The sequence below is a fragment of the Lampetra planeri genome, chromosome 53 (assembly GCF_965212315.1).
Source record: "Lampetra planeri chromosome 53, kcLamPlan1.2.h2, whole genome shotgun sequence".
In the NCBI taxonomy this organism is placed as follows: Eukaryota; Metazoa; Chordata; class Hyperoartia; order Petromyzontiformes; family Petromyzontidae; genus Lampetra; species Lampetra planeri.
Genome location: NC_136159.1, coordinates 6300019 through 6435930, shown reverse-complemented (window position 1 = coordinate 6435930; position 135912 = coordinate 6300019). Strand labels below are relative to the sequence as shown.

General features: G+C 50.9%; 2 protein-coding genes, 1 long non-coding RNA gene and 56 other non-coding genes across 60 annotated transcripts in view; 53 read left to right on the top strand and 6 right to left on the bottom strand.

Moving 5' to 3' along the window:
* The window catches only part of NPC1L1 (NPC1 like intracellular cholesterol transporter 1), a 32596-nt gene extending 12098 nt beyond the window's left edge, over positions 1–20498 (top strand). Inside the window, exons 5-19 of the mRNA XM_078617426.1 lie at positions 764–892; positions 2792–2974; positions 4691–4805; positions 6500–6627; positions 7383–7520; positions 7934–8023; positions 9477–9667; positions 10395–10525; positions 11627–11750; positions 12752–12807; positions 13601–13751; positions 16450–16681; positions 17167–17280; positions 18141–18303; positions 18522–20498. Of these exons, the coding sequence (XP_078473552.1) occupies positions 764–892; positions 2792–2974; positions 4691–4805; positions 6500–6627; positions 7383–7520; positions 7934–8023; positions 9477–9667; positions 10395–10525; positions 11627–11750; positions 12752–12807; positions 13601–13751; positions 16450–16681; positions 17167–17280; positions 18141–18303; positions 18522–18814 (2238 nt within the window). The 3' untranslated portion in view covers positions 18815–20498. The remainder of the gene's footprint in view (positions 1–763; positions 893–2791; positions 2975–4690; positions 4806–6499; positions 6628–7382; positions 7521–7933; positions 8024–9476; positions 9668–10394; positions 10526–11626; positions 11751–12751; positions 12808–13600; positions 13752–16449; positions 16682–17166; positions 17281–18140; positions 18304–18521) is intronic.
* A 4359-nt stretch (positions 20499–24857) lies between these two features.
* Positions 24858–46777, top strand: LOC144734935 (alpha/beta hydrolase domain-containing protein 17B). 2 transcript variants are annotated; one of them, XM_078617398.1, is made up of 4 exons: positions 24858–24988; positions 27562–28042; positions 40188–40367; positions 41600–46777. In XM_078617398.1, exons 2-4 carry the CDS (start codon positions 27576–27578, stop codon positions 41817–41819), a joined length of 867 nt encoding a protein of 288 aa, XP_078473524.1. In that variant the 5' UTR covers positions 24858–24988; positions 27562–27575; the 3' UTR covers positions 41820–46777. The 2 variants fall into 2 exon arrangements, with proteins under 2 accessions (XP_078473524.1, XP_078473523.1); XM_078617397.1 differs by having other exon boundaries at positions 24858–25116.
* A 10608-nt stretch (positions 46778–57385) lies between these two features.
* Positions 57386–61285, bottom strand: LOC144734934 (uncharacterized). The gene is made up of 3 exons (XR_013588572.1): positions 61104–61285; positions 59808–60112; positions 57386–57637 (listed from the first exon to the last, which is right to left on the bottom strand). It is a non-coding gene; the product is annotated as an uncharacterized LOC144734934 (long non-coding RNA).
* Positions 61286–66209: 4924 nt separating this feature from the next.
* On the top strand, positions 66210–66298 carry TRNAY-GUA (transfer RNA tyrosine (anticodon GUA)). The gene is given in 2 exon segments: positions 66210–66246; positions 66263–66298. It is a non-coding gene; the product is annotated as a tRNA-Tyr (tRNA).
* Positions 66299–67508: 1210 nt separating this feature from the next.
* TRNAR-ACG (transfer RNA arginine (anticodon ACG)) lies at positions 67509–67581 on the top strand. The gene has a single exon. It is a non-coding gene; the product is annotated as a tRNA-Arg (tRNA).
* A 1429-nt stretch (positions 67582–69010) lies between these two features.
* TRNAR-ACG (transfer RNA arginine (anticodon ACG)) lies at positions 69011–69083 on the top strand. Its single transcript has one exon. It is a non-coding gene; the product is annotated as a tRNA-Arg (tRNA).
* Positions 69084–71155: 2072 nt separating this feature from the next.
* Positions 71156–71244, top strand: TRNAY-GUA (transfer RNA tyrosine (anticodon GUA)). The gene is given in 2 exon segments: positions 71156–71192; positions 71209–71244. It is a non-coding gene; the product is annotated as a tRNA-Tyr (tRNA).
* Positions 71245–71605: 361 nt separating this feature from the next.
* TRNAR-ACG (transfer RNA arginine (anticodon ACG)) lies at positions 71606–71678 on the top strand. Its single transcript has one exon. It is a non-coding gene; the product is annotated as a tRNA-Arg (tRNA).
* A 712-nt stretch (positions 71679–72390) lies between these two features.
* TRNAY-GUA (transfer RNA tyrosine (anticodon GUA)) lies at positions 72391–72478 on the top strand. Its single transcript is given in 2 exon segments — positions 72391–72427; positions 72443–72478. It is a non-coding gene; the product is annotated as a tRNA-Tyr (tRNA).
* Positions 72479–72964: 486 nt separating this feature from the next.
* Positions 72965–73037, top strand: TRNAR-ACG (transfer RNA arginine (anticodon ACG)). Its single transcript has one exon. It is a non-coding gene; the product is annotated as a tRNA-Arg (tRNA).
* Positions 73038–73941: 904 nt separating this feature from the next.
* TRNAY-GUA (transfer RNA tyrosine (anticodon GUA)) lies at positions 73942–74030 on the top strand. Its single transcript is given in 2 exon segments — positions 73942–73978; positions 73995–74030. It is a non-coding gene; the product is annotated as a tRNA-Tyr (tRNA).
* A 361-nt stretch (positions 74031–74391) lies between these two features.
* TRNAR-ACG (transfer RNA arginine (anticodon ACG)) lies at positions 74392–74464 on the top strand. Its single transcript has one exon. It is a non-coding gene; the product is annotated as a tRNA-Arg (tRNA).
* Positions 74465–75176: 712 nt separating this feature from the next.
* TRNAY-GUA (transfer RNA tyrosine (anticodon GUA)) lies at positions 75177–75264 on the top strand. The gene is given in 2 exon segments: positions 75177–75213; positions 75229–75264. It is a non-coding gene; the product is annotated as a tRNA-Tyr (tRNA).
* Positions 75265–75750: 486 nt separating this feature from the next.
* On the top strand, positions 75751–75823 carry TRNAR-ACG (transfer RNA arginine (anticodon ACG)). Its single transcript has one exon. It is a non-coding gene; the product is annotated as a tRNA-Arg (tRNA).
* Positions 75824–76723: 900 nt separating this feature from the next.
* TRNAY-GUA (transfer RNA tyrosine (anticodon GUA)) lies at positions 76724–76811 on the top strand. Its single transcript is given in 2 exon segments — positions 76724–76760; positions 76776–76811. It is a non-coding gene; the product is annotated as a tRNA-Tyr (tRNA).
* Positions 76812–77221: 410 nt separating this feature from the next.
* TRNAR-ACG (transfer RNA arginine (anticodon ACG)) lies at positions 77222–77294 on the top strand. The gene has a single exon. It is a non-coding gene; the product is annotated as a tRNA-Arg (tRNA).
* A 581-nt stretch (positions 77295–77875) lies between these two features.
* Positions 77876–77964, top strand: TRNAY-GUA (transfer RNA tyrosine (anticodon GUA)). The gene is given in 2 exon segments: positions 77876–77912; positions 77929–77964. It is a non-coding gene; the product is annotated as a tRNA-Tyr (tRNA).
* A 1124-nt stretch (positions 77965–79088) lies between these two features.
* Positions 79089–79161, top strand: TRNAR-ACG (transfer RNA arginine (anticodon ACG)). Its single transcript has one exon. It is a non-coding gene; the product is annotated as a tRNA-Arg (tRNA).
* A 582-nt stretch (positions 79162–79743) lies between these two features.
* On the top strand, positions 79744–79832 carry TRNAY-GUA (transfer RNA tyrosine (anticodon GUA)). The gene is given in 2 exon segments: positions 79744–79780; positions 79797–79832. It is a non-coding gene; the product is annotated as a tRNA-Tyr (tRNA).
* Positions 79833–80585: 753 nt separating this feature from the next.
* On the top strand, positions 80586–80658 carry TRNAR-ACG (transfer RNA arginine (anticodon ACG)). Its single transcript has one exon. It is a non-coding gene; the product is annotated as a tRNA-Arg (tRNA).
* A 1029-nt stretch (positions 80659–81687) lies between these two features.
* TRNAY-GUA (transfer RNA tyrosine (anticodon GUA)) lies at positions 81688–81775 on the top strand. The gene is given in 2 exon segments: positions 81688–81724; positions 81740–81775. It is a non-coding gene; the product is annotated as a tRNA-Tyr (tRNA).
* Positions 81776–82175: 400 nt separating this feature from the next.
* Positions 82176–82248, top strand: TRNAR-ACG (transfer RNA arginine (anticodon ACG)). The gene has a single exon. It is a non-coding gene; the product is annotated as a tRNA-Arg (tRNA).
* A 1029-nt stretch (positions 82249–83277) lies between these two features.
* On the top strand, positions 83278–83365 carry TRNAY-GUA (transfer RNA tyrosine (anticodon GUA)). The gene is given in 2 exon segments: positions 83278–83314; positions 83330–83365. It is a non-coding gene; the product is annotated as a tRNA-Tyr (tRNA).
* A 400-nt stretch (positions 83366–83765) lies between these two features.
* Positions 83766–83838, top strand: TRNAR-ACG (transfer RNA arginine (anticodon ACG)). Its single transcript has one exon. It is a non-coding gene; the product is annotated as a tRNA-Arg (tRNA).
* A 1674-nt stretch (positions 83839–85512) lies between these two features.
* TRNAY-GUA (transfer RNA tyrosine (anticodon GUA)) lies at positions 85513–85600 on the top strand. Its single transcript is given in 2 exon segments — positions 85513–85549; positions 85565–85600. It is a non-coding gene; the product is annotated as a tRNA-Tyr (tRNA).
* A 411-nt stretch (positions 85601–86011) lies between these two features.
* TRNAR-ACG (transfer RNA arginine (anticodon ACG)) lies at positions 86012–86084 on the top strand. The gene has a single exon. It is a non-coding gene; the product is annotated as a tRNA-Arg (tRNA).
* A 1050-nt stretch (positions 86085–87134) lies between these two features.
* TRNAY-GUA (transfer RNA tyrosine (anticodon GUA)) lies at positions 87135–87222 on the top strand. Its single transcript is given in 2 exon segments — positions 87135–87171; positions 87187–87222. It is a non-coding gene; the product is annotated as a tRNA-Tyr (tRNA).
* Positions 87223–88267: 1045 nt separating this feature from the next.
* TRNAY-GUA (transfer RNA tyrosine (anticodon GUA)) lies at positions 88268–88355 on the top strand. The gene is given in 2 exon segments: positions 88268–88304; positions 88320–88355. It is a non-coding gene; the product is annotated as a tRNA-Tyr (tRNA).
* A 1104-nt stretch (positions 88356–89459) lies between these two features.
* TRNAR-ACG (transfer RNA arginine (anticodon ACG)) lies at positions 89460–89532 on the top strand. The gene has a single exon. It is a non-coding gene; the product is annotated as a tRNA-Arg (tRNA).
* Positions 89533–91630: 2098 nt separating this feature from the next.
* On the top strand, positions 91631–91719 carry TRNAY-GUA (transfer RNA tyrosine (anticodon GUA)). Its single transcript is given in 2 exon segments — positions 91631–91667; positions 91684–91719. It is a non-coding gene; the product is annotated as a tRNA-Tyr (tRNA).
* A 361-nt stretch (positions 91720–92080) lies between these two features.
* TRNAR-ACG (transfer RNA arginine (anticodon ACG)) lies at positions 92081–92153 on the top strand. Its single transcript has one exon. It is a non-coding gene; the product is annotated as a tRNA-Arg (tRNA).
* Positions 92154–92865: 712 nt separating this feature from the next.
* On the top strand, positions 92866–92953 carry TRNAY-GUA (transfer RNA tyrosine (anticodon GUA)). Its single transcript is given in 2 exon segments — positions 92866–92902; positions 92918–92953. It is a non-coding gene; the product is annotated as a tRNA-Tyr (tRNA).
* A 486-nt stretch (positions 92954–93439) lies between these two features.
* Positions 93440–93512, top strand: TRNAR-ACG (transfer RNA arginine (anticodon ACG)). The gene has a single exon. It is a non-coding gene; the product is annotated as a tRNA-Arg (tRNA).
* A 904-nt stretch (positions 93513–94416) lies between these two features.
* On the top strand, positions 94417–94505 carry TRNAY-GUA (transfer RNA tyrosine (anticodon GUA)). Its single transcript is given in 2 exon segments — positions 94417–94453; positions 94470–94505. It is a non-coding gene; the product is annotated as a tRNA-Tyr (tRNA).
* Positions 94506–94866: 361 nt separating this feature from the next.
* TRNAR-ACG (transfer RNA arginine (anticodon ACG)) lies at positions 94867–94939 on the top strand. The gene has a single exon. It is a non-coding gene; the product is annotated as a tRNA-Arg (tRNA).
* A 712-nt stretch (positions 94940–95651) lies between these two features.
* Positions 95652–95739, top strand: TRNAY-GUA (transfer RNA tyrosine (anticodon GUA)). The gene is given in 2 exon segments: positions 95652–95688; positions 95704–95739. It is a non-coding gene; the product is annotated as a tRNA-Tyr (tRNA).
* A 486-nt stretch (positions 95740–96225) lies between these two features.
* Positions 96226–96298, top strand: TRNAR-ACG (transfer RNA arginine (anticodon ACG)). The gene has a single exon. It is a non-coding gene; the product is annotated as a tRNA-Arg (tRNA).
* Positions 96299–97198: 900 nt separating this feature from the next.
* TRNAY-GUA (transfer RNA tyrosine (anticodon GUA)) lies at positions 97199–97286 on the top strand. Its single transcript is given in 2 exon segments — positions 97199–97235; positions 97251–97286. It is a non-coding gene; the product is annotated as a tRNA-Tyr (tRNA).
* A 410-nt stretch (positions 97287–97696) lies between these two features.
* On the top strand, positions 97697–97769 carry TRNAR-ACG (transfer RNA arginine (anticodon ACG)). Its single transcript has one exon. It is a non-coding gene; the product is annotated as a tRNA-Arg (tRNA).
* Positions 97770–98350: 581 nt separating this feature from the next.
* TRNAY-GUA (transfer RNA tyrosine (anticodon GUA)) lies at positions 98351–98439 on the top strand. Its single transcript is given in 2 exon segments — positions 98351–98387; positions 98404–98439. It is a non-coding gene; the product is annotated as a tRNA-Tyr (tRNA).
* A 1124-nt stretch (positions 98440–99563) lies between these two features.
* On the top strand, positions 99564–99636 carry TRNAR-ACG (transfer RNA arginine (anticodon ACG)). Its single transcript has one exon. It is a non-coding gene; the product is annotated as a tRNA-Arg (tRNA).
* Positions 99637–100218: 582 nt separating this feature from the next.
* Positions 100219–100307, top strand: TRNAY-GUA (transfer RNA tyrosine (anticodon GUA)). The gene is given in 2 exon segments: positions 100219–100255; positions 100272–100307. It is a non-coding gene; the product is annotated as a tRNA-Tyr (tRNA).
* Positions 100308–101060: 753 nt separating this feature from the next.
* On the top strand, positions 101061–101133 carry TRNAR-ACG (transfer RNA arginine (anticodon ACG)). Its single transcript has one exon. It is a non-coding gene; the product is annotated as a tRNA-Arg (tRNA).
* Positions 101134–102162: 1029 nt separating this feature from the next.
* TRNAY-GUA (transfer RNA tyrosine (anticodon GUA)) lies at positions 102163–102250 on the top strand. Its single transcript is given in 2 exon segments — positions 102163–102199; positions 102215–102250. It is a non-coding gene; the product is annotated as a tRNA-Tyr (tRNA).
* Positions 102251–102650: 400 nt separating this feature from the next.
* TRNAR-ACG (transfer RNA arginine (anticodon ACG)) lies at positions 102651–102723 on the top strand. Its single transcript has one exon. It is a non-coding gene; the product is annotated as a tRNA-Arg (tRNA).
* Positions 102724–103752: 1029 nt separating this feature from the next.
* On the top strand, positions 103753–103840 carry TRNAY-GUA (transfer RNA tyrosine (anticodon GUA)). The gene is given in 2 exon segments: positions 103753–103789; positions 103805–103840. It is a non-coding gene; the product is annotated as a tRNA-Tyr (tRNA).
* A 400-nt stretch (positions 103841–104240) lies between these two features.
* On the top strand, positions 104241–104313 carry TRNAR-ACG (transfer RNA arginine (anticodon ACG)). The gene has a single exon. It is a non-coding gene; the product is annotated as a tRNA-Arg (tRNA).
* A 1674-nt stretch (positions 104314–105987) lies between these two features.
* On the top strand, positions 105988–106075 carry TRNAY-GUA (transfer RNA tyrosine (anticodon GUA)). The gene is given in 2 exon segments: positions 105988–106024; positions 106040–106075. It is a non-coding gene; the product is annotated as a tRNA-Tyr (tRNA).
* A 411-nt stretch (positions 106076–106486) lies between these two features.
* TRNAR-ACG (transfer RNA arginine (anticodon ACG)) lies at positions 106487–106559 on the top strand. Its single transcript has one exon. It is a non-coding gene; the product is annotated as a tRNA-Arg (tRNA).
* Positions 106560–107609: 1050 nt separating this feature from the next.
* TRNAY-GUA (transfer RNA tyrosine (anticodon GUA)) lies at positions 107610–107697 on the top strand. The gene is given in 2 exon segments: positions 107610–107646; positions 107662–107697. It is a non-coding gene; the product is annotated as a tRNA-Tyr (tRNA).
* A 1045-nt stretch (positions 107698–108742) lies between these two features.
* TRNAY-GUA (transfer RNA tyrosine (anticodon GUA)) lies at positions 108743–108830 on the top strand. Its single transcript is given in 2 exon segments — positions 108743–108779; positions 108795–108830. It is a non-coding gene; the product is annotated as a tRNA-Tyr (tRNA).
* Positions 108831–109934: 1104 nt separating this feature from the next.
* On the top strand, positions 109935–110007 carry TRNAR-ACG (transfer RNA arginine (anticodon ACG)). The gene has a single exon. It is a non-coding gene; the product is annotated as a tRNA-Arg (tRNA).
* A 2098-nt stretch (positions 110008–112105) lies between these two features.
* TRNAY-GUA (transfer RNA tyrosine (anticodon GUA)) lies at positions 112106–112201 on the top strand. The gene is made up of 2 exons: positions 112106–112142; positions 112166–112201. It is a non-coding gene; the product is annotated as a tRNA-Tyr (tRNA).
* Positions 112202–112589: 388 nt separating this feature from the next.
* On the top strand, positions 112590–112662 carry TRNAR-ACG (transfer RNA arginine (anticodon ACG)). The gene has a single exon. It is a non-coding gene; the product is annotated as a tRNA-Arg (tRNA).
* A 758-nt stretch (positions 112663–113420) lies between these two features.
* TRNAY-GUA (transfer RNA tyrosine (anticodon GUA)) lies at positions 113421–113508 on the bottom strand. The gene is given in 2 exon segments: positions 113421–113456; positions 113472–113508. It is a non-coding gene; the product is annotated as a tRNA-Tyr (tRNA).
* A 416-nt stretch (positions 113509–113924) lies between these two features.
* Positions 113925–113997, bottom strand: TRNAR-ACG (transfer RNA arginine (anticodon ACG)). Its single transcript has one exon. It is a non-coding gene; the product is annotated as a tRNA-Arg (tRNA).
* A 1419-nt stretch (positions 113998–115416) lies between these two features.
* Positions 115417–115489, bottom strand: TRNAR-ACG (transfer RNA arginine (anticodon ACG)). Its single transcript has one exon. It is a non-coding gene; the product is annotated as a tRNA-Arg (tRNA).
* Positions 115490–115898: 409 nt separating this feature from the next.
* On the bottom strand, positions 115899–115986 carry TRNAY-GUA (transfer RNA tyrosine (anticodon GUA)). The gene is given in 2 exon segments: positions 115899–115934; positions 115950–115986. It is a non-coding gene; the product is annotated as a tRNA-Tyr (tRNA).
* Positions 115987–116402: 416 nt separating this feature from the next.
* Positions 116403–116475, bottom strand: TRNAR-ACG (transfer RNA arginine (anticodon ACG)). The gene has a single exon. It is a non-coding gene; the product is annotated as a tRNA-Arg (tRNA).
* Positions 116476–135912: the final 19437 nt, after the last annotated feature.

The window sequence follows — 135912 nt, the reverse complement described above, 5'->3', positions numbered from 1 at the left end:
TCAGGGTCAGGGGTTAGTGCTAGGGTCAGGGTTGGACTCAGGGTTAGGGGTTAGTGTTAGGGTCTTGGTTAGACTCAGGGTCAGGGGTTAGTGCTAGGGTCAGGGTTGGACTCAGGGTTAGGGGTTAGTGTTAGGGTCTTGGTTAGGCTCAGGGTCAGGGGTTAGGGGTCAGGGTTCAGGGTCAGGGTTAGGCTCAGGGTTAAGGGGTAGGGGTCAGGGTTCAGGGTCAGGGTAATACTCATGGTCAGAAGTTAGTGTTAGGGTCAGGGTTAAAGGTAGGCTTAGACTCAGGGTCAGGGTTGAGAGTTAAGGGTACAGTTAGACTCAGGGTCAAGCGTTAGGGGTCAGGGCTAGGATGGGATTGGCTTGGCACCGCTGTGAAAAAATAAAACCACTCCCAGAAGGCCGCATGACTAATGGGATGTGTTAAACGGTACATACAGTACCTCTACTCGTTTATGCGGAGGGACAGATATGGGATGGTCGTGTACCATTCGCGCGTGTATTCTGTACGTAGCCAGCTCGGTGCGTGGGTATGCAGTCTCGCCAATAGATATATTAGCGTGGTTGGCTAAGCACGCTGCGAAAGAAGTTCAACACACGGACGTACATGGATGGGCAGGCAGGTAGCTTGAACCCAGTTGACCTCGCACCAAGGCCCGAGACTTCGCCCAGCATCTGTGCAGGAAGCAATGGCGAGGCGAGGCGGGCAATCGTCAAACAGCCACCGGTGACCTCTCTGACCCTGACCCCTCGCTTGCAGAGGTCCCTGGAGGACGAGATCAACCGGACAACGGCCGAGGATCTTCCCATCTTCGCCATCAGCTACGCAGTCATCTTCGCCTACATCGCCCTCGCCCTCGGCGAGTACTCGAGCTGGAAGAGAGTCCTGGTGGGTCCTCTGAGCCAGCCGAGAGTACGGTCCCAGTGGCGGGAGTTGCTAAGCTAAAATAAAAAAATAAAACACCGGGTGAGGAATGAAACGCCAGCCTGGTGCCGTTCCTCTTCCCTGCGCTCGATATCCGCTGCCAGGATGTTTTCAACAGCAAGTGTAGAAAAATAACTAAATTTGATTTCAAACGGAGTGCCCCTGACAGCGTTAAATGTCCGAGACCGTCAGCGTAACAGCGATGCCATTAGGCAAGAGCAGCAGCGATATAGAAACGCCTCTAGGTGCAACCGTACGAGACAAATCAAATATTGGGGCACCAATCTGACCGATTGCCGTGCCACCCCACCTACTACGCCACCGTCTTGTTTATAAACAATTGGCAGTTCACCGCCAGCATTGGTTCAAGTGAGCCCGGCTCTGCTGATGAGACACTAAATGTCTAAACCGGCCCTTGCCTTGCTGTCTGCTCGGTTATTGTGTTCCTAAAAACGGATCTCCCGCGACATTAGGATCAGAATATGTATTCGTACTGGAGGAATCCGATGAGCTATGAAGCTCTTAAATTTCGATTTAAAGCTTTCGTGACTGCAGGGATTCATCTTCTTGGTTCTTTCGGTAAAGTCACATAGAATGGGAAAAATTATTATTTATTATTTTATTATTTCCATTCTACGTGACTTTACCGAAAGAACCAAGAAGATATGAAGCTCTTGTTCACAGATGTCCAGTCGGGGCGCGGGGGTCAGAACGTCACGACGACGTCGGCTGTCGTCACGAAAGTGTCCGGCCCCATCGGTCAAGGGCCACTGATACGATCAGAGGGGCCTCGAGATTCCAGGTCCCCGACCCTCTGCTCCCGATCATTCGGGGGCCTTCGCGATAGTGGGCAGGTCAGGGCAAAGCTTCGTAGCCGGCGGAGTCGGAGCCCATTGTCTCTGCATCTTATCTTGGGTTATGATGGGCGCAGTAAACGCACGGACCAAACTCCATCGCTGCCGAACAACGAGTGTAGGTGTGTCTGTGTGCGCGAGTGGGGAGAAGCGGTGGAGCGGTTAGCGCTACGCTGCGCTGCGAACCTGGGGACCCGAGTTCAATTCCCACTCACGGCCAACACCGGTGACGATCATCTGAACCGGTCCTGGGCCTCCAGTTCCTGGTGCGGTGTGTAAACGTCGCCACTATAGAGGCAAAGGCGGTAGGGCAAGGTGCTGGCCACCCACCCCCCTCGTGGGCCGTGCTCGCCAACAGCACTTGCCCCAACAGTCTGTTGATTTTGTTGTTGTTATTCTGTCTCTCACTGTTCAAATAAACCTACCATTAAAATTATAGACTGATCATTTCTTTGTCAGTGGGCAAACGTACAAAATCATCAGGGGATCAAATACTGCTTGCGTTGCGGCCGAAACGTCATGAGAATTATTTTATTATGTTTTATTTTTATTATTTTATTACTTCCCTTCTACGTGACTTTACCGAAAGAACCAAGAAGATGGATCAAACACTTTTTTCCCTCACTGTATGTCTTTGTGCGCTTGCTAACAGCACTTGCCCCAACAGTTGGCTGAGGCTACACGGTGGAACTTTGCCTTCGTGGTGCTCGTTCGAGACTATACGGGGGTTGGGGGTGATCTTTTGTCATTGCCGTTGCTGTTGGCGGCGACCTTCAGATCGACTCGAAGGTCACGCTGGGCCTGGGCGGCATCTTCGTGGTGCTCGTTCGAGACTATACGGGGGTTGGGGGTGATCTTTTGTCATTGCCGTTGCTGTGGGCGGCGACCTTCAGATCGACTCGAAGGTCACGCTGGGCCTGGGCGGCATCTTCGTGGTGCTCGTTCGAGACTATACGGGGGTTGGGGGTGATCTTTTGTCATTGCCGTTGCTGTGGGCGGCGACCTTCAGATCGACTCGAAGGTCACGCTGGGCCTGGGCGGCATCTTCGTGGTGCTAGCCTCGGTGGCTGCCGCCATGGGCGTCTTCGCCTACGCCGGGGTGCCCTCATCGCTCGTCATCCTCGAGGTGGTGCCCTTCCTCATCCTCGCCGTGGGCGCCGACAACATCTTCATCTTCGTCCTCGAGCTGCAGGTGGCTAGAAGATGTTGACCCTCTCGCCTCGTACGCAGGAGGTCCGTGGGTTTCGATCCCGACGACCCCCTTGACGCCTGCTGCTGTGTATTTGGAGTTTGCGTGCCTCTCTCTCATCATCATCATCACGGTGGCTCGGAGATGTTGACTACCTCACCTGGTTTGCAGGACCTCGTGGGTTCGATCTCGACCCCTGACGCCTGCTGTGTATTTGGAGTTTGCGTGCCTCTCTCTCATCATCATCATCACCGTGGCTCGGAGATGTTGACTACCTCACCTGGTTTGCAGGACCTCGTGGATTCGATCTCGACCCCTGACACCTGCTGTGTATTTGGAGTTTGCGGTGTCTCTCTCTCTCTCTGCGTGGCCGTGTGGATTTTTGCCCGGGTTTCCAGTTTTTCTCTCCGTGTTTGGCTGCCGATATAAATGTCCACGTGATGAGAAGCCCACTTCGTTGGGATATAATTTGTGATAGCCACGTCGCTTCTAAAGGTAGTTCAGTGGGCCTACCTGGCAGCATAAAATAGTTTCGTTAAAAAAAAATAGATTAGTTTAGTCCCACGTCGAGATGGACGCGTGGTTTTAGCGCTGATTCAGAGTTCGATTCACCACGCTAACATCGGTTGCTGCTGGATATTTGAACCGGTCCTGGGTCTCCCCTAGGTTGACCCCAGCCTCGCATAAGTACCGTACCAAGTTAGTTAGCTATTCTTTTGATCTTTCGGTAAAGTCACGTAGATAGGTTCAAAGAAAATAACAAAAAAACTACGACGTTTCGATCGCAACACGACCGCTTGTGTTGCGATCGAAACGTCATAGTTTTTTGTAATTTTCTTATTTTCTATTTTCTTCGAACCTATCTACGTGACTTTACCGAAAGACCCAAAGAATATGAATTCCTGCAGTCACGAAAGCTTTAAGTCAACATTTATTTAGCTAGTTAATCCTCTTCATCCCCTATGGGACATAGAGGTCGCAATGAGTTTCCTCCACTGCTACCTGTCCTTGAAAACGTGAATGAGCCTCGCCCCAAGAGAAGCTGATCCATCGCCGTCAACCCACGCGGTTTACCCCGTATTCTTGTGCAGGGAAATGCAGTATTCAGGTCCATACGGCGTAACGCCGTTTCAATGCGGGCAACCACAAATCAATCTATGTGTTTGTGTTTCTCCCTTGTGATGTGACTTCGTAGGATGAACGTTGAGATTTATAAGTGGCACGGGGTTGACCAATACGGTCTGAATTGGTCTGTAACAAGGCAGGGCCACTGACAAGGGGTTGCCAGGTGTGTTGATCGCTGCTACCAGCTCGTTCTTCACGGCCTTGCGCAAGGTCGCATCTGCCAACTTCAGCAACGGGGAGACAAAGGCGGCCAGGCGGCGCGTAGTTGCCGGCCACCCTTCGTGCGCCATGCCAGCCTCCGTACTCGCTAAACGCCACTTGCCCCCAACAGTCTGTTCAAGGCTCCACAGCAGAGGTCGCAACCGGGTACCCGATACCCGTACCCTACCCGATACCCGGCTACCCGTACCCGGCCGGGTACGGGTACGGGTAGCCGTTTGCGACCCTGGTGTGGCCGGGTACGGGTAAGGAATCAAAACCTGTTTGCGACCTCTGCTCCAGAGGGACGAGGCGAGGGGAGTGGTGGGGGGGGGGGGATCTTTGTCTCTGTTGGCTGCAGCGTCTGCCCCCCTCTGTGCCTTTGGCTGCGTGCAGAGGGACGAGCTCAGGAAGGGCGAGAAGCGGGAGGAGCAGATCGGCCGCGTGCTCGGAGAGGTGGCTCCCAGCATGCTCCTCTGCAGCGTCTCCGAGTCCGTCTGCTTCTTCCTGGGTGAGACTCTCTTCCGCACCCGCCGCCTCGCCGCGTGGAGTCCGCCGCGTGGAAACACCCCCCCCCCCGCCCTGCCCGCCGCCCCCCCCTCTGCACCTCCTCGAAGACGCGACGTTTAGGCGACGTTGACGTGACGTTCAAAGAGTAACGATGTTGCACCCCCTCGAAGACGCAACGTTCACGAATTGTTAACGTCATAATCAGAATCTGTATTGAGACTGCAAGAGGAAATCCGATGAACTCTGAAGCTCTTTACCACCGATGTCCAGGGCTTTGTCACGGTTCGCAGGCAGTAGAATCTCACTCCTCCGCGATGATTCGCGGCGTGCAGGGCGGTGGTTACGCCTGAGCCTAACACACCGAAAATAACCTGGGTTAGATTCCCGACCCCGGGCGTTTGAATGTTCTCTCCCTCTGTTCTGCACGGGTTTCCTCCGGGTTCTCCAGTTCGTGGGTAGGGTTCGACTCGGGGTTAAGGGCGAGCGAACAAAACGCCGCTCCCCAATGGAACCGATATTGGCCAAAAAGATGACACTCGTCAATGGGGGAGGGGGGGGGTCAGAGCAGCAGAAGCATCCCCCCGCACCCCCCGCCCCCACTCCAAAAAAATAATAAACTTGGCAGGAGTCTGCTGAAGGTTTAAAGGTTACTTGTTTATTTTGTGAGACACCAGGTTTGAGTGACAAAAAAGCCAACGAAATAAAAACTCTGGAAAGAAAACAATGCGCGACAACAACAACAACAACCGTCGTTTATAACTAAGTTGGGGTGATGTCACCAGGGCGCTTGTACCATGCTAGGTGCACTTTGAGGTCAGGTGAAGTGTCGAAGGCTCCGCCGGCAGGAGGAGGTCACAGATACGGACTCAGCGGGTGCCACGGGTTGACCGACCGAGATGACTGGCAGCACATCCCCGTTGCTCAGAATCTTAATTTATTTATCCTGGAGACGAATAGGTGATTGCAAGGCACATTGTCTGCATCGACTACATATGCTTGTGGTAAAACATGTTGAACGATTCCAGGAGACACGGTCTTTTGAAGGTTCTTTATTTGAAGACACGTTCACACGACAGCGACGACCCCGACTCCCACAGCAGCCCCGAACCTCTCCTCCTCACCCCCTTTTATCCCCAGCGTGGCCATCCCACCACCCTTGGCTACTACGCCCCTACTTCCCGAACTCTCTCGATGGTTCTTGGACCTTCTCGAAGATCCCAACTCGTTCCCCTGTCTGTCCCTTAACCTGTTATCACCACTGTTGACCGCTAGTCTCCCCTGTACTGTCTTTACACATGCAAGACAAATATCCCCCGTGTAGCCTTAACAGACTGTTGGGGCAAGTGCTGTTAGCGAGCACCTATGAAGGCCGAAACTACACACGAGGGGGTGGGTGGCCAGCACCACGCCCAACCGCATTTGTCTCCCCAGTCCAGTAGCGATGCTTACTACACACCCCACCAGGTACTCATTTGAGGCTGAGTCGACCTAGGGGGAGGCCCAGGACCGGTTTGTCGTGAGCGGGAATTGAACTCGGTTCTCTTGCCCGGTTCGTAGCGCAGCGCGCTAACCGCTACACCACCGCTCCCCATTCACCCGCCGACACACAAACACACACACACAACACACGCACGTGCGTAGAGGGTGACCGGCTGCGTGTGCCCCCCCCTCCACCATGTCCCCCCGGCGGTGCAGGGACGCTCACCGAGATGCCGGCGGTGCGCACCTTCGCGCTGTACGCCGGGCTCGCCGTCATCTTCAACTTCTGCCTGCAGATGTCCATGTTCGTGTCGCTGGTGGCGCTTGACTCACGGCGGAGAGACGTGAGTCGGAGGGGGGGTTGGCGGGGGGGGTCAGGGGGGGTGGGGTCCGAGGGGGAGGGGGTTCGGGCGGGGGGGGGGTCCGAGGGGGTTGAACAACAACAACAACAACAGTCCCAGATTCTAGATTTTAAGCTTTCGTGACTGCAAGGATTCATACTCTTAGGTTTTTTCGGTAAAGTCACGTAGGTAAAAAATTTAAATGAATAAAAGTAATAATAGAAATAAAATAAAATAATAAATGTATTAATTTCTTTTATTTCTATGATTACTTTTATTAATTTTAATTTTATTTTTTACCTACGTGACTTTACCGAGAAAACCTAAGAGTAACAGTCCCAGACCACACCAAAACACCAAAACAACAGTCCCAGACCACACCAAGACAACACCAAAACAAACAGTCCCCAGAGGTGGGACAAAGTCATTGTTATGCAAGTCCAAGTCGAGTCGCAAGTCATCAAATTCATGACTCGAGTCTGACTCGAGTCCAAGTCACATGACTCGAGTCCACACCTCTGACAGTCCCTAACCAAACCAAAACACCAACAACAGTCCCAGACCACACCAAAACAACACCAAAACAACAGTCCCAGACCACACCAAGACAACACCAAGACAACACCAAAACAAACAGTCCAGAACCAAAACACCAACAACAGTTCCAGACCACTCCACAACAATACCAAAACAAACAGCCCCAGACCACAGCAAGGCAACACCACAGGAGCCGTGCGTGCATTCCATGTCCACCGCAGGCCAACCGCATGGACATCTGCTGCTGCGTGCGGCCCAGCAACGTCAAGGCACCGAAGCGCAACGAGGGATTCCTGCTGCCCTTCATGCGGCGATACTACTCCCGCTTCCTGCTGCACCGCGTCACCCGCGCCGTCGTGGTGAGTCGGCTCACCGGGGTTAGCGTCGTCGTCGTCGTCGTGAGAGTTCGCAGAAAGGAGATGTGCGGGTGCGTTGGGGATATTGGTACTGGGGAGCGGTGGCGTAGTGGTTAGCGCGCTGCGCTACGAACCCGGTGTCCCGAGTTCGATTCCCACTCACGGCTAATACCGGTGACGATTATCTGAACCGGTCCTGGGCCTGCCCTAGGGTGACTCGGCATCAAATGAGTACCTGGTGCGATGTGTAAATATCGCCACTAGGGAGACAAAGGCGGCCGGGCGTGGTGCTGGCCACTCACCCTCCTCGTGTGCCGTGCCGGCCTTCGTAGGTGCCACTCGCAAACAGCACTTGCCCCAACAGTCTGTTAAAAGGCCATACGGGGGGATCTTTGTCTTTTGTGCGCGTCCTGCAGATGATCGTCTTCATCTTCATGTTCAGCGCGTCGCTCTTCCTGATGTTCCACGTTCAGGTCGGGCTGGACCAGCGTCTCGCTCTGCCAAAGGTGAGAGCAGTTTCACATTGTGCTTCAAACCACGATGACGACAACAACAATAACAACGGCATGGGCGTTAAAAACCTGGAGCGTCAAGTGAAACAGCGCAGCGTATAACGAAACGCATCCTCCCATAAGGCCCCACTTTGTAACCTAAGATGCGTTCCCGAAGAAAATCTTTTCTCACCCGAAACCTACAAAAATAACACTTTTCAACAGAATAAACATGGATGAGAGTGATACCTTACACAGGCGATTAAAAGCAAGAACTGTAAGTGTCTGAGCAGAACCCGTGGTGCCCGTAGTCAGAGGTGATGCTCGGGCGTGTGGAGGAGGGGTGGGGGGGGAGGGGTGGGGGGGGAGGGGTGGGGGGGAGGGGCACTGGGAGCGCCTGCCTCCCCCTGTCGGCCAATCAAACGTAATAGAGAATGAAAAGAGATGAACGGATTAGCGAATCGAACGAGACAAACGGATTAGCGAATCAAACGAGACGAACGGATTAGCGAATCGAACGAGATTAATGGATTAGCGAATCAAACGAGATGAACGGATTAGCGAATCAAACGAGACAAACGGATTAGCGAATCGAACGAGATTAATGGGTTAGCGAATTGAACGAGATTAATGGGTTAGCGATTCAAACGAGATGAACGGATTAGCGAATCGAACGAAATGAACGGATTCACGAATCAACGTGAATCGAATTAAGTAGGTAGACTCTCGATTAACTGCATGAGGTTTATTAGATTTTCAGATTAACCGCGCACCGAGATTTTGACGTAACTTAATGAATCATGGATTTTCCCTAGAGCCGAGATTATTAATCTAAAAACATTTATACTTTCTTAATCTTGGAAATGTTTATTACAAGTCGCGTGCTTTAATCGGTTAATCCGAAATCCACGTGATTGCCTCTACAGTACAGTAGTTGCATATCTTTACAACAGTGGGGCGGAGTTTGATTGATGTTGATTGGCATGGCTCTGCTGCTGTCCACTTGGTGGGCCGAGTCTTGTGCTGGGCGGGAGCAGGAAAGTGTTAGCACGCGCAGTGATAACAAACTCAATTTCCCTAACTTTAACATGTCTATATTCTTGGTTATTTCGGTAAAGTCACGTAGAAGGGAAATAATAAAAATAATAAAAATAAAACATGATACAATTCTCACGACGTTTCGGCCACAATGCAAGCAGCCAACAGCTTTGTTCTTCACCTGAGGACGGCTGCTTGTGTTGTGGCCGAAACGTCGTGAGAATTTTATTGTTTTATTTTTATTATTGCATTATTTCCCTTCTACGTGACTTTACCGAAAAAACCAAGAACATGAATCCAATCAAACAACAAAATTGCTCATCGCAAATCCTCCAGCGTATAAATAAACATTCTGACTCAATGCATCTCATGATCTCCTGTCCCACACCCCCCACATCCCCTGTCCGCCCCCCCCCCCGCCCCCCCGCAGGACTCGTACGCGCTCGACTACCTCAACGGCCTCTACGAGTACCTGGAGGTCGGCCTGCCCACGTACTTCGTGACGACGGGCGGCTACAATTTCTCGAGCGAGGAGGGCACCAACGCCGTCTGCGGCAGCGCCGGCTGCAACAACGACTCCATGATGCAGAAGATCCAGATGGCGAGCGAGTATCCGGACCAGTGAGTGTCTGCGTGCCGAGTGGGTTGGCAGGGGGGCGAGGGGGGGGGCGGGGGGAGCGGTGGTGTAGCGGTTAGCGCTCCGCTCGTGCTACGAACTCGGCAGAGACCCGAGTTCGATTCCCGCTCACGGACACCGGTACCGATGACGATTATCTGAACGGGTCCTGGGCCGGTCTCCCCTAGGTCGACTCGGCCTCAAGTGAGTGCCTGGTGCAATGTGTGAACATCGACACTGGGGAGACAAAGGCGGCCGGGCGTGGTGCTGGCCGACCACCCCCTCGTGTGCCGTGCCGGCCTTTATAGGTGCTCACTAACTGGACTTGCCTCAACAGTCTGTTAAGGCTACACGGGGGATCTTTGTTGTTGTTTGTGAGTGTGTTTACCCAGACCAGTGAACGTGTGTGTGAGTGAGAGTGTGTACGAGTGAGCACCTGGACCAGTGAGTGTGTGTGGGGGGGGCGGGGGGGTCAGAGTTCACATAACCCGTCTGTCCCAAAATGGGTGGAATGAATCGAAGGCATGCAGTTCGGAGGAACCGCAGCCACGGTATAATATCGCAATAGCGATAGAAGAGTGACGTGGGGGGCGACCGAGTGGGGGGCGACTGAGTACGGAGCGACCGAGTGGTGAGCGAGCGGCGGTGAGCGAGCGGCGGGTGAGCGAGCGAGTGAGCGAGTGAGTTGGCGAGTGCTCGCTCAACCGGTCCGCGTGGCTGCATCTACCACAGCTCCTATTTGGCGATCTCGGCGTCGTCTTGGGTGGACGACTTCGTCGACTGGCTCAACCCGTACTCCTCCTGCTGCCGACTCTACAGCAAAACGCACCCGCAGGCCGGCGAGTTCTGCAACTCGACCGTCGGTGAGAAATTTTCTGGGGGAAGTGAAAATGCTCCGCGAAATTAAAATGGTCACGTGCTGGGAAGGGGGGATAAACAAAAAAAGGAATTAAACGCAAAAACACGAGCAGCGCGGAGAGACGGCACGCTTGGAACAGTTACGTTGAAAGGCAGGCGGAGGAACGATCGCGCGGATTAAAAAACGCGCGCAAGTTGGTGATGACGGTCGTGTTCTCCTATAACGCCGCATGTTGTTTTCATGACGCGAATTGGACACAACGCAATAGCTGTCAACCCATACGGTTTACCCCCCCCCCCCCCCCCCGTATTTTTGTGCAGGAAAATTAATTTTCAGTTCCATACGGCGTACAGCCGTTTCAATACAGGTGTTTTTAGGATGAACATTGAGATTTAAAAGGGCACGGGATGAAACAATAAGATCCGAATTGTTTTGCCAGGTAAAGCCCTACTGAGCTATAGAGCTCGTTAGTCAGAAGCGACCTGGCCACAGTTGATCAATCCACGAAAGTGGCTTCTCATCACGTGGACATTATAGCAGCAGCCAAAACACTCTGAACGTGCGCAGCATTCTAAATGTGGAGGGGAAAACGGGAGGAGCCGGCGAAAAATCCACGCGACCACGGGGAGAGAGAAAGAAAGACGCAAACTTCAAATATGCAGCAGGCGTCAGGGTCAGCATCGAACCCACGACCTCCTGTATAGCAGGCGAGGCAGTCAACATCTCGCCACTGAGAGACAAAGGCGTCCGGGCGTGGTACTGCCCACCCACCCACCCCCCTGCATTGGTGCTGCCGCTCGCTTATAGCCCTTGCCCCCAACCGCGTGTTAAGGCTATATGGGTGAACTTTGTCTTTGTGCGGGCGTGCGCGCGCGCGCGTGTGTGTGGCCAGATTATCTGAACCGGTCCCTGGGCCTCCCCTAGGTCGACTCAGCCTGAAATGAGTACCGGGTACGATTTGTAAACATCGCCGCTAGTGAGACGAAGGCGGCCGGGCGTGGTGCTGGCCACCCACCCCCTCGTGTGCCGTTGCCGGGCCTTAATAGGTGCTGCTCGCTAACAGCACTTGCCCCGACACGGGGGATCTTTGTTTTTGTTTGCACAGAGACCCCGCTGGCGTGCCTCGGGAAGTGCATCCCGGTGTCTCAGGTGCGCCCCGACGTGCAGCAGTTCGAGTACTACCTGCCCATCTTCCTCAAGGACGTGCCCACGCTCAAGTGCGCCAAGGGGTGAGTGCCACCGCACTCCACGCAATCCTACGCAGAAATAGCTTCACCGAATCCTATTAGTATATTATTCTGACCGAATACGATAACCGAATCCTATTCGTATAGCTACACAGTGGAATCTTTATCTGTGTGCATGTGTGTGTGTCTGTGTATGTGCGTGTCTGTGCATGTGTGTGTGTCTGTGTATGTGTACGTGTGTGTGTCTGTGTGTACGTGTGTGTGCGTGTGTGTACGTGTGTGCGTGCGTGTGTGTGCGTCTGTGTATGTGTGTGTGCGTGTGTGTCTGTGTATGTGTGTGCGTGTGTGTGCGTATGTGTGCGTGTGTGTGTGTGTGCGTGTGTGTGTGTGCATCCTGGGTTTAACCAGGCTGGATTGTGTGAGCTCACAAATCCTTGAAAGATCTGGACAAAGTCCTATCGGTGAACTCCTCTGGCAAGCAAGGCTGCGTTGTCTGGGTCATGTAGCCCAGTCACCACATGCCTAAACAGCTTTTGTTCGGCTGGATAGAGGGGGCTAAATTGGCGCGGCACGGGCTAGAGAAGAGATGGAGTGATGTGGTACAAGAGGATGTGGAGCTGAGTGGACTTGCCGATGACTGGTACCAGTGGGGTCAAGATCGGCCTCTGTGGAGGAGGCTCGTGAAGGACGCTACTGGGCAGTTGGAGGCAGTCGCCCTCCAGCAACAACAGAGGGCGGAGGAGCGACGCTCACAACAACGAGCAGAGCGTCAGGTGGCTAAAGCACAGCAAGTTGGTATAGTAGGGGGCACAGGTGGTGCATCAGCCAGACGTCTCAGTCAGTCGACCTGTGGCACCTGGGTCTGCCCCGTGACCTCCTGCCAGCGGGCGTTCGACACTTCACGTGGCCTCAAGGTGCACATGGCCTGGCACAAGCGTCGTGGTGACGTCACCGCCACTTAGTGGTGAATGGCGGTTGTTGTTGTGTGTGTCTTTGTCTTTGTGTGTGCCGGGCTAACGCTGGGCCGTGCCGTCTCTCCGCAGCGGTCTTGGTGCCTACGGTAATGCGGTGAAGATGAACGAAGCCGGAGAGATCATAGGTGAGGCGGGCGGTGAGGAAGGAGGCCGCGGCCGGTGTGTGTGTGTGCGCTCACCAGGCCTCACCGAGCATCGTTCGAAAAGCCTGCAGCGGCAGCGAAGCGATCCGCTGCCAACCACCGCTTGGCCAACTACCCAAACAACGCGCGCTCCACACGCTCGTCGCTAACACCGCGCGGCCTTAAAAGAGTGAAACAAATAGGCGGTCATTTAGGGGCAGTGGCATTTTCTTCACAAGCGGTTTGTTTTCGCCTCCGTGTTTAAATCGCCTCTGCGCGCCGCCGCCATACGTGGCCGTAGCGGTGCACGATCCACCACCACCACAACGACCGCTCGGAGCCCGTGCGGCTATCGAGTCGATTCGCCCCTTGTCGGACGTTTGCATGCGGCGCCTCATCAGCGGTGCCGGGCTCGCTCGACGCTGAACGAGTAAACAAAATGGAAGTGTTCGGAGGGCCTCTCGCAAGGCGCGAGGGCCCACCACACCGCCCGCGACGGGGGCGTTCTCACACGTTGTGTGTCGTCGGGGGCGGGCCGCACTGAAGTTCAAGTTCATTTATTAGGTATAGCCCTGTGAGCCATTCGGCTCTTGAATCGGGTGCAACCGCAACAAAAAAAACATGAACAAAAAACATATTAAAGTGACTATGTGACTAAGTGCAAACATAAAATCCAAGAAAAGACAGCAAAGGCCACCAGGGGCCGCCAGTGGCCTACGGGCCTTGCAATGAAGAACACCGCTCTAACTCGTTGCGTCTTCCTCCCCCCCCCGACCGCCCCACGTGGCTGCCGCAGCGTCACGATTCATGGCGTACCACGTTCCCATGACGACGTCCGCCGATTACACCGCGGGGCTGCTGCGGGCGCGGGAGCTCGCCGACTCCATCACCCGCAGCATGCGCGCAGTGCCGGGCACGCACCCCGACTTCACCGTCTTCCCCTACACGTGGGTGACTCGCACGCACGCACACTCACTCTCTCGCCCGCTCACTCTCCCGCTTGCTTACATTCCCGCACGCTCACTCTCTCGCTCGCTCACTCTCCCGCACGCTCACTCTCCCGCTCGCTCACTCGCTCGCTCGCTCACTCTCTCGCTCGCTCACTCTCCCGCACGCTCACTCTCCCGCTCGCTCACTCTCTCGCTCGCTCACTCTCCCCGCACGCTCACTCTCTCGCTCGCTCACTCTCCCGCACGCTCACTCTCCCGCTCGCTCACTCTCCCGCTCGCTCACTCTCCCGCTCGCTCACTCTCCCGCTCGCTCACTCTCCCGCTCGCTCACACTCCCGCTCGCTCACTCTCCCGCTCGCTCACTCTCCCGCTCGCTCACTCTCCCGCTCGCTCACTCTCCCGCACGCTCAGTCTCCCGCTCGCTCACTCTCCCGCTCGCTCACTCTCCCGCTCGCTCACTCTCCCGCTCGCTCACTCTCCCGCTCGCTCACACTCCCGCTCGCTCACACTCCCGCATGCTCACTCTCCCGCCTGCTCACTCTCCCGCTCGCTCACTCTCCCGCTCGCTCACTCTCCCGTTCGCTCACTCTCCCGCCTGCTCACTCTCCCGCTCGCTCACACTCCCGCTCGCTCACTCTCCCGCTCGCTCACTCTCCCGCCTGCTCACTCTCCCGCTCGCTCACTCTCCCGCTCGCTCACTCTCCCGCCTGCTCACTCTCCCGCCTGCTCACTCTCCCGCTCGCTCACACTCCCGCTCGCTCACTCTCCCGTTCGCTCACTCTCCCGCCTGCTCACTCTCCCGCTCGCTCACTCTCCCGTTCGCTCACACTCCCGCTCGCTCACTCTCCCGCTCGCTCACTCTCCCACCCGCTCACTCTCCCGCTCGCTCACACTCCCGCTCGCTCACTCTCCCGCTCGCTCACTCTCCCGTTCGCTCACTCTCCCACCCGCTCACTCTCCCGCCTGCTCACTCTCCCACCCGCTCACTCTCCCGCTCGCTCACTCTCCTACCCGCTCACACTCCCGCTCGCTCACACTCCCGCTCGCTCACACTCCCGCTCGCTCACACTCCCGCTCGCTCACACTCCCGCTCGCTCACTCTCCCACCCGCTCACTCTCCCGCCTGCTCACACTCCCGCTCGCTCACACTCCCGCTCGCTCACTCTCCCGCTCGCTCACTCTCCCGTTCGCTCACTCTCCCGCCTGCTCACTCTCCCGCTCGCTCACACTCCCGCTCGCTCACTCTCCCGCTCGCTCACACTCCCGCTCGCTCACTCTCCCGCTCGCTCACTCTTCCGTTCGCTCACTCTCCCGCCTGCTCACACTCCCGCATGCTCACTCTCCCACCCGCTCACTCTCCCGCTCGCTCACTCTCCCGTTCGCTCACTCTCCCGCAGGCTCACTCTCTCGCTCGCTCACACTCCCGCCTGCTCACTCTCCCACCCGCTCACTCTCCCACCCGCTCACTCTCCCGTTCGCTCACTCTCCCGTTCGCTCACTCTCCCGCTCGCTCACTCTCCCGTTCGCTCACTCTCCCGCAGGCTCACTCTCTCGCTCGCTCACACTCCCGCCTGCTCACTCTCCCACCCGCTCACTCTCCCACCCGCTCACTCTCCCGTTCGCTCACTCTCCCGCAGGCTCACTCTCTCGCTCGCTCACTCTCCCACCCGCTCACTCTCCCACCCGCTCACTCTCCCGCTCGCTCACTCTCCCGCAGGCTCACTCTCTCGCTCGCTCACACTCCCGCCTGCTCACTCTCCCGCCTGCTCACTCTCCCGCCTGCTCACTCTCCCGCTCGCTCACACTCCCGCTCGCTCACTCTCCCGCCTGCTCACTCTCCCGCTCGCTCACACTCCCGCCTGCTCACTCTCCCGCTCGCTCACACTCCCGCAGGCTCACTCTCTCGCTCGCTCACTCTCGCTCGCTCGCTCACTCTCCCGTTCGCTCACTCTCCCGCACGCTCACTCTCCCGTTCGCTCACTCTCCCGTTCGCTCACTCTCCCGTTCGCTCACTCTCCCGTTCGCTCACTCTCCCGCTCGCTCACTCTCCCGCTCGCTCACTCTCCCGCTCGCTCACTCTCCCGCACGCTCACTCTCCCGCTCGCTCACACTCCCGCAGGCTCACTCTCTCGCTCGCTCACTCTCGCTCGCTCGCTCACTCTCCCGTTCGCTCACTCTCCCGCACGCTCACTCTCCCGCTCGCTCACACTCCCGCAGGCTCACTCTCTCGCTCGCTCACTCTCGCTCGCTCGCTCACTCTCCCGTTCGCTCACACTCCCGCATGCTCACACTCCCGCTCGCTCACACTCCCGCAGGCTCACTCTCTTGCTCGCTCACTCTCTCGCTCGCTCACTCTCGCTCGCTCGCTCACTCTCCCGTTCGCTCACTCTCCCGCACGCTCACTCTCCTGGTCTCTCAGTCTCCCGCTCACTCTCCTGCACGCAGGAGCCAGCTCACCTGCCTACCCGCTCACTCTCCTGCCCACTTGCCTGTCGGCCTGCTCACTCTCCTGTCCCTTCACTCTTCCGCCCGCTCACTCGCACCCCACTCCCCCTGCCAAAGATCGCCCGATTAGCCGGCACAGCCTTCATTAGATGGTGACCACCGCCACCACCACCACGCTCGGTCGCCTTTATTTCCGAAGTGACCATGTTAATCACGCCCCCCCCCCCCCACTGCCGTGCCCCCCCCACAGCATCACGTACGTGTTCTACGAGCAGTACGAGACGATGGTGCGCGACGGCGCCGTGAACCTCGCCGTGTGCCTGGTGCCCACCTTCGTCGTGTGCTGCGTCGTCCTCGGCCTCGACATCCTGTCGGGCGCCATCAACCTCTTCGTCATCGTCATGATCGTCATCGACACGCTGGGCGTCATGACCCTCTTCTCCATCGAGTTCAACGCCATCTCGCTCATCAACCTCGTCGCGGTGAGACGTCGCGCGCACGCACAACGACAAAGGCCCCCCGCCGACCACCCGCCGTAGGGCCTCGTTCGTACTTGGCTGTCTGCGCGAGTGCTTTTAGCGAGCACGTGCTGAACTTCTTTCGCACCGTACGTAGCCAACCGTGCTCATGGGAGTAGCACCTGTGAAGGCCGCATTGGCACACGAGGTGGTGGGGGTGGTGGTGGTTGGCCGGCACCACTACCCACCCGGCCGCCTTTGTCTCCCCGGTGGCAATGTTTTTACACACCGCGCCAGGCACTCATTTGCGGCTGAGTCGACCTAGGAGGGGGGGAGGCCCGGGGACCGCTTCTCACAACCGTCACTGTTGTCGCGAGCCGTGAGCGGCAATCGAACTCGGGTCGCCGCTAAGTGCTACGCGAACGTGTTCCCCACCCTCGCATCAAGCACTCTCTCACCCGCTGCCTCTCTCTCTCTCTCTGTGCCTCTCGTCTCCCCCTGTCGTGCAGGCCGTGGGCATCTCGGTCGAGTTTGTGTCTCACATCACGCGCGCCTTCGCCGTCAGCGTGCGGCCTACCAAGGTGGCGCGCGCCCAGGAGGCCGTCACCACCATGGGCAGCGCGGTGAGGACGGGGGAGGTGGTTGGGCGGGGGGGGGGGTCGCACTCCCGGGTCAGAGGTCAGAGGTCGAGCAGGGCTCAGGGTTGACCGGGGTCAGCCCCGGCGACCTCCACTTGAAACGCCGCTGGTTGCCCGGTGGACTGGGGAGCCGGGTGTTGGCGCACCGTGCGGTTCACCGACTCGCCGTGAGGCTCCGCCCAGAGGGGACATCTGTGACAAAAGAGCTTAGTGGCTCATCGGATTGCTCCTGCAGTCTAAATGCAGTTCCTGAGTCTCAACGTGTGGCCCACTGTGTCACTAAATGGCTCGCTGCGTGGCCCACTGTGTCTCTCACGTACTATGTGACTCGCTGTGTGCCTCACTGTGGCTCACTGTGGCTCACTGCGTGGCTCACGGGCCCACTGTGTCTCTCACGTACTATGTGACTCACTGTGTGCCTCACTGTGGCTCACTGTGGCTCACTGCGTGGCTCACGGGCCCACTGTGTGTCTCACGTACTATGTGACTCACTGCGGCTTACTGTGTGGGTTGCAAACGTGTTGGCCGTGGGGGGGGGGCAGGTGCTAGCCAGGGTAGCCATGACGAACCTCACTGGTTTATGTGTAGCTCACCATGTGCCTCACTGTCTCACCGTGTGGCTCATTTGGTCACCATGTGCCTCACTGTCTCACCGTGTGGCTCATTTGGTCACCGTGTGCCTCACTGTCTCACCGTGTGGCTCATTTGGTCACCGTGTGCCTCACTGGCTCACCGTGTGCCTTACATACTATGTGGCTCACTGTTTGTCTCACATACCGGCTCATCATTTGGCTCACCGACTCACCGTGTGGCTCACCGTGCGCCTGCCACGTACGTTGGCGCAGGTGCTGGCCGGGGTGGCGATGACGAACCTGCCTGGGATCATCATCCTCGCCTTCGCCAAGGCCCAGCTGGTGCAGGTCTTCTTCTTCCAGCTGAACCTCGCCATCACGCTCCTGGGAGCCGTGCACGGGCTCATCTTCCTGCCCGTTGTGCTCAGCTACTTCGGTAAGAGGGGTCGGCGTCGTTATCGTCGTCGTTGTCGTCGTCATTGTCGTCATTGTCATCATCGTCATTATCTTTGTCATCGTCGTCGTCGTAATCGTCATTATCTTTGTCATCGTCATCGTCGTAATTGTCAACGTTGTAATTGTCGTCATTGTCATCGTCGTCAACGTCGTCATCAACGGATATCGCATCGCTGTCTCGTCTTTGCGCGAACGCAGGTCCCAGGATCAACAAAGCGACGCTGCTGAAACTGCAGACGCAGAGAGCCCAGAAAGGAGACCACGAGTTCTCTTCCCGCGAGTGCGACGCCGAGAGCAGCAAACGCAGCGAGCACGGCAAACACGGCCAGCGCAACGCCGGCAGCGACGCCGGGAGCCACGCCGCCAGCTCGCCAGGATCGACGCGCAAGTCGGAGCCCTCCTCCCCCGCAGGGTCGATGCGCAAGGCCAACGGGAACGCGGTGACGACGCCCGAGAACGTATACGAGGTGGTGAACAACTCCGCCTTTTGATGGCGCAGAACGCTCCCGCGAGAGACGGCGGTCCTGTTGGTGCGTCGGTCGGTCGTCCTTCACCGGGAACATCGTGAAGGGACACGGCGGAGACTCGAGGGGGAGGGCGGGGGCGGGGGGCGGGGGGCGGAGGTCGCGGCCCGGCGCCAGCCGCGTTGGCCGTGATCTCTTCGCTTGCTGCACGAAGTAGTCGCCCGCTCTCACGGGTCCATCCGGCGCCCCACGTGCGCGCCGATTTTGTCGCTCCATCTCCCGCGGCGGACGTCCCGTCCCGAGTGGCGATGATGTTCCGTCACAAGCCACACGCGTTCCCGAGCGGTCAATGTGACGTCAGGACCGTGCGATGTTCACTAATCCGTGTTTCCCCATTCCGAACTTATCTGAGATTTCATAATTAATTACATTTTTTAACAGTGTAGATTTTATCCCCATAGCCCCTCCCCCTTGACCCCCATAGGCCCTCCCCCTTGTGCCCCCTAACCCTTCCCCCTTGGTCCCCATAGACCCTCCTCCTTGGTCCCCCTAGCCCCTCCCCCTTGGTCCCCTTAGCCCCTCCCCCTTTGACCCCATAGCCCCTCCCCCTTGATCCCCCGTAGCCCCCCCCCACCTTGGCCCCCCTCGCCCCATGGATGCTGTCGTGTCATATTGTAAATAGAGATATTAATTTTGCACAAACCATGAATTGTTGGTTAAGGCACTCATGCAAGTGTGCGACGTCGTATTATTCCGGCTCCATTTGTAAAGCGAATATGAAACCTGCCAAAAGTGTCGTGATTCTTGATATTATGGAAAACGTTGCTACTCCAGTGAGCGAATGCAATAGATGTTTTTATCTCATGATGAAGGCCGATTGCCCGAAACGTTGGGGTACCCAGTCTTTTTCTAAACAGTTTATTTTTGTTATTTTGCATTAATTCAGCCGGTTTTATTTTTATATGAGGATTTTTTTTTGAGAATTGCAAAATTCGTGATTATGAAGGAAATTTGTCTTCGTGGTGTTACGCAAACGCAGGCACGAAGATACGCGCCACATTGGTCATTGTTGTCTAAACCTGTGCGTAGGCCTCTCCTAGGTCAACTCAGCCTCAAATGAGTACGCGTGTTATGGCGTGTCATTATCAGCACTAGGGATAAAAAAAAAGATGGCCAGATGTGTGCTGGCCACACCACCCCATCTTGTGTCTTAATAGGCACTCGCTCGCAGCACTTGCCCCAAAAGTCTGTAAAGGCTATATGGGGGATATTTGTGTTTGTATGTCACACCATCATGAATGCATGTAGGTGTGCATGTGTGTTGTGTATTTCGATTTAAAGCTTTCGTGACTGCAGGGATTCATCTTCTTGGTTCTTTCGGTAAAGTCACGTAGAAGGGAAGTAATAAAATAATAAAAAAATATATAATAAAATAATTCTCACGACGTTTCGGCCACAACGCAAGTCTGTCTCCTCGACAGACCTGTTCTCCACCTGAGGACGGCTACTTGCGTTGTGGCCGAAACGTCGTGAGAATTATTTTATTATGTTTTATTTTTATTATTTTATTATTTCCATTCTACGTGACTTTACCGAAAGAACCAATAAGATGTGTTGTGTATGTTGTGTATACGCGCAATCACACGATATTAACCCGACATTGTGTCATTGTGTCTCATTATGAATTACAAAATATATTCTTCTAAAAATGCTGGCTTTGTGTTTGTTTCATGGTTTACTTTTGATATGCTTGAATGTAAACACATTCCTGCGGAGGGAGCTGGTAGGAACGTTGGGTTGCTCGGTCAATGGCCAGGGTCAACGGCGGCGTGGTGTATTCCGCAAATATGGCCGCCTGTGAGGGTGGGCACAAGCCGGCGTGAGTAGGTTAAACGTTGAGTTTTATAAGGGCACCACGGGGTGACCAGCCCCTCCCCACCCAGCCCCTCCCCACCCAGCCCCACCCTCCGCTCCCCACCCAGCCCCCCCCCTCCCCACCCAGCCCCTCCCCACCCAGCCCCACCCTCCCCAACCAACCCCTCCCCACCCTCCCCACCCTGCCCCTCCCTCCCCACCCAGCCCCTCCCTGCACGACAGACGGACGGACACAATAATCCCCTGTGGGCTGGTGTAACCAGGAGATTCATACCAGTATAATGTCTTGGCAGTACAGAGCGTTCTCTCGAAAGCACGGATAGTGTTCCTGGACAGACGCGAAGGTTCGATCTCCCGGCATTGCAGTTGAAACAATTGGCAGGTTTCTTAGGGCCCGCCAACATGAATTCAGCACAGTGTGTTGATTCAACACTGTGTCTTGATGTTGAATTCAGTAGTTCAAAGTCTTGAGCCACCCTCGTCATCATCATGCAGTCCGACCGCAAGGACGATGACCTCTCTTGCATCGGGAGTAGGTAAACCTTCGGCATCTGAGACCAGTTTTTTTTTTCATTGCAAGGCCCGCAGGCCGCTTACGGACGCTGGTGGCCTTTTAGTGCGCCCCGTGACGTGCGGCCCCCGACAATAGACAGATGTGAAAACACCCCCATCATCATCATCATTGCTGTCAAACCCCAATGGTTTCAAGTGTGTGGAGGCCCTCACACCGATGATGTCTTGAAGGCGAAATTGCTCCCCCCCCCCCCTTCTGAAAATGAGTGAAGAACACGGTCTTACTGGTAGGAACCTTATGGTTACACCAGCCCACAGGGGATTATTGTGTCCGTCGTGCAGGGAGGGGCTGGGTGGGGAGGGGCTGGGTGGGGAGGGGCTAGGTAGGGAGGGTGGGGCTGGGTGGGGGGTGGGAGGGGTGCGGCTGGGTGGGGAGGGGCTGGTCACCCCGTGGTGCCCTTATAAAACTCAACGTTTAACCTACTCACGCCGGCTTGTGCCCGCCCTCACAGTCGGGCATATTTGCGGAATACACCACGCCGCCGTTGACCCTGGTCATTGATCGAGTAACCCAACGTTCCTACCAGCTCCCTCCGCAGGACAATGTGTTATACCCTCGTTACATTTGGTTCCTGCGAGTTCGCTTGTTGGCTTGGCAAGAGCGGCGTTTGAACGACACACAGCAGAGATCACACCAAGTGGGCCGAGGGTAACTCATGATATCCAGCTCACCAGTCGACACGGTGATTACCACTTCGGACTCTCGTCGCCCGGCAGTATACTGTATATACAAGGACTGTTTTCTTGGAATTTCCCTCACTTGATACAGCAATCGTGCTGTGACGGTTCCACCTGAAGACGGAAGTTTGTGTTGCCTCCGAAACGTCGTGATTTTTATTTTATTTTATTAATTTTAATTTTTTACCTACGTGACTTTACCGAAAACCTTAGAATATGAATCCTTGCAGTCACGAAAGCTTCAAATCTAGAATTGTGGCTATCTCTCCGTGTCTCCAAGACGCCGTCTCTCTCAAGTAACCGAGTAGCTTGAGCCCAAGCATGCAGGCCACTCACTGCAGCCTTGATTGTATCGAACTTTCCCCCTAAATCTACAGGAATTCCGCATCTTCTCAAATTCGAGTGAAGCGTATCCTTAAGGCGCAAGTGTTGTGTAGTAAGAACGACGCGGAAGCGGGTTGTAAAGGGGCTAACGTTGAACTGTTTATTCGGGGCTTACGATAGAACTCGTGGGAAAGGGTGAACACAACTTGGTACTAATCTCCCCAAGGGAAGGGTACTGGGCAGAGGTCGCAACCGGGTACCCGATACCCGTACCCTACCCGATACCTGGCTACCCGTACCCGGCCGGGTACGGGTACCCGTTTGCGACCCTGGTGCGGCCGGGTACGGGTATGGGTAGGCTGTGAGTCACTGGTGAGTAACCGTTTGTCACTCATTTTCCAAAGTCTTGTCTCTTCTCACAATTCAAGTTCCTAGAAACAACCCACCCGCGCCTGCAACATGGCTTAATCCCAGAGGTCGCAATCAGGTACCCGATACCCGTACCCTACCCGATACCTGGCCGGGTACGGGTATGGTACGGGTACGGCCGGGTACGGGTACCCGTTTGCGACCCTGGTGCGGCCGGGTACGGGTACGGAATCAAAACCCGTTTGCGACCTCTGGTACTGGGAGTTCCCGACACCCTACCAGGCTATCCGGGCTCTTCCCTCAGCACTGGCCGAGGGTTCAGCCAACTCGGCCAGCCGGGTAAAGTAGCCCTCTAGCCTGGCGCTAATTCCCCTTTGACCCGGGGTCCCTACTCCCCTACCACTCACTCCCCTGGCTCCCGGCGAAGACCCCGTCTACGTCACCGGTCCCCCCTAAAATACCCCGAGGGGACATGACGTCACTCCTCCTGAGGTGAGTGTGACATCCCGTCATCACAAAGTTTAAAGTTCATTTATTAGGTATAGCCCTGTGAGCCATTCGGCTCTTGAATCGGGTGCAACCGCAACAAACAAAACATGAACAAGAAAACATCTTAAATTGACGAAGTGCAAACAGAAAATCCAAGAAAAGACAGCAAAATATTGCAGAAAAATCACCGTACACCAACCCTGTGCAAATATCCCAGTGGGATGCAAGTCAAACAACAACAACCACAAGACAACTTAGATTAAGGCCATCAGTCTAACGCTGTACTACAACAAACAAACATGGCCAAACCAAAAAACTTTTCGAAAATCACCAAAATAAAGCCATAAAAGCAATGAAACAGTGCAGGTCATAGGAACTGTGACCGAATTTTCACAATAAACGCCGTAAACAACATGTACCACCAAAACCCTGCAGCCATAGCTGGCTGCATGAGTCACTCCACAACAGCAGTAGGAGCATCAGTCGGAGTATCAACATTTTTCAATGCACCTTTAAGATCAGCACACTAAATCAACACTCCTCAACACAAGCACTGACCAAAGCCTGACCTGACACGATGACCCACAACGAACTGGCCCATATTAGACCAGTGGCCAACATTTGGCCACTGCGACCCACATTAGCTCAATGTGACCCACAGTGACCCACAGCGATACAACGTTAGGCCACATGAGGCCAGTGACCACATCAGGTTTCAGTGACTAAATTTGGCCAAAGTGACCCAAATTGGGCCTAAGTGACCCACATCAAGCCATAGTGAGCACATTGGGCCACTGTGACCCCCATGAGGCCACTGTGACCCACATTGGGCCACAAGCTTGCGATTGTACGTCATGACGTCACGACGCACGCGCGTTTCACACAAAAAACAACCACGCCTCCGGATTACGACCGTGACGTCATCGCGCGCGTACGCTGACGTCACGGTCACGCGATTTTTTTCTTATCGCGTACCCCACCCCCGTCGTCGCCGGGCCGCGTGACGTCACCCAGATTGTAACTTAACTCGCCGCCATCTTCGTAAGGGGGGGGGGGTTGCTGATAAACTCTCGCACTGCCAGTGGCGAGCTTCTTAAATTGACGTCACAGCATGACGCGACTGTGGTGTTGGGGGGTGGGGGAGGTGGGGGGGTGGTAATGGGGTGGTGGTGGGGGGGTGGAGGTGGGGGGGGGGTGAGGGGGTGGAGGTGGGGGGGGGGGGTGGTGGGGGGGGGTGGTGGGGGGGGGTGGTGGGGGGGGGGGTGGGGGGGGGGGGTGGTGGGGGGGTGGGGGGGGGTGGTGGGGGGGTGGTGGGGGAGGTGGTGGGGGGGGGGTGGTGGGGTGGGGGGTGGTGTTGGTGGTGGGGGGGTGGGGGGGGTGGTGATGGTGGGGGGGGGGTGGTGATGGTGGGGGGGGGGGGTGGTGATGTGGGGGGGGGGGTGATGGTGGTGGGGGGGGTTGGTGGTGGGGGGGTTGGTGGTGGGGGGGGTTGGTGGTGGGGGGGGGTTGGTGGTGGTGGGGGGGTTAGTGGTGGTGGGGGGGGTTAGTGGTGGGGGGGTTAGTGGTGGTGGGGGGGTTAGTGGTGGGGGGGGTAGTGGTGGGGGGTGGGGGGGTTGGTGGTGGGGGGGGTGGCGGGGTTGGTTGGTGGGGGGGTGGGGGGTTGGTGGTGGGGGGTTGGTGTTGGGTGGGTGGGGTGATGTATTTATCTCTTAATCTCCTCACCTAAGATGGTTACCGGCGGCCTCAGCAGCAGCAGCAGCATCGCTGCTGGCTGGCTGGCTGGGTGAGTGGGTGGCTCTGCGCGGCAGGAGACCTCGCGAACCGAGGCACGAAGCGGACGGGATGAGAAGGCGAACTTCGGCAATCGATCACGAGCGATAACTTAACGGTTCAGTGAGTTGTTTAACGGTTGTCGTCGTCGTAGTCGTGATTATTGTTGTTATTATTAATAGCTGCCGTGTAGGTAAAGAGAGGTGGGTGGGTGGGTTGGTTGGGGAACACTTGCGGCCTGAGTTTGCCAGGTAAGGTTGAGCCGTCAATTGATAATAAAAGTATAAAGTGTTTACAGGGTTAAATGTTTCGTGTTGTTATACTTGCAATGGCGATCACGGGATAGGATTGTGTTGATGTTAGTTTTTGGTTGGTTGGCGTAAGCAATAGGTATCGGTGAGTTCTAACTTGCGTGTGTCAGCATTCTTAGTACTTACATACGCCGATTTTTAACGATACAGGTTGTAAAAGGTGTAAGCGTACACATTTGTGATATAAAACTGTAGTATACACGAGTGTGAGGCAATATATGCAGATATACGTACACGGACATGTTAACATAGTTTAACAAACATACCGGATAATCGGCATTCGTATAGATTACAACTTAAATGCGTAATAGAAATTTAGAATCAAACACTCCTCAGTCGCACAATAGACACACCAAACAGTAACACGGCCACACACTTAAACACACCACACATACACACCACATACAACACACACCACACATACAGCACACAGCACACATACACCACACATACAACCCACACACACACGTTAGACAGTGACACACACAGTGACACACTAAGACAGTGACACACCACACACACACTAAGATAGTGACACACACACAGTGACACACACATACAACCCACACGTTAGACTGACACATACAACACACACAGTGACACACAGTGACACACACACACCTACCACGCACACCACACATACACCACACACACTAAGACAGTGACACGCCACACATTGACACACACACACAGTGACACACACACACAGTGACACACACACACAGTGACACACACACACAGTGACACACCACACACACAACACACACACATACAACACACACACACTAAGACAGTGACACACACACACCCGGCATCACACATTAAGACAGTGACACAAGACACAGCACAACTAACAGTACCCCACACGCACACACAGTGACCCACACGCACACACAGTGACACACACACACACACAGTGACACACACAGTGACACACACACACAGTGACACACACACACAGTGACACACCACACACACAACACACACACATACAACACACACACACTAAGACAGTGACACGCCACACAGTGACACACACACAGTGACACACACACACACTAAGACAGTGTCACACACACACCCGGCATCACACACTAAGACAGTGACACAAGACACAGACAACTAAAAGTACCCCACACGCACACAGTGACCCACACGCACACACACAGTGACACACACGAACAGTGACACACACACACACTAAGACAGTGACACACACACACCCGGCATCACACACTAAGACAGTGACACAAGACACACAGACAACTAAAAGTACCCCACACGCACACAGTGACCCACACGCACACACACAGTGACACACACGAACAGTGACACACACACATACCACACACACTAAGACAGTGACACACACACCCGGCATCACACACTAAGACAGTGACACAAGACACACAGCACAACTAACAGTACCCCACACGCACACACAGTGACCCACACACACACACAGTGACACACACACAGTGACACACACACTAAGACAGTGTCACACACACCCGGCATCACACATTAAGACAGTGACACACACACACCCGGCATCACACACTAAGACAGTGACACAAGACACACAGCACAACTAACAGTACCCCACACACACACACATTGACCCACTCACACACAGTGACACACACACCCGGCATCACACACTAAGACAGTGACACCAGAGACACAGCACAACTAACAGTACCCCACACACACACAGACACACGCGGCACACGGAAGACCCCCCCAGACACACGCACTAAAGACAAGCGGACACACCTCACGGCAGAGACGCAACTCGGGCACGCCGGCGACCGGGCGACACACGAACAAAGATCCGCTGTGGCATATAGTCCTTAGCGGACTTGGGAGACAAGCGCTGACACACAACCACACACACAACCACACACACGCACAACCACACACACACACGCTGACACACAACCACTTACACACACACAACCACGCACACACACAACCACACACGACACACAACCACGCACACACGACACACACAACCACGCTGACACACAACCACGCACACACAACCACACAACCACGCTGATACACACAACCACGCACACAACCACGCTGACACAACCACGCTGACACACAACCACGCTGACACACAACCACGCTGACACACAACCACGCTGACACACAACACAACCACTTACACAACCACACACACACACAACCACACACACAACCACACACACACAACCACGCTGACACAACCACACACACACAACCACACACACAACCACTTACACACAACCATACACACACAACCACACACACAACCACACACACAACCACTTACACACAACCATACACACACAACCACACACTCACAACCACGCACTCTCTCTTCGCGTGCCCCCGCAGGCCCCCAGACCATCATGAACGGCCTCTCGCTCAGCGAACTCTGCTGCCTCTTCTGCTGCCCGCCGTGCCCGAGTCGCATCGCCGCCAAACTCGCCTTCCTCCCGCCGGAGCCTACCTACGCGCTCATGGCAGACGAGACGGCTGCCCGCTGGTCCCTGCACCTCACCGAGAAGGCCGAGTGGCAGTACTCGCAGCGAGAACTCGACGCCGTGGAGGTCTCCATGACGCGCTCGACACGTGGAAACCGCGTGGCGTGCATGTTCGTGCGTTGCGCGCCCAGTGCACGCTACACGTTGCTTTTCTCGCACGGAAACGCCGTGGATCTGGGCCAGATGAGCAGCTTCTACGTGGGCCTCGGCACGCGAATCAACTGCAACGTATTCTCGTACGACTACTCGGGCTACGGGGCGAGCACGGGGAGGCCCTCCGAGAAGAATCTCTACGCCGACATCGAAGCGGCGTGGCAGGCGTTGCGTACAAGGTGCGTGGTGGTGGTGGTTGTGGTGGTGGTGGTGGTGGTGGTGGTTGTGGTGGGGGTTGTGGTTGTGGGGGTGGTTGTGGTGGTGGTGGTGGTTGTGGGGGTTGTGTTTGATAGGGTAAGTTGGTATCTGTGGAGGTGATTGTGGTTAGGGTGGTTGTGATGGTGGTGGTGGTTGTGTTTGATAGTAGGGTAAGTTGGTATCTGTGGAGGTGATTGTGGTTAGGGTGGTTGTGATGGTGGTGGTGGTTGTGTTTGATAGTAGGGGAAGTTGGTATCTGTGGAGGTGATGTTGGTAGTATGGGAAGTGATACCAGCGGGTCTGATTGATGGTGATTGTGGTTAGGGTGGTTGTGGTGGTGGTGATGGCTGTGTTTGATAGTAGGGGAAGTTGATATCTGTGGAGGTGATTGATGGTGATTGTAGTTAGGGTGGTTGTGGTGGTGGTGGTTGGGGTGGTTGTGTTTGATAGTAGGGGAAGTTGGTATCTGTGGAGGTGATTGATGGTGATTGTAGTTAGGGTGGTTGTGGTGGTGGTGGTTGGGGTGGTTGTGTTTGATAGTAGGGGAAGTTGGTATCTGTGGAGGTGATGTTGGTAGTATGGGAAGTGGTACCAGCGGGGCTGATTGATGGTGGTTGTGGTTAGGGTGGTGGTGGTGGTGATGGCTGTGTTGGCAGTAGGGGAAGTTGGTATCTGTGGAGGTGATGGTGGTTGTGGTTATGGTGGTTGTGGTGATGGCTGTGTTGGTAGTAGAGGAATTGGTATCTTTGGAAGTGGTTGTGGTGGCGATGACTGTTGGTAGTAGGGAAAGTGGTATCAGTGAAGTGATTGATGGTGATTATAGTTATGGTGGCGGTTGTGATTGCATTTGTTGCTGGTGGTGGTAGCAGTGGTGATGTCACGGTTGTGGTAGCCCAGGTAGTCCTGGTTGAGGTAGTTGTGCTGGTGATGATGTGGGTGGTGATACTGGCAATAGTTGTAGTCGTGTTGGTGATTGTTCACATGGTAGTGCTGGATTTGTCAGAGCTCTTCCCTCACAAACGGAATATCCTGTAGCGAAATTCCAAGTTGGGGGGTCAATTTTGTCAACCCATACGTTTTGCCCGTATTCTTGTACAGGGAAATTGCGTTTTCAGGTCCATACGGCGTACAGCCGTTTCAATACGGGCAATTTATTTGACAAATTTTGTCTATTTGATTGTGTTTCTCCTTTACGTGAATGTTGAGATTTATAAGGGCACGGGGGTGACCAATACGGTCTGAATTGGTATGCAGTCCCTTTTGCAGACTGATGCCGGCCATTAGAATAACGTTGGCGATGCTGGTTTTAGTTGCATGAAGGCGTTGTTGTTGTTGCTGCTCACATTGAGGTGACGGTACACCCGAGGTCATAACTTGGAGAACAGCGATGTTGTGATGTGCGTGGGATGGCACAGCAAGTAGGTTTTGCTGTGTAATTGTTAGGTGGTGTCCGAGTGTTATGACCTTGAAAGAGATGATGAGATAGTACTGGTAGGAACCTGCTGGTTACACCAGCCCACAGGGGATTATTGTGTCCGTTCGTCGTGCATCCAAAAATTGGAGGGGTGGGGCTGGGTGGAGAGGGGACGGGCTGGGTGGGGAGGGTGGGGAGGGTGGGGCTGGGTGGGGGGTGGGGCTGGGTGGGGAGGGGCTGGTCACCCCGTGGTGCCCTTATAAAACTCAACGTTTAACTTACTCACGCCGGCTTGTGCCCGCCCTCACAGTCGGCCATATTTGCGGAATACACCACGCCGCCGTTGACCCTGGCCATTGACCGAGCAACCCAACGTTCCTCCCAGCTCCCTCCGCAGGAATGTGTTGACTACCTCTCCTGGTATACAGGAGGTCGTGGTTTCGATCCCGACCCTGACGCCTGTTGTATATTTGGAGTTTTTGTCTCTCTCTCCCCTCGGACTCGTGGGTTTTTCTCAGGGTCTTCCGGCTTTCCCCTCCACATTTATAATGAACATGCGTTTAGAGTATTTGGCTGCGAAACATGTCCACGTGATAAGCCACTTCGTTGAGCTATCATTTGTGGCCAGGTCGCTTCTGAAGAAGAGCGATGTAACTCAGTGGCCCTTACCTGATAAAATAAAAAAATGTTTAGTTTTTTTTTTAAATGGCCCAGCTGTAGCACGTTCGCTGATTGTTGTAGAGATTAGCGGTTTGTATCTGGAAGGCCACCCTGGTTATTACTACCGAGGTGTGGTAACCGTAAAAACATGCACCGTCTGCTTCGTAGTGGACGTTGAAATACCCCGTTACGTCATTCAAAAAGAGGCCATTGTGTGCCGGCGTCATGGCCTAAATTTGCCAACTTTAAAAAAAACCCACCCACAAATTACACAGCGGGGATTACATACGAGTAATTTGCAGGTAATTTTGGTTGGAAAATTGGGTTTACGCACGGCAATCATCGCCGCCAACTTTCAGACTAATGCCCCTCTCGCAGGCCAGTGCTGAGTCCTGTTGTGCCACTCAGGGGCAAGCTGCCATTAGGGGTTCCCCTAGGCTAAACAACTGCACTCTGATGCTTGTTGTTATGCCATGGGCGCGCTGTGAATGCGAATCGTTATTACAAGTTTTTTGTGAGTTTTTCCATCAACTCAGCAGAGGGAGTTTGATGAAAATTCTGGAGGAGCTGCGTGGAAATATATTATTTTTATTCCGGAAAAACCTTTTTGGGGTTTAAAATCCTTACAATAGTCGCACAGTTTTGTTGTGATCTTGGATTTTTTTTTGTTCAATCACACTAATTATGGGATTAAGATAATTTTTTGAAAGTCGCAAGGTACTTGAAATTAGCGGGTGAGCGGTAGTGACTGCATCATAAATTCCACAGGTACTACTCAATCGGACGCCTTGTCATAGTCTTCAAAGGGCTGACATGATGGCGTTTGATATTAATCTGTCTCCTTTCTGGAATCTCATTGACAATGTTGCGAGGCCAAGGAAAGAAAAGCTTAAATAAGCTGAAGCAACCCTTACATGACGATGCATTCATGAAGAAGTTGATAATTTTTCGTCTTACGACTGATGTTGATGGAGAGACACAAGTAGAATTTTACAGTGCGGTGCTTAAGCGACATAATTGCATCAGAAGTGGATTAACAAAGGGCTATAAAAACATTACGAAATCACGCATCATTTACACCCCTAACTCCCGCAAGAGATCGTACATTTTCACAGGCAAGGACTTTGGCCAGACATATATACACGTACTTACGCACGTACTTGGATGCAACCTTGGGATAACGATCCGCGCACCGGACTTGCAATCCAGTGGTCGCCGTTTGGATCTCCCGGCGCGGCATGTGAAACGATGGGAGAAGTTTTTTTAAATCCACAACGGCCGATTGGCAGTCCGTTTGTCGTGGGGGTAAAGTGTGGGGACTCCCACCTCTTCCAAGACGCCTGGCCAACAAGGAAGAGTAGGCCAACATCCGCTCTAGAGGGGGTTTCTAGAGCTTCCGATACGGCAAACCCTTCAACCGGCAGCAAAAATTGCAGCGCCGTGCGTTTTTTTTTAACCTTTTTACATGCATACCTTTGCATGTCGTCGCCACATGTTTCCATACCCGCTTCCTTCAAGCCGGTGCTAAACCAGACACGATTGCCTGGGGCTGTGAAATACAACCTGAACCCAGAATCACCCACCACCCTTTGCAGGGAAAGCACCTGTGGGAACTTTTTGCACGAGCGTCAGGGTTGCGCCACGGTGGCGAGATGTTAACTACCTCGCCTGGTACACAAGGGTTTGTGGGTTCGATCCCAACCCTTACGCCTGTATATTTGGAGTTTGCGTGTTCCCCCCGTGGTCGCGTGGATTTTTCTCCGGGTCCTGTTTTTCCTTCTACGTTTAGAATCCACGTGCATTTAGAGTGTTTGGCTGCTATCAATCTCCACATGACAAGTCACTTTGTTGAGCTATCATTTGTGGCCAGGTGGCTTCTGAAAAAGAGCTATGTAGCTCAGTGGGCCTTACCTGGTAAAAAACATAGTAGTCTAGTAACAAAAATATAGTGTGTCGGGGCTGTGACATTATCTCTCCACCGTCAGATTCCATGTCGAGAGTTTTCACAAAGATGCGCGACGATGGCGCGTTGAGCTTTTGTCACTAGCCACGAAACAATTGCACAGCACAAATTGTAAGTGGGGTAATGCATAGACTCTTCGGTTATGCTTTCTTTTCCAGCATCGTGGTAATCGGCTGCTAGGTGAAGGTCCTTCCCACGCAGTGGCGTAGCAATCAAAGTGTGCAGGCGATGCACCTGCACCGTAGCCCAGGGGGCGGGTATGGGCTGAAAACGCCGGGGCTATGAAGTGGAGCGTAAATAGGACAGGGGATGACTCATTGATTCCTCCTCCGATGTTGACTGAATATTTCGTCTCATCCGTACTGCGTTCAACCACCAAAACTGCAGCTCAGAACACTTCCCATCGATCGTTTCTCTCTGCCCAAGTTCTTGATACCTTGCTCGGTTCAAGAAGCCTACTAACTCTCTTTATCTATGACGGTTGTAATAATAGTGACGTGTAATTGTTGACTGCTTTCCGTTGAGGCATTTTCGCTTGGTGGCCTTTTTCTCAGCAATCGTGATAAACACATTTTTAAAACACAATACGCCACTGCCGCTCCCCTTACCTCTCCCCCTTACCGCCTCCGCCCCTCGCGCCCTCTCTGTGTCCTCCACCTGATGCATGCAAATTTGCGCTTCGAGCTGAGCCGGGCTTTTACAGCGGCTCGCCATGACGCACGCGGACGTGAAGCACACAAGGTCAAATTGGCCGTTGTCAAGACGCGTTGAGCCGGAACGGGTGGGAACGGTGACTCTGACCTTTTCGCAACCGGGCGAATCTCCCCCCCACCCCTTCCCCACGGTATTTTTTTCCCTGTAAACTGGACCACGGAGAATCGCGTCGGCCGCACGACGTCCCGAAGCGATAACAAACCATTATCATCACCATCGGATGACCGACACGCGGAGGGAGCAGTTGTTCCCAGGCTGGACGGAGCGTGAACGGCTCAATCGTGACGAGCCGGCCGAGAGCGGACGATTTGATGGCACCCACTCCTGTTGGGATGATTATCCGGTCCACGGGATCAGCTTCATCATCTTTATCATCATCTTCATCATCATCTACTATGCAAGTGGAAGATGACGGTTCGACCCGCGACTGCAGAACGGAGATAACAAACTCGAGGAGGGGGGGGTGGGGGGTTGGAGCACGTTATCTTCATCAAGACGGTGCAACGGTGGGCACCAGGGCAGGTCCACCAGCTCACAAGCAGCGACGTGGAAGGGCTAAAGAAGCGAGATGGACTTTTGTAACATTTGTTGGTCTTCGCGATATCAGTTTCTTATCTCTCTACAGCACGCCACAGGAAGAAATGTACCGATGCCAGGGGTTGGAAGCCACCTGCCTGCAGGCCGAATACACCTCCGATTCGCACGGTTGGCTGTGTACATTGGGAAAAAAGTTCAACATGCGTACATTCAAAACAGCAAGAGCCTGTGACTTCCAAAAGCACTCATAATAAGATCTTGGTCCACCTTCAGTAGTATCTGTCTTAGGTATACATGTTCTTCCAGCCGTGGATTTGACAATGGCTTGGAGGCTGATAGCTTTGTTGTATGGGAGGAAAGGGGGTGAGCATTATCACCAGCTCAATGATGCTTCAACATCATCATCCGCCTCTCTTCAACGGAGCACTTCCTTGCCAGGGTACAGAGGCTTTGAGAGCTCTGGAGCTTGGGCACCGATACCAATTTGGTATTCATTCTACGTGACTTTACCGAAAGAACCAAGAAGATGAATCCCTGCAGTCACGAAAGCTTTAAATCGAAACCAATTTGGTAGTCGACAAAGACACAATGTGTTCTCGTCCCCAACCCACGCTGACCAGTTTGGTGAAGTACGGTCAAACAACTACCCATGGTCGTCACCGTCCATCATCTCTTCTCGCGCCGTGTCCGACCCGTGCGTGCGCGCGTTGTCTAATCAATGCCCTCCTCGTGTGGTCTCCTCCGAGTCATTCCAAGCACGCACCCCCCGCCGGCTTCTTTGTGCAATTTTCATCTCGCGTGCCACGCTGCGCCCAAGAAAAATTGCGTGCCGCGTCTTCCGCTATTCTTAGGCGCTTCACGTGTTTTCCAAGAAAATTACATTGCAACCACCACCCCCCCCCCATCAAGCCAATTTCAAGATTGTACAGAATACTTGAGAAAACAAGAGTTTATATTTTGGAAGTGGTTTTTCTCTACATAACGCTGCGTAGCAGTGTGGTTAGTGAATAACCTAACGCGTATAAGGCGAGGCTCAATGCCTTCCTTGTTAGCCCTGCCCATGACTGAGCGCCTCTTTCTCCCTAAAAATAAATAAAAACAACCCCCCCCACCCACTTCGTTCTTCCACACAGTGTCACAAGACGTGGACGCATTTAGACGCCGTATAAATCCACTTTGTATTTTATCGTAGTGACTCGATAATCCTAACCCCTAGACTCTCATAGAGACCCATAGACTCCGCGCAGAGGCCAATGAACTTACTGCCCGTTTATAAAATAAATGTCCACTGTTTGCGCACGGCACCTCGAGATGCGGACGCATTTAGACCCGCGGGCGTTGAGGGACGCGTTTGTCCGCGGCATTCGTGCGTTTGCGTGCGTTTTTCCGCCCGCGTATTTCTCCGTGTGGTTGAAATCTCCCGTCACATCGGAGGCTCTCTTAAGCTCCCTTATCAAGACTGGCTTGCCAGCTCGTTGTCACGATTGAGAACCACAAGGCTTCAGTAAAGGTTAAGCACCACTGCACCCAAGGGACCATTGCCCAAAACATGATCTTTACCCGATATCTTTTTTTCTGTTGTGAGTTGGGGCGAGGGCTACGATTGTCGTATCCCGGTCGTGCGGATCTCTGGCGGAGCACCGCACCGGCCCGCTGAAGCCCTGTCACGTGATGATCAAACTGATGTGGTTTGTCATTCTCAGAGCTGCGATTTAGCCAAATGAAGTACAGAACCAAATTTAACTGGAGGGATTTGTTTGTTTTTGTTCTCCCGTATGCAGTCATCGGCGACCGCGCCAATACCATCAACTCCGCCACAGTTAAGAACCCTGCTTTAAACACAACTCGGTCGAATCTAGTATGAGTCTCTGCGCAAGTCTTTCGCTTTCTTCATAAGTCTCGCGGCCTATTTTCCAGCACGCGAGTTGTGTAAATCCTGTGGGGATCAATGTGAGTCTCTGGTTCTCAATGTTCGAGCCCTATGGGTCTCTCTGCAAGACATTTATTTGACCGAGGCTGAGATCGTCATCGACTCGTTGCACTTGAGAATCCGGTTTAACCACGCACGGATTCGAACCCAGGATACTCGCGGTGCCAACTCGGCCACCGTGACCTCTGAGCCACCGGGGCCGCCTCATTGTTTAAATCCTGCGTTTAGGAAGTGTCTACTTTAAACCTTTTTGGACAATGACAAAGAAACCATGAAGGGGTGTTTGTCAACAGAGAGCACGAGGAACTTTGTCTCATCCAGCTTGAGGCAGCGCACATCCCTGTACGCTGTACCCCCCCCCCCCGCCCGCCCGGAGCGCAGAATTACAGTGCAACAATTCATTTGAGATGCACTCAAGTTACGAAGTAGGGGGGGGTTGCACTTTCCCACACACCCTGCGACGGGGGACAACACTCGTCGCAAGACGGCCAAACTGGTATTTTTTCATTCTCAAAAGAGCTGCAATTTATCAAAGTGGAGCACAGAGCCGTACTCTGAGCGTGCCGGAATTTTTGGTGCAGTCATTGATAACCGGGCTGGTACGTTGGGCTCGCCGCACGCGAGAGCGCGGTTCGACCACGGGCAGCGGCCAAGACCTGGACTCGAACTCGGGCACTCAGCCGCAGCGGCTTCGGAATCTCTGACCCCCTGAGCCACTTGGGCCACCTCTAAACGAGGTTTTTGCGACGCTCGCCCATCGGGCCGAAGGCGTCAAAGCCGAGGTCGGCGGGGCTCAATGGAGATCTCCTCCCAAGCGGTAAACTCTGGACCCAGAGGTTTGCGGTTACGTGTCTGAATAGCAGCAAAAAGTTGCAAGATACCGTGGTTACAGTTCAATATTTACAGCCGCTCGAGATGACTCTTAGCATTGCGTAGCTTTCCAACTTGGATTGAAATCGATAGTGCCCTCTCGCTGTGTCCGTCTATCTGAAGTGGGTGGGGGAGAGGTGGTGGCACGGTAACCCTATTAGGGAATGATCAAATGTAAATGAAACGTTAGCGTTGAGCTGTACGAATGCACGTTGAACTACTTTCACCCCTTGCGTAGCCCAACCGTGCTAATCGGAGGTGCGGCGGAAGGACAACAAACGGAACACGAAAAAAATCAGTTGTCAAGAATTTGGCTGTGTTGGCATTTGGACCTCAGCCCGGAGAAAACCGGCTGACGTTGATCGTGGACTTGAGAGAGCACAAAAAAACCATGGGGGGTGGGGGCGTGCCATCTCCCCTCTCCCTCACCGCCGCTCCTGATGACCGAGTCTCGTGCGGGCGTGAAATGTTTCACGCTGGGTCGCCGCTCCTCCTGTCGTCGGGACGTTGGTTTTCAATCGCCGAGTCGGCCCCCTTCTGCCTAAAGCCTTGCGGCTCACGGGAAACGCTGGGGGTGGTGGGGGGGGGAGAGTCAATGGTGGGCGGCTTGGAAAATGTGACCCGGCCCTGCGTTTACTGTCCACGCGATAAAGGCGCTGAAATTAAACCCCGTTAATGTTTAACCGGCGAGCGGTCGTTGCCATAGGCGGCGTTAATCGCCGTGTTTTGTCAACACCCGAATAAAATTTGCGCTCCGAAAATCGTACGGCCAGTAGCGAGTGGTGTCGATTGAACGCAACTCAAAATACCCTTTTGAAAATAATATTTTACTAATTACAAATTTAAGGCAATCTTATCCCGGTTGTGCTGTCCGTGTTGTGTCACGGGTCGAACGAAAGTGGTGTCGATTGAACACAACTCAAAATACCCTTTTGAAAATTATGTTTGACTAATTACAATTTTAAGGCAATCTTATCCAAGTTGTGCTGTCCGTGTTGTGTCACGGGACAAACGATTCATGCGGATGTCTCGCGGTGTGCTGCTGCCCTCCACGTTATAGGTGAAATCGCCCCGAAGAAGCGGATATCGCAGAATTACTTCTGAGATCCCTTGGAGGGACATGTGATCTGGGGCGCCGCGGTTTGGAGATGTTAACTTCCTCGCCTGGTATGCAGGAGGTCATGGGTTTTATCCCAGCCCCCGACGCCTGTATATTTGGAGTTTGCCTTTCTCTCTCCTCGTGGTCGTGTGGATTTTTCTCCGGGTCCTCCCGTTTTTCCCGCCACATTTAGAAACATGCGTTTTTGAGTCGTTGGCTGCTATACATTTCAACATGATGATAAGCTATCATTTGTGGCCAGGTCGCTTCTGAAAAAAAGCTATTAAGCTCAGTGGAGCGAGCTTACCACCTAAAATATATATTTTTTTATAGTTTAAGATCTACACAGTAATAGGGTTCAATACCCCACCCATAGGCCATACACCTCTCGATTAAGGACGCAGTGTTGTTCACTAATGTGTTTATTTTTTTAAATTCATATTATTTGTGCCTGTGCACCACTGCCAGTACAGTATCACCATATTTCATTTGTTTCACACCCGCAGCAATATTTGCCACGTGACAGCCAAACTCATATTTTTCGTTCTTAGAGCTGAAATTTATCAAAATTAAATGCCGGACAAAAGTAATGTGATGGGTGTTCTTCCGTGCAGTCGTTGGCGACTGGGGCTGAGGCCACCTACTTACTGCACTGGAGAACCATCATTTGATCTCGACTCGGTCTATCTTTGGGTCTCTGTGCGGATCTGTGGGTCTCTGTGCGAGCCTTTGGCCTCTTATTCATATTCTTAGGTTTTTTTCGGTAAAGTCACGTACTTGATACAGCTGTCGGGCTGTGACGGTTCCACCTGAAGACAGAAGCTTGTGTTGCCTCCGAAACGTCGTGATTTTTTATTTAATTTTACTTTTAATAATTTAAATTTTTTACCTACGTGACTTTACCAAAAAAAACCTAAGAATATGAATCCTTGCAGTCGCGAAAGCTTCAAATCTAGAACCTTTGGCCTCTACCTAAGTCGGGCCGTCTCTACGCGGGCGTGCAAAGTCTTGCGTGTAAGCGAGTGGTGACCGGGCCGAGACATCTCAACTCCGCTACACCTGAAAAACCAGCTTCAGTCGCGGCTGGGCGGCTTATAAACCTGGAGTCAAACCCGGACTCGGCAGCCCCTGACCTCGGGAGCCGTACGGCCGCCTCCACGCCCCCGTGTTAACGCTGGCGCCGCGCGTGCCAGAAGAGCCGCCGTGTGGTATTGACCGAAGGCAACTCGAGAGCACTTGAACCGCTCCCCCCTCCCCCCACCCACGGGGCTGACACTCGAGCGTCGGCGGCGTTGTCGCCTAACGCGCTCTCCGCTTGCCAGCGAGTGAAATGTCCGAGCGAAATCAATTTTGCTCCTCGAAGGAACGTGGAAGGCGGCGGGTCGCTTGCTCGTCTCCCGCTTTTACAGCCCAAAGTGGTGGAGATTCCACGTTTTTTATGGTCTGAGCGAGTCTGTCCGCGAGGATAAACTGCCGTTGGCTTCCGCAGCACGAAAGCAGTGCTCGTTGTTTTTTGTATCAACCCCGGAGAGCTGATGGGCCTAGCGAACGACCACAACCAGGGTGCGAACTCGGAAACCTTCCGTTACCGCGCTCGCTGCCTTCGGCCGAGCGACAAACACTTGACTCATCGATTGGCGCTGTGGTTCAAGTGCTGGTGACGCATAGAGCTGTTGAGATGGGGTTGGCGGTCGTGGCGGATTTGTGGAGGGGGCGGGGGGGGGCTGTTATCATGGGCGACGCAGATATTGCAGAGAGGGGCTCTCGGTTAGGGGGCCTAATCTGGCACTTTGCCCCGGGCGTCCAAAAGCCTCTTGGCGGCGGCCCTGGTGATGTCACGTGCGCGCAACCCCGCAGGTGCATGTTGCTGGGCGCACGGCCGCTGACCCTCCCTCGCAGCCGACTGCCACGGCGGCAAGCTGCCTGCTTTTAGGGTACCAAGGAAACCGTGTAACCTCCTCAACGGCTGCTGCTGCTGCTGTTGATCTACTGCTGAACTGCTGTTGATCTGCTGCTGAACTGCTGCTGAACTGCTGCTGATCTGCTGCTGCTTATCTGCTTCTGCTGCAGAACTGCTGCTGTTGATCTGCTGCTGTTGATCTGCTGCTGCTGCTTATCTGCTTCTGCTGCTGATCTGCTGCTGCTGATCTGCTGTTGTTGACCTGCTGCTGATCTGCTGCTCCTTATCTGCTGCTGCTGTTGCTATAGCGGCGTTTCCACAGCTGTTAGAATCGGGATCCAGGTCGTGCAGCGCTGTTCTCGGTACGGCCCCGGCAAGGACTTGTTTTTCTCCGCAGCACTTTGTCTGTAAGCTTCCTGCGGACTCGAACCCCCCCCCCCCCCACCGTCTCCCGTGCCTGCCTCCACTGCTGGAGGGAAAGTTATTGCAATGTATCTATTTATTTATAACAGATCTAACAAATGCTTCAGTTAGATGATGCTATCCCGAGGAAAAGGATGATGGCCGGATGCCAAAGGAGAAAGCACGCTCGAGTGCACATCCAGTGAGGAGATGGAGCTATGGTGGCGCCGCGCGGCACTAGTCCAGCACTGTGGAGGCCGCGAGGGTTGGCGGATCGCGCAAATGTCGTGAAACTCCCGAACCCGTGGCCATCCACGCGCCATGCCCTGGCTCGCCAGGAGGAGGCGGTACAGCAAAGTGTGGAAATTACCATCTGTTACATTTGTATGGGATAGGGTGTTGCTGCCCTTGCACACATGGCCTTTAAATGAGGATCCGGTACAACACGCATCGGCATTGGGGAGATAAAGACGGCCCCACGCGGTGCTGGCCGCCCACCACCTCGTGCGCCGTGCCGGTCTTCATAGCCGCTCGCTCGCAGCACTCGCCCCGGCGGTCCGCTAAAGGCTACGCGGGGATGGACCTTTTATCCTCGTCTCTGTCTCCGTGCCGCTGCCCGGATGCCCGCTGCGTGCAGGTACGGCATCAGCCCGGAGAACGTGATCCTGTACGGGCAGAGCATCGGCACGGTGCCCACGGTGGACCTGGCGTCGCGCTACGAGTGCGCCGCCGTCGTTCTCCACTCGCCGCTCATGTCGGGCATGCGTGTCGCCTTCCCCGACACCAAGAAGACGCACTGCTTCGACGTATTCCCCAGGTGCCCGCCCGCTCGATCTGTCCCTCCCCTCCCACCTCTCCAGTCTCTCGCTCGCTCGCCCATTCTCTTTCTGGCTCGCACGCCCATCCGCCCGCCCAGTCACTCGCCCTCCCACTTGTCCAGTTTCTCGCTCGCTTTCCCGTTCTCTCTTTCGCTCACCCGTTCGCTCGCCCACTTACTCACCCTTCCACCTGTCCAGTCTTTGGCTCGCTCGCCCATTCTCTGTCTGGCTCGCTCGCCCATCCGTCTGCCCAGTCACTCACCCTCCCACTTGTCCAGTCTCTCGCTCGCTTTCCCGTTCTCTCTTTCGCTCACCCGTTCGCTCACCCACTTACTCACCCTTCCACCTCTCCAGTCTCTGGCTCAATCGCCCGTTTTCTCTCTGGCTCGCTCGCCCATCCGCCCGCCCAGTCACTCGCCCTCCCACTTGTCCAGTCTCTCACTCGCTTTCCCGTTCTTTCTTTCGCTCACCCGCTCGATCGCCCACTTACTCACCCTTCCACCTGTCCAGTCTCTCGCTCACTCGCCCATTCTCTCTCTGGCTCACTCGCCCATCCGCCCGCCCAGTCACTCGCCCTCCCACTTGTCCAGTCTCTCGCTCGCTTTCCCGTTCTCTCTTTCGCTCACCCGCTCGCTCGCTCGCCCACTTACTCACCCTTCCACCTGTCCAGTCTCTCGCTCGCTCGCCCATTCTCTGTCTGGCTCGCTCGCCCATCCGGCTGCCAAGTCACTCGCCCCCTCCCACTTGTCCAGTCTCTCGCTCACTTTCCCGTTCTCTCTTTCGCTCACCCGCTCGCTCGCTCACTTACTCACCCTTCCACCTGTCCAGTCTCTCGCTCACTCGCCCATTCTCTCTAGCTCGCTCGCCCATCCGCCCGCCCAGTCACTCACCCTCCCACTTGTCCAGTCTCTCGCTCGCTTTCCCGTTCTCTCTTTCGCTCACCTGCTCGCTCGCCCACTTACTCACCCTTCCACCTGTCCAGTCTCTCGCTCGCTCACCCATTATCTCGCTCGCCCATTCGCTCGCTCGCTCACTCACCCACCCACCAGCCCACGGAACAGTACCCAACAGTCCCTGGTTTCTTAAATCCTCACTCGAGACCGCACAACAGAAATCGAGCCGACGGACTGACACCGCAATGAGCGACGGACAAGCGAAGCGCCGACTCTGTTAACCTTTGTCCCCTGTCACCCTCCGTCTACCCCACACTTCCCCGGGTGACCTCTGGCAGCATTGACAAGATGTCGAAGGTGACGTCGCCGGTGCTGGTGATCCACGGCACGGAGGACGAGGTGATCGACTTCTCACACGGCCTGGCCATGTACGAGCGCTGCCAGCGCCCCGTCGAGCCGCTCTGGGTGGAGGGCGCCGGCCACAACGACGTGGAGCTCTACGGACAGTACCTGGAGCGCCTGCGGTACTTCGTGTCAAGCGAGATCACGGGCGCCTAGCCGCTCCCCTCCTGCTGCCGGAGCCGCGGGCCCTGATGCCAGTTGGCGTTTGGAAGAGCGCCGGCTGGCAGGGAGAGAGACGGATGCGTTTTTTTTCTTTCGTTTTATTTCTTTCACCTTCTTTCCCTTCTCCCCTCCTCGCTGGTGCATCCGATCTCTCCCCTCTCTGGGGCTCATTCTGAGCCAGCCCGGCATGACGTCCGGAGGAGCCAGGTTTTTCTCTTTTTTACACTGCGGAAGCCGAGCCGTGCCACTGAGATGATAAGACCAGATGAGTGAAAGCCGCGTGTAGATGACGCGGTGACGCCGCGTGCTCATGGTGTCACCGAACTGACGTTGCACGCGGCGGAAGCATCGTCGGCTCCCCCCCCCCCCCGGCCCTACTGGGCCCCGAGCTAGATTCGCACGTCTTGTCGTGAGGCCAGCAGCGTGGCACGGTTTTGATTCTGGCTCTGCTCGGCCCAAAGGTGGTGAGAAAACATTTCCGTACTGTGAGAGGCCCACCCTGGCGCGGCTTTGATTTGGCAATGGAAAAAGGGTGACGGAGAGAGAGCGAGACGGAAGGGATAAAACTCTTGAGCAATTTGTTTTATGTAGTCGGACCCAGGCTCTTCGGTTTTACTAGTACCGTTTGTTATTATTATTACTGTCATAAATACCTGTGGAAAGACTGGCCTCGGCAATGGTAACGTGGAATGTCCACGTGACCGAGCGCTTGCCCCGTGCCCGTTTGAGTGGGGAGACCCTTGCACGCATCGGCCGTTATCATCAAGTACTGCATCTGTGAATTTTTTTTTTTCGAAGCGTGGGCGTTACGTCATCGTTTTGTGTGGTCATCAACGCACAGCTGCTCCGGGGGGGGGGGAGTTTGACTGGGCCAGTTATCTTCTCGCGCCGTTCGATAACACGGTCGTCCTGTGCAGGCACTGGCCCTCGGCACAGGAATGTAGAATTTCCACTCTCTCTCTTTCTCTTCGCGGGCAGGCGGCGGGCGGGCAAGCGAGGCTTGGGGTTTCGGCACCGCGAGACTGCGTGTGTGTGCGCCCCTCCGCCCCCCCTTGTGTGCGTGCGTGGATTCTGCGGCGAGCTTCGATGGCGTCTTGGGCTTCGGCAGAGACGCCGCCACTCGACACGCAACAACAACAATGGGGTGGCGAGGCCGATAAAATCCCCGGTTTAATCGATGGCCGTAGTATCTAACCGTTTCCCATTGCTCCCCCCCCACCCCTCTCCACCTGACCGCGAGAAACGAAACCGTGCGTGCGTGCGTGCGTGCCTTGCGCGGGACCGGGAGGCATTTGAATTTTAAAAGCGGTCACGACTTGTCAATACGGTTCGTTGGGAACGGGTAAACGCGTCCTTTGTCATCGTCGGGATTCCAACGGTGAGGCACGGCCGACGATGAGTGCCAGCAGAGCATCCCGTTGCCGGCTGACGACACTAACACGGGTGTTCTTGAATAGTCTCGTGCGGACGCAAACGTATATATTTTGTGTGTGTGTGTAGGTGGAGATTTGAGTCTTGTGGCTGTTTTTGAAGCTTTGCTTTGTAAGATGAGGCTGCGTTGCTGGATTATTTACGAGGCGGGAGCACACAATGGGGGATTGAGCGTTGGCTCTCGGTTTGGGGTGGGCAAGACCGCGTGTGTGGCGATGCTGTTGTACATTTTCGTAGCGATGGCCCCCATAAGGATTGTGGTGGTGGGTGTTGGTGATGACAGGGTGATTAACGCATGGCTGGAAGGATGATGGTAATCTTGACATTATTTGTTGCGTGTTTGTTTGAATTTGATTCTGGTGTGCGTGGTGCTGTTTTTGATTTTCACACCCAGTATGTATTTGCACGGACAACACAAGCCCAACAACAGCAGCAGCAGCAGCCGCCACCCGCCACCAAGTGGCGGTGACGTCACCACAGCACACGCGCTCACACACACACACAAATGTACTTGCATGCAACAGGCTTGGCTTTTGTCTTGCATGTGACGTTACGTAACAATCACGTGCAACGAGACAATTGAGACAACGCGAATTTTGAGGGTTTTTCATTTTTACAGCGTTGGAATTCCAAAGATATATTTTTTTGTTTTGGAAGCCGATCGAGAGTGTGACCCCTCGGCCGCAATGGCGTCGGCGCGGCCCGCCACTCGTTTGTGGCGGAAGATTTTCGGTTTCGAGTCGCGCAGCCGCGCCCCCCGGTTAAAACCGCGTCGAAAAATACTCGGCGCCGTTTGCTTCGCCGCAGTAGACCACACAGGGCACCCCCACCCCCCACCTCGTTGCGGCGTTCGAAAAAGACTCACCCATTGCGCGCCAGAGGTCGCAAACGGGTTTTGATTCCTTACCCGTACCCGTACCCGGTCACACCAGGGTCGCAAACGGGTACCCGTACCCGGCCGTACCCGTACTCTACCCGTACCCGGCCGGGTACGGGTAGGGTACGGGTATCGGGTACCTGATTGCGACCTCTGGGATGAAGCCATGTTGCAGGCGCGGGTGGGTTGATTCTAGGAACTTGAATTGTGAGAAGAGACGAGACGTTGGGAAATGAGTGACAAACGGTTCCTCACCAGTGACTCATGGCCTACCCATACCCGTACCCGGCCGCACCAGGGTCGCAAACGGCTACCCGTACCCGGCCGGGTACGGGTAGCCGGGTATCGGGTAGGGTACGGGTATCGGGTACCCGGTTGCGACCTCTGTTGCGCGCGTCTCGCACTCCAAATAATTTGACAATTTAACTCCTTGCTTTGGCAACAAATGAGCGGCGACATCGCCACCGACTGTGAAACTTAGCAGGACATCTCCGGAACGGGACTCGGCGTGTGGATTTCCTGCGTGAATATTTGGTGGGTCAATCAAGTGCGAATGTAATTGCGTGTAGATTCCTAGGGGGGGGCGCAAATGTTTTTTTAGGGGCTAACGTGTTCCCTGGTGCCACGGCATTCCGTTTGCGGAGTGCTCGCGGACTTTTAAAAGAGGGCGTTTTCGGACACCGCTCACATCGACTGAATTATACTGCTACGTAATTTTTAGTCAATTGATAGAACACCTGGTGCTATGTCTGCATCAGCATTACTTCGAGCGAACGGTTTTTAATAATGAGCAGCACCAACGTTTCTTAACCACACCTGGGGAAAAGTTATTGGTGAAATTTACAAATTACTTGGATAGAATGCACATTTATATAGTGATTTGTGCGATCGCTTGACAAAACGGTTTTCTTTTGACATCTCGGACATATAATTTTAAAACTCGACGTAAGCCTCCTTATGGCAACTCGTTTAGTCTTAACGAGCGACGTTGTTTTAGTAAACGTAGGAAATTCGATAGGACAGAAACATTGTCCGGAAAAAAAAATGTACCGTGCTCACGAGAAGAATATAATCTTGCGCACTGTTGATTATTTGTTGTATAAATGCATTTCAGAATCGGTGACCACGGGTGCACTCAAAGTAAGCTACACGTGACGCGGATACGTTTCTGTCCAATCGCAGACGGTTCCAATCGGAAACACGACTAACGCCACCATCGCACGGCTTCTCCCCGTTTGAATATGAACAATTTTGATTAGACTTTGGTGATCGACTTTCGACTAGCACAGATACATTTTCGTTTTGAATTCAACTTTTTTTTAATGGATTCCCAGTGACGGTTTCTCTCAAACTGAGCGACGGTGGCAACTAGTTCTGAGCCGCTCTAGGCGGTTAAAGCGCTCGTCACAGATCGTCGTTAAGTATAAATGGGCATTCCTTTTACTGTGGGGCGCAGAAGCTGAATTCGTTTGCAGGGTTTATCCGTGACGAGCCGAGGTGAAAGGATTTCGTGAAATGTTGCGTAGGATTTAGCGCGAATCTATTTCTCTCGCAGCATAGTAGCGTCTCGAGCCAGAACTTAAGAAGCTCTTCCTCACTCACGGCCGAACCCATTTCTTTTCGACCCTCCCTCGATCCGACGGCTGGCCGCGAGACGGGGTCATCCGGCGGCCACAGGGCTCTGTCTTGGGCAGATCTTGCGGGATGTCCCACGCTGAGAGATGTCCCACGCTGAGGGACGCCAGCATCACACCCGGCCGCCTTTGTCTCCCCAGTGGTGATGTTCGCATCGCCCCAGGCACTCATTTGAGGATGATTCGACCTAGGGGAGGCCCAGGCCCGTTTCAGATAATCGTCACCGGTGTTGGTGGCCGTGAGCGGGAATGGAACTCGGGTCGCCGGGTTCCTAGCGCAGCGCCCTAACCGTTGCGCCACCGCTCCCCACACACGTGCGCCTCGACACGCACACCTTGATTCTAGATTTGAAGCTTTCGTGACTGCAAGGATTCATATTCTTGGGTTTTTTAGGTAAAAAAACACAAGAATACGCACACCTTGGTTTCTTCTGTCACTGCAAAGGGGCCATTCCTTGCGGTGACAGAGGTGATTCGAGCGTGCACGCTAAATTATCCGGCGAAAATATCACCCCCCCCCCCCGCCGCGTCTGTGGATGCTCCCATCGACGGCGGATAAAAATGTCGTTTGGCGGCTTTGTGCAATCGTGGTGCCGGGATAAATGACGTCACGGGCTCTCCAAGCGGGGCCCGCTCGCCGCCAAGCGAGGGACCTCCTCCGTCCCCTGCTCGCGAATTCTAAACCGTCCAGACTGAAGTCGCCCCGCAGTGTGTGTGCGCCTGCTTGCGTGTGTGTTTGTTTGTGTGACCACCCCCCCTCCCACCCCCTTGCGTCGACGACTACTACTACTACTACACACAACAACAACTGCCGTTGGCCACTAAAAGTGGCGGTGACATCACCACGGCGCTTGTGCCTGGCTAGGTGCGCACGCACGCACACACACACACCAAACAGTCTCACCAAATAACAAAAGCAACATTATATTTTAAAACTGATGTCATATTTTTGTACAAAAAAAATGTAGTTGCTGATTAAATGTTGCGCAGAACAATGCCTGCGAAATGATTATTTTGTTTAGTGTTATCGTTTTTTTCCCCGTTTTAAACAAATCCTTAGGCATGAGTCTTGGTTGTTGTTGTTTGTTGTTACTGCTGCGTGTATGGTTGCGGATCGCGGTGTGCGTTTCCGAGGAGGCCATGAACGATCGGCCCCGGTGTTAGATTCCAGCGAAGAGAGACGCGGCGTCCGTCTAGCCACGGCGAGCCCGCGCCGACTCAATACGACACCGCCAGTGGCGCTCTGGAGAATACAAGAAACACAGCAAATGCGCTGGCGACGCGCCTACTCTTTCACACATCTGTCCCTGCACGTGAAAATAAACGCAAGTGTTTAATTGTATTTTTTTCCGCGCACATCCCATCAGCCAGACAGCCTCCCTTCTGGGAGGGCGTAAGTTCAGCAGCATCGGTTGAACACGAGCAAAACTCTGCGCCGGTTTCATTAAACTATAATTAAACTGTTACAACCTTTTATTTTGCAAGGTAAGGCCCATTGAGCGATATAGATATTTTTTTCAGAAGCGACCTGGCCACAAATGATAGGGCAACGAAGTGGCTTATCACGTGGAAACTTACAGCAGTAGCGAAATATCTTCTTGGTTCTTTCGGTAAAGTCACGTAGAAGGGAAATAATAAAAATAAAATAATTCTCACGACGTTTCGGCCACAACGCAATCAGCCGTCCTCAGGTGAAGAACAGGTCTGTCGGAAAGACAGCGTGCTTCTAAACGTGGAGGGAAAAAACAGCGCCCGGAGAAAAAAAATTCACTCGACCACGAAGAGAGAGATACCGAAAACTCCAAATATGCAGGTATCGGGGTCCGGATCAAACCCCCGGACCTCCTGTATACCAGGCGAGGTAGTCAACATCTCGCCACCGTGGCGTGCCATTTTTTATTCTGCGTCTCGTCGGGCAGAGTGAGTGAGGCTCGCTTGAGCAAAGCGCACGCCGACTGTCGATATCGGGCTCTGGAATCATTCTTCTCTCGTGTCGAATCGAGCGTGCTCCCAGACGGAAGGCCCCGACGAGGCGATTGGGTCCAATGCAGCAGGTTCACTCACTCGATCAAAACACGGCGATGTTAACGCACGTCATGTTGTAACTTCTTGGTTATTTTGGTAAAGTAACGTAGAAGGGAAGTAATAAGATAATAAAAATAAAACCTAATAAAATAATTCTCACGACGTTTCGGCCACAACGCAAGCAGCCGTCCTCAGGTGTCGAAAAGACAGCGTCTGAATGTCTTTCCGACAGACCTGTTCTTCACCTGAGGACGGCTGCTTGTGTTGTGGCCGAAAGGTCGTGAGAATTATTGTTTTATGTTTTCTTTTTATTATTTTATTATTTCCCTTCTACGTGACTTTACCGAAAGAACCAAGAAGATGAATCCCTGCAGTCACGAAAGCTTTAAATCGAAATGTTGTAACTTATTTCACCACCGTGTGCGAGGGTTGTGTAAAAATGAACGCGTTTACCAACGTGGGGCGGTGATCAGGACGTTGAAGATGATGTTCGTCGCTCCCGGAGCGGCGAGTTGAGGGTGGCAAGCGATTTCTCCACCCCCCCCACGCCCTCCCCCCCCGGCGTGCATCGAGACGTCCACCGATGGAGCATAGATTCCTGTACTGCATCGTCTATTTATAAACTGGCGTGGTTTATTTTTGTCCGCTAAAACAAATCTTCGTCGATAACACTGGGTTAAAGAGAAAGCGGGTACAGGGACTCCTCTACTTACGAGCATTCGACTTAGGAACTTTCAGAGATACGAACAAAACTGTCCGTATGTCCAGTTGCCTGTTCGGACCGAGAGCCGTAAGTTCAACCGCAGCGCAATAGACGGCGGTGGTGGCGTCTACATCTGCGAAACGTGAAGTACCAGCGGCATCTACGTCTACAGGAGATTACACAACTTTTAAAGCCATTCCCCGTGTTTCGTGCACATGCCGTGCAACATGTTTGGAATCGATAGGAGTAAAGTTGTACTTACGAATAAAACTCTGGAACCTAACGCGTTCGTAAGTAGAGGAGTCCCTGTATATAATGGACAGCGTTTCAGGCGATGGCCCTTCAAGGCACAGAGGTCACCTGCTTACCTCTATGACCTATTTGTGCTGTGAAGAAGGGCCATTGCCTGAAACGTCGTCTATTACATATTTTTTTAAGGTTGCAGGGTTACACTGGTCAACAAAAAAAATACATTTTTTTCTGGCCTGGACTTTTGCAGCTGTTTTAGACTAATTTCAGGGTGCTGATTCCAAATCTGATCTCAGATTTGCTCTATCACATCTCATTTTTATGCTATCGGCATACCCCATTTTCATTGATTTTACCCGAAATTAACTCTGTCACTTATGATTGCAAGTTGTTGCGAGTCAGTGACTGCTTTAGTGTTACAATATGGTGCTGTATTTTTAGGACAGTGTGTTTATAATATAATTTTATGTAGATATCCACATTTATTTAATATTTTTCTTCTGCAGTTTTTATTGAAAATGCAATATTTGATATCTCAAAAACCTGATGTGATAGATTTGGAATCAGCACCCCAAAATTACCTTATAACCGTTGGAATACCTTATGCCAGAAAAAGTGTGTTGACCAGTGTTATCGATGGACGTGTGCAGTTTTGTTGTTGTTGGTTCTTGAGCGCCACTGCCGACGTATCGTCACCAAATCATATTTATGTGTTCTAGATTTGAAGTTTTCGTGACTGCAAGGGTCCATACTCTTTGGGTTTTTCGGTAAAGTCACGTGGGTTAAAAAAAGAAAACAACTAAATTAAATCACGACGTTTCGGAGGCAACACAAGCTTCCGTCTTCAGGTGTATACCGTGATTTTGCTGATACAGTACTGATACAGTAATTTTGCTGTGATGGTTCCACCTGAAGACGGAAACTTGCGTTGCCTCCGAAACGTGATTTCATTTAGTTGTTTTCTTTTTTAACCTACGTGACTTTACCGAAAAAAAAACCATGAGCACGGGTAATCCGCAACGCCCGACAATCTGCCCACGGTTAAACGAGGGTTCGGCACTTTGCACGGCCGCTAGATGCAGATCATTCTCGTGCTACCACGGTGATATTTGTGGATCTCCTCTGGACGATGTCGGCGGTCGCAAACCGCATCTAAGCCTCTTGCCTTAACACGTGGTGCAACTTTAGAGCGAAACGATCGCGCAATAGACCGTTCATCTCGCACCAGCAGTTCACTCTGTACCTGGCTTCCTTAGACCGCCAGCTTGAGTCGGCTCGAGTTGAGGGGCAGCTCGAGGTGAAGGGCAGCTCTAGTTGATTCGAGTTCAAGGGCAGCTTGAAGGGCAGCTTGAGTCGGCTCGAGTTGAAGGGCAACACGACTTTACTCGAGTTGAACGGCAGCTCTAGTTGATTCGAGTTCAAGGGCAGCTTTGAAGGGCAGCTCTAGTTGGGTCTATAATTAAAGGCGGCGCTTCCCTTCTCCCGTGAGCGGGGAAGCTCTTTGCCAGATTTGTGTCTGACTTGGACGTTCCCAGCGATGATCCGTCCTGGTTGTTGGGTGAGGCCACGTGGTAGTTTTTGTCTTTTTAAAATCCTTTATATTAAGTTCACTTGCTTGTGCGCTTACGACCGTGCAAATCTTTCGGTCGTTTTTTAACCCACTTCCCGTGATCCAATCGAGCTGACATTTTGCACACAGACTCGTTGTGCGTGACAATTTATTTTCGTGAAAATTTTTTTTCCAAAATTTTCCACTTTTTAGGAAAAAAAAAATGTCGTATTTAATTGTAAATACCAATGTGATAAAAATGAAACTCTTACTCAAGAAAAACAGAAATGAATAATAAAATAAAACCGATGCCACGCATATAGAGGATTTATAGTGAAAAACTTTGTTTTTACGGGTTAATTTTTTTTACTCAAGAAACCCTCCAGCCACCGGACACGATTGTGACGTTCGCAAAGGTGTTAGTTGCACCTGGGGCAATACATCAGAGATCTTCGCGAGTATGTTAAGAATTCTCGGCAGGGTTATTGACTGGAATTGTTTGAATTAAGAACCTCCTCCTTACGTGACAGAACCCGGACAACGAGCGCGGCTCAGAGTGTTGGCTACGAAAAACCACCGACGCTTTAAGTTCCTTCAAAAATACGCAAGCGAGTCGCAGGGCCAGGGACCTGATAATGCTGGATATAATCAACAGCGAAACGTCGGACATTGTCTTTTTTTCTCTTACCCCTTTAACATTCCTCCTTTTGGTTTGCTGACGAACCAAATATTCTCGGCATATTTTGCCCATGACCTTGACCAACAACGATTAGATGTTGTCTCTCGTCGGGGAGTGGAGGGTGACAGCTGAAAACTGACACACCGACACAATCTTATCCAAACTCCACCCTCCCCCCAATAATGATACCTATTATTAGCGGTCGTGAAAACCTACACGTAACATGAGCCATTACATTCGTATTGTTGAAAGTACACGTGGACTTCGAACGCCAGGTTAAATGGTCCCCGCCGCCTGAAAATAATCGTTTGCCGTCTGTAAACGCTTCGTCGTTGGGTTTTTTTGTTGTTGTTGGTGATGATGAATTTTCCCATTCGCTCCTTTCAATTTCTGGCGGTGGCGGAACCGCAAAGCGGACCGAGGAGGTCTCAGCCTCCAAGCCGCGAACTGATTGATGAGCTGATGTGCGCTGACGAGCCCGGCTTAAGGTCACGTTCACCGGGCGCGCACGATGGAGGGTGAAACTTGATTTTCCAGCCGGCGTCCTTCTCCCACCACCACCCCCACCCACCACCACCACTCCTGCATCTTACCCTGAGAATGTGAACGCTTCAAGATGACTGTGATGATGGTGATGATGCGAGCTGAATGATGAGAGAGAGAGCAGGAAAACGATTATGTGGTGGGCGCGTCCGCAATGGGTGATTCGGGAAGCCAGCGATTCATCCAGCAGTGTATCGAGAATGCCCGTGAACGACAAATCACTAAATTTGCGTAACACGGTTAACACACTGTACATGTAAACAAACAAACAAAAAACTTATCTCGTATCAGATAACGTTCTATCTATATATATATAAAAACAATGACTATGAAAGATATTTTTTCAAGATGAAACTATATTCACGATATACTTTACCTACTGCAGAGGAGTTTCGGACCTAGTTTTGTATCGCATCGGTGTGGGATTGGGATTGGTAGGATCGGGGGGAGTGGGTAGGATCGGGGGGGGGGGGGGTAGGATCGGGGGAGGGGGGGATAGGCTGGGGGAGGGGTGCCTGGGAATCTGGTTCGGGAAAGCCTTAACAACAATAATAACTTTTACTAACTCTAAATAATGTATACACGTGTCAGAGCACGCCTTCCCGCGTGTTGGTGTAGTTTGTACGATGTGTGGTTTTTGTTGTTGCGCGTCTGCGTAACACGCGGAATTGCGTGCGGCTTCCACGAGGCGGCGATTGCATCTCTTTCTCTCTCTCTCGCTCCTCATTGTTCTGCGGGCGGTCGGGGTTAATTAAAGCTTCGTGCAATTTGCTGTGACTTGCCTCGGCTTGACGTTTCTAATTTCTGCGCGCGCGCGACTTTCGCCCGAGGGAGCGCGCTCTGCCCCACCGCCCCCCTCCCCTCTCGCTTAACGTCAGCGACGAACGCATGTGGGTGGATGGCTTTTTAAAGAAACAACATAATTGTATTTTACAAGGTCACCGTGTGAAATCATCTCCGGCATTTGTAAGACGCGTTCGGAGGAGTCGGACGCACGCACCATCAGACGCGTGCTAGCCGTTGTCAATTCGGCGAAACGTCTTAATTAGATTGTAAATGTTGTGGCTTTGGGGCCGTTCATAAATGACGTCACGCAGCTAGGGGGGGTGGGGGGGGGTCAGACATTTGTGACGATGTGTGACGAGGGGAGGGGGGGGGTTTGATAAATGTGACGTCACATCAAAATGCGCAACTTTAAATAAATATAGACAACACGTTCTACTTAATTAAATAGACTTTCTAATAAATGTTTTCTCCTACAACATCAGAGTGCAGCGCCACATTAAATACGCACTACAATGACAATAGTTTAGAGCGATTTGAAGCAGGTTTTATATTTTTGGCGGGGGGGGGGGGGCAGAGCTTTGTGACGTCATATTTGAGGCGAGGGGGGTCTGACTTTTTGTGACGCCGTGTGACGAAGGAGGGGGGGTCAAAAATCGTCCAAAATCGCGTGACGTCATTTATATCCACTAACCCGCCCTAAACAGCGTGGGTGAAGTATGGTCAAACAACTCCCCACAAGCGACAGCGCGTCGGTGGGTCGTGGGAACGACGCCTTCATCCAGCAGTGGATTGGTTCCCCGATTGGCGAAGCTGCTCTGGGATCAATGATCTCTTGTTATCGCTCCCCCGCGAACTTTAGTCTCGGTTGCGCAAGACCCACGTGGCACCACGGCGTCACGTGACTGCTGCTGCTGCGAGACCCAGAGAGGAACAAAAGCCCGGTGACTCAAACACAAGGCGACAAAGACAAAGGTCCCCCCCCCCCGGGGTAGCCTTTGCACCTGAGCGATTTTTGGGGCAAGTGCCGTTAGCGAGTAGCACCTATGGCGAGCCGGGGGGGCTGTAGGGGGGGGGGGGAGATGGGGCTGGTGGTGGTTTGACCCGCACCACGCCCGGCCGCCTTTGTCTCCCGAAACGCTGCTGTCTACACACCGTAGCAGACAACTCATTTGAGGCTGAGCCAACCTAGCGGAGAGCGCAGGGACTGGTAGTTGTGTGCACGCTGCAGCGCAGCGCGCTCAGCTTTCATCAACCACGTGGCCACCACTTTCAACCGCTACACGGTCAACAACAACAACAATTGTCCCACGGCTGTAGCCGTGAGGTTGTTGTGACGACAACCGGCGTCTGTTACAAACACTCTCGCACTCGTTCTCTGGCGCGTGCCACCAACCTGGGAAATCCCCCCCCTCTCTCTCCCCTCCGTGCCAGACGGGCAGTGCTGACTTCCTTCCCGCTTGCGCGCGTTGTAAATAACAGATTTCGTAAACGTTTTTTTCCGAGGTTGTGACGGTGTGTGGGGTGGGGTGGGGGGGTTAAAGGGGGCTCCCCTAAAAACAAACAAAAAATATTATTGGTTCTTTCGGTAAAGTCACGTAGAAGGGAAATAATAAAAATAAAAAAACAATAAAATAATTATCACGACGTTTCGGCCACAACGCAAGCAGCCGTCCTCAGGTGAAGAACAGGTCTGTCGGAAAGAACAGGTCTGTCGGAAAGACAGTGTCATTCAGACACTGTCTTTCCGACAGACCTGTTCTTCACCTGAGGACGGCTGCTTGCGTTGTGGCCGAAACGTCGTGAGAATTATTTTATTATGTTTTATTTTTATTATTTCCCTTCTACGTGACTTTACCGAAAGAACCAAGAAGATGAATCCCTGCAGTCACGAAAGCTTCAAATCGAAACAAACAAAAAAAGTTGGGGAAAATCTTGTCACGACATTCTTAACTTTCCGAAAATCATGGTCCGTGCGCGCACGTGCGTTCAACTTGATTGGCTCCGCGCGCGCGCCAATCGGAGGACGCCGTTCGCGGCGGAGGAGCGCTTCTCGCCCGTCCCAGTTCTTTATCGACGAGATCCCAGCGGGGCTTCGATCTTCCCCGAGGCTTTTTGGGCCACCACCACCCCGCTGCGCAGCGGTAGCCGACGTGGCCACTGGATGTTGATGTTGGTGATGGTGGTGATGATGGTGGTGGTGATGATGGTGATGATGGTGGTGGTGGTGATGGTGATGATGGTTGTGATGATGGTGGTGGTGATGATGGCGATGATGGTGGTGGTGGTGATGATGGTGATGATGATGGTATAGGTGATGATGGTGATGGTGGTGATGATGGTGGTGGTGGTGATGATGGCGATGATGGTGGTGGTGATGATGTAGTGAGCCGTAGTGTAGCGGTGATCGCACTGCGGGATAGGTCGCAATGCACTAACCACTGCGCCACCGCTCCCCACAAATACTCTGTAACACAGAAACACGCGTGCACAGACACACACACTCACGTACGCACACAGGTGCGTGTGTGTCTACACGCTCGGAGATGTGTGTACACGTGTGCAGTAGTGTAGGCGGCACAGGTGGTGCATCGGCCAGTCGTCTCAGTCAGTCGACCCGTGGCAACTGCTGGGTCTGCCCCGTGACCTCCTGCCGGCGGGCGTTCAACACTTCACGTGGCCTCAACGTGCACCTAGCCTGGCACAAGCGCCGTGGTCACGTCACCGCCACTTAGTGGCGAATGGCGGTTGTTGTTGGTGGTGTAGCGGTTAGCGCGCTGCGTCACAAACCTGGCGACCCGGGTTCGATTCCCGCTCACGGCCAACACCAGTGACGATTATTTGAACTCGGTCCTAGGACGTCCCCTAGGTGTACTCGGCCTCAAATGAGGAACTGAACTTTAATTTAAAATGAAGACGCCACGGTTCGCTGCGTGGCTGCGAGTGAAGAAAGGCGAGGCGGTGGGGGTAGAGTGGTTATCGTCACATTGTTTATTGCATTGTTTGAGGACACGCGGAACCATGTACACCTTCACGTGTACGACTGAAACGCAGGTCAATTACACACGCGCCGTCATTTAACTTACTAGCCAACACCACGCCACTACACCACAATACACTGATACACCACCAGACCATTACACCACCACACCACGATACACCATCTCACCAGAATATGCCACCACAACACACTACTAAACCACCACCACAGCATCTCACCACACTACCCCATCTCACCACACTATACCACCACACTACACCATCTCACCACACTACACCACCAGACCACACTACACTACCACAACATGTCACCACACTACACCACCACACCACGAAACACCACCAGACCATTTCACCACACTACACCACCACACCACCAGACCACACTACACCACCACCACCACACCACAATACACCACCAGACGATGCCACCACAACACACTACTAAACCACCACCACCACAGCATCTCACCGCACTACACCATCACCACCACACCACAACACACTATCACACCACCACAACACACTACTAAACCACCACCACCACCACAGCATCTCACCACACTACACCACCACCACAACACACTATCACACCACCATAACACACTACTAAACCACCACCACAGCATCTCACCACACTACACCACCACCACACCACAACACACTATCACACCACCACAACACACTACTAAACCACCACCACAGCATCTCACCACCACCACCAACCACCACACGACACCTCCACACCGCACTGCGACAGAGTTTCAGTTCGCCCCATAACCCCACGCCAGGCACGCACGGAACAACATCGCACACTCGAAATGTAAAACTCATTTCTTTACAACTCGATTTCGCGTGTGTGCGTGTTTAGTTTGTGCTGCCCTTCTCCCCTCCCGCCCGCCACGCACCTGCGCTTAGCACGGATGGCTTCGGTTCAGGTGCGAAACAAGTCCACAATACATGCGCACATTAAGGTGGGCGGCTGCGACACTGCCGTATCATTTGTGACTCATTGGCGTAGTTGCAGAAGGTCTGTAAAGCGATAACTGTGCAGATGACGCGCGCCACACACACAACACAACAACACACACAGCACAACAACACCACACACAACACACACAACAACACACACAACAACACACCACACAACAACAGGCTTCGCGTGTGTACGTCCGATGTCACTTCAACCACAACACTCTTTAAAAAAAAATCATTGGCTGGAAACAGACGAATTGCCTCCCGGGTTACACACGCCAGATAGTGTTCTTTGGAAGTTCTTGTTGTGCATGCAGTTCTTTTTTCAGAAGCGACCTGGCCACAAATGATAGCTCAACCGAAGTGGCTTATCAAGTGGGAATTTGTAGCAGCCAAACACTCTTAAACGCGTAATGCAAACTCCAAGTATACAGGCATCGTCAGGGCTAGGATCGAACCCACGATCTCCTGTAATACCAGGCGAGGTAGTCAACATCTTGCCACCGTGGCGCCCTTGATGTGAAGCAGGCCGTTGACCACGTGCTCTCCCCCCCCTCTCCCTCCACTGAGTTCGTGAGCTCCCTCCGCTCCCGCAGCCGCAGATCGAACCGTCCATCGTGTTTCATCATCGACTTGCGGAGATGACGATCGTGATGATGAAGACGATCAGCTGAGATCATCTCCACTCGAGTGGATGTCGGCTCGTCACGAAGGAGCCGTTCATGCTCCGTCGAGCCCTGGGAACAGCTGCTCCACGTGTCAGTCATCCGTTGATGATAATGATGACGATTGGTTATTGGTGATTGGTTATTGTTTTGACAAACTCGGCTTTCAACAAGTCAGGGGTTGCGTTCACTGATGCAAATTATTGCCGAAGCCAAGAATAACGATCAACGTGGCGTTTGTTGTCGTCATCGTTGTTGTTGTTCAATTCAACCCGAATTTAATCGGCACGTGTTGAACCGTCCGTCGTGGCCGTCCATGGAATTTTCATTTTCGACTTTTCTCCCAATGCCGCCTCCGTCGCTCTGTCACCGCTCAAGAATGAATCGCTCGAGAAAGTCGGTGAACGAACGAATGAACGAACGGGTCGCACAATATCCCTCTCTTCATTCCACCCTTGCTCCGCTTCCATCATTTAGACTTTGCTCCGCCCCGCCCACCCTCCTCCTCCTCTCCGCTCACTCCCCCAATGTCCGGCGTTGCCTCTTCCATCGCGAATCGCTCCACCTCCACCTCCTCCTCCCTCCCCACCGTTGGACGTCACGCTCTCCAGTTGCTCCAGCCTCTCATCGCGATCAGCTGCTCGTAGTTGTAGATGTCTCCGATCGCGCGCAGAGCTCGGCCGCAGGAGGCCATCACGTCTGCAGGGAGAAGGAGGGGGGGGGGCAATGTAGCTGGCACGTGGCGTCGCACAAAAGACACAAGATCCACCTGCAATGTCGGGGCAAGTGCCGTTAGCGAGTAGCAGCAGCGATCTATGAAGGTCAGCACGCGATGGGGGGGGGGGCATCATCACCACCAATATTACCATCACAATGAGCATCATCACCATCACCACCTTCATTATCACCATCACCACCTTCATTACCACCATCATCAGTATTACCACCAATACCACCATCACAATTAGCATCATCACCATCACCACCACTGCCTTCATCACCACCATCCTCACCCTCACCACCCTCACTACCACCATCCTCACCACCCTCACCACCCTCACTACCACCATCCTCACCATCACCACCCTCACTACCACCATCCTCACCATCACCACCATCACTACCACCATCCTCACTACCACCATCCTCACTACCACCATCCTCACCATCACCACCCTCACTTCCCACACTATCACCATCCTCACCACCCTCACCATAACTACCACCATCACTACCACCATCCTCACCCCCCACACCATCACCACCCTCACTACCCGCACTACCACCATCTTTACCATCACCACCCTCACTACCACCATCCTCACCATCACCACCCTCACTACCACCATCCTCACCACCCTCACCATGTTAACCCCCGCACTATCGCCACCCTCACTACCACCACCCTCGCCATCCTCACCACCCTCGCATCCTCACCACCCTCGCCATCCTCACCACCCTCGCCATCCTCACCACCCTCGCCATCCTCACCACCCTCGCATCCTCACCACCCTCGCCATCCTCACCACCCTCACCATCCTCACCACCCTCGCCATCCTCACCACCCTCGCCATCCTCACCACCCTCGCATCCTCACCACCCTCACCATCCTCACCATCCTCACTATCACAGTTCTCCGCCGCGACGTAGTAGCAAGGCCGTAGCCATGGAGTCAACATTGGGGGGGGGGGACCAAATCTTCCAGGGGGTCTGGGGGTCCCAACCCAGAAAAATATCTAAATTTGAAAACTCATTTCGTGCCTAAAATATTTCAAAATTCACTAACACACGGGATGGACTTTTTATTTATTTTTTACAATAATGTCTAATAGTGTATTGTATTAGATTGCTCTGTTTTTACTTTTTTACCATTTCTTGTTTCAATGTATGTAATGGCCGAGATTATGGATTAATAAAGTACAACCATAACCACAATCATATAAACAGAAATGTATGCGTTGATTTATATGAAGACAAGTCCAGATATTGTGGCCAAGGTTTAGCAAATTGTTTTTATTTACATAGCATAGCAATAATTTTTTTCCAGCAATATATTGGGGGGGGGGGGCATTGTATATTTGTCCCCCCAAATATTCAAATGTGTCCCCCCCAATATATATTATAATTACGGCCTTGCGTAGTAGGGTCAACATCCACCAGCAGTCGGCATCGACGGGCAGTTTCAGGGCTGCGCCTTCACATCTCTCCTGCCAGGCAACGGCGACTCGTCAGAATCACAATTTCGACTGAACGGATCCCACGGCGAGTGGATAAATCCGATGAGCTGTGAAGCTCTCTCTTCTTGTTACACGCTTTTATTTAACTCACTCTCTTGTTGTTGTTGTCGTTGTTGTTGTCGTTGTTGTATCCTCAAATATTGTAACTCAATTTTAACTCACTTCCCAATGTGGTATCGACTGCAAACTTGGTATACTTATGTCATACTGATGACAATACTATATTCTATCATTAAAAAAAATATGTTTAAACATTATTTTTATGTTATGTTACGGCTTGGGTCTAATTGTTCACGGTAAACTGACGTTGGCTATCATTGCCCACGGTCCCTTACGTTACGGCAAGCTTCGGGGCCACTTCCTGGAGTCGTGGAGTTCTACAATTACTAGTACGGTACATTTAATTAAAGCGTGTTAAAAAAAAAAAACTTTTTTGTGTTCATCTTCTTGGTTCTTTCGGCAAAGTCACGTAGAATGGAAATAATAAAATAATAAAAATATAACATAATAAAATAAAATTATATATTATTTCCATTCTACGTGACTTTACCGAAAGAACCAAGAAGATGAATCCCTGCAGTCACGAAAGCTTTAAATTGAAATTTGTTTTGTGTTGTTCTTCATAGACTCACCTCCGTGATGCATCGTGATCCCAGACTCAACAGTCCTTGCCATCTTGACCGGCCCAGGTGCCACCTCAACGCTGAGTCCTCTCTTCAGCGGCTGCCGCTGCTGCTGCTGCTGCCGCTGCTGCTGCTGCTCGCTGGCCCCGGATGAATGTGGCACGGGTCGCGAGAAAGCCATTGTGGTGCTGGTGGTGGTGCTGGTGGTGGTGCTGATGGTGGTGCTGGTGGTGGTGCTGCGGTGGTGGTGCTTCCTTGCCAGCGAGCGAACCCGCTCCGCCAACACGGACCAGCGGAGTTTGGGGTCCACAAACCTGTCCGAAAGGACGACAAAGATGACCCCGTTACAGCCTGCACGGCACCGCTGGGGTCAGAGTTGCTGCTGTTAGCGAGCGGGGTTGGGTGGTTAGCACCACGCCCGGCCGCCTTTGTCTCCCCAGCGGCGATTTTATTTTTTCGCATCACACCAGGTTACTCGTTTGAGGCCGAGTCGACCTAGGGGAGGCCCAGGACCGGTTCAGATAATCGTCACCGGTGTTGGCCGCGGGCGGGAATCGAACTCGGGCGCGTCGGGGTTCGTAGCGCAGCGCCCTAACCGCTGCGCCACCACTCCCTTACCCTTCCCCCACAAAGACAAAGATCCCCCGTGTAGCCTTAACAGACTGTAGGGGCAAGTGCTGTTAGCGAGCACCTATAAAGGCCGGCACGGTACACGAGGGGGTGGGTGGCCAGTACCACACCCGACCGCCTTTGTCTCCACCGTGGTGATGTTTACACACCGCACCAGGTACTCATTTGAGGCTGAGTCGACCTAGGGGAGGCTCAGGACCGGTTCAAATAATCGTCACCGGTGTTGACCGTGAGCGTGAATCGAACTCGGGTCGCCGGGTTCGTAGCGCAGCGTAGCGCTAACCACTACACCACCGCTCCCCCCATGTCCCACACACAACAACAACCGCCATTCGCCACGAAGTGGCGGTGACGTCACCACGACGCTTGTGCCAGGCTATGTGCACCTTGAGGCCACGTGAAGTGTCGAACACACACACACGCACAGAGACACAGACACACACACAGACACACACGCGCACACAGACACACACAGAGACACACACAGACACACACAGACACACACACACGCACCGACACACGCACAGACACACAGACAGACAGACAGACACGCACAGACACAGAGACACACACACAGACACACAGACACACACGCACAGACACACACAGAGACACACACAGACACACAGACACACACACAGACACACACAGACACACACACACAGAGACACACACCTGTGCGAGTTGCAGGTCACAGACGGACCGCGCGCGTGCGTGTCGCCGCCTCGATGGCGTTGTCAATGACAGATGACGGGACGCCTTTCGCTTGTCGATGCAAGTCGCTGGCGTTTAGGAACACCGCACAGAGTCTGCTCTCTCTCTCTCGCTCTGTCGTGCGCCTCCGATCAACTCGAACTGAAGCGGCTGGCTTATCGCTCGAGTTATAATGCGTGGGGTGGTGGTGGTGGTGGTTTTGGTGTTTTCCCAGCGGCTATTTTTAAACATCGCGTGGCGGTGGTGACGGGATCCCGTGCGGGGTGGGCGGGGCCGTCGGAAAAAATGGGCGGGGCGTCGGAAAAATGGGGGGGGGGGGCGTCGGAAAAATGGGCGAGGTGTCGGTAAAATGGGCGGGGCGTCGGGAAAATGGGCGGGGTCGTCGGGAAAATGGGCGGGCGTCTGGAAAATGGGCGGGGCGTCGGGAAAATGGGCGGGGCGTGGATGTTCGAAAGAGGCGTGGGCTACGCTGTGTGTGTGTGTTTGCTGAACGTCATCCAGCGGTGGATTGAACATGGCTGTTATTGGTGATGATGACAAACTAAACTTGACTTTTGTTTCTTTTTAAACATCGCGTGGCGGTGGTGACGGGATCCCGTGCGGGGTGGGCGGGGCCGTCGGAAAAAATGGGCGGGGCGTCGGAAAAATGGGGGGGGGGGGGCGTCGGAAAAATGGGCGAGGTGTCGGTAAAATGGGCGGGGCGTCGGGAAAATGGGCGGGGTCGTCGGGAAAATGGGCGGGCGTCTGGAAAATGGGCGGGGCGTCGGGAAAATGGGCGGGGCGTGGATGTTCGAAAGAGGCGTGGGCTACGCTGTGTGTGTGTGTTTGCTGAACGTCATCCAGCGGTGGATTGAACATGGCTGTTATTGGTGATGATGACAAACTAAACTTGACTTTTGTTTCTTCTAAATTTGACGAGGTAAGGCTCACTGAGCTATCCAGACTTTTTTTTTCATGAAGCGACCTGGACACAATTCATAGCTACACCGAAGTGGCTTATCACGTGGACATTTTATAATAGCCAAATACTCCAAACGCGTGACGTTGATTCTGAATGTGGAGGGAAAATCCAGAGGACCCGGAGAAAAATCCACGCCGGACACAGGGAGAGGGAGAGAGAGAGATAGTGACACACGCAAACTACAAATATACAGCAGGCGTCAGGATCAGGATCGAACTCATGCCCGCTCCTGCATACCAGGCGAGGTGGTTGAAATGTCTGTACCGTGGCGCCCATATGATGATGATAATGATGTTCCAGTCGCGTGTTGCTTGGGTATTTTTTGGTATCATTGTTTTTTGTTACGGGAAGGAGGCGGCTCCCGCGTTGAGTTGAAGTTAAACTTTTGAGTGGGAAGAACGACGAGTTGAAATAATGTCTCGTTTCGCGTGTTGTTCATGAATCATCAGCAGCAGCAGCGCAATCATTATATTTATTTTATACTGGTAGGAACCTCTGGTTACACCAGGCCACAGGGGATTATTGTGTCCGCCCATCCGTCGTGCAGAGAGGGGCTGTGTGGGGAGGGAGGGGCTGGGTGGGGAGGGGAGGGTGGGGAGGGGCTGGGTGGGAAGGGTGGGAGGGGTTGAGTGGGGAGGGGTAGGGCTGGGTGGGGAGGGGCTGGTCACCCCGTGGTGCCCTTATAAAACTCAACGTTTAACCTACTCACGCCGGCTTGTGCCCGCCCTCACAGTCGGGCATATTTGCGGAATACACCACGCCGCCGTTGACCCTGGCCATTAACCGAGCAACCCAACGTTCCTACCAGCTCCCTCCGCAGGAATGTGTTTTATCACGGCCGGCGTCACCATCGCCATCAGCAGCAGCAGCAGAAGTGATCAATATCATCATCAGCAGTAGAGCGATTATAATAATAATCGACAACAGCATGGACCATCAGCAAAGGCAGCAGCATCTTTTTTTTCAATTGTCAATTGTTATCCATCATCTGTCAATAACCATCATCAACACGGGTAAGATACAATGTATGTGCAGTACCGTTATCATCAGCAGCAGCAGCTACAACAGCAGCAGCAGCTGCAACAGCAGCAGCTTCAGCAGCAGTAGCAGCAGCTTCAGCAAAGGAGGCATCGCAGCTACGTTGAGACAGCAGTAGCGGTGGGGTAAAGTTTGGGCAGAGGGTCGCCCTTCCCCCACGACAGCCCTCCGAGTTGTGTGGCACTGCGGAGCGATGTCTACGGCTGGTCCAGATGTCTTGTGACCCCCCCCCCCCCTCCAATTAATTCACCCCTAACAGTTTGTATAATTGAATGGGGTGTCACAGGATATCTGGACCACCCTATACATTCCTGGGCGATGGGCCGCAATGGTCTCCTGCAGTGGGAGGTCGCGATAACTTCCACCACCAACAACAACAACTGCTGCTGCGTGAAGTCGAATCGCCGCCGCTGTAACAGGATCAAACGCATCCGCGACAGAATGAATGAAACACTACGTTGGTCTTGTACAAGGAATCCAATCGGGGTCAAAGGGCGGCCGAATGTGGGATTTTTCCATCCACAAATCGTCTCTTTAGATGCCTAAATCGCGGGAAGAGGAATCACATCAGCGATTAAAAAAATATATATATAAATATCGCAGCTATGTGTTTGAACATGGTTCAAGCTTTGTGTCGTTACAAATCCGTCGATTCCCGTTCCAGTGTTCCTTATATGGGCAAAGCTACGCCCGATGTCTCCGTATATGGGCCTAAAGCGTGACCATTGTTTATCATTCATTCTGTCGCGGATTCAATTGATCCTCTTACAGCGCACGTGAAATTCTGTTGGCACCTCCACCTGCGTCTCCCACCCCCCCCCCAAAAAAAAAAACCGACCCCCCCCCCTCCTCCATCACAACCAACAACAACCATGACAGCACGCTTCCTGAATGTGCGCGCGCGCGATGTATGCTCACGGTGGTTGCGCATGCCCTGAATAGGGCGTCCAGGTGAACAGGTGCTGACGTGCTCACCTGAGCCCAGTCTGCGCCATGTAGGGGGACATCCAATCAGTGCATACGCATGGAGGGGGGAGGGGGGGTTAACCCAAATGCGTTTGCTTGTGTATGGGGGGGGGGGGGTCTACTGACAATACACGCTTAGGAAACGAGGGGGGGGGTGAAGCCTCGATAATAATTTGTCTACATTGGACTTCAAATGAGTTTGATAGTCCGGCGGTGGGCTATCTGTTTGCTTAAACACGTTAATATTGTTCATCCTTGATCGTTTATGCGTGGATTAAATATCGGTCGTTCTATAGGATTCGGGTGGGGGGGGGGGGTGCGTCAAGCGTACGTACGCAGGTGGGGTAGGGGGGGGGTGTAAAAAGTCCGCGTGTGTACAGGGAGGGGAGGGGGGGTCAAGTTTTGACAGCTTTTTGCGTACCGACTACCAGGATGGCCCACTGAGTGGTCGGAGGGGAGAGGCTGGGTGGGCGCTGGGTGGGCGAGGAACGGGGAGGGGGAGCGGTGGCGCAGCGGTTAGGCGCTCCGCCGCGCTGCGAAACCCTGCGACCACCCCTACCCCGCCCCCCCCCGAGGTGGATTCCAGCTCGAGGCCACCAACGTCACAGTGACAAATGTCAGGACCGGTCCTGGGCCTCCCCTAGGTCGACTCGGCCGCAAATGAGTAACCCAGGTTCCATCTGTGATTTTTATTTTTTTAGGCGGCTAACGTTGTTTGAATTGCCACCTGTTGTTGCTATTATTATTGTTCTTCTTCTTGAGTGACCCAAGGGTTGAGAGAGCGCGTGCAGAATGTGGTTGCTTGTATCAACATCGTTCTTGTTATCTGTTCCACTACTCGGGGCGGTTGTAACCATTTGTAACTTGCTGAGCCCACTGGCCCCGACTCGACACGCGTGTGAAAAAGAGCTTCATGGCTCATCGGATTCCTCCACCGTGGGTCTCAATAAAGATTCTTCATTTACACCGCGTGGCTGCACTCGCAAGGCTGGTTGGGTCAGTGCGGGTCGGTGAAGATGGGTGGGTCGGGTATAGAAGTGCAGTACAACAATTGGGTTGAGCCACCGCCGTCCCTGGAGATCGGATCGAACCGGCGGGGAGACGTTTTGGATTTCAAAAGTCCCAGTGGCACGGTAAAAACCCAACAATAACCCACAGCACACGCTGCGTCGCTGTTGATGATGACGATGTTTGTTGCGTGCGGGCGGGCGGGCGTTATTGAAGGGATGCGTTTTTGAAAGCGCGTGGCGACGAGAGAGCGCGTGGCAACCAGAAAGCTTCACCGGGCCTTGGAGTTTCCACCTTTTTTCACAACTCGAGAGAGGAGACAGCGGTGGCAGCGCTTTGAAAGAGGGAGAGAGAGAGGGTGGAAGAGAGAGACTTAAAAAAAAACTTTTATTGCCGCCAGCAGCAACAGCACTGGAGGCGATTTCGATACGAAACACACAAAGTCGCCAGCAACAGCTGACACAAACACAATAAAAAAACACGCGCTGTGGCGCTCAATGCGCCGCGCGTCACACACAACCAAGTCACGTGGCGGTGGTCAGAGAGGAAGATGAGGAGAGAGAAGAGAGAGGCTGCAGTTGGGGTTTTGCATGAGAGCGGAAGACGAAACTCATCCGGCTGACTCGGCTTCATTCTTGCCCTCAAACCCAGTTTTGGCTCAAGGCACACACACATTACGTGTGTGTGTGCTTGTTTCGTATGAGTAAGATGTAAATCTTCTTGGTTCTTTCGGTAAAGTCACGTAGAAGGGAAATAAAAAAATAATAAAAATATAAAATAATAAAATAATTCTCACGACGTTTCGGCCACAACGCAAGCAGCCGTCCTCAGGTGAAGAACAGGTCTATCGGGAAGACAGCGTCTGAATAAAACACCCCAGGCTTGGAGCGTATATTTAAGCTGGGTTGGAGAGGGAAGAGCGCCTTGACAAAAGAAGTTGCATATCAAGAGGAATTTAGCATATTTATGGGAAATGCAGATATGGGATTAGTCACTACTTGTGAAATGCGTAGGAGGTGAGCGGGGGGTTTCAAAGTCATATTATCTTCTTTACCACTTGTAGCAGTTACATCTTAAATCAAGGTAAAGAATTTTCTTCGATAGCTCAGTTGGTAGAGTGGAGGACTGTAGTTGGTTGATGGTTGAAATCTTTAGGTTGCTGGTTCGACTCCGGCTCGAAGGAGGTTAATTATTTTTTATATATTTTTCCAAATCATTAAATACATATAATTGTTCAAACAATGAAGGCTCAACGAGCATGACCTGCACATTAGGAACATTTATGTTGGGCCAAAAGTTGGCTTAAAATGCACAAAGAACAAGTAAACCCGTAAAAACAAAGTTTTTCACTATAAATCCTTTATATGCGTGGCGGCTCGACTCCTCTCGTCCTCTTGCTTGAGATGGCTGCCACCTATGGGTCAGATGATTGTCTGGCAGCATTATACAATTGGTAATTAAATATTTAAAAAAAAATCCCTAAACAGTGTAAAATTTTGGAATTTTTTTTCACGAAAATGCATTACCACGCACAACGAGTCTGTGTGCAAAATGTCAGCTCGATTGGATCACGGGAAGTGGGTTAAAACGACCGAAAGATTTGCACGGTCCTAAGCAAGCAAGCGAACTTAATATAAAGGATTTAATAAGTATAGCCCGGAAAAACAAAGTTTTTCACTATAAATCCTTTATATGCGTGGCAGCGAACTTAATATAAAGGATTTGAAAATATATTCGCCTGTGGAGGACGCATGGATTGATCCCGCGACCTTTAGCATGGGAAGCGAGAGTGCTACCAACTGCGCTACTCCGCCACGGCTTGTGGAGGGGTTACGCTCTGGGCTCTTACACTCTGACGTTCAGCCAAAGCCAGGAATGAGTTATATTTGAATATATGTAAAATAAAAATGTTTTGCCTAAAATGTGTAAAATTTTGGGAATTTTTTTTCACGAACATTAATTGTCTAGCACAACGAGTCTGTGTGGAAAATGTCAGCTCGATTGGATCACGGGAAGTGGGTTAAGAAACGACCGAAAGATTTGCACGGTCGTAAGCAAGCAAGCGCGCAAGCAAGTAAGCAAGCACGCAAGCAAGCGAACTTAATATAAAGGATTTAAAAAGAGGGCATCGGTAAGATTTGTCAAATTTTCTTCTACAGAAGCATTGATTTTAACTTGGTGGACTTGGTGGCACGACACGTGGACCCAGCCTGTCACACGTGTTCTGTGAGGAAGGGACTCTGATAGTTCCACCGCTGTTCGTGTTGCACGACATCCCTGCAGACTGTGCCCCTGGGCAGTCAGAGTCTTCATCACCGGCCACCCCCAACTCGGCACCTACACGGCCACGACTACTGCCATAGGCGATGTGAGAGGTGCCAGGAGACAGCGTGGGGCCAGTGGCGCAATGGATAACGCGTCTGACTACGGATCAGAAGATTGTAGGTTCGACTCCTGCCTGGCTCGTGGTGATTTTTTTATTAATACAAGTACGTATGTATTTTTCAACTACACAACATTGTTGGTACAATAATCCCACATCTGTTGAATGTTTCTAAAATGTAATCTTACTCTGGTCAGTTTAAATAATACCAATTGTTTGGTGAGGCTGCTGCGTTGCCTGTGGTGCACAACCAGAGTCAACAACAATAACAACACTCAACATATTCGTTCATCAATTATACGGTGGCCTTAAGAGGAAAAATATAATCTTGGTTCTTTCAGTAAAGTCACGTAAATAGAAAACAAATGTAATTTTTTCATTAAATAAAATGTACTAAATAAAATTATAATAAAATATATCTCAGTTGGTAGAGCGGAGGACAGTTGTTGGTTGAGGTTGATAACACTGGTCAACAAAAACAATTTTGGCCTGGACTTTTGCAGCTGTTTTAGACTAATTTCAGGGTGCTGATTCCAAATCTTATCTGAGATTTGCTCTATCACATCTTATTTTTATGCTATCGGCATACCTAATTTTCATTGATTTTACCCGAAATTAACTCTGTCACTTATGATTGCAAGTTGTTGCGAGTCAGTGACTGCTTTAGTGTTAAAATATGGTGCTGCATTTTTAAGATAGTGTGTTTATAATATAATTTTATGTAGACATCCACATTTATTTAATATTTTTCTTCTGCAGGGCGTGATCTAACAATGGCTACAACATCCGAAAGAAGGAAATGCAGTAATGACCCAGATATCTTCTGCTACATCTGTGGCAGCTTCACTTTGCAGGATCAAAGGCGCAACATCAATACCTTTGTCAAGAAAGTTTATCTTGCCTACTTTAAAGTACGACTTGGAGACCAAGACAAAAATTGGGCTTCTCACAAAGTGTGTAAAACCTGTGTTGAAACTTTGCGATCATGGTCTAAAGGAAAGAATGCTAAGCTGAGGTTTGGTGTGCCAATGGTTTGGAGAGAACCTACAAACCATTTGGATAACTGCGACTTCTGCCTTGTCAATGTCAAAGGTAGTCAGACGCGTTATCCATTGCCCCACTGACCCACTCTCATGAGCTGTTCTCAGACATGTCTATACAGTGACTGTAGCTGTGTAATCACTGGGTTGCAGGCCTTCCTCTGCATTGCTTCTGCTGTACGTACTAATACCAAGAAAAAGAGGGCATTGGTAGGATTTGTCAGATGTTCTTCTACAGAAGCATTGATTTTGATTTGGTGGACTTGGTGGCACGACACGTTGACCCAGCCTGTCACACGTGTTCTGTGAGGAAGGGACTCTGATAGTTCCACCGCTGTTCGTGTTGCACGACATCCCTGCAGGCTGTGCCCCTGGGCAGTCAGAGTCTTCATCACCGGCCACCCCCAACTCGGCACCTACACGGCCACGACTACTGCCATAGGCGATGTGAGAGGTGCCAGGAGACAGCGTGGGGCCAGTGGCGCAATGGATAACGCGTCTGACTACGGATCAGAAGATTGTAGGTTCGACTCCTGCCTGGCTCGTGAATTTTTTAAATACAAGAGCGTGTATGTTTTTTAAACCACGCAACATTCTTGGTACAATAATCCGACATCTGTTGCATGTTTCGAAATGTAATTTTACTTTGGTCAGTTTAAATAGTACCAATTATTTGGTGAGGCTACTGCTGCGTTGGCAGTGGTGCACAACAAGAGTCAACAAAAAACAGGACCCTGCGGGGTGGGCTGGTAGGAATAATATTTAGTACTGGTACAGGGATATCGACTGGGTATAGAGGAGTTAAAGAAAAATTACTGTATTCTAGTGTAACGTTAATTAAAAGTGTTTGTTTTGACAATAAACGCTGTGAGATTTAAAGACCCCCCAACACCACCCTCAACACCACCCCTCCCACCAGCCCTCTCACCACCCCCCACCACCACCCCCCACCAACACCACCCCACCACCCCCCACCACCAGCTTCTGCACTAGGCCTCGCGAAGCCTGCCGCACTAGGCCTCGCGATGCCTTCTCTGCAGTAGACTTAGCGAAGCCTTCTGCACTAGGCCTCGCGAAGCCTCTGCAGTAGGCCTCGCGAAGCCGCGCTTTTCGTGTACAAATAAGGCGATTAAATGTATCTCGTGTCTGTGTTAATAAGCCTCCCGCACTAGGCCTCGCGAAGCCTGCCGCACTAGGCCTCGCGAAGCCTACTGCACTAGGCCTCGCGAAGCCTTCTCTGCAGTAGACTTAGCGAAGCCTTCTGCACTAGGTCTCGCGAAGCCTCTGCAGTAGGCCTCGCGAAGCCGCGCTTTTCGTGCACAAATAAGGCGATTAAATGTATCTCGTCTCTGTGTTAATAAGCCTGCCGCACTAGGCCTCGCGCCGTCCTTTTCGTGCACAAATAAGGCGATTAAATGTATCTCGTCTCTGTGTTAATGAATGTTTCTTGTCTCTGTGTTAAAAAAAACGTGCTGCGTTTCAGTAAAGTAATTATTATTTTTAAATAAACGTGCTGCGTTTCATCTCTGTGTTAATAAGCCTGCCGCACTAGGCCTCGCGAAGCCTGCCGCACTAGGCCTCGCGCCGTGCTTTTCGTGCACAAATAAGGCGATTAAATGTATCTCGTCTCTGTGTTAACAAAACGTGCTGCGTTTCAGTAAAGTAATTTTTTAAATAAACGTGCTGCGTTTCAGTAAAGTAATTTTGAAGCGAAGTTTAAAGTTTTGCCGTGATGCGCCGGAAGCGACGGCCATCTTGTTTAATTCACAGATCGCAGGGGGAGCGGGCGGCCATCTTGTCGGACAGGGTCATGCCAAGTGTTTGCAGTAGGGGGCGATGTTGATACACGGACGGACGGACGGACGGACACATTAATCTATTGGTGGTCTGGTCCACTTCGTTCCTACCAGTATAACAACACTCAACACATTCATCAATTATACGGTGGCCTTAAGAAGAAAAATATATCGCAGGCAACATTCAGGACAATGGCCCCTCCCTTTATTCCTGCTAATCCTACATAATACACTACTAGCATAATATGCCTTTGAGACCCCCCCACCACCTACACATTCTGCAAGGAGTGACTAACCCCATATCTGCATTTGTCATCAATATGCTAAATTCCTCTGTTGATATGTAAAATCCTTTGTCAAGGCTCTTTCCTCCTCTCACCCAGTTTAAAATACGCTGCCAAGCTTAGCGGTGTTCATTAGGAGAGCTGTATTTCCGATAGCTCAGCTTCTACACCTGAGGACGGCTGCTTACGTTGTAGCCGAAACGTTGTGAAATTTTATTTGATAAAGTTGTATTATTATTATTTTATTATTTCCCTTCTACGTGACTTTACCGAAAGAACCAATAATATGAATACAATGGTCCTTCTTCAACACAAACAGATTGATACTTAAAACAGGAAACGATCCTACAATTTTGTGATCCCTAATCAGCGTAGTCAGACGCGTCATCCATTGCCCCACTGCCCCACGCTCATTAGCTGTTGTCAGACATGTCTGAACAGTGATTGGAGCTGTGTAATTACTGGGTTGCAGGTCTTCTTCTGCATTGCTGCTGCTGTACGTACTAATAGTGAAGTGATGAAAGACTGCATAGGTCCCCTTCGATAGCTCAGTTGGTAGAGCGGAGGACTGTAGTTGGTTGATGGTTGAAATCCTTAGGTCGCTGGTTCGACTCCGGCTCGAAGGAGGTTGATTTTTTTTTTTGTAAATATTTATTTCCAAATAAATGCTCAACGAGCATGACCTGCACATTAGGAACATTTATGTTGGGCCAAAAGTTGGCTTAAAATGCACAAATAAGAAGATGTTCTTCTACAGGAGCATTGATTTTGATTTTGTGGACTTGGTGGCACGACACGCGGACCCAGCCTGTCACACGTGCTCTGTGAGGAAGGGACTCTGATAGTTCCACCGCTGTTCGTGTTGCACGACATCCCTGCAGGCTGTGCCCCTGGGCAGAGTCTTCATCACCGGCCACCCCCAACTCGGCACCTACACGGCCACGACTACTGCCATAGGCGATGTGAGAGGTATCAGCAGACAGCGTGGGGCCAGTGGCGCAATGGATAACGCGTCTGACTACGGATCAGAAGATTGTAGGTTCGACTCCTGCCTGGCTCGTGATGCATTGTTTTGTAATACAAGTGCGGACATATTTTTTAAACCACGCAACATTGTTGGTACAATAATTCGACATCTGTTGAACGGTTACATAATGTATTTTTACTCTGGTCAGTTTAAAACACATTCCTGCGGAGGGAGCTGGAAGGAACGTTCGGTTGCTCGGTCAATGGCCAGGGTCAACGGCGGCGTGGTGTATTCCGCAAATATGGCCGACTGTGAGGGTGGGCACAAGCCTGCGTGAGTAGGTTAAACGTTGAGTTTTATAAGGGCACCACGGGGTGACCAGCCCCTCCCCACCCAGCCCCACTCCTCCCACCCCCCACCAAGCCCCACCCAGCCCCACCCTCCCCACCCATCCCCTCCCCACCCTGCCCACCCAGCCCCTCCCCACCCATTCCCTCCCCACCCTCCACACCCAGCCCCTCCCCTCCCCACCCAGCCTCACCCTCTCCACCTAGCCCCTACCCACCCTCCCCTCTCCACTTAGCCCTTCCATCCCCACCCAGCCCCTCCCTGCACGACGGACACAATAATCCCCTGTGGGCTGGTGTAACCAGGAGGTTCCTACCAGTATAATCCGACTCATTAGCTGTTATCAGACATGTCGAAAAAGTAATTGTAGCTGTGTAATGACTGGGTTGCAGGTCTTCTTCTGCATTGTTGCTGCTGTACGTACTAATAGTGAAGTGATGAAACACTGCATAGGTCACCTTCGATAGCTCAGTTGGTAGAGCGGAGGACTGTAGTTGGTTGAGGTTGAAATCCTTAGGTCGCTGGTTCGACTCCGGCTCGAAGGAAGTTGATTCTTTTTCCAAATAATGAAATACATATAATTGTTCAAACAATAAAGGCTCAACGAGTATGACCTGAATATTTTTATTATGTTTTATTTTTATTATTTTATTATTTCCATTCTACGTGACTTTACCGAAAGAACCAAGAAGAGTATGACCTGCACATTAGGAACATTTATTTTAGGCTAAACGTTCGCTTCAAATGCACCAAGAAGAATAGGGCATCGGTAAGATTTGTCAGATGTTCTTCTACAGATGCATTGATGTTGATTTGGTGGACTTGGTGGCACGACACGTGGACCCAGCCTGTCACACGTGTTCTGTGAGGAAGGGACTCTGATAGTTCCACCGCTGTTCGTGTTGCACGACATCCCTGCAGGCTGTGCCCCTGGGCAGTCAGAGTCTTCATCACCGGCCACCCCCAACTCGGCACCTACACGGCCACGACTACTGCCATAGGCGATGTGAGAGGTGCCAGGAGGCAGCGTGGGGCCAGTGGCGCAATGGATAACGCGTCTGACTACGGATCAGAAGATTGTAGGTTCGACTCCTGCCTGGCTCGTGGTAAATTTTTTTTTTATCAAAGTGCGTCTAAGTCTTTTTTAAACCGCGCAACATTGTTGGTCTAATAATCCGACATCTGTTGAATGGTTCTATAATGTAATTTTACTCTGGTCAGTTTAAATAATACCAATTTTTTGGCGAGGCTGCTGCTGCGTTGGCAGTGGTGCACAACCAGAGTCAACAACAATAACAACACTCAACACATTCATAAATTATACGGTGGTCTTAAGAGGAAAAATATATCGCAGGCAACGTTCAGGACAATGGTCCCTCCCTTTATCACTGATAATCCTACACAATACACTACTAGCATAATATGCCTTTGAGACCCCTCACCGCCGACACATTCCACATGGAGTGACTAACCCCGCATATTGATGCATTTGTCATCAATATGCGAAATTCCTCTGTTGATATGTAAACTCCTTTGTCAAGGCTCTTTCCTCCTCTCAACCAGCTTAAAATACGCTGCCAAGCTTAGCGGTGTTCATTAGGACGCTGTCTTTCCGACAGCTCAGCTTCTTCACCTGAGGACGGCTGCTTACGTTGTGGCCGAAACGTCGTGAAATTTTATTTTATTATGTTGTATTTTTATTATTTTATTATTTCCCTTCTACGTGACTTTACCGAAAGAACCAAGAAGATGAATACAATGGTCCTTCTTCACCACACGCAGATTGAAACTTAAAACAGGAAATGATCCTACAATTTTGTGATCCCTAATCAGCGTAGTCAGACGCGTTATCCATTTCCCCATTGCCCCACTGGCCCACGCTCATGAGTTGTTCTCAGACATGTCTGAACAGTGATTGGAGCTGTGTAATTACTGGGTTGCAGGTCTTCTTCTGCATTGCTGCTGCTGTACGTACTAATAGTGAAGTGATGAAAGACTGCATAGGTCCCCTTCGATAGCTCAGTTGGTAGAGCGGAGGACTGTAGTTGGTTGATGGTTGAAATCCTTAGGTCGCTGGTTCGACTCCGGCTCGAAGGAGGTTGATTTTTTTTTTTGTAAATATTTATTTCCAAATAAATGCTCAACGAGCATGACCTGCACATTAGGAACATTTATGTTGGGCCAAAAGTTGGCTTAAAATGCACAAATAAGAAGATGTTCTTCTACAGGAGCATTGATTTTGATTTTGTGGACTTGGTGGCACGACACGCGGACCCAGCCTGTCACACGTGCTCTGTGAGGAAGGGACTCTGATAGTTCCACCGCTGTTCGTGTTGCACGACATCCCTGCAGGCTGTGCCCCTGGGCAGAGTCTTCATCACCGGCCACCCCCAACTCGGCACCTACACGGCCACGACTACTGCCATAGGCGATGTGAGAGGTATCAGCAGACAGCGTGGGGCCAGTGGCGCAATGGATAACGCGTCTGACTACGGATCAGAAGATTGTAGGTTCGACTCCTGCCTGGCTCGTGATGCATTGTTTTGTAATACAAGTGCGGACATATTTTTTAAACCACGCAACATTGTTGGTACAATAATTCGACATCTGTTGAACGGTTACATAATGTATTTTTACTCTGGTCAGTTTAAAACACATTCCTGCGGAGGGAGCTGGAAGGAACGTTCGGTTGCTCGGTCAATGGCCAGGGTCAACGGCGGCGTGGTGTATTCCGCAAATATGGCCGACTGTGAGGGTGGGCACAAGCCTGCGTGAGTAGGTTAAACGTTGAGTTTTATAAGGGCACCACGGGGTGACCAGCCCCTCCCCACCCAGCCCCACTCCTCCCACCCCCCACCAAGCCCCACCCAGCCCCACCCTCCCCACCCATCCCCTCCCCACCCTGCCCACCCAGCCCCTCCCCACCCATTCCCTCCCCACCCTCCACACCCAGCCCCTCCCCTCCCCACCCAGCCTCACCCTCTCCACCTAGCCCCTACCCACCCTCCCCTCTCCACTTAGCCCTTCCATCCCCACCCAGCCCCTCCCTGCACGACGGACACAATAATCCCCTGTGGGCTGGTGTAACCAGGAGGTTCCTACCAGTATAATCCGACTCATTAGCTGTTATCAGACATGTCGAAAAAGTAATTGTAGCTGTGTAATGACTGGGTTGCAGGTCTTCTTCTGCATTGTTGCTGCTGTACGTACTAATAGTGAAGTGATGAAACACTGCATAGGTCACCTTCGATAGCTCAGTTGGTAGAGCGGAGGACTGTAGTTGGTTGAGGTTGAAATCCTTAGGTCGCTGGTTCGACTCCGGCTCGAAGGAAGTTGATTCTTTTTCCAAATAATGAAATACATATAATTGTTCAAACAATAAAGGCTCAACGAGTATGACCTGAATATTTTTATTATGTTTTATTTTTATTATTTTATTATTTCCATTCTACGTGACTTTACCGAAAGAACCAAGAAGAGTATGACCTGCACATTAGGAACATTTATTTTAGGCTAAACGTTCGCTTCAAATGCACCAAGAAGAATAGGGCATCGGTAAGATTTGTCAGATGTTCTTCTACAGATGCATTGATGTTGATTTGGTGGACTTGGTGGCACGACACGTGGACCCAGCCTGTCACACGTGTTCTGTGAGGAAGGGACTCTGATAGTTCCACCGCTGTTCGTGTTGCACGACATCCCTGCAGGCTGTGCCCCTGGGCAGTCAGAGTCTTCATCACCGGCCACCCCCAACTCGGCACCTACACGGCCACGACTACTGCCATAGGCGATGTGAGAGGTGCCAGGAGGCAGCGTGGGGCCAGTGGCGCAATGGATAACGCGTCTGACTACGGATCAGAAGATTGTAGGTTCGACTCCTGCCTGGCTCGTGGTAATTTTTTTTTTTATCAAAGTGCGTCTAAGTCTTTTTTAAACCGCGCAACATTGTTGGTCTAATAATCCGACATCTGTTGAATGGTTCTATAATGTAATTTTACTCTGGTCAGTTTAAATAATACCAATTTTTTGGCGAGGCTGCTGCTGCGTTGGCAGTGGTGCACAACCAGAGTCAACAACAATAACAACACTCAACACATTCATAAATTATACGGTGGTCTTAAGAGGAAAAATATATCGCAGGCAACGTTCAGGACAATGGTCCCTCCCTTTATCACTGATAATCCTACACAATACACTACTAGCATAATATGCCTTTGAGACCCCTCACCGCCGACACATTCCACATGGAGTGACTAACCCCATATCTGCATTTGTCATCAATATGCGAAATTCCTCTGTTGATATGTAAACTCCTTTGTCAAGGCTCTTTCCTCCTCTCAACCAGCTTAAAATACGCTGCCAAGCTTAGCGGTGTTCATTAGGACGCTGTCTTTCCGACAGCTCAGCTTCTTCACCTGAGGACGGCTGCTTACGTTGTGGCCGAAACGTCGTGAAATTTTATTTTATTATGTTGTATTTTTATTATTTTATTATTTCCCTTCTACGTGACTTTACCGAAAGAACCAAGAAGATGAATACAATGGTCCTTCTTCACCACACGCAGATTGAAACTTAAAACAGGAAATGATCCTACAATTTTGTGATCCCTAATCAGCGTAGTCAGACGCGTTATCCATTTCCCCATTGCCCCACTGGCCCACGCTCATGAGTTGTTCTCAGACATGTCTGAACAGTGACTGTGGCTGTGTAATTACTGGGTTCCAGATTTTCCTCTGCATTGCTGCTGCTGTACGTACTAATAGTGAAGTGATGACTCGCTGCATAGGTCACCTTCGATAGCTCAGTTGGTAGAGCGGAGGACTGTAGTTGGTTGTGGCTGAAATCCTTAGGTCGCTGGTTCAACTCCGGCTCGAAGGAAGATGATTGTTTTAAATATATTTTTCCAAATCATGAAAACATATGATTGTTCTAAAAATAAACGCTCAGCGAGAATGACCTGCACATTAGGAACATTCATTTTGGGCCAAACGTTGGCTTCAAATGCACCAAGAAGAAGAGGGCATTGGTAGGATTTGTCAAATTTTCTTCTACAGAAGCATTGATTTTAATTTGGTGGACTTGGTGGCACGACACGTGGACCCAGCCTGTCACACGTGTTCTGTGAGGAAGGGACTCTGATAGTTCCACCGCTGTTCGTGTTGCACGACATCCCTGCAGGCTGTGCCCCTGGGCAGTCAGAGTCTTCATCACCGGCCACCCCCAACTCGGCACCTACACGGCCACGACTACTGCCATAGGCGATGTGAGAGGTGCCAGGAGACAGCGTGGGGCCAGTGGCGCAATGGATAACGCGTCTGACTACGGATCAGAAGATTGTAGGTTCGACTCCTGCCTGGCTCGTGGTGAATTCTAGTTTAGTACAAGTGCGTATATTTCTTTAAACCACGCAACATTGTTGGTACAATAATCCGACATCTGTTGAACAGTTACATAATGTATTTTTACTCTGGTGAGTTTATAACACATTCCTGCGGAGGGAATGTTGGGTTGCTCGGTCAATGGCCAGGGTCAACGGCGGCGTGGTGTATTCCGCAAATATGGCCGAGTGTGAGGGCGGGCACAAGCCGGCGTGAGTAGGTTAAACGTTGAGTTTTATAAGGGCACCACGGGGTGACCAGACCCTCCCCACCCAGCCACTCCCCACCCCACCCTCCCCACCCAGCCCCTCCCCACCCTCCCCACCCTCTCCTCTCCACCCAGCCCCTCCCTCCCCACCAGCCCCTCCCTGCACGACGGACACAATAATCCCCTGTGGGCTGGTGTAACCAGGAGGTTCCTACCAGTATAATCCGACTCATTAGCTGTTGTCAGACATGTCGAAACAGTAACTGTAGCTGTGTAATTACTGGGCTGCAGGCCTTCCTCTGCATTGCTGCTGCTCTACGTACTAATAGTGAAGTGATGAAACACTGCATAGGTCACCTTCGATAGCTCAGTTGGTAGAGCGGAGGACTGTAGTTGGTTGATGGTTGAAATCCTTAGGTCGCTGGTTCGACTCCGGCTCGAAGGAGGTTGATTATTTTTAATATATTTTTAAATCCTTTATATTAAGTTCGCTTGCTTGCTTGCTTGCGTGCTTGCTTGCTTGCTTACGACCGTGCAAATCTTTCGGTCGTTTTTTAACCCACTTCCCGTGATCAAATCGAGCTGACATTTTCCACACAGACTCGTTGTGCGAGACAATTAATGTTCGTGAAATTTTTTTTCAAAAATTTTACACTTTTTAGGCAAAAACAAATTATTGTACATTTATTCAAATTCAACTCATTCATGGCTTTGGCTGAACATCACCGTGTAGGCGCCCAGAGCGTAAACACTCCGCAGGTCGTGACGGAGTAGCGCAGTTGGTAGCGCCCTCGCTTCCAATGCCAAAGGTCGCTGGATCGATCCCCGCGTCCTCCACAGGCGAATATATTTTTAAATCCTTTAAATTAAGTTCACTTGCTTGCTTAGGGCCGTGCAAATCTTTCGGTCGTTTTTTAACCCACTTCCCGTGATCCAATCGAGCTGACATTTTCCACACAGACTCGTTGTGTGTGACAATTAATTTTCGTGAAAAAAAATTCCTAAATATTACACTGTTCAGGGAAAACAAATTAAATATTTAATTACCAATTGTTTAATACTGGCAGACAATCATCTGACCCATAGGTGGCAGCCATCTCAAGCCAGAGGACGAGAAGATTCTAGCCGCCACGCATATAAAGGATTTATAGTGAAAAACTTTGTTTTTACGGGTTTACTTGTTCCAAATAATGAAATACATATAATTGTTCAAACAATAAATGCTCAACGAGCATCGCCTGCACATTAGGAACATTTTTGTTGGGCCAAACGTTCGTTTAAAATACACCAAGAAGAAGAGGGCATTGGTGGGATTTGTAAGATGTTCTTCTACAGATGCATTGATGTTGATTTGGTGGACTTGGTGGCACGACACGTGGACCCAGCCTGTCACACGTGTTCTGTGAGGAAGGGACTCTGATAGTTCCACCGCTGTTCGTGTTGCACGACATCCCTGCAGGCTGTGCCCCTGGGCAGTCAGAGTCTTCATCACCGGCCACCCCCAACTCGGCACCTACACGGCCACGACTACTGCCATAGGCGATGTGAGAGATGCCAGGACACAGCGTGGGGCCAGTGGCGCAATGGATAACGCGTCTGACTACGGATCAGAAGATTGTAGGTTCGACTCCTGCTTGGCTCGTGGTGAATTCTATTTTAGTACAAGTGCGTATATTTTTTTAAACCACGCAACATTGTTGGTACAATAATCCGACATCTGTTGAACAGTTACATAATGTATTTTTACTCTGGTGAGTTTATAACACATTCCTGCGGAGGGAATGTTGGGTTGCTCGGTCAATGGCCAGGGTCAACGGCGGCGTGGTGTATTCCGCAAATATGGCCGACTGTGAGGGCGGGCACAAGCCGGCATGAGTAGGTTAAACGTTGAGTTTTATAAGGGCACCACGGGGTGACCAGACCCTCCCCACCCAGCCACTCCCCACCCCACCCTCCCCACCCAGCCCCTCCCCACCCTCCCCACCCTCTCCTCTCCACCCAGCCCCTCCCTCCCCACCCAGCCCCTCCCTGCACGACGGACACAATAATCCCCTGTGGGCTGGTGTAACCAGGAGGTTCCTACCAGTATAATCCGACTCATTAGCTGTTGTCAGACATGTCGAAACAGTGACAGGAGCTGTGTAATTACTGGGTTGCAGGTCTTCTTCTGCATTGCTGCTGCTGTACGTACTAATAGTGAAGTGATGAAACACTGCATAGGTCATCTTCGATAGCTCAGTTGGTAGAGCGGAGGACTGTAGTTGGTTGATGGTTGAAATCCTTTGGTCGCTGGTTCGACTCCGACTCGAAGGAGGTTGATTATTTTTAAATCCTTTATATTAAGTTCGCTTGCTTGCTTGCTTGCGTGCTTGCTTGCTTGCTTACGACCGTGCAAATCTTTCGGTCGTTTTTTAACCCACTTCCCGTGATCAAATCGAGCTGACATTTTCCACACAGACTCGTTGTGCGAGACAATAAATGTTCGTGAAAAAATGTTTCCTAAATATTACACTGTTTAGGGAAAACAAATTAAATATTTAATTACCAATTGTTTAATACTGGCAGACAATCATCTGACCCATAGGTGGCAGCCATCTCAAGCCAGAGGACGAGAAGATTCTAGCCGCCACGCATATAAAGGATTTATAGTGAAAAACTTTGTTTTTACGGGTTTACTTGTTCCAAATAATGAAATACATATAATTGTTCAAACAATGAATGCCCAACAAGCATGACCTGTACATTAGGAACATTTATTTTGGGCAAAACGTTGGCTCAAAATGCACCAAGAAAAGAGGGCATTGGTAGGATTTGTCAGATGTTCTTCTACAAATGCATTGATTTTGATTTGGTGGACTTGGTGGCACGACACGTTGACCCAGCCTGTCACACGTGTTCTGTGAGGAAGGGACTCTGATAGTTCCACCGCTGTTCGTGTTGCACGACATCCCTGCAGGCTGTGCCCCTGGGCAGTGAGAGTCTTCATCACCGGCCACCCCCAACTCGGCACCTACACGGCCACGACTACTGCCATAGGCGATGTGAGAGGTGTCAGCACACAGCGTGGGGCCAGTGGCGCAATGGATAACGCGTCTGACTACGGATCAGAAGATTGTAGGTTCGACTCCTGCCTGGCTCGTGATGCATTGTTTTGTAATACAAGTGCGGACATATTTTTTAAACCACGCAACATTGTTGGTACAATAATTCGACATCTGTTGAACGGTTACATAATGTATTTTTACTCTGGTCAGTTTAAAACACATTCCTGCGGAGGGAGCTGGAAGGAACGTTCGGTTGCTCGGTCAATGGCCAGGGTCAACGGCGGCGTGGTGTATTCCGCAAATATGGCCGACTGTGAGGGTGGGCACAAGCCTGCGTGAGTAGGTTAAACATTGAGTTTTATAAGGGCACCACGGGGTGACCAGCCCCTCCCCACCCAGCCCCACTCCTCCCACCCCCCACCAAGCCCCACCCAGCCCCACCCTCCCCACCCATCCCCTCCCCACCCTGCCCACCCAGCCCCTCCCCACCCATTCCCTCCCCACCCTCCACACCCAGCCCCTCCCCTCCCCACTCAGCCTCACCCTCTCCACCTAGCCCCTACCCACCCTCCCCTCTCCACCCAGCCCTTCCATCCCCACCCAGCCCCTCCCTGCACGACGGACACAATAATCCCCTGTGGGCTGGTGTAACCAGGAGGTTCCTACCAGTATAATCCGACTCATTAGCTGTTGTCAGACATGTCGAAACAGTAACTGTAGCTTTCGATTTAAAGCTTTCGTGACTGCAGGGATTCATCTTCTTGGTTTTTTCGGTAAAGTCACGTAGAAGGGAAGTAATAAAATAATAAAAATAAAACATAATAAAATGAAACAATTCTCACGACGTTTCGGCCACAACGCAAGCAGCCGTCCTCAGGTGCATAGGTCACCTTCGATATTCTTCACCTGAGGACGGCTGCTTGCGTTGTGGCCGAAACGTCGTGAGAATTGTTTCATTTTAGTATGTTTTATTTTTATTATTTTATTACTTCCCTTCTACGTGACTTTACCGAAAAAACCAAGAAGAGTAACTGTAGCTGTGTAATGACTGGGTTGCAGGTCTTCCTCTGCATTGCTGCTGCTGTACGTACTTATAGTGAAGTGATGAAACACTGCATAGGTGACCTTCGATAGCTCAGTTGGTAGAGCGGAGGACTGTAGTTGGTTGAGGTTGATATCCTTAGGTCGCTGGTTCGACTCCGGCTCGAAGGAAGTTGATTCTTTTTCCAAATAATGAAATACATATAATTGTTTAAACAATAAATGCTCAACGAGCATCACCTGCACATTAGGAACATTTATTTTGGGCCAAACGTTGGCTTCAAATGCACCAAGAAGAAGAGGGCATCGGTAAGATTTGTCAGATGTTCTTCTACAGATGCATTGATGTAGATTTTGTGGGCTTGGTGGCACGACACGTGGACCCAGCCTGTCACACGTGTTCTGTGAGGAAGGGACTCTGATAGTTCCACCGCTGTTCGTGTTGCACGACATCCCTGCAGGCTGTGCCCCTGGGCAGTCAGAGTCTTCATCACCGGCCACCCCCAACTCGGCACCTACACGGCCACGACTACTGCCATAGGCGATGTGAGAGGTGCCAGGAGACAGCGTGGGGCCAGTGGCGCAATGGATAACGCGTCTGACTACGGATCAGAAGATTGTAGGTTCGACTCCTGCCTGGCTCGTGATGCATTGTTTTGTAATACAAGTGCGGACATATTTTTTAAACCACGCAACATTGTTGGTACAATAATTCGACATCTGTTGAACGGTTACATAATGTATTTTTACTCTGGTCAGTTTAAAACACATTCCTGCGGAGGGAGCTGGAAGGAACGTTCGGTTGCTCGGTCAATGGCCAGGGTCAACGGCGGCGTGGTGTATTCCGCAAATATGGCCGACTGTGAGGGTGGGCACAAGCCTGCGTGAGTAGGTTAAACATTGAGTTTTATAAGGGCACCACGGGGTGACCAGCCCCTCCCCACCCAGCCCCACTCCTCCCACCCCCCACCAAGCCCCACCCAGCCCCACCCTCCCCACCCATCCCCTCCCCACCCTGCCCACCCAGCCCCTCCCCACCCATTCCCTCCCCACCCTCCACACCCAGCCCCTCCCCTCCCCACTCAGCCTCACCCTCTCCACCTAGCCCCTACCCACCCTCCCCTCTCCACCCAGCCCTTCCATCCCCACCCAGCCCCTCCCTGCACGACGGACACAATAATCCCCTGTGGGCTGGTGTAACCAGGAGGTTCCTACCAGTATAATCCGACTCATTAGCTGTTGTCAGACATGTCGAAACAGTAACTGTAGCTTTCGATTTAAAGCTTTCGTGACTGCAGGGATTCATCTTCTTGGTTTTTTCGGTAAAGTCACGTAGAAGGGAAGTAATAAAATAATAAAAATAAAACATAATAAAATGAAACAATTCTCACGACGTTTCGGCCACAACGCAAGCAGCCGTCCTCAGGTGCATAGGTCACCTTCGATATTCTTCACCTGAGGACGGCTGCTTGCGTTGTGGCCGAAACGTCGTGAGAATTGTTTCATTTTAGTATGTTTTATTTTTATTATTTTATTACTTCCCTTCTACGTGACTTTACCGAAAAAACCAAGAAGAGTAACTGTAGCTGTGTAATGACTGGGTTGCAGGTCTTCCTCTGCATTGCTGCTGCTGTACGTACTTATAGTGAAGTGATGAAACACTGCATAGGTGACCTTCGATAGCTCAGTTGGTAGAGCGGAGGACTGTAGTTGGTTGAGGTTGATATCCTTAGGTCGCTGGTTCGACTCCGGCTCGAAGGAAGTTGATTCTTTTTCCAAATAATGAAATACATATAATTGTTTAAACAATAAATGCTCAACGAGCATCACCTGCACATTAGGAACATTTATTTTGGGCCAAACGTTGGCTTCAAATGCACCAAGAAGAAGAGGGCATCGGTAAGATTTGTCAGATGTTCTTCTACAGATGCATTGATGTAGATTTTGTGGGCTTGGTGGCACGACACGTGGACCCAGCCTGTCACACGTGTTCTGTGAGGAAGGGACTCTGATAGTTCCACCGCTGTTCGTGTTGCACGACATCCCTGCAGGCTGTGCCCCTGGGCAGTCAGAGTCTTCATCACCGGCCACCCCCAACTCGGCACCTACACGGCCACGACTACTGCCATAGGCGATGTGAGAGGTGTCAGCAGACAGCGTGGGGCCAGTGGCGCAATGGATAACGCGTCTGACTACGGATCAGAAGCTTGTAGGTTCGACTCCTGCCTGGCTCGTGTTCAGTTGTTTTTAATACAAGTGCGTGCATATTTTGTCAACCACGCAACTTTGTTGGTACAATAATCCGACATCTTTTGAATGGTTCTATTAGTAAATTTACTCTGGTCAGTTTAAATAATACCAATTAGTGCTTGAGTCTTACTTGTATCATCCACTCCCCCCTACCCCACACCCCCACCCTCCCTGTCTCTGATCCCTGGCTCCTCTACCCCCCTCTCTTGCCTAAATGGCCTCTTGTTTCAGCAGCCCCCTTTTGCCCACTGCAGCAATTGTTTCTTGCTGTGGTTGTCCCACCTGATGACGGACGCTTGTGTTGTGCCCGAAACGTCGTGATTTAATTTATTTTATTTATACCTACGTGACTTTACCGAAATAGCCACATAGTATGGATCCCTGCAGTCACGAAAACTTCAAATCGAGATTAATACCAATTATTTGGTGAGGCTGCTGCTGCGTTGGCAGTGGTGCACAACCAGAGTCAACAACAATAACAACACTCAACACATTCATCAATTATACGGTGGCCTAAAGAGGAAAAATATTTTGCAGGCAACGTTCAGGACAATGGTCCTTCTTCACCACAAGAAGATTGATAAATTAAACAGGAGACGAATCTACAATTTTGTGATCCCTAATCAGGTTGTTGCCCCTGACAGCATACTGCAGGGGCAACAACCTGCTCCTTAACACCGCAAAGACCAAGGAGCTCATAATAGACTACAGGAGAAAGAAAACGGACACTCCACCACTAATCATCAGCGGGGACTGTGTGGAGAGGGTGGCAGACTTCTGCTTCCTGGGAGTCCACATTGGGGAGGGCCTGACCTGGAGCGCCAACAGCACTGAGCTTCTGAAAAAGGCCCAGCAGAGACTTTACTTCCTGAGAATCCTCAGGAATAATAACATCACACAGAAACTGCTGGTGTCCTTCTACCGAGCCTCCATCGAGAGCATTCTCACATACTGCATCTGTGTATGGTACACCAGCTGCACAGTAGCTCAGAGGAAAGCGCTCCAGAGGGTCATCAACACAGCCCAAAAGATCGCCGGCTGCCATCTCTCCACACTGGAAGAACTACACAGTTCACGTTGCATCAAAAAAGCACAGATCATTCTAAAGGACTCTTCACACCCTGGACACTCACTGTTTGAGCTGTTGCCATCAGGCAGACGATTCAGATCAATCAAAACAAGGACAAACAGATTCAAACATAGCTTTTATCCTACAGCGATCACCACACTCAATAATGCTAATTAATTATTAAGTAATAGTGTTTACAATTGAACGTGAAATAGAGATGTGCAATGACAAAATGTAACCGTATGTGGGTATACTTGGGCTGTTTTTATATATATAGTATAAATTGATTATCTTTCATTTAATTTTATTTTTATTTTCTTGTTTTATTTAATTTAAATTTATGAATGATGCCCTGACTGGTGAGCATTTTAAATTTCGTTGTACTGGTGACAATGACAATACACGATCTATCTATCTATCAGCGTAGTCAGACGCGTCATCCCTTGCCCCACTGGCCCACGCTCATGAGCTGTTCTCAGACATGTCTGAACAGTGACTGCAGCTGTGTAATTACTGGGTTGCAGGTCTTCCTCTGCATTGCTGCTGCTGTACGTACTAATAGTGGAGTGATGAACCCCTGCATAGGTCCCCTTCGATAGCTCAGTTGGTAGAGCGGAGGACTGTAGTTGGTCGTGGCTGAAATCCTTAGGTCGCTGGTTCAACTCCGGCTCGAAGGAGGATGGTTATTTTAAATATATTTTTCACAATCATGAAATACATGTTATTTTTCAAACAATAAATGCTCAACGAGCATCACCTGCACATTAGGAACATTTATTTTGGGCCAAACGTTGGCTTTAAATGCACCAAGAAAAAGAGGGCATTGGTAGGATTTGTCAGATGTTCTGCTACAGATGCATTGATTTTGATTTGGTGGGCTTGGTGGCACGACACGTGGACCCAGCCTGTCAGAAGTGTTCTGTGAGGAAGGAATTCTGATAGTTCCACCGCTGTTCGTGTTGCACGACATCCCTGCAGGCTGTGCCCCTGGGCAGTCAGAGTCTTCATCACCGGCCACCCCCAACTCGGCACCTACACGGCCACGACTACTGCCATAGGCGATGTGAGAGGTGCCAGGAGACAGCGTGGGGCCAGTGGCGCAATGGATAACGCGTCTGACTACGGATCAGAAGATTGTAGGTTCGACTCCTGCCTGGCTCGTGGTGCACTTTTTTTAATACAAGTGCGTGCATATTTTTTTGAACTACGCAACATTGTTGGTACATCTGTTGAATGATTGGATAATGTAATTTAACTCTGATCAGTTTAAATAATACCAATTATTAGGTGTGGTTACTCCTGCGTTGGCAGTGGTGCACAACCAGAGTCAACAACGTCCAGGACAATGGTCCTTCTTCACCACAAGCAGATTGACAAATTAAACAGGAAACGAATCTACAGGTGTGCGATCCGTAATCAGCGTAGTCAGACGCGTTATCCACTGCCCCACGCTCATTAGCTGTTGTCAGACATGTCGAAACAGTAACTGTAGCTGTGTAATAACTGGGCTGCAGGTCTTCCTCTGCATTGCTGCTGCTCTACCTACTAATAGTGAAGTGAGGAAACACTGCATAGGTCACAGCTCAGTTGGTAGAGCGGAGGACTGTAGTTGGTTGTGGCTGAAATCCTTAGGTCGCTGGTTCGACTCCGGCTCGAAGGAGGTTGATTATTTTTTATATATTTTTCACAATCATGAAATCCATTACACATTCCTGCGGAGGGAGCTGGTAGGAACGTTGGGTTGCTCGGTCAATGGCCAGGGTCAACGGCGGCGTGGTGTATTCCGCAAATATGCCCGACTGTGAGGGCGGGCACAAGCCGGCGTGAGTAGGTTAAACGTTGAGTTTTATAAGGGCACCACGGGGTGACCAGCCCCTCCCCACCCAGCCCCACCCCTCACATCCCCCACCCAACCCCACCCTCCCCCACCCAGCCCCACCCTCCCCCACCCCTCCCCACCCAGCCCTTCCCCTCCCCACCCAGCCCCTCCCCTCCCCACCCAGCCCCTCCCCTCCCCACCCAGCCCCCCACTCCCCACCCCAACCAGCCCCTCCCCACCCCAATCAGCCCCTCCCCACCCCACCCAGCCCCTCCCCTCCCCACCCGGCCCCTCCCCACCCAGCCTCCAATGTAAGGTTTGCATGTCTTCCTCTGCATTGCTGCTGCTGCTGTACGTGCTAATAGTGAAGTGATGAAACACTGCATAGGTCACCTTCGATAGCTCAGTTGGTAGAGCGGAGGACTGTAGTTGGTTGTGGTTGAAATCCTTAGGTCGCTGGTTCGACTCCGGCTCGAAGGAGGTTGATTATTTTTAATATATTTTTCCAAATCATTAAATACATATAATTGTTCTAACAATAAATGCTCAACTAGCACGACCTGCACATTAGGAACATTTATGTTGGGCCAAACGTTGGCTTAAAATGTACACAAAAAGAGGGCATTGGTAGGATTTGTCAGATGTTCTTCTACAGATGCATTGATTTTGTATTTGGTGGACTTGGTGGCACGACACGTGGACCCAGCCTGTCACAAGTGTTCTGTGAGGAAGGGACTCTGATAGTTCCACCGCTGTTCGTGTTGCACGACATCCCTGCAGGCTGTGCCCCTGTGCAGTCAGAGTCTTCATCACCGGCAACCCCCAACTCTGCACCTACACGGCCACGACTACTGCCATAGGCGATGTGAGAGGTGCCAGAAGACAGCGTGGGGCCAGTGGCGCAATAGATAACGCGTCTGACTACGGATCATAAGATTGTAGGTTCGACTCCTGCCTGGCTCGTGGTGAATAATTTTTTAATACTAGTGCGTATGTATTTTTTAACTACGCAACATTGTTGGTACACTAATCCGAAATCTGTTGAACAGTTATATAATGTATTTTAACTCTGGTGAGTTTATAACACATTCCTGCGGAGGGAATGTTGGGTTGCTCGGTCAATGGCCAGGGTCAACGGCGGCGTGGTGTATTCCGCAAATATGGCCGACTGTGAGGGCGGGCACAAGCCGTCGTGAGTAGGTTAAACGTTGAGTTTTATAAGGGCACCACGGGGTGACCAGACCCTCCCCACCCAGCCCCTCCCCACCCTCCCCACCCTCCCCACCCTCTCCTCTCCACCCAGCCCCTCCCTCCCCACCCAGCCCCTCCCTGCACGACGGACACAATAATCCCCTGTGGGCTGGTGTAACCAGGAGGTTCCTACCAGTATAATCCGACTCATTAGCTGTTGTCAGACATGTCGAAACAGTAACTGTAGCTGTGTAATTACTGGGCTGCAGGTCTTACTCTGCATTGCTGCTGCTCTACGTACTAATAGTGAAGTGATGAAACACTGCATAGGTCACCTTCGATAGCTCAGTTGGTAGAGCGGAGGACTGTAGTTGGTTGTGGCTGAAATCCTTAGGTCGCTGTTTCGACTCCGGCTCGAAGGAGGTTGATTATTTTTAATATATTTTTAAATCCTTTATATTAAGTTCGCTTGCTTGCTTGCGTACGACCGTGCAAATCTTTCGGTCGTTTTTTAACCCACTTACCGTGATCAAATCGAGCTGACATTTTCCACACAGACTCGTTGTGCGAGACAATTAATGTTCGTGAAAAAATGTTTCAAAAATTTTACACTTTTTAGGCAAAAACTAATTATTGTACATTTATTCAAATACAACTCATTCATGGCTTTGGCTGAACATCACAGTGTAGGCGCCCAGAGCGTAAACCCTCCACAGGCCGTGGCGGAGTAGCGCAGTTGGTAGCGCCCTCGCTTCCCATGCCAAAAGTCGCGGGATCGATCCCCGCGTCCTCCACAGGCGAATGTATTTTTAAATCCTTTAAATTAAGTTCACTTGCTTGCTTAGGGCCGTGTAAATCTTTCGGTCGTTTTTTAACCCACTTCCCGTGATCCAATCGAGCTGACATTTTCCACACAAACACGTTGTGTGTGACAATTAATTTTCGTGAAAAAATTTTTCCTAAATATTACACTGTTTAGGGAAAACAAATTAAATATTTAATTACCAATTGTTTAATACTGGCAGACAATCATCTGACCCATAGGTGGCAGCCATCTCAAGCCAGAGGACGAGAAGATTCTAGCCGCCAAGCATATAAAGGATTTATAGTGAAAAACTTTGTTTTTACGGGTTTACTTGTTCCAAATAATGAAATACATATAATTGTTCAAACAATGAAGGCCCAACAAGCATGACCTGTACATTAGGAACATTTATTTTGGGCAAAACGTTGGCTCAAAATGCACCAAAAAAAGAGGGCATTGGTAGGATTTGTCAGATGTTCTTCTACAAATGCATTGATTTTGATTTGGTGGACTTGGTGGCACGACACGTGGACCCAGCCTGTCACACGTGTTCTGTGAGGAAGGGACTCTGATCGTTCCACCGCTGTTCGTGTTGCACGACATCCCTGCAGGCTGTGCCCCTGGGCAGTCAGAGTCTTCATCACCGGCCACCCCCAACTCGGCACCTACACGGCCACGACTACTGCCATAGGCGATGTGAGAGGTGGCAGCAGACAGCGTGGGGCCAGTGGCGCAATGGATAACGCGTCTGACTACGGATCAGAAGATTGTAGGTTCGACTCCTGCCTGGCTCGTGAATTTTTTAATTACAAGTGCGTGTATGTTTTTTAAACCACGCAACATTCTTGGTTCAATAATCCGACATCTGTTGCATGTTTCTATAATGTAATTTTACTCTGGTCAGTTTAAATAGTACCAATTATTTGGTGAGGCTACTGCTGCGTTGGCAGTGGTGCACAACAAGAGTCAACAAAAAACAGGACCCTGCGGGGTGGGCTGGTAGGAATAATATTTAGTACTGGTACAGGGATATCGACCGGGTATAGAGGAGTTAAAGAAAAAATTACTGTATTCTAGTGTAACGTTAATTAAAAGTGTTTGTTTTGACAAGAAACGCTGTGAGATTTAAAGACCCCCCAACACCACCCTCAACACCACCCATCCCACCAGCCCTCTCACCACCCCCCACCACCACCCCCCACCACCACCACCCCACCACCCCCCACCACCAGCTTCTGCACTAGGCCTCGCGAAGCCTGCCGCACTAGGCCTCGCGAAGCCTTCTCTGCAGTAGACTTAGCGAAGCCTTCTGCACTAGGCCTCGCGAAGCCTCTGCAGTAGGCCTCGCGAAGCCGCGCTTTTCGTGCACAAATAAGGCGATTAAATGTATCTCGTCTCTGTGTTAATAAGCCTCCCGCACTAGGCCTCGCGAAGCCTGCCGCACTAGGCCTCGCGAAGCCTACTGCACTAGGCCTCGCGAAGCCTTCTCTGCAGTAGACTTAGCGAAGCCTTCTGCACTAGGTCTCGCGAAGCCTCTGCAGTAGGCCTCGCGAAGCCGCGCTTTTCGTGCACAAATAAGGCGATTAAATGTATCTCGTCTCTGTGTTAATAAGCCTGCCGCACTAGGCCTCGCGAAGCCTGCCGCACTAGGCCTCGCGCCGTCCTTTTCGTGCACAAATAAGGCGATTAAATGTATCTCGTCTCTGTGTTAATGAATGTTTCTTGTCTCTGTGTTAAAAAAACGTGCTGCGTTTCAGTAAAGTAATTATTTTTTTTAAATAAACGTGCTGCGTTTCATCTCTGTGTTAATAAGCCTGCCGCACTAGGCCTCGCGAAGCCTGCCGCACTAGGCCTCGCGCCGTGCTTTTTGTGCACAAATAAGGCGATTAAATGTATCTCGTCTCTGTGTTAAAAAAACGTGCTGCGTTTCAGTAAAGTAACTTTTTTAAATAAACGTGCTGCTTTTCAGTAAAGTAATTTTGAAGCGAAGTTTAAAGTTTTGCCGTGATGCGCCGGAAGCGACGGCCATCTTGTTTAATTCACAGATCGCAGGGGGAGCGGGCGGCCATCTTGTCGGACAGGGTCAAGCCAAGTGTTTGCAGTAGGGGGCGATGTTGATACACGGACGGACGGACGGACGGACACATTAATCTATTGGTGGTCTGGTCCACTTCGTTCCTACCAGTATAACAACACTCAACACATTCATCAATTATACGGTGGCCTTAAGAAGAAAAATATATCGCAGGCAACATTCAGGACAATGGCCCCTCCCTTTATTCCTGCTAATCCTACATAATACACTACTAGCATAATATGCCTTTGAGACCCCCCCACCACCTACACATTCTGCAAGGAGTGACTAACCCCATATCTGCATTTGTCATCATTATGCTAAATTCCTCTGTTGATATGTAAAATCCTTTGTCAAGGCTCTTTCCTCCTCTCACCCAGTTTAAAATACGCTGCCAAGCTTAGCGGTGTTCATTAGGAGAGCTGTATTTCCGATAGCTCAGCTTCTACACCTGAGGACGGCTGCTTACGTTGTAGCCGAAACGTTGTGAAATTTTATTTGATAAAGTTGTATTATTATTATTTTATTATTTCCCTTCTACGTGACTTTACCGAAAGAACCAATAATATGAATACAATGGTCCTTCTTCAACACAAACAGATTGATACTTAAAACAGGAAACGATCCTACAATTTTGTGATCCCTAATCAGCGTAGTCAGACGCGTCATCCATTGCCCCACTGCCCCACGCTCATTAGCTGTTGTCAGACATGTCTGAACAGTGATTGGAGCTGTGTAATTACTGGGTTGCAGGTCTTCTTCTGCATTGCTGCTGCTGTACGTACTAATAGTGAAGTGATGAAAGACTGCATAGGTCCCCTTCGATAGCTCAGTTGGTAGAGCGGAGGACTGTAGTTGGTTGATGGTTGAAATCCTTAGGTCGCTGGTTCGACTCCGGCTCGAAGGAGGTTGATTTTTTTTTTTGTAAATATTTATTTCCAAATAAATGCTCAACGAGCATGACCTGCACATTAGGAACATTTATGTTGGGCCAAAAGTTGGCTTAAAATGCACAAATAAGAAGATGTTCTTCTACAGGAGCATTGATTTTGATTTTGTGGACTTGGTGGCACGACACGCGGACCCAGCCTGTCACACGTGCTCTGTGAGGAAGGGACTCTGATAGTTCCACCGCTGTTCGTGTTGCACGACATCCCTGCAGGCTGTGCCCCTGGGCAGAGTCTTCATCACCGGCCACCCCCAACTCGGCACCTACACGGCCACGACTACTGCCATAGGCGATGTGAGAGGTATCAGCAGACAGCGTGGGGCCAGTGGCGCAATGGATAACGCGTCTGACTACGGATCAGAAGATTGTAGGTTCGACTCCTGCCTGGCTCGTGATGCATTGTTTTGTAATACAAGTGCGGACATATTTTTTAAACCACGCAACATTGTTGGTACAATAATTCGACATCTGTTGAACGGTTACATAATGTATTTTTACTCTGGTCAGTTTAAAACACATTCCTGCGGAGGGAGCTGGAAGGAACGTTCGGTTGCTCGGTCAATGGCCAGGGTCAACGGCGGCGTGGTGTATTCCGCAAATATGGCCGACTGTGAGGGTGGGCACAAGCCTGCGTGAGTAGGTTAAACGTTGAGTTTTATAAGGGCACCACGGGGTGACCAGCCCCTCCCCACCCAGCCCCACTCCTCCCACCCCCCACCAAGCCCCACCCAGCCCCACCCTCCCCACCCATCCCCTCCCCACCCTGCCCACCCAGCCCCTCCCCACCCATTCCCTCCCCACCCTCCACACCCAGCCCCTCCCCTCCCCACCCAGCCTCACCCTCTCCACCTAGCCCCTACCCACCCTCCCCTCTCCACTTAGCCCTTCCATCCCCACCCAGCCCCTCCCTGCACGACGGACACAATAATCCCCTGTGGGCTGGTGTAACCAGGAGGTTCCTACCAGTATAATCCGACTCATTAGCTGTTATCAGACATGTCGAAAAAGTAATTGTAGCTGTGTAATGACTGGGTTGCAGGTCTTCTTCTGCATTGTTGCTGCTGTACGTACTAATAGTGAAGTGATGAAACACTGCATAGGTCACCTTCGATAGCTCAGTTGGTAGAGCGGAGGACTGTAGTTGGTTGAGGTTGAAATCCTTAGGTCGCTGGTTCGACTCCGGCTCGAAGGAAGTTGATTCTTTTTCCAAATAATGAAATACATATAATTGTTCAAACAATAAAGGCTCAACGAGTATGACCTGAATATTTTTATTATGTTTTATTTTTATTATTTTATTATTTCCATTCTACGTGACTTTACCGAAAGAACCAAGAAGAGTATGACCTGCACATTAGGAACATTTATTTTAGGCTAAACGTTCGCTTCAAATGCACCAAGAAGAATAGGGCATCGGTAAGATTTGTCAGATGTTCTTCTACAGATGCATTGATGTTGATTTGGTGGACTTGGTGGCACGACACGTGGACCCAGCCTGTCACACGTGTTCTGTGAGGAAGGGACTCTGATAGTTCCACCGCTGTTCGTGTTGCACGACATCCCTGCAGGCTGTGCCCCTGGGCAGTCAGAGTCTTCATCACCGGCCACCCCCAACTCGGCACCTACACGGCCACGACTACTGCCATAGGCGATGTGAGAGGTGCCAGGAGGCAGCGTGGGGCCAGTGGCGCAATGGATAACGCGTCTGACTACGGATCAGAAGATTGTAGGTTCGACTCCTGCCTGGCTCGTGGTAAATTTTTTTTTTATCAAAGTGCGTCTAAGTCTTTTTTAAACCGCGCAACATTGTTGGTCTAATAATCCGACATCTGTTGAATGGTTCTATAATGTAATTTTACTCTGGTCAGTTTAAATAATACCAATTTTTTGGCGAGGCTGCTGCTGCGTTGGCAGTGGTGCACAACCAGAGTCAACAACAATAACAACACTCAACACATTCATAAATTATACGGTGGTCTTAAGAGGAAAAATATATCGCAGGCAACGTTCAGGACAATGGTCCCTCCCTTTATCACTGATAATCCTACACAATACACTACTAGCATAATATGCCTTTGAGACCCCTCACCGCCGACACATTCCACATGGAGTGACTAACCCCGCATATTGATGCATTTGTCATCAATATGCGAAATTCCTCTGTTGATATGTAAACTCCTTTGTCAAGGCTCTTTCCTCCTCTCAACCAGCTTAAAATACGCTGCCAAGCTTAGCGGTGTTCATTAGGACGCTGTCTTTCCGACAGCTCAGCTTCTTCACCTGAGGACGGCTGCTTACGTTGTGGCCGAAACGTCGTGAAATTTTATTTTATTATGTTGTATTTTTATTATTTTATTATTTCCCTTCTACGTGACTTTACCGAAAGAACCAAGAAGATGAATACAATGGTCCTTCTTCACCACACGCAGATTGAAACTTAAAACAGGAAATGATCCTACAATTTTGTGATCCCTAATCAGCGTAGTCAGACGCGTTATCCATTTCCCCATTGCCCCACTGGCCCACGCTCATGAGTTGTTCTCAGACATGTCTGAACAGTGATTGGAGCTGTGTAATTACTGGGTTGCAGGTCTTCTTCTGCATTGCTGCTGCTGTACGTACTAATAGTGAAGTGATGAAAGACTGCATAGGTCCCCTTCGATAGCTCAGTTGGTAGAGCGGAGGACTGTAGTTGGTTGATGGTTGAAATCCTTAGGTCGCTGGTTCGACTCCGGCTCGAAGGAGGTTGATTTTTTTTTTTGTAAATATTTATTTCCAAATAAATGCTCAACGAGCATGACCTGCACATTAGGAACATTTATGTTGGGCCAAAAGTTGGCTTAAAATGCACAAATAAGAAGATGTTCTTCTACAGGAGCATTGATTTTGATTTTGTGGACTTGGTGGCACGACACGCGGACCCAGCCTGTCACACGTGCTCTGTGAGGAAGGGACTCTGATAGTTCCACCGCTGTTCGTGTTGCACGACATCCCTGCAGGCTGTGCCCCTGGGCAGAGTCTTCATCACCGGCCACCCCCAACTCGGCACCTACACGGCCACGACTACTGCCATAGGCGATGTGAGAGGTATCAGCAGACAGCGTGGGGCCAGTGGCGCAATGGATAACGCGTCTGACTACGGATCAGAAGATTGTAGGTTCGACTCCTGCCTGGCTCGTGATGCATTGTTTTGTAATACAAGTGCGGACATATTTTTTAAACCACGCAACATTGTTGGTACAATAATTCGACATCTGTTGAACGGTTACATAATGTATTTTTACTCTGGTCAGTTTAAAACACATTCCTGCGGAGGGAGCTGGAAGGAACGTTCGGTTGCTCGGTCAATGGCCAGGGTCAACGGCGGCGTGGTGTATTCCGCAAATATGGCCGACTGTGAGGGTGGGCACAAGCCTGCGTGAGTAGGTTAAACGTTGAGTTTTATAAGGGCACCACGGGGTGACCAGCCCCTCCCCACCCAGCCCCACTCCTCCCACCCCCCACCAAGCCCCACCCAGCCCCACCCTCCCCACCCATCCCCTCCCCACCCTGCCCACCCAGCCCCTCCCCACCCATTCCCTCCCCACCCTCCACACCCAGCCCCTCCCCTCCCCACCCAGCCTCACCCTCTCCACCTAGCCCCTACCCACCCTCCCCTCTCCACTTAGCCCTTCCATCCCCACCCAGCCCCTCCCTGCACGACGGACACAATAATCCCCTGTGGGCTGGTGTAACCAGGAGGTTCCTACCAGTATAATCCGACTCATTAGCTGTTATCAGACATGTCGAAAAAGTAATTGTAGCTGTGTAATGACTGGGTTGCAGGTCTTCTTCTGCATTGTTGCTGCTGTACGTACTAATAGTGAAGTGATGAAACACTGCATAGGTCACCTTCGATAGCTCAGTTGGTAGAGCGGAGGACTGTAGTTGGTTGAGGTTGAAATCCTTAGGTCGCTGGTTCGACTCCGGCTCGAAGGAAGTTGATTCTTTTTCCAAATAATGAAATACATATAATTGTTCAAACAATAAAGGCTCAACGAGTATGACCTGAATATTTTTATTATGTTTTATTTTTATTATTTTATTATTTCCATTCTACGTGACTTTACCGAAAGAACCAAGAAGAGTATGACCTGCACATTAGGAACATTTATTTTAGGCTAAACGTTCGCTTCAAATGCACCAAGAAGAATAGGGCATCGGTAAGATTTGTCAGATGTTCTTCTACAGATGCATTGATGTTGATTTGGTGGACTTGGTGGCACGACACGTGGACCCAGCCTGTCACACGTGTTCTGTGAGGAAGGGACTCTGATAGTTCCACCGCTGTTCGTGTTGCACGACATCCCTGCAGGCTGTGCCCCTGGGCAGTCAGAGTCTTCATCACCGGCCACCCCCAACTCGGCACCTACACGGCCACGACTACTGCCATAGGCGATGTGAGAGGTGCCAGGAGGCAGCGTGGGGCCAGTGGCGCAATGGATAACGCGTCTGACTACGGATCAGAAGATTGTAGGTTCGACTCCTGCCTGGCTCGTGGTAATTTTTTTTTTTATCAAAGTGCGTCTAAGTCTTTTTTAAACCGCGCAACATTGTTGGTCTAATAATCCGACATCTGTTGAATGGTTCTATAATGTAATTTTACTCTGGTCAGTTTAAATAATACCAATTTTTTGGCGAGGCTGCTGCTGCGTTGGCAGTGGTGCACAACCAGAGTCAACAACAATAACAACACTCAACACATTCATAAATTATACGGTGGTCTTAAGAGGAAAAATATATCGCAGGCAACGTTCAGGACAATGGTCCCTCCCTTTATCACTGATAATCCTACACAATACACTACTAGCATAATATGCCTTTGAGACCCCTCACCGCCGACACATTCCACATGGAGTGACTAACCCCATATCTGCATTTGTCATCAATATGCGAAATTCCTCTGTTGATATGTAAACTCCTTTGTCAAGGCTCTTTCCTCCTCTCAACCAGCTTAAAATACGCTGCCAAGCTTAGCGGTGTTCATTAGGACGCTGTCTTTCCGACAGCTCAGCTTCTTCACCTGAGGACGGCTGCTTACGTTGTGGCCGAAACGTCGTGAAATTTTATTTTATTATGTTGTATTTTTATTATTTTATTATTTCCCTTCTACGTGACTTTACCGAAAGAACCAAGAAGATGAATACAATGGTCCTTCTTCACCACACGCAGATTGAAACTTAAAACAGGAAATGATCCTACAATTTTGTGATCCCTAATCAGCGTAGTCAGACGCGTTATCCATTTCCCCATTGCCCCACTGGCCCACGCTCATGAGTTGTTCTCAGACATGTCTGAACAGTGACTGTGGCTGTGTAATTACTGGGTTCCAGATTTTCCTCTGCATTGCTGCTGCTGTACGTACTAATAGTGAAGTGATGACTCGCTGCATAGGTCACCTTCGATAGCTCAGTTGGTAGAGCGGAGGACTGTAGTTGGTTGTGGCTGAAATCCTTAGGTCGCTGGTTCAACTCCGGCTCGAAGGAAGATGATTGTTTTAAATATATTTTTCCAAATCATGAAAACATATGATTGTTCTAAAAATAAACGCTCAGCGAGAATGACCTGCACATTAGGAACATTCATTTTGGGCCAAACGTTGGCTTCAAATGCACCAAGAAGAAGAGGGCATTGGTAGGATTTGTCAAATTTTCTTCTACAGAAGCATTGATTTTAATTTGGTGGACTTGGTGGCACGACACGTGGACCCAGCCTGTCACACGTGTTCTGTGAGGAAGGGACTCTGATAGTTCCACCGCTGTTCGTGTTGCACGACATCCCTGCAGGCTGTGCCCCTGGGCAGTCAGAGTCTTCATCACCGGCCACCCCCAACTCGGCACCTACACGGCCACGACTACTGCCATAGGCGATGTGAGAGGTGCCAGGAGACAGCGTGGGGCCAGTGGCGCAATGGATAACGCGTCTGACTACGGATCAGAAGATTGTAGGTTCGACTCCTGCCTGGCTCGTGGTGAATTCTAGTTTAGTACAAGTGCGTATATTTCTTTAAACCACGCAACATTGTTGGTACAATAATCCGACATCTGTTGAACAGTTACATAATGTATTTTTACTCTGGTGAGTTTATAACACATTCCTGCGGAGGGAATGTTGGGTTGCTCGGTCAATGGCCAGGGTCAACGGCGGCGTGGTGTATTCCGCAAATATGGCCGAGTGTGAGGGCGGGCACAAGCCGGCGTGAGTAGGTTAAACGTTGAGTTTTATAAGGGCACCACGGGGTGACCAGACCCTCCCCACCCAGCCACTCCCCACCCCACCCTCCCCACCCAGCCCCTCCCCACCCTCCCCACCCTCTCCTCTCCACCCAGCCCCTCCCTCCCCACCAGCCCCTCCCTGCACGACGGACACAATAATCCCCTGTGGGCTGGTGTAACCAGGAGGTTCCTACCAGTATAATCCGACTCATTAGCTGTTGTCAGACATGTCGAAACAGTAACTGTAGCTGTGTAATTACTGGGCTGCAGGCCTTCCTCTGCATTGCTGCTGCTCTACGTACTAATAGTGAAGTGATGAAACACTGCATAGGTCACCTTCGATAGCTCAGTTGGTAGAGCGGAGGACTGTAGTTGGTTGATGGTTGAAATCCTTAGGTCGCTGGTTCGACTCCGGCTCGAAGGAGGTTGATTATTTTTAATATATTTTTAAATCCTTTATATTAAGTTCGCTTGCTTGCTTGCTTGCGTGCTTGCTTGCTTGCTTACGACCGTGCAAATCTTTCGGTCGTTTTTTAACCCACTTCCCGTGATCAAATCGAGCTGACATTTTCCACACAGACTCGTTGTGCGAGACAATTAATGTTCGTGAAATTTTTTTTCAAAAATTTTACACTTTTTAGGCAAAAACAAATTATTGTACATTTATTCAAATTCAACTCATTCATGGCTTTGGCTGAACATCACCGTGTAGGCGCCCAGAGCGTAAACACTCCGCAGGTCGTGACGGAGTAGCGCAGTTGGTAGCGCCCTCGCTTCCAATGCCAAAGGTCGCTGGATCGATCCCCGCGTCCTCCACAGGCGAATATATTTTTAAATCCTTTAAATTAAGTTCACTTGCTTGCTTAGGGCCGTGCAAATCTTTCGGTCGTTTTTTAACCCACTTCCCGTGATCCAATCGAGCTGACATTTTCCACACAGACTCGTTGTGTGTGACAATTAATTTTCGTGAAAAAAAATTCCTAAATATTACACTGTTCAGGGAAAACAAATTAAATATTTAATTACCAATTGTTTAATACTGGCAGACAATCATCTGACCCATAGGTGGCAGCCATCTCAAGCCAGAGGACGAGAAGATTCTAGCCGCCACGCATATAAAGGATTTATAGTGAAAAACTTTGTTTTTACGGGTTTACTTGTTCCAAATAATGAAATACATATAATTGTTCAAACAATAAATGCTCAACGAGCATCGCCTGCACATTAGGAACATTTTTGTTGGGCCAAACGTTCGTTTAAAATACACCAAGAAGAAGAGGGCATTGGTGGGATTTGTAAGATGTTCTTCTACAGATGCATTGATGTTGATTTGGTGGACTTGGTGGCACGACACGTGGACCCAGCCTGTCACACGTGTTCTGTGAGGAAGGGACTCTGATAGTTCCACCGCTGTTCGTGTTGCACGACATCCCTGCAGGCTGTGCCCCTGGGCAGTCAGAGTCTTCATCACCGGCCACCCCCAACTCGGCACCTACACGGCCACGACTACTGCCATAGGCGATGTGAGAGATGCCAGGACACAGCGTGGGGCCAGTGGCGCAATGGATAACGCGTCTGACTACGGATCAGAAGATTGTAGGTTCGACTCCTGCTTGGCTCGTGGTGAATTCTATTTTAGTACAAGTGCGTATATTTTTTTAAACCACGCAACATTGTTGGTACAATAATCCGACATCTGTTGAACAGTTACATAATGTATTTTTACTCTGGTGAGTTTATAACACATTCCTGCGGAGGGAATGTTGGGTTGCTCGGTCAATGGCCAGGGTCAACGGCGGCGTGGTGTATTCCGCAAATATGGCCGACTGTGAGGGCGGGCACAAGCCGGCATGAGTAGGTTAAACGTTGAGTTTTATAAGGGCACCACGGGGTGACCAGACCCTCCCCACCCAGCCACTCCCCACCCCACCCTCCCCACCCAGCCCCTCCCCACCCTCCCCACCCTCTCCTCTCCACCCAGCCCCTCCCTCCCCACCCAGCCCCTCCCTGCACGACGGACACAATAATCCCCTGTGGGCTGGTGTAACCAGGAGGTTCCTACCAGTATAATCCGACTCATTAGCTGTTGTCAGACATGTCGAAACAGTGACAGGAGCTGTGTAATTACTGGGTTGCAGGTCTTCTTCTGCATTGCTGCTGCTGTACGTACTAATAGTGAAGTGATGAAACACTGCATAGGTCATCTTCGATAGCTCAGTTGGTAGAGCGGAGGACTGTAGTTGGTTGATGGTTGAAATCCTTTGGTCGCTGGTTCGACTCCGACTCGAAGGAGGTTGATTATTTTTAAATCCTTTATATTAAGTTCGCTTGCTTGCTTGCTTGCGTGCTTGCTTGCTTGCTTACGACCGTGCAAATCTTTCGGTCGTTTTTTAACCCACTTCCCGTGATCAAATCGAGCTGACATTTTCCACACAGACTCGTTGTGCGAGACAATAAATGTTCGTGAAAAAATGTTTCCTAAATATTACACTGTTTAGGGAAAACAAATTAAATATTTAATTACCAATTGTTTAATACTGGCAGACAATCATCTGACCCATAGGTGGCAGCCATCTCAAGCCAGAGGACGAGAAGATTCTAGCCGCCACGCATATAAAGGATTTATAGTGAAAAACTTTGTTTTTACGGGTTTACTTGTTCCAAATAATGAAATACATATAATTGTTCAAACAATGAATGCCCAACAAGCATGACCTGTACATTAGGAACATTTATTTTGGGCAAAACGTTGGCTCAAAATGCACCAAGAAAAGAGGGCATTGGTAGGATTTGTCAGATGTTCTTCTACAAATGCATTGATTTTGATTTGGTGGACTTGGTGGCACGACACGTTGACCCAGCCTGTCACACGTGTTCTGTGAGGAAGGGACTCTGATAGTTCCACCGCTGTTCGTGTTGCACGACATCCCTGCAGGCTGTGCCCCTGGGCAGTGAGAGTCTTCATCACCGGCCACCCCCAACTCGGCACCTACACGGCCACGACTACTGCCATAGGCGATGTGAGAGGTGTCAGCACACAGCGTGGGGCCAGTGGCGCAATGGATAACGCGTCTGACTACGGATCAGAAGATTGTAGGTTCGACTCCTGCCTGGCTCGTGATGCATTGTTTTGTAATACAAGTGCGGACATATTTTTTAAACCACGCAACATTGTTGGTACAATAATTCGACATCTGTTGAACGGTTACATAATGTATTTTTACTCTGGTCAGTTTAAAACACATTCCTGCGGAGGGAGCTGGAAGGAACGTTCGGTTGCTCGGTCAATGGCCAGGGTCAACGGCGGCGTGGTGTATTCCGCAAATATGGCCGACTGTGAGGGTGGGCACAAGCCTGCGTGAGTAGGTTAAACATTGAGTTTTATAAGGGCACCACGGGGTGACCAGCCCCTCCCCACCCAGCCCCACTCCTCCCACCCCCCACCAAGCCCCACCCAGCCCCACCCTCCCCACCCATCCCCTCCCCACCCTGCCCACCCAGCCCCTCCCCACCCATTCCCTCCCCACCCTCCACACCCAGCCCCTCCCCTCCCCACTCAGCCTCACCCTCTCCACCTAGCCCCTACCCACCCTCCCCTCTCCACCCAGCCCTTCCATCCCCACCCAGCCCCTCCCTGCACGACGGACACAATAATCCCCTGTGGGCTGGTGTAACCAGGAGGTTCCTACCAGTATAATCCGACTCATTAGCTGTTGTCAGACATGTCGAAACAGTAACTGTAGCTTTCGATTTAAAGCTTTCGTGACTGCAGGGATTCATCTTCTTGGTTTTTTCGGTAAAGTCACGTAGAAGGGAAGTAATAAAATAATAAAAATAAAACATAATAAAATGAAACAATTCTCACGACGTTTCGGCCACAACGCAAGCAGCCGTCCTCAGGTGCATAGGTCACCTTCGATATTCTTCACCTGAGGACGGCTGCTTGCGTTGTGGCCGAAACGTCGTGAGAATTGTTTCATTTTAGTATGTTTTATTTTTATTATTTTATTACTTCCCTTCTACGTGACTTTACCGAAAAAACCAAGAAGAGTAACTGTAGCTGTGTAATGACTGGGTTGCAGGTCTTCCTCTGCATTGCTGCTGCTGTACGTACTTATAGTGAAGTGATGAAACACTGCATAGGTGACCTTCGATAGCTCAGTTGGTAGAGCGGAGGACTGTAGTTGGTTGAGGTTGATATCCTTAGGTCGCTGGTTCGACTCCGGCTCGAAGGAAGTTGATTCTTTTTCCAAATAATGAAATACATATAATTGTTTAAACAATAAATGCTCAACGAGCATCACCTGCACATTAGGAACATTTATTTTGGGCCAAACGTTGGCTTCAAATGCACCAAGAAGAAGAGGGCATCGGTAAGATTTGTCAGATGTTCTTCTACAGATGCATTGATGTAGATTTTGTGGGCTTGGTGGCACGACACGTGGACCCAGCCTGTCACACGTGTTCTGTGAGGAAGGGACTCTGATAGTTCCACCGCTGTTCGTGTTGCACGACATCCCTGCAGGCTGTGCCCCTGGGCAGTCAGAGTCTTCATCACCGGCCACCCCCAACTCGGCACCTACACGGCCACGACTACTGCCATAGGCGATGTGAGAGGTGCCAGGAGACAGCGTGGGGCCAGTGGCGCAATGGATAACGCGTCTGACTACGGATCAGAAGATTGTAGGTTCGACTCCTGCCTGGCTCGTGATGCATTGTTTTGTAATACAAGTGCGGACATATTTTTTAAACCACGCAACATTGTTGGTACAATAATTCGACATCTGTTGAACGGTTACATAATGTATTTTTACTCTGGTCAGTTTAAAACACATTCCTGCGGAGGGAGCTGGAAGGAACGTTCGGTTGCTCGGTCAATGGCCAGGGTCAACGGCGGCGTGGTGTATTCCGCAAATATGGCCGACTGTGAGGGTGGGCACAAGCCTGCGTGAGTAGGTTAAACATTGAGTTTTATAAGGGCACCACGGGGTGACCAGCCCCTCCCCACCCAGCCCCACTCCTCCCACCCCCCACCAAGCCCCACCCAGCCCCACCCTCCCCACCCATCCCCTCCCCACCCTGCCCACCCAGCCCCTCCCCACCCATTCCCTCCCCACCCTCCACACCCAGCCCCTCCCCTCCCCACTCAGCCTCACCCTCTCCACCTAGCCCCTACCCACCCTCCCCTCTCCACCCAGCCCTTCCATCCCCACCCAGCCCCTCCCTGCACGACGGACACAATAATCCCCTGTGGGCTGGTGTAACCAGGAGGTTCCTACCAGTATAATCCGACTCATTAGCTGTTGTCAGACATGTCGAAACAGTAACTGTAGCTTTCGATTTAAAGCTTTCGTGACTGCAGGGATTCATCTTCTTGGTTTTTTCGGTAAAGTCACGTAGAAGGGAAGTAATAAAATAATAAAAATAAAACATAATAAAATGAAACAATTCTCACGACGTTTCGGCCACAACGCAAGCAGCCGTCCTCAGGTGCATAGGTCACCTTCGATATTCTTCACCTGAGGACGGCTGCTTGCGTTGTGGCCGAAACGTCGTGAGAATTGTTTCATTTTAGTATGTTTTATTTTTATTATTTTATTACTTCCCTTCTACGTGACTTTACCGAAAAAACCAAGAAGAGTAACTGTAGCTGTGTAATGACTGGGTTGCAGGTCTTCCTCTGCATTGCTGCTGCTGTACGTACTTATAGTGAAGTGATGAAACACTGCATAGGTGACCTTCGATAGCTCAGTTGGTAGAGCGGAGGACTGTAGTTGGTTGAGGTTGATATCCTTAGGTCGCTGGTTCGACTCCGGCTCGAAGGAAGTTGATTCTTTTTCCAAATAATGAAATACATATAATTGTTTAAACAATAAATGCTCAACGAGCATCACCTGCACATTAGGAACATTTATTTTGGGCCAAACGTTGGCTTCAAATGCACCAAGAAGAAGAGGGCATCGGTAAGATTTGTCAGATGTTCTTCTACAGATGCATTGATGTAGATTTTGTGGGCTTGGTGGCACGACACGTGGACCCAGCCTGTCACACGTGTTCTGTGAGGAAGGGACTCTGATAGTTCCACCGCTGTTCGTGTTGCACGACATCCCTGCAGGCTGTGCCCCTGGGCAGTCAGAGTCTTCATCACCGGCCACCCCCAACTCGGCACCTACACGGCCACGACTACTGCCATAGGCGATGTGAGAGGTGTCAGCAGACAGCGTGGGGCCAGTGGCGCAATGGATAACGCGTCTGACTACGGATCAGAAGCTTGTAGGTTCGACTCCTGCCTGGCTCGTGTTCAGTTGTTTTTAATACAAGTGCGTGCATATTTTGTCAACCACGCAACTTTGTTGGTACAATAATCCGACATCTTTTGAATGGTTCTATTAGTAAATTTACTCTGGTCAGTTTAAATAATACCAATTAGTGCTTGAGTCTTACTTGTATCATCCACTCCCCCCTACCCCACACCCCCACCCTCCCTGTCTCTGATCCCTGGCTCCTCTACCCCCCTCTCTTGCCTAAATGGCCTCTTGTTTCAGCAGCCCCCTTTTGCCCACTGCAGCAATTGTTTCTTGCTGTGGTTGTCCCACCTGATGACGGACGCTTGTGTTGTGCCCGAAACGTCGTGATTTAATTTATTTTATTTATACCTACGTGACTTTACCGAAATAGCCACATAGTATGGATCCCTGCAGTCACGAAAACTTCAAATCGAGATTAATACCAATTATTTGGTGAGGCTGCTGCTGCGTTGGCAGTGGTGCACAACCAGAGTCAACAACAATAACAACACTCAACACATTCATCAATTATACGGTGGCCTAAAGAGGAAAAATATTTTGCAGGCAACGTTCAGGACAATGGTCCTTCTTCACCACAAGAAGATTGATAAATTAAACAGGAGACGAATCTACAATTTTGTGATCCCTAATCAGGTTGTTGCCCCTGACAGCATACTGCAGGGGCAACAACCTGCTCCTTAACACCGCAAAGACCAAGGAGCTCATAATAGACTACAGGAGAAAGAAAACGGACACTCCACCACTAATCATCAGCGGGGACTGTGTGGAGAGGGTGGCAGACTTCTGCTTCCTGGGAGTCCACATTGGGGAGGGCCTGACCTGGAGCGCCAACAGCACTGAGCTTCTGAAAAAGGCCCAGCAGAGACTTTACTTCCTGAGAATCCTCAGGAATAATAACATCACACAGAAACTGCTGGTGTCCTTCTACCGAGCCTCCATCGAGAGCATTCTCACATACTGCATCTGTGTATGGTACACCAGCTGCACAGTAGCTCAGAGGAAAGCGCTCCAGAGGGTCATCAACACAGCCCAAAAGATCGCCGGCTGCCATCTCTCCACACTGGAAGAACTACACAGTTCACGTTGCATCAAAAAAGCACAGATCATTCTAAAGGACTCTTCACACCCTGGACACTCACTGTTTGAGCTGTTGCCATCAGGCAGACGATTCAGATCAATCAAAACAAGGACAAACAGATTCAAACATAGCTTTTATCCTACAGCGATCACCACACTCAATAATGCTAATTAATTATTAAGTAATAGTGTTTACAATTGAACGTGAAATAGAGATGTGCAATGACAAAATGTAACCGTATGTGGGTATACTTGGGCTGTTTTTATATATATAGTATAAATTGATTATCTTTCATTTAATTTTATTTTTATTTTCTTGTTTTATTTAATTTAAATTTATGAATGATGCCCTGACTGGTGAGCATTTTAAATTTCGTTGTACTGGTGACAATGACAATACACGATCTATCTATCTATCAGCGTAGTCAGACGCGTCATCCCTTGCCCCACTGGCCCACGCTCATGAGCTGTTCTCAGACATGTCTGAACAGTGACTGCAGCTGTGTAATTACTGGGTTGCAGGTCTTCCTCTGCATTGCTGCTGCTGTACGTACTAATAGTGGAGTGATGAACCCCTGCATAGGTCCCCTTCGATAGCTCAGTTGGTAGAGCGGAGGACTGTAGTTGGTCGTGGCTGAAATCCTTAGGTCGCTGGTTCAACTCCGGCTCGAAGGAGGATGGTTATTTTAAATATATTTTTCACAATCATGAAATACATGTTATTTTTCAAACAATAAATGCTCAACGAGCATCACCTGCACATTAGGAACATTTATTTTGGGCCAAACGTTGGCTTTAAATGCACCAAGAAAAAGAGGGCATTGGTAGGATTTGTCAGATGTTCTGCTACAGATGCATTGATTTTGATTTGGTGGGCTTGGTGGCACGACACGTGGACCCAGCCTGTCAGAAGTGTTCTGTGAGGAAGGAATTCTGATAGTTCCACCGCTGTTCGTGTTGCACGACATCCCTGCAGGCTGTGCCCCTGGGCAGTCAGAGTCTTCATCACCGGCCACCCCCAACTCGGCACCTACACGGCCACGACTACTGCCATAGGCGATGTGAGAGGTGCCAGGAGACAGCGTGGGGCCAGTGGCGCAATGGATAACGCGTCTGACTACGGATCAGAAGATTGTAGGTTCGACTCCTGCCTGGCTCGTGGTGCACTTTTTTTAATACAAGTGCGTGCATATTTTTTTGAACTACGCAACATTGTTGGTACATCTGTTGAATGATTGGATAATGTAATTTAACTCTGATCAGTTTAAATAATACCAATTATTAGGTGTGGTTACTCCTGCGTTGGCAGTGGTGCACAACCAGAGTCAACAACGTCCAGGACAATGGTCCTTCTTCACCACAAGCAGATTGACAAATTAAACAGGAAACGAATCTACAGGTGTGCGATCCGTAATCAGCGTAGTCAGACGCGTTATCCACTGCCCCACGCTCATTAGCTGTTGTCAGACATGTCGAAACAGTAACTGTAGCTGTGTAATAACTGGGCTGCAGGTCTTCCTCTGCATTGCTGCTGCTCTACCTACTAATAGTGAAGTGAGGAAACACTGCATAGGTCACAGCTCAGTTGGTAGAGCGGAGGACTGTAGTTGGTTGTGGCTGAAATCCTTAGGTCGCTGGTTCGACTCCGGCTCGAAGGAGGTTGATTATTTTTTATATATTTTTCACAATCATGAAATCCATTACACATTCCTGCGGAGGGAGCTGGTAGGAACGTTGGGTTGCTCGGTCAATGGCCAGGGTCAACGGCGGCGTGGTGTATTCCGCAAATATGCCCGACTGTGAGGGCGGGCACAAGCCGGCGTGAGTAGGTTAAACGTTGAGTTTTATAAGGGCACCACGGGGTGACCAGCCCCTCCCCACCCAGCCCCACCCCTCACATCCCCCACCCAACCCCACCCTCCCCCACCCAGCCCCACCCTCCCCCACCCCTCCCCACCCAGCCCTTCCCCTCCCCACCCAGCCCCTCCCCTCCCCACCCAGCCCCTCCCCTCCCCACCCAGCCCCCCACTCCCCACCCCAACCAGCCCCTCCCCACCCCAATCAGCCCCTCCCCACCCCACCCAGCCCCTCCCCTCCCCACCCGGCCCCTCCCCACCCAGCCTCCAATGTAAGGTTTGCATGTCTTCCTCTGCATTGCTGCTGCTGCTGTACGTGCTAATAGTGAAGTGATGAAACACTGCATAGGTCACCTTCGATAGCTCAGTTGGTAGAGCGGAGGACTGTAGTTGGTTGTGGTTGAAATCCTTAGGTCGCTGGTTCGACTCCGGCTCGAAGGAGGTTGATTATTTTTAATATATTTTTCCAAATCATTAAATACATATAATTGTTCTAACAATAAATGCTCAACTAGCACGACCTGCACATTAGGAACATTTATGTTGGGCCAAACGTTGGCTTAAAATGTACACAAAAAGAGGGCATTGGTAGGATTTGTCAGATGTTCTTCTACAGATGCATTGATTTTGTATTTGGTGGACTTGGTGGCACGACACGTGGACCCAGCCTGTCACAAGTGTTCTGTGAGGAAGGGACTCTGATAGTTCCACCGCTGTTCGTGTTGCACGACATCCCTGCAGGCTGTGCCCCTGTGCAGTCAGAGTCTTCATCACCGGCAACCCCCAACTCTGCACCTACACGGCCACGACTACTGCCATAGGCGATGTGAGAGGTGCCAGAAGACAGCGTGGGGCCAGTGGCGCAATAGATAACGCGTCTGACTACGGATCATAAGATTGTAGGTTCGACTCCTGCCTGGCTCGTGGTGAATAATTTTTTAATACTAGTGCGTATGTATTTTTTAACTACGCAACATTGTTGGTACACTAATCCGAAATCTGTTGAACAGTTATATAATGTATTTTAACTCTGGTGAGTTTATAACACATTCCTGCGGAGGGAATGTTGGGTTGCTCGGTCAATGGCCAGGGTCAACGGCGGCGTGGTGTATTCCGCAAATATGGCCGACTGTGAGGGCGGGCACAAGCCGTCGTGAGTAGGTTAAACGTTGAGTTTTATAAGGGCACCACGGGGTGACCAGACCCTCCCCACCCAGCCCCTCCCCACCCTCCCCACCCTCCCCACCCTCTCCTCTCCACCCAGCCCCTCCCTCCCCACCCAGCCCCTCCCTGCACGACGGACACAATAATCCCCTGTGGGCTGGTGTAACCAGGAGGTTCCTACCAGTATAATCCGACTCATTAGCTGTTGTCAGACATGTCGAAACAGTAACTGTAGCTGTGTAATTACTGGGCTGCAGGTCTTACTCTGCATTGCTGCTGCTCTACGTACTAATAGTGAAGTGATGAAACACTGCATAGGTCACCTTCGATAGCTCAGTTGGTAGAGCGGAGGACTGTAGTTGGTTGTGGCTGAAATCCTTAGGTCGCTGTTTCGACTCCGGCTCGAAGGAGGTTGATTATTTTTAATATATTTTTAAATCCTTTATATTAAGTTCGCTTGCTTGCTTGCGTACGACCGTGCAAATCTTTCGGTCGTTTTTTAACCCACTTACCGTGATCAAATCGAGCTGACATTTTCCACACAGACTCGTTGTGCGAGACAATTAATGTTCGTGAAAAAATGTTTCAAAAATTTTACACTTTTTAGGCAAAAACTAATTATTGTACATTTATTCAAATACAACTCATTCATGGCTTTGGCTGAACATCACAGTGTAGGCGCCCAGAGCGTAAACCCTCCACAGGCCGTGGCGGAGTAGCGCAGTTGGTAGCGCCCTCGCTTCCCATGCCAAAAGTCGCGGGATCGATCCCCGCGTCCTCCACAGGCGAATGTATTTTTAAATCCTTTAAATTAAGTTCACTTGCTTGCTTAGGGCCGTGTAAATCTTTCGGTCGTTTTTTAACCCACTTCCCGTGATCCAATCGAGCTGACATTTTCCACACAAACACGTTGTGTGTGACAATTAATTTTCGTGAAAAAATTTTTCCTAAATATTACACTGTTTAGGGAAAACAAATTAAATATTTAATTACCAATTGTTTAATACTGGCAGACAATCATCTGACCCATAGGTGGCAGCCATCTCAAGCCAGAGGACGAGAAGATTCTAGCCGCCAAGCATATAAAGGATTTATAGTGAAAAACTTTGTTTTTACGGGTTTACTTGTTCCAAATAATGAAATACATATAATTGTTCAAACAATGAAGGCCCAACAAGCATGACCTGTACATTAGGAACATTTATTTTGGGCAAAACGTTGGCTCAAAATGCACCAAAAAAAGAGGGCATTGGTAGGATTTGTCAGATGTTCTTCTACAAATGCATTGATTTTGATTTGGTGGACTTGGTGGCACGACACGTGGACCCAGCCTGTCACACGTGTTCTGTGAGGAAGGGACTCTGATCGTTCCACCGCTGTTCGTGTTGCACGACATCCCTGCAGGCTGTGCCCCTGGGCAGTCAGAGTCTTCATCACCGGCCACCCCCAACTCGGCACCTACACGGCCACGACTACTGCCATAGGCGATGTGAGAGGTGGCAGCAGACAGCGTGGGGCCAGTGGCGCAATGGATAACGCGTCTGACTACGGATCAGAAGATTGTAGGTTCGACTCCTGCCTGGCTCGTGAATTTTTTAATTACAAGTGCGTGTATGTTTTTTAAACCACGCAACATTCTTGGTTCAATAATCCGACATCTGTTGCATGTTTCTATAATGTAATTTTACTCTGGTCAGTTTAAATAGTACCAATTATTTGGTGAGGCTACTGCTGCGTTGGCAGTGGTGCACAACAAGAGTCAACAAAAAACAGGACCCTGCGGGGTGGGCTGGTAGGAATAATATTTAGTACTGGTACAGGGATATCGACCGGGTATAGAGGAGTTAAAGAAAAAATTACTGTATTCTAGTGTAACGTTAATTAAAAGTGTTTGTTTTGACAAGAAACGCTGTGAGATTTAAAGACCCCCCAACACCACCCTCAACACCACCCATCCCACCAGCCCTCTCACCACCCCCCACCACCACCCCCCACCACCACCACCCCACCACCCCCCACCACCAGCTTCTGCACTAGGCCTCGCGAAGCCTGCCGCACTAGGCCTCGCGAAGCCTTCTCTGCAGTAGACTTAGCGAAGCCTTCTGCACTAGGCCTCGCGAAGCCTCTGCAGTAGGCCTCGCGAAGCCGCGCTTTTCGTGCACAAATAAGGCGATTAAATGTATCTCGTCTCTGTGTTAATAAGCCTCCCGCACTAGGCCTCGCGAAGCCTGCCGCACTAGGCCTCGCGAAGCCTACTGCACTAGGCCTCGCGAAGCCTTCTCTGCAGTAGACTTAGCGAAGCCTTCTGCACTAGGTCTCGCGAAGCCTCTGCAGTAGGCCTCGCGAAGCCGCGCTTTTCGTGCACAAATAAGGCGATTAAATGTATCTCGTCTCTGTGTTAATAAGCCTGCCGCACTAGGCCTCGCGAAGCCTGCCGCACTAGGCCTCGCGCCGTCCTTTTCGTGCACAAATAAGGCGATTAAATGTATCTCGTCTCTGTGTTAATGAATGTTTCTTGTCTCTGTGTTAAAAAAACGTGCTGCGTTTCAGTAAAGTAATTATTTTTTTTAAATAAACGTGCTGCGTTTCATCTCTGTGTTAATAAGCCTGCCGCACTAGGCCTCGCGAAGCCTGCCGCACTAGGCCTCGCGCCGTGCTTTTTGTGCACAAATAAGGCGATTAAATGTATCTCGTCTCTGTGTTAAAAAAACGTGCTGCGTTTCAGTAAAGTAACTTTTTTAAATAAACGTGCTGCTTTTCAGTAAAGTAATTTTGAAGCGAAGTTTAAAGTTTTGCCGTGATGCGCCGGAAGCGACGGCCATCTTGTTTAATTCACAGATCGCAGGGGGAGCGGGCGGCCATCTTGTCGGACAGGGTCATGCCAAGTGTTTGCAGTAGGGGGCGATGTTGATACACGGACGGACGGACGGACGGACACATTAATCTATTGGTGGTCTGGTCCACTTCGTTCCTACCAGTATAACAACACTCAACACATTCATCAATTATACGGTGGCCTTAAGAAGAAAAATATATCGCAGGCAACATTCAGGACAATGGCCCCTCCCTTTATTCCTGCTAATCCTACATAATACACTACTAGCATAATATGCCTTTGAGACCCCCCCACCACCTACACATTCTGCAAGGAGTGACTAACCCCATATCTGCATTTGTCATCATTATGCTAAATTCCTCTGTTGATATGTAAAATCCTTTGTCAAGGCTCTTTCCTCCTCTCACCCAGTTTAAAATACGCTGCCAAGCTTAGCGGTGTTCATTAGGAGAGCTGTATTTCCGATAGCTCAGCTTCTACACCTGAGGACGGCTGCTTACGTTGTAGCCGAAACGTTGTGAAATTTTATTTCATTATGTTTTATTATTATTATTTTATTATTTCCCTTCTACGTGACTTTACCGAAAGAACCAATAATATGAATACAATGGTCCTTCTTCACCACAAACAGATTGATACTTAAAACAGGAAACGATCCTACAATTTTGTGATCCCTAATCAGCGTAGTCAGACGCGTCATCCATTGCCCCACTGCCCCACGCTCATTAGCTGTTGTCAGACATGTCTGAACAGTGATTGGAGCTGTGTAATTACTGGGTTGCAGGTCTTCTTCTGCATTGCTGCTGCTGTACGTACTAATAGTGAAGTGAGGAAACACTGCATAGGTCCCCTTCGATAGCTCAGTTGGTAGAGCGGAGGACTGTAGTTGGTTGATGGTTGATGGTTGAAATCCTTAGGTCGCTGGTTCGACTCCGGCTCGAAGGAGGTTGATTTTTTTTTTTGTAAATATTTATTTCCAAATAAATGCTCAACGAGCATGACCTGCACATTAGGAACATTTATGTTGGGCCAAAAGTTGGCTTAAAATGCACAAAGAAGAAGAGGGCATTGGCAGGATTTGTCAGATGTTCTTCTACAGGAGCATTGATTTTGATTTTGTGGACTTGGTGGCACGACACGCGGACCCAGTCTGTCACACGTGCTCTGTGAGGAAGGGACTCTGATAGTTCCACCGCTGTTCGTGTTGCACGACATCCCTGCAGGCTGTGCCCCTGGGCAGTCAGAGTTTTCATCACCGGCCACCCCCAACTCGGTACCTACACGGCCACGACTACGGCCATAGGCGATGTGAGAGGTGTCAGCAGACAGCGTGGGGCCAGTGGCGCAATGGATAACGCGTCTGACTACGGATCAGAAGATTGTAGGTTCGACTCCTGCCTGGCTCGTGATGCATTGTTTTGTAATACAAGTGCGGATATATTTTTTAAACCACGCAACATTGTTGGTACAATAATTCGACATCTGTTGAACGGTTATATAATGTATTTTTACTCTGGTCAGTTTAAAACACATTCCTGCGGAGGGAGCTGGAAGGAACGTTCGGTTGCTCGGTCAATTGCCAGGGTCAACGGCGGCGTGGTGTATTCCGCAAATATGGCCGACTGTGAGGGTGGGCACAAGCCGGCGTGAGTAGGTTAAACGTTGAGTTTTATAAGGGCACCACGGGGTGACCAGCCCCTCCCCACCCAGTCGAACCTACAATCCTACAATCTTCTGATCCATAGTCAGACGCGTTATCCATTGCGCCACTGGCCCCACGCTGCCTATGGCAGTAGTCGTGGCCGTGTAGGTGCCGAGTTGGGGGTGGCCGGTGATGAAGACTCTGACTGCCCAGGGGCACAGCCTGCAGGGATGTCGTGCAACACGAATAGCGGTGGAACTATCAGAATTCCGTCCTCACAGAACACTTCTGACAGGCTGGGTCCACGTGTCGTGCCACCAAGCCCACCAAATCAAAATCAATGCATCTGTAGAAGAACATCTGACAAATCCTACCAATGCCCTCTTCTTCTTGGTGCATTTAAGCCAACGTTTGGCCCAAAATAAATGTTCCCAATGTGCAGGTGATGCTCGTTGAGCATTTATTGTTTGAAAAATAACATGTATTTCATGATTGTGAAAAATATATTTAAAATAATCATCCTTCTTCGAGCCGGAGTTGAACCAGCGACCTAAGGATTTCAGCCACGACCAACTACAGTCCTCCGCTCTACCAACTGAGCTATCGAAGGTGACCTATGCAGTGTTTCCTCACTTCACTATTAGTACGTAGAGCAGCAGCAATGCAGAGGAAGGCCTGCAACCCAGTAATTACACAGCTACAGTTACTGTTTCGACATGTCTGACAACAGCTAATGAGCGTGGGGCAGTGGATAACGCGTCTGACTACGCTGATTACGGATCGCACACCTGTAGATTCGTTTCCTGTTTAATTTGTCAATCTGCTTGTGGTTAAGAAGGACCATTGTCCTGGACGTTGTTGACTCTGGTTGTGCACCACTGCCAACGCAGGAGTAACCACACCTAATAATTGGTATTATTTAAACTGATCAGAGTTAAATTGCATTATCCAATCATTCAACAGATGTACCAACAATGTTGCGTAGTTCAAAAAAGTATACGCACTTGTATTAAAAAAAGTTCACCACGAGCCAGGCAGGAGTCGAACCTACAATCTTCTGATCCGTAGTCAGACGCGTTATCCATTGCGCCACTGGCCCTACGCTGTCTCCTGGCACCTCTCACATCGCCTATGGCAGTAGTCGTGGCCGTGTAGGTGCCGAGTTGGGGGTGGCCGGTGATGAAGACTCTGACTGCCCAGGGGCACAGCCTGCAGGGATGTCGTGCAACACGAACAGCGGTGGAACTATCAGAACCCCTTCTTCACAGAACACGTGTGACAGGCTGGGTCCACGTGTCGTGCCACCAAGTCCACCAAATTAAAATCAATGCTTCTGTAGAAGAACATCTGACAAATCCTACCAGTACCCTCTTCTTCTTGGTGCATTTTAAGCCAACGTTTGGCTCAAAATGTATTCCCCTCATATGCAGGTCATGCCTGTTGAGCGTTTATTGTTAGAACAATTACATGTATTTCATTATTTGGAAAAATATATGCTAAATAATCAACCTCCTTCGAGCAGGAGTCGAACCAGCGACCTAAGGATTCCAGCCTCAACCAACTACAGTCTATCTGGCAATAGAAGGGTAAAGAACCAATTATCATATTTTTACTGGCAAATGAGGTTCCCATAGTGTAGATGCTTGCCCCGAGCTCTCATACTCTGATGGTGCATTGTCTTTGAGTTGTGCGCCTTTTGGCGTCATCTGGTCCAACCCATATGAGACTAGGCTCTAAGGAAAGCTGTCTCGGGTGTGGATCAATCAACTTCAAGGACAGTGCATACATTATCAGAGTTATGTTCTTTTGTTTGTATTATGACTGCAGGTATTGCGGTCTATGCAAACATGACTCCCGCCCATGCTGTTTGCGCTGCACAATCTCACCTCCTCCCAACTCCCCCTTTGTGCTGCTCCTGCATCAGCGAGCTGCATCCGCAGCTCTTTCCCCCGCCCACTCACTTTGGAACCTTGAAAAGCAGCTACATTTGGAGGCTTGCCCCCTCTTTTCTCTCCGCCTGATGAAGACCGTTTGTGTTGCGATCGAAACGTCGTGGTTTTTTTCCTTTTTTTATTATAAATTTATTTTTATTAAAAAAATTTATTGAAACTTTATTTTACTCTTTTTTTTTACTGTGGGTTTTTTGCTTTTACCATTTTTAAATTATTATTTTATTTGGAGTATTTTTATTATTATAATTTTATTTTATAATTTTTATTTAATAAAAAAAAACATTTGTTTTCTATTTACGTGACTTTACCGAAAGAACCAAGAATATATGTTTCCTCTGTAGGCCACCGTATAATTGATGAATGTGTTGAGTGTTGTTATTGTTGTTGACTCTGGTTGTGCACCACTGGCAACGCAGCAGCAGCCTCACCAAACAATTGGTACTATTTAAACTGACCAGAGTAAAATTACATTTTAGAAACATTCAACAGATGTCGGATTATTGTACCAACAATGTTGTGTAGTTCAAAAATACATACGTACATGTATTAATAAAAAAAAATCACCACGAGCCAGGCAGGAGTCGAACCTACAATCTTCTGATCCGTAGTCAGACGCGTTATCCATTGCGCCACTGGCCCCACGCTGTCTCCTGGCACCTCTCACATCGCCTATGGCAGTAGTCGTGGCCGTGTAGGTGCCGAGTTGGGGGTGGCCGGTGATGAAGACTCTGACTGCCCAGGGGCACAGCCTGCAGGGATGTCGTGCAACACGAACAGCGGTGGAACTATTAGAGTCCCTTCCTCACAGAACACGTGTGACAGGCTGGGTCCACGTGTCGTGCCACCAAGTCCACCAAATCAAAATCAATGCGTCTGTAGAAGAACATCTGACAAATCCTACCAATGCCCTCTTTTTCTGTACATTTTAAGCCAACGTTTGGCCCAACATAAATGTTCCTAATGTGCAGGTCGTGCAAGTTGAGCATTTATTGTTAGAACAATTATATGTATTTCATGATTTGGAAAAATATATTAAAAATAATCAACCTCCTTCGAGCCGGAGTCGAACCAGCGACCTAAGGATTTCAGCCACGACCAACTACAGTCCTCCGCTCTACCAACTGAGCTATCGAAGGTGACCTATGCAGTGTTTCATCACTTCACTATTAGTAGGTAGAGCAGCAGCAATGCAGAGGAAGACCTGCAGCCCAGTAATTACACAGCTACAGTTACTGTTTCGACATGTCTGACAACAGCTAATGAGCGTGGGGCAGTGGATAACGCGTCTGACTACGCTGATTACGGATCGCACACCTGTAGATTCGTTTCCTGTTTAATTTGTCAATCTGCTTGTGGTTAAGAAGGACCATTGTCCTGGACGTTGTTGACTCTGGTTGTGCACCACTGCCAACGCAAGAGTAACCACACCTAATAATTGGTATTATTTAAACTGATCAGAGTTAAATTACATTATCCAATCATTCAACAGATGTACCAGCAATGTTGCGTAGTTCAAAAAAATATACGCACTTGTATTAAAAAAAGTTCACCACGAGCCAGGCAGGAGTCGAACCTACAATCTTCTGATCCGTAGTCAGACGCGTTATCCATTGCGCCACTGGCCCCACGCTGTCTGCTGCCACCTCTCACATCGCCTATGGCAGTAGTCGTGGCCGTGTAGGTGCCGAGTTGGGGGTGGCCGGTGATGAAGACTCTGACTGCCCAGGGGCACAGCCTGCAGGGATGTCGTGCAACACGAACAGCGGTGGAACTATCAGAGTCCCTTCCTCACAGAACACGTGTGCCAGGCTGGGTCCACGTGTCGTGCCACCAAGTCCACAAAATCAAAATCAATGCTTCTGTAGAAGAACATCTGACATCCTACCAATGCCCTCTTCTTCTTGGTGCATTTTAAGCAAACGTTTGGCCCAAAATAAATGTTCCTAATGTGCAGGTCATTCTCGCTGAGCGTTTATTTTTAGAACAATCATATGTATTTCATGATTTGGAAAAATATATTTAAAATAATCAACCTCCTTCGAGCCAGGAGTCGAACCAGCGACCGAAGGATTTCAACCATCAACCAACTATCAGAACCCCTTCCTCAGAGAACACGTGTGACAGGCTGGGTCCACGTGTCGTTTACCTGATGATGGTTTCTTGTGCTGCAACCGAAACGTCCTATTCTATTTTTATTTTATTTCTCCCTACGCGACTCTACCGAAAGAACCAAAGAGTATGGATTCCAGCAGTCACCAAAGCTTCGAGTCTAAGACGGCAGCTGTTGCTTCATCCACATCGGCATCGCGCTGCGTGCGCGACAGATCTCGATTCACCCACCAGGTGTCGATGGTGTGTCGCGTGCGCGCGTCGTGGTCACGTGGCCCCTGGTCACGTGGCCCCTGGTCACGAAAGCAACATTTGTGGGGAATAATCGCAATTTTCTGTACTTTTGAGGCAGAAGCAATTAGGAAATAACACTTACTACCCAGGAACAAAAAACATCAATTTTTTTGTTACGCAGTGAATTCTCATTCTGAACAGTTGCGAGTCTCATCTTGATTTGAAGCTTTCGTGACTGCAGGAATCCATACTCTTTGGCTCTTTCGGTAAAGCCACGTGGGGTATAAAATAAAATCAACCACGACGTTTCGGGCGCAACACAAGCGGGAAAGCATGGTCTGCCGCTGAAGCAGACCGTGCAGTATAGTTGCTGGTCTTTAAAAATTGCCCCACGAATTCCGCCGCTGGGAAGAGGCGGTCGGTGGGTGGGTGGGTGGGGGGATTGAGATTGTGACCGCTCTGGCAGTTCCAGAGATCCGCCGGGCAAGCGAGCATTCAATCCAGCAGTGGATAGAGAGCGCGGCGCGTGGCGGCTATGTAATGTGCGTCGCGTGCCCGCAGGTGAACATTTGTTTTCGTATTCCCAAGGCGCGTCGGTGTTAGTGGCGGCAGCCTTTGATGTGAAACGTCAAACATCAAAGCGCCGGCGTGCAATCTGAGCCAATTAAAATCATCGTAAGAAGTGTGCCCCCCCCCCAGCTCCTTGGCTTAGTGGCAGAGGTCGCAAACGGGGTTTGATTCCTTACCCGTACCAGGCCGCACCAGGGTCGCAAACGGGTACCCGATTGCGACCTCTGAGATGAAGCCATGCTGCAGGCGCGGGTGGGACGATTCTAGGAACTTGAATTGTGAGAAGAGACAAGACGTTGGGAAATGAGTGACAAACGGTGACTCACCAGTGACTCACGGCCTACCCGTACCCGTACCCGGCCGCACCAGGGTCGCAAACGGGTACCCGTACCCGGCCGGGTACGGGTAGCCGGGTATCGGGTAGGGTACGGGTATCGGGTACCCGGTTGCGACCTCTGCTTAGTGGACTCACCCACAACGGCGGTGTCAGAGCCGGACACTGAGCACCTGAGTTAGACCCCGAGGCTGGGTCGCTGCTTCTCCAGTGGGTTCGAAGTGGCCGTGACAGAACCACTGGTTTGGCACCGTTGAAATCCAACGCCCTCCGCGCTGCGTGGCCGCCGTGGGTGTTGATTGACCATACTTCACTCCGATGGTCACAAGGACAGGTACGGATACCACTCGCCGCTGATGTTATCCCCTGTCCGGGAGTCGAACTCAGGGTCAACGGTTATCTGTGGAACATATCGCTGAGCAGCAACGTCACCGCTCCTCCCCCCACCTCCCCAGCTTATGATTACCCCCATTGACCAGCGTGGTGAAGTATGGTCAAACAACAACAACAACAACAACTTATGACCGACACGACGTAGGGAGGCATTCGTGCAGCGGTGGATTGACAATGCGGCTGAAATTTCGATTTAAAGCTTTCGTGACTGCAGGGATTCATCTTCTTGGTTCTTTCGGTAAAGTCACGTAGAAGGGAAATAATAAAATAATAAAAATAAAACATAATAAAATACAATTCTCACGACGTTTCGGCCACAACGCAAGCAGCCGTCCTCAGGTGAAGAACAGGGCTGTCATTCAGATGCTGTCTTTCCGACAGCCCTGTTCTTCACCTGAGGACGGCTGCTTGCGTTGTGGCCGAAACGTCGTGAGAATTGTATTTTACTATGTTTTATTTTTATTATTTTATTATTTCCCTTCTACGTGACTTTACCGAAAAAACCAAGAAAATGCGGCTTAACATTATTGATGCATAATTATAATGGTAATAGTGCAAATTGCAAAAAATGGTGTCACGGGAACTCTACATTTATCGTGACGTAAATGGAGTCACTAAGGCGTTTAGCGCCAGCTCCTGTCACAAGAGTGGAACTGTGCGTCTTGAGTTTCTCTCTGGCACCAGAGTTGGTATGGCATGGAAGCGGGGCCCTGGGGGGCATGGTTCTGGTGACGGTCAGAGAGAGAGAGGGCAAGTGAGGACGTGAGGGCACGTGACCAGGATAGTAGCGAGGGGGCCCAAAGGGTGGCTTGAGGGTCACGTGGTGCTCGGCCGAGAACCTTCTGGTGAGATCCAGAAGGGAGTATAAAAGGGAGGTCCCGAGAACAATCGCGGCTGTCTGTTAGAATGGAACCCGTCGGTGCTACGTCTATACTCTTAGGTTTGTTTCGGTAAAGTCACGTAGGTAAAAATAAATTATGAAAAGAAAAATAATAGAATGAATAATAGAAATATTTTTTTCTTTTATATTATGAGTGTGTGCGTGTAAAAATAATAGTGTGTGTGATTGAGTGTGTGTGTGTAAAAATGATAGAAATAATAATATAAATATTTTTTTAATTTCTATTTTTTCATTATTATTTTTTACCTACGTGACTTTACCAAAAAAATCCTTGCAGTCACTAAAGCTTCAAATCTAGGTGCTACGTCTCTTCGATCCTCGGTCTTCGGTCTTTAGGCTCGGCATCGTGGGTCAGGCAGTGTGTTAGCTGACTGACACGGTGATGCAGTAACCCGTTGTAACGTTTAAGTAGTAGCCCTGTTGGGGCCGTGTAATAAACGTTGTTGCCTCCAAGTTCAAGTGTGGGCCTCAGTAGAACCCACGACACATTTATACTTTAAACAGCGGCGAATAATTGTACCATATTATCCGGATTATAAGACGCAAACTTCCTTCAGTGATTTAAATAAAACATTTATAGCCCGGTAGGCGTGTGTGTGTGTGATTGAGCGCGTGTGTGTGTGTGCGTGTGTGTCTCACTCCTCAGTGTGCCGGGTAAGGTCCTGGCAAGGATTATTCAACATCGCCTTGCTAGGCACGCTGAGGAGAGGCTTGCGGAGCCCCAATGCGGTTTCAGGAAAGGGCGGTCCTGCACAGATGCCATATTTTCTGTCCGTCTGCTACAGCAGAGGTGTAGGGAATTCCAAAAAGACCTACATCTCTGCTTTATTGACCTGGTCAAGGCCTATGATACCATCAGTAGGACTGGGCTCTGGGTTGTTCTTCGTGCTTTCGGAGTCCCTGACCCTCTGCTCACGATCATTAAGGACCTTCATGATGGTGAGCGGGCCCGGGTAAAACTACGTGGCCGGGAGTCGGAGCCTTTCCCTGTACACCTTGGGGTGCGACAGGGATGTCCTCTGGCTCCCACATTATTTAACATCTATTTCGACTGCGTAGTTCATGAAGCCTTCAATAGCTGTACCGGGGGAATTACCATTTGGTACAGATATAATGGGAGGCTGATCGACGCCCGGGTGCGATCAAGGGATGGCTCCCTATTGGTCAACCACGTTATGTATGCCGATGATTTGGTAATAGCTGCTCATTCAGAAGAGGAGTTGGAGACGCTGCTGCTGAGACTGGAGCGTGCCACTAAGAGGTGGGGCCTTACCATCAGCCCCACCAAAACTAAGCACCTGCCTGGGTATTTTGTACCATCGGGCACTCCACCCCCACAACTCCCAATCGGTGATGGGGCAGTTGTGGAGAGAGTGGAGAGTTTCCCATACCTGGGCAGTGTGCTTATGACCGGCTCCAGTTTATCAGCAGAGGTCTCACTCCGAATCAGTCGAGCGGCAATATCTTTTCATCGGTTGCGTAACGCTGTGTGAAAGCTACCTGGTCTGTCGCCCCGCACGAAGCTTCAGGTCTTCTCGGCCACGGTCATTCCCTCCCTTCTCTACGCTTGCGAAACGTGGACCCCCCTAGTGGAGCATCTTCGCCGGTTGGAAACATTTAGGCTGGCCTGCCTACGATCCATCCTGGGTTTAACCAGGCTGGATTGTGTGAGGAGCTCACAAGTCCTTGAAAGATCTGGGAAAATTCCCATCAGTGAGCTCCTCCGGCAGGCAAGGCTGCGTTGGCTGGGTCATGTAGCCCGCATGCCCAGCCACCGCATGCCTAAACAGCTTTTGTTCGGCCGGATCGAGGGGGTTAAACGGGCGCGGCACGGGCTAAAGAAGAGATGGAGTGATGTGGTACAGGAGGACGTGGAGCTGAGTGGACTTGCCAATGACTGGTACCAGCGGTGTCAAGATCGGCCTCAGTGGAGGAGGCTCGTGAAGGACGCTACTGGGCAGTTGGAGGCAGTCGCCCTCCAACAACAACGGAGGGCGGAGGAGCGACGCTCACAACAACGAGCGGAGCGCCGGGTGGTATAAAGCACGGCAAGTTGGCACAGTAGGGGGCACAGGTGGTGCATCAGCCAGTCATCTCGGTCAGTCGACCCGTGGCACCTGGGTCTGCCCCGTGACCTCAGGGTGCACATGGCCTGGCACAAGCGTCGTGGTGACGTCACCGCCACTTAGTGGCGAATGGCGGTTGTTGTTGTTATTGAGGTGCTCGCTAACAGCACTTGCCCCTACAGTCTGTTGAGGCTATACGGGGGATCTTTGTCTTTATCTTTGTGATTGAGCGCGTGTGTGTGTGCGTGTGTGATTGAGCGAGTGTGTGTGTGTGAGTGTGTGTGTGATTGAGCGCGTGTGTGTGATTGAGTGTGTGTGTGCGTGCGTGTGATTGAGTGTGTGTGTGAGTGTGTGATTGAGTGTGTGAGTGTGTGTGAGTGTGTGACTGAGTGAGTGTGTGTGAGTGTGTGTGTGATTGAGTGTGTGTGTGTGATTGATTGAGTGTGCGTGATTGAGTGTGTTTGTGCGTGTGTGTGATTGAGTGAGTGTGTGCGTGTGTGTGATTGAGCGTGTGTGTGATTGAGTGTGTGTGTGTGAGTGTGTGATTGAGTGTGTGTGTGTGTGCGTGTCTGCATCTGTGTGATTGAGTACGTGTGTATAGACGCGCGCGTGTGTGTACGTGTTTGACTGCGTGTGTGTGATTTAGTGTGTGTGTGTGTGTGATTGAGTGTGTGTGTGTGCGTGTGATTGAGTGTTTGTGTGCGTGTGTGTGATTGAGTGAGTGTGTGTGTGCGTGTGATTGAGTGTGTGTGTGTGTGAGTGTGTGTGTGTGAGTGTGTGATTGAGTGTGTGTGTGATTGAGTGTGTGTGTGTGAGTGTGTGATTGAGTGTGTGTGATTGAGTGTGTGTGATTGAGTGTGTGTGTGTGTGAGTGTGTGTGTGAGTGTGTGTGTGATTGAGTGAGTGTGTGTGTGTGATTGAGTGTGTGTGTGTGATTGAGTGAGTGTGTGTGTGTGAATGTGTGTGTGTGTGATTGAGTGTGTGAGTGTGATTGAGTGAGTGTGTGTGAGTGTGTGTGTGATTGAGTGAGTGTGTGTGATTAAATGATTGAGTGTGTGAGTGAGTGTGTGTGTGTGATTGAGTGAGTGTGTGTGTATGTTTGGCCAGATTCGTGTGTAACTTTAACGAGGCCGGACAAAAACGTCACGGTCTTATAATCCAGAGAATGATGATGATGACGATGATGACGATGATGATGATGTTGGTGATTTAGATTAATGTGTTTTTTTTGCCTAGGGGACCTACACATGGAAACTCTCCCCGTGTGATGATGATGGATGATCATGACGATGAGGATGATGATTGTGATTTTTATTAATATATTTATTCTTTTCAGTCTTCTTCAAAAATGTCGGCGGAACTTATTCAAACAACACACACACACAAAAAAAACAAATTTTAAACGTCTAATGATCGTGTCACGGCGCAGCGATTCAAATGCCACTAGGCCCTTGGAAACGATGAACAGCGGCAACAACAACAAAACAACTACATGAGAATCAATAATAGCAACCGTGCAGGAAGCGAGCGAGAGAGCGAGAGAGATGAGCCACGGTGTGTGTGTGTGCTCGTGCCAGCAATGTAATTAACGCGTGGAACGCGTCTCGCGGAATGCGACCGCGAGACGCGGGATGCGTACCGGGCCCCTCGCTTTGATGTTGCCGCTGAGGCACGCTGAGGATGATGATGCTGCTGATGATGATGATCCCGCTGAGGCACGCTGAGGATGATGCTGCTGATGATGATGATGCTGCTGATGATGATGAGGATGATGCTGCTGCTGGTGATGATGCCGCTGAGGCACGCTGAGGATGATGCTGCTGATGATGATGCTGCTGATGATGATGATACTGATGATGCTGCTGATGATGATGCTGCTGATGATGATGCTGATGATGATGCTGCTGATGATGATCCCGCTGAGGCACACTGAGGATGATGCTGCTGCTGCTGATGATGATGATTCCGTTGAGGCACGCTGAGGATGATGCTGCTGCTGCTGCTGCTGCTGATGATGATGATGCTGATGATGATGCTGCTGCTGCTGGTGATGATGATGCTGTTCCTGCTGCTGCTGATGATGATGATGATGCTGCTGCTGATTATGATGACGCTGCTGCTGCTGATGATGCTACTGCTGCTACTGCTGCTGATGATGATAATGATATTGCTGCTGATGATGATGCTGGTGATGATGATGCTGCTGCTGATGATGATGCTGCTGCTGATTATGATGATGCTGCTGATGATGCTGCTGATGATGCTGCTGCTGCTGCTGCTGATGATGATGATGCTGCTGATGATGATGATGATGATGTTGCTGCTGCTGCTGCTGCTGATGATGATGCTGATGCTGCTGCTGCTGATGATGATGATGATGTTGCTGCTGCTGCTGATGATGATGATGCTGCTGCTGCTGCTGCTGATGATGATGATGCTGATGCTGCTGCTGATGATGATGCTGCTGATGATGCTTCTGCTGCTACTGCTGCTGATGATGCTGCTGATGATGTTGCTGCTGCTGATGATGATGTTGGTGATGATGATGCTGCTGCTGCTGCTGCTGCTGATGATGATGATGCTGCTGCTGCTGATGATGATGATGCTGCTGCTGATGATGATGTTGCTGATGAAGATGATGCTCTTGATGATGATTAATGCTGCTGCTGCTGATGATGCTGCTGCTGCTGATAATGATGATGTTGCTGCTGCTGCTGCTGATGATGATGTTGCTGATGATGATGCTGCTGCTGATGATGCTGCTCATGATGATGCTGATGCTGCTGATGCTGCTGCTGAAGATGGTGATGATGCTGATGATGATGTTGCTGTTGCTGCTGCTGATGCTGATGATGCTGATGATGCTGCTGCTGCTGATGATGATGCTGCTGCTGCTGCTGATGATGCTGCTGGTGATGTTGCTGATGATGCTGCTGCTGATGATGCTGCTGCTAATGTTTATACTGCTGCTGATGCTGCTAATGATGATGCTAATGATGATGATAATGATGCTGCTGATGATGCTGCTGCTGATGATGCTGCTGCTGATGCTGCTGATTATAATGCTGCTGGGTGCTGCGCTTGTTAATTGTGCTGCTCAACGATTACAATAATAAAGACAGTAACAAAGATCGTGGTATGTGACTCTTGTAGATGACAAAGGTTTGAGTGGTTGGTTAGTCGGGTGAGTGGTTGGGTGGGTGGGTGGGTGATTGAGCGGGTGGTTGGGTGGGTAGGTGATTGGGTGGTTGGTTGGGTGATTGAGTGGGTGGTTGGTTTGGTGGTTGGGTGGTTGGTTTGGTGGTTGGGTGGGTGGTTGAGTGATTGGGTGGTTGTTTGGGTGGGTGGGTCGGTGGGTGGGGGATTGAGTGGCTGGGTAGATGGTTTGGTTGTTGGATGAGTGATTGGGTGGGTGATTGGGTGGTTGATTTGGTTGTTGGGTGGTTAGGTGATTGGGTAGTTGGTTGGGTGGGTGGTTGGGTGGTTGAATGGCTGACTACGGCAGGTGGACTAATGGCTCTGCGTTCCAACTCCTTTCACGTGGACGTCTAGGGAGGAGCCGTACCTTGGCTCTGCCAGCAGATGGCGACGCAGCAAAAAACGTGGACTCCGTCTGTCCGCTCCTGTACGAGATCGAGCGTGGAGTTTGCTCTCGTAAATATGTAAACACTCAAAACATGGCCCGTAACACCTTAATTTATAGAGAACCGCAGAGCGTGGGGGCGGGGGGGGGATTGTTGATAGCGCAGGTTCTCTGTGTGAGTCTACGGGTCTCTATGTAACACGTGGTCTCTGTGCGGCTGTGTGGGTTATCAATGTGAGTCTACGGGTCCCTATGTAACACGTGGTCTCTGTGTGACTGTGTGGGTCATCAATGCGAGTCTACGGGTCTCTATGTAACACGTGGTCTCTGTGTGACTGTGTGGGTTATCAGTGTGAGTCTACGGGTCTCTATGTAACACGTGGTCTCTGTGTGACTGTGTGGGTTATCAATGCGAGTCTACGGGTCTCTATGTAACACGTGGTCTCTGTGTGACTGTGTGGGTTATCAGTGTGAGTCTACGGGTCTCTATGTAACACGTGGTCTCTGTGTGGCTGTGTGGGTTATCAATGTGAGTCTACGGGTCCCTATGTGACACGTGGTCTCTGTGCGGCTGCGTGGGGTTCTCAGTCCAAGGGACTGGTGACCGAGCTGAGAGCATCAATCACAGTCGCAACAAGTATTCATCATCCTGGAGGAATCCGATGAGCTCTAAAGCTCTTGTTCGCAGACGTCCCACGGCCACGCGGCCAACCTCCTAGCGCGTGCTCACACGGCGGGCGCTCAGCGGCTGCGGTCACCGCTCACGAATCTCGTTCCCCGCGACTGACTGACGCCACGCGCTGCGCCTTGGCTGCGCTGCAGCAGTGAACGTGAGGGTGGGGGCGGGGGGAGGGGCGGGGCCTGTGGGGGGGGGGTCGTTGAGTTGACCCTGGGGGGTAGGAGGGTTGTGAATGAAGGTGCAGGAGGAGGAGGAGGATGGCGAAACCTCCACGAGCATCGCGTGTGAAGCTCTCACCTGGGGAGGTGCCCGCGGCCAGGCTGGGGTGGGGGCTGGGGGCTAGGGGGGTGGGGGCTAGGGGGATGGAGGGGATGGTGGTGAGGCTGTTGGTGGGGGTGTGTTGAGCTCCTCTGCACGGACAGACAAAACCACGAGATAACTCGCACGCTCGCACGACACACGCAAAGACAAAGGTCAGCCGTGTAGCCCACACAGACTGTTGGGGCAAGTGCTGTGAGCGAGCGCCCGTGAAAGCCGCAAACGGCGCGACGAGGAGGGTGGTTTGCGGGCGGATCCCCACGCCCGGCCGCCTTTGTCTCCCCAACCGGCGCTCACTTGCGCGGCACCGGGAAGAGACCTCGGCAAGATTTTCGCGTGGACCGTTTAGGCGTCACGCAGGGCCGGTGAGAGCGAGTGGGACGACTCATGCAGCCATCTCTCTCCATCTCGATGGGAGACGTGGGGCGTTGTGTCCCAGTGGCAGCTGTCCTGCTACTACGGTCTGCTGTCTTTGTCGTCGATGGGTTGAAGACATATTCTTAGGTTTTTTCGGTAAAGTCGCGTAGGTAAAACTATAAAACTATAAAAATTTATAAAAGTACGTGACTTTACCGAAAAAACCTAAGAATATGAATCCTTGCAGTCACGAAAGATTCAAATCTAGGGCTGAAGACATCTTTGCGAGCGGAGAGGCACTTCAGCAAGCGGCAGGACCCTGCGGGCGGGCGGGGCGGTAATTTGAAAAAGAGTCTCCGTCGAATGAGTAAATGGTCAAATGTTCCGATGAGGCTACCTGAGTTTGAATACCGCCCGCGGCCGCCAACGCCGGCTACCTGAGCCGCTCCTGCGCCTCCCCTAGGTCGACTCGGCCTCAAAGCGAGCACCTGGCGCGGTGTGTAGTGGACGTCGCCGCGAGGGAGACAAAGGCGGTCGGGCGTGCTTCTGGCCAGCCACTCCCATGGTGTGCCGTGTTTGCCTTCATATTTTTTCTCGCTGACTTGCACTTGCCCCAATGGTTTCTTAAGGCTATACGGGGGATCTTTGTCTTGCAGCCACAGGTGGTTGGTGTACCTTGCCGGTCATCTCGATCAGACAATCCGTGACCTCCTGCACCTAGCCTGGCACAGCAGTCGGTCAACCCATGCCACCTGCAGGGTCTGTCCCGTGACCTCCTGCACCTAGCCTGGCACAGCAGTCGACCCATGGCGCCTGCTGGGTCTGTCCCGTGACCTCCTGCACCTAGCCTGGCACAGCAATCGACCCATGGCACCTGCAGGGTCTGTCCCGTGAACTCCTGCACCTAGCCTGGCACAGCAGTCGACCCATGGCGTCTGCTGGGTCTGTCCCGTGACCTCCTCCTGCACCTAGCCTGGCACAGTAGTTAACCCATGGCACCTGCTGGGTCTGTCCCGTGACCTCCTGCACCTAGCCTGGCACAGCAGTGCAACCCATGCCACCTGCTGGGTCTGTCCCGTGACCTCCTGCACCTAGCCTGGCACAGCAGTCGACCCATGGCGCCTGCTGGGTCTGTCCCGTGACCTCCTGCACCTAGCCTGGCACAGCAGTCGACCCAAGCAGCGAGCCTTCCTCGCTTCACGCGACGGCCACAACAAGTGCACCTAGCCTGGCACAAGCGCTGCGGTGACATCACCGCCTGTTGGTGGCGAATGGCGGTTGTTGTTGTTGTTGTTGCTGCTATTGTTGTTGTGTTTGTACCTGCCACGTACGTGTGTGTCACTCGGGAGACAAAGGCGGCCGGGCGCGGTGCTGGTCAGCCACCCGGCTACCCGAGTTCGATTCCCGCTCACGGCCACCAACCCCAGTGACGATTTATCTGAACCGGCCCTCCTCCTAGATCGACTCAGCCTCGAAACGAGTTCCAAAGGGAGACAAAGGCGGATGGGCGTGGTGCTGTCCACCCCCCTAACCAACCTCCTCGTGTGTCGCGTCGGCCTTCATAGGTGCTACTACCACCACTCACTCACTCACAGCGCTTGCCCCAACAATCTATTTAAACAACAACAACATTTTTTTTATTTAAAGCTTTCGTGACTGCAGGGATTCATATTCTTGGTTCTTTCGGTAAAGTCACGTAGAAGGGAAATAACAAAACAGTAAAAAATATAAAGCAATGAAATTCTCACGACGTTTCGACTGCAACACAAAGCAATCATCAGCAGGTGTGACATCCACAGCAAGAATTTTTTCAAATTTTCAAAATTTGAAATCCACAGCAAGAAAATTTGGGGAACAAAATGATTGCTGTGGATTTCACACCTGATGATTGCCTGTGTTGAAGTCGAAACGTCGTGAGAATTTGTATTGTTTTATATTTATATTATTTTATTATTTCCCTTCTACGTGACTTTACCGAAAAAACCAAGAATAACAACAACAATGCTATGGGGGGGGGGGGGGGGTGAGGTTGGGGGGTTGGGGGGGTGTCTTTGACTCTCGCGGCGTGTAAATCTTCACACGCGGGCTCCGCGTGTGAAGTCGTCGCGATTGGCGCTTCCGCTCGACTCGCACGGCAGACTCGGCGCACGCGATGGGGAAGTCTTCGTGATCACTGGGCGTGTGTCAAGTGTGTGTGTGTGTCAAGTGTGTGTGGTGTGTGTGTGTGTGTCGTGTGTGTGTGTCAAGTGTGTGTGGTGTGTGTGTGTCAAGTGTGTGTTGTGTGTGTGTGTGTGGTGTGTCGTGTGTGTGTGTGTCGTGTGTGTGTCGTTTGTGTGGTGTGTGTGTGGTGTGTGGTGTGTGTGTGGTGTGTGTGTCGTGTGTGTGGTGTGTGTGTGGTGTGTGTGTCGTGTGTGTGTGTGTGGTGTGTGTCGTGTGTGTCATGTGTGTGTGGTGTGTGTGTCGTGTGTATGTGTGTGGTGTGTGTGTGTGGTGTGTGTCGTGTGTGGTGTGTGTGGTGTGTGTGTGGTGTGTGTGTCTCGTGTGTGTGTGTCGTGTATGTGTGGTGTGTGTATGTGTCTGTGTCGTGTGTGTGTGTCGTGTGTGTGTGTGTCATGTGTGTCATGTGTGTGTGTTGTGTGTAACGTGTGTGTGTCGTGTGTGTGTGTCGTGTGTAACGTGTGTGTCGTGTGTGTGTGTGGTGTCGTGCGTGTGTCATGTGTGTGGTGTGTGTGTGTCATGTGTGTGTCATGTGTGTGTAGTGTGTGCGTGCCTCTGACTACGACGTGGCGAGCGGGTGCCACTGCGCATCTGTCCGAGTCAGAGTTCGATTCCCCGCACGCGAAGTTTCTCTCGCCGAGTGACTGACCGTCCAAACGGGTCGACGCAGAATTAACAACAACAACAACAAACATCCGATGCGGTGTGTGTGTGTAAAGCGTCAGCGCTGGGGGAGACAAAGGCGGCCCGTCCGTAGCCAAACAGCGAACTGAACACACGAGAAGCAGTGGCTCAAGAAATGAGTTTTCAGTCACGACTTGCAAAGTGCATTGCTCCAGCTGCTGCCTAGTAAGGGAAGGAATAGGAGTCGGAAAAGTCGTGGTGCTGGCCCCCCACCCCCTTGGTCGGCCTTCATAGGCGCTCGCTAATAGCACTTGCCCCAACAGCCTGTCATGGGCTATACGGGGTATCTTTGTCATTGTCTCTATGTGTGTGTGTGCGTGCTAGACGGTCGCGTGTGTCCGTCACTCGCACGCTCGCACGCTCGCACGCATGCACGCATGCACGTAGGCACAGACAAAGATCCCCCGTGTAGCCTCAACAGACTGTAGGGGCAAGTGCTGTTAGCGAGCACCTATGAAGGCCGGCACGGCACACGAGGGCGATGTTTACACACACCGCACCAGCTACTCATTTGAGGCTGAGTCGACCCAGGGGAGGCCCATGGCTGAGTCAGATAATCGTCACTGATGGTGGCCGTGAACGGGAATCGAACTCGGGTTGCCGGGTTCGTAGCGCAGCGCGCTAACCACTGCACCACCGCTCCCCACATACACCACACAGACACACATACACCACACACACATACGTGCACACACACACACACGTGCACACACACACACGTGCACATACACACACACACGTGCACACACACACACGTGTGCACACACACACGTGTGCACACACACACGTGTGCACACACACATATACACCACACACACACACGTGCACACACACACGTACACACACACACGTGTACACACACACACGTGCACACACACACAAGTGCACACACACACGTACACACACACACGTGCAAACACACACACACACACGTGCACACACACACACGTGCACACACACACACGTACACACACACACGTGTACACACACACACGTGCACACACACACGTGCAACCACACACACACACACACACGTGTGCACACACACACACACGTGCACACACACACAAGTGCACACACACACACGTGCACACACACACACGTGCAAACACACACACACACATACGTGCACACACACACGTGCGCACACACACACACCTGCTTGTCTTGATTGTGCAACACACACTACTATCATCATCATCAGCAGCAGTGTCAGCAGCATGACTGCTATGATTACTATAATCATCATCACCCTCGCTCTCTCTCTCTCCTTCTCACCATGATATCTGATGGTTTGTTGCGATTAGGGGTGCGCAATTTGATATTTTAAAAAATCTAATGAAAGTTTTTTTTTTGTTAACCTCGTTTTTTTTAAACCTCGTTGTTTTACCTAGGTTTTGAAACCCCTTTTTTAACCTTGTTTAAACTTCGTTTTTTTTACCTCTTTTTTTTCGAATCGATATGAATCGATTCATCTGTGAATCGTTATGCTCATTATCAGCATCATCACAACTGTCAGGACCATCATCATCATCATCATCACCACGACCACCACTAACGATAGCATCACCATCAGTAGTATCATCATCATCAGCAGCATCATCATCAGCAGCATCATCATCAGCAGTAGCATCATCACCATCAGTGACATCATCATCAGTAGCATCATCACCATCAGTGTCATCATCATCAGCAGCAGCATCACCATCAACAGCATCATCACCATCAGTCACATCACCATCAGCAGCATCATCAGCAGCAGCATCACCATCAACAGCATCATCACCATCAGTGACATCATCATCAGTAGCATCATCACCATCAGTGACATCACCATCAGCAGCATCATCACCATCAGTAGCATCATCATCAGCAACACCACGAGCATCACCACCCCCACCTGAGTGTGTCTGATTCTGTTTAACCAGCTGTGAGACCACGATGAGTCTCATTTGCAAGTGTGACCGTGGGATGCTCGTGCCATCACGCACGCCATCGCAATCAGCAACATCAGCAACCACCACTGCCACCACCATCACTATCACCATCATCATCGTCTCATCTACCCAAGCACCCTTCACCTACCCTCTCAACCTCCCTCCCCCCACCCCCCACCTTCCACCCCCCCCCCCCCCCCCAAAAATGATGAAAATAAACTCACGCGAGGTTCCGTGGCACGGCGCGCGCGACCGGGCCACGCCAACGCACGCACGCGCGCACGCGACTGGCGGTGATGACAGACAGCGCAGTTACAAGAATGCCCCCCGTCGTAGCCTTTCGACAACGCTGTTTGGGGTGCCTAGCGCCTGTTAGCGAGACACCGATTAAAGCCGGCAAATGCGCGCCACTCCGCTGGGAGTCCAGCCTGCGACGCCCGGCCGCCTTTGTCTTACGCCCTGTGCTGTTGTTCGCGCACCGTGCAAGAACGCGGATTGTTCATTTTGCCGTTGACTGCGACTTGTCACGCTGAACCCGGCGGCCCCAGGTTCGATCCCCGCACGCGCCAACTCAATCGGTGATTTCAATCGGTCCCGGGCGCTTTCCTAGGTCGACTCGGCCTCAAATGAGTACTTGGTGCGGTGCGAACACATCGCGTCGCTAGGGAGACAAAGGCGGCCGGGAGTGGTGCTGCTCGCTAACAGCACTTTTTCCCAACATGCATTGGCTTTCACGTGCTGACGGTTTGTACACACAGCACCAGGAGTGGAACTCGGGTGGCCGGGTTTGTAGCGCGGTGTGCTAACCACTGCGCCACCGCTCCCCCCGTTGTTTATAGTGTCACGCAAACACGGAATTTGACACATTCCTCATTCATGTACCGTAGTGTAGATACAAACGTCTTCTTGGTTGTTTTGGTAAAGTCACGTAGAAGGGAAATAATAAAATAATAAAAATAAAGCATAATAAAATAAAATTCTCACGATGTTTCGGCCACAACACAAGCAAATAATTTTATTTTATTATGTTTTATTTTTATTATTTTATTATTTCCCTTCTACGTGACTTTACCGAAAGAACCAAGAAGATGAATCCCTGCAGTCACGAAAGCTTAAATTCGAAATTTATACAAACGCTCACTGCTGAGCGAGCGTTGTATATTCTAATGAAGGATAGTAAGAGGGCTTAGTAATATGGCTTGGCAATAGGGCTTAGTAATATGGCTTAGTAATAGGGCTTACTAATAGGGCTTAGTAATAGGGCTTAGTAAGAGGGATAGTAGAATAGATCGTAAGAGTGCAAGTAAGCTCCAAGTTGGCGTGAATGTCGTGGTCTGTGGTTATCACAACAATGCCGTCAACTTGTAACGCGGACGACTCAGATAGAGAGGACGACTCAGAGAGAGAGAGAGGACAACTCAGAGAGAAAGGACGATTCAGAGAGAGAGAGGACGACTCAGAGAGAGAGGACGACTCAGATAGAGAGGACGACTCAGAGAGAGAGGGGACGACTCAGAGAGAGAGAGGACAACTCAGAGAGAAAGGACGATTCAGAGAGAGAGAGGACGACTTACAGAGAGAGAGGACGACTCAGAGAGAAAGGACGATTCAGAGAGAGAGAGGACGCCTCAGAGAGAGAGAGAGGACGACTTACAGAGAGAGAGGACGACTCAGAGAGAGAGAGAGAGAGAGGGGACGACTCAGAGAGAGAGAGGACAACTCAGAGAGAAAGGACGATTCAGAGAGAGAGAGAGGACGACTTACAGAGAGAGAGGACGACTCAGAGAGAGAGGGGGCGACTCAGAGAGAGAGAGGACGACTCAGAGAGAGGGAGGACGACTCAGAGAGAGAGGGGACGACTCAGAGAGAGAGGGGACGACTCAAAGAGAGAGATGATGACTCAAAGAGAGAGAGGATGATTCAGAGAGAGAGGGAGGACGACTCAGAGAGAGGGAGGACGACTCAGAGAGAGGGAGGACGACTCACAGAGAGGACGACTCAGAGAGAGAGAGGACGACTCAGAAAGATAGAGGACCACTCAGAGAGAGAGGGCGACTCAGAGAGAGAGAGGACGACTCAGAGAGGCACCAGGAGGAGGAGGAACCACACAGACGAGGAGCGGGAAGGAGGCAGCAGCAGCAACAGCAGCAGCAGCAGCAGCAGCAACAGCAGCAGCAGCAGCAACAGCAGCAGCAGCAACAGCAGCAGCAGCAGCAGCAGCAGCAACAGCAGCAGCAGCAGCAACAGCAACAGCAGCAACAGCAGCAGCAGCAACAGCAACAGCAGCAACAGCAGCAGCAGCAACAGCAGCAGCAGCAGCAGCAGCAGCAGCAGCAGCAGCAGCAGCAGCAGCAGCAGCAACAGCAGCAGCAGCAGCAGCAGCAACAGCAGCAGCAGCAACAGCAACAGCAGCAACAGCAGCAGCAGCAACAGCAGCAACAGCAGCAGCAGCAGCAGCAACAGCAGCAGCAGCAGCAGCAACAGCAGCAGCAGCAACAGCAACAGCAGCAGCAGCAACAGCAACAGCAGCAGCAACAGCAGCAGCAGCAACAGCAACAGCAGCAACAGCAGCAGCAACATCACCACCAGCAGCAACAGCAGCAGCAACAGCAGCAGCAACATCACCACCAGCAGCAACAGCAGCAGCAACATCACCACCAGCAGCAACAGCAGCATCACCACCAGCAGCAGCAACAGCAGCAGCAGCAACATCACCACCACCACCAGCAGCAACAGCAACAGCAGCAGCAGCAGCAGCAACAGCAGCAGCAGCAGCAACAGCAGCAGCAGCAACAGCAGCAGCAACAGCAGCAGCAACAGCAGCAGCAGCAGCCACGCGCTGGGGAGGCGGCGCTAACAACAACGGGAGCGTGTTCCTCGACATATGTAGATGTTATATCGGCCAATCAGTTCGACGTTTCTTCTTTAAAGTGTGCGGAGGTACGCGCGCGAGGGCGCAACACTCTATCCCGTCCAGGTGGACCAGGTGGAGGCTCCGTTCGCACTTTGCTGGACGTGACGTCACGTCTCGTGGCGCCGCGACTCCATCCTCATCGACGTCGACGGGGGAGAGTTTCGCACACAAAAGACAAAGATCCCCCAGCACGGCCTCAACATGGTTGTTGGGGCAAGTGCTGTTGGCGAGCAGCAACTATGAAGGCCGGCACGGCACACGAGGGGGTGGGTGGTCAATACCACGCCCGGCCGCCTTTGTCTCCCTCGTGGCGATGTTTTAACACACAGCACCAGGTACTCATTTTTGGCCAAGTCGATCTAGGGGAGGCCCGGTGCTGATAATCGTCACCGGTGTTGGCCGTGAGCGGGAATCGAACTGGGGTGGCGCTAAGCACTACACTACCGCTCCCCACGGGAATTTCGAACACAAAGACAAAGATCCCCCGTAGAGCCTTAACAGACTGTTGGGGCAAGTGCTGTTAGCGGGCACCTATGAAGGCCGGCACGGCACACGAGGGGGTGGGTGGGCCAGCACCACGCCCGGCTGCTTTTGTCTCCCTCGTGGCGATGTTTTAACACACAGCACTAGGTACTCATTTTAGGCCAAGTCGACCTAGGGGAGGCCCGGGACCGGTGCTGATAATCGTCATCGGTGTTGGCCGTGAGCGGGAATCGAACCCGGGTGGCCAGGTTGCGTAGCGCAGCGCGCTAACCGCTGCACCACCACTCCCCACGTGAGTTTCGCACACCCTCGCTGCCTACCGACCGACTTCCACGGTGCCGGACGATTGCGGGCAGCCAACGGGCAATGCAACAACAACAACACCAACAACAACACAAACAACAACAACATCAACATCAACAACACCAACAACATCAACAACACCAACAACAACACCAACAACATCAACAACAACACCAACAACATCAACAACACCAACAACAACAACAACACCAACAACAACAACAACAACAACATCAACAACAACACAAACAACAACAACAACACCACCAAGAACACCAACACCAACAACATCAACAACACCAACAACAACAACAACACCAACAACACCAACAACATCAACAACACCAACAACATCAACAACACCAACAACAACACCAACAACATCAACAACAACACCAACAACATCAACAACACCAACAACAACAACAACACCAACAACACCAACAACATCAACAACACCAACAACATCAACAACACCAACAACAACACCAACAACATCAACAACAACACCAACAACATCAACAACACCAACAACAACAACAACACCAACAACACCAACAACATCAACAACACCAACAACATCAACAACACCAACAACAACACCAACAACATCAACAACAACACCAACAACATCAACAACACCAACAACATCAACAACAACAACATCAACAACAACACCAACGACACCAACAACATCAACAACAACACCAACAACATCAACAACACCAACAACAACAACAACACCAACAACAACAACAACATCAACAACAACACAAACAACAACAACAACACCACCAAGAACACCAACACCAACAACATCAACAACACCAACAACAACAACAACACCAACAACACCAACAACATCAACAACACCAACAACATCAACAACACCAACAACAACACCAACAACATCAACAACAACACCAACAACATCAACAACACCAACAACAACAACAACACCAACAACACCAACAACATCA

Bases quoted from the DNA above. Each gene is read 5' to 3' on its own strand.
- LOC144734935 (XM_078617398.1), top strand. From the start codon at position 27,576: ATGAACGGCCTCTCGCTCAGCGAACTCTGCTGCCTCTTCTGCTGCCCG. The intron at 28,043-40,187 runs GTGCGTGGTGGT...CGCTGCGTGCAG, and splicing joins TGGCAGGCGTTGCGTACAAG to GTACGGCATCAGCCCGGAGA. The intron at 40,368-41,599 runs GTGCCCGCCCGC...GACCTCTGGCAG, and splicing joins TGCTTCGACGTATTCCCCAG to CATTGACAAGATGTCGAAGG.